The following is a 144179-nucleotide window of genomic DNA, read 5'->3' on the forward strand; positions in this document are numbered from 1 at the left end:
AAACAGTTGCATGCATGCGATAGTAGTGAGATAGCAACGAAAATTGAAACAGAGATAGGAAAAGCTAGAATATATGTAAACGACAACAGGTGTTCAAAGAAATCAAGAATACAACACTCACACAAGCGAATACACAAAATGTGACAAAAATGTTGAAAAAGACATGTTGAGGCCACTTACCCATGAATAGCTGAGCCGAATGTGTCAAATATTCCTGGATGTGTTGTGGGATGTCAGAGCTTGAAGATCGATGTGAATGAATGAGCTCTGATGCATCAAATAAATAAGTTTGGTCTCATGATGTGCATGCGACAAATCTAGTAAAAAGTGGCACTTGGAGGGAAACTTCTAAAGCAACTTTGCATGTAACCCTCGGCTGCTATAAATAGCTCCCTAAATCATGGGATGCATTTTTCATGTTGTCTCTTGCTATTCTGGAATATCAAGTCATGCATGCATGCAAGTTAAGTTTCCTTGGTCCCGGGTGGAACTGGTCAACCGGACCATTCATGCATGCGAGTGATCAACTGCTCGGGAAAAATGTGCATTCCTAGCTTGGAGTTGGGCTGAATACCCAAGGGGATTGCACAATTTTTGGGTAGAGCAGCTGACTTCTGCCCAAATTTGCGCAAATCCTAGGTTGAATAGCCTACTATTGGGTGTTGAGATTGCAACAAGATGATGGAGCTTAGTGAAAAGAGTCGCCTTCACTAAGTGGGCCCGCAGGCAAATTATGGCGCAAGTTCTATTTTTGATCACAGTGTGGATGATCACAGTGTGGGTGACCACAGTGTCAGTGATCACAGTGTGAGTGATCACAATGTGGGTGACCAAAGTGTGGGTGACCACAGTGTGGGTGATCAAAGTCTATTTTTAGACTGGCTGTCAAAAATAGAAAAGTCAAATATTATTCTCTCATAATAATATTTGGAGTATAAACTTGATCTTATTCTCTTGGAGCACTTCAGTTTGAGCTACAGATGTGGCCCATGCAGCTGTCAGAAGGAAGTACGCTTTTCTTATGAGTCGGTTGAGTTGTTGCATGCATGACTTCAGTTAGAACTCAATCAGTTGAGTTTGGTGGAGTTGATTGTGGAGTTGATGGAGTTGTGTTCAGTTTGACTTGGTTAAACTAGTTGTAGTTAGTCTAACTGCAAATAGACTAATGATGAGTTGTTAAACTAATTATTAACTCATAATACAACTATAGAATACATCAGTTAACTCAGTTGCATGTCAGTGCATGTTCAGTTCAGCAGGGACAGGTGTTAGAGAATCAGATTGCTATCAGTTGTGACTATAGTTGTGCATCAGATCTTGCACAATCAAGGGATTGAGTATGCCAATGAGTTTGCTCATGTATTTGCCCAGTTTGTAGCTTCTACTCACGTCTTACACATTGTGAGTGATTCTTTGGAGGTGAAATACGAGTTTGGTAGACCATTCTCATTCATTCTTGAGCAGGTATTGAGCAGTGGAGGCAGGCAAGCAGTGGAATAGATTTGGAGATCAGATCTTAGTTGTATTGTGTGTCACAGGTGGAGCTGGTACTGGATTGCTTGTGATAAGCATTGTACTTTGTAATGTTACATGGTCTCAATCATTAATATACAGATAGTGTGGGGTTTTTAGCGAGATGCTTTCCCAGGGTTACATACTGTGTTAATGTGTGAATGCTCTTGATGTTTTATTGTTATTGATGCTGCTATATTGATGATCAACGTAGAGGAGCTTATGTACTGTGTATGTATTCCGCAATAGTACATGATCAGGATAATCTCTGTTGAATATGTGTTAAATTATTCAAAATTTCTACATTGGGAAAACTTATGCAAATCCAGTTGGGAGGGTTGGGTGGCAGGATTGCGCAATCCTGGGGCTCAGCAGGTTGTTAGAGAGGATTGCGCAATTCCTGGAAGAAATGGTTGGTTTCCCCCAAGAATGCGCAATTTTCAAGGGGAAGCTGCTCAGCCCGTAGCTGGACCAAGTCTGGGTAAGAAGCCTATGAGGGGAATGGATCGACTGTGATTGACATGCTGCCTTTGTGCGAGAAAAACACTGAAGCTTGAGTACTTGACGAAGCAAGACAAAGTGTTGTGTAATGTTTATAGGGAGGCTCCAAAACAGGCTAAGGAAAAATTTTGGAGGGTGGTTGTAGTCGCTACAACATGTTACAACGAACCGCCAAGATAGAAACTCTGGACAGGACCCACTGTTTTCCTCCTACCAACATTTCTGACCCATTCTTATTATCTCGATGCAATGGAATAAGGGATTATAAAAAATCATTGGGGTAATAAATCTCCAGGCGAGGTCCACCTCACCACGAAATCCCACTCCTTGTAGTCCCACCCTTTAATAATTGAACTTAACAATACCACTTGGTATAAAGCCCCGGGAAGGACCCATTTAAATTTTCCACATCATCGCCATAAAATGCTTCCACTCATTTTCCCACATGTGACCTGACCATGCCACATCCGTCAATCCTCGTCAGCTCAGTTCTTCGAGCAAAACTCTTATTAAATGCTCCCCTTATCCTTCTCGGTTAGCTTCTACGACCTGACTTTGTTAATTGATGCCTTCCTGTGATGAAACTTTAACTTTTGTCTTTTGACCTTTGTCTCAAAGAACTAAGTGTTCTTCTCTTCATTATTTCCTCGTTTGTTGTTGTGTTACTCTAATATAGGAATGACACCAACTTTGGTTGCACTTCTCTCTATCGCTCCTTTCAGCCCTTTATAGATTCATGCTTTCGCTCCACCTTTCCTCTACAAATTCTGGTTAAAATGAATCATTAATTTGGATCCTAGCCTTCAGATCAAAAGATTAGCCTCAGCCTCATTAATTCTTCTTCACTCCTCTCATCCTACAATCATACTTTGGTCCTTTGAATCCTTTAAACTGTGAAACTTTGACCTTGGCTTTGCATTCCTTGACATTTCGAGACACTTCTTTTACAAAAATTATATTATACATATGAAAATGTGAACTCCTCCTATGCTTTGACACTTTTAAAGATCATATATATATATATATATGATCTGTCGGGGCTTCCCATGGAACAAAGGCCCCAAGCTATGTTGGATTTCAAATGGTGTTGATATTATTTTGCTTGTTGAAACTTGGGAGCACAAAGAATCTAAGGTCCCTAAAATTGATGGCTTTACGCTATGGTCTACCTGGAACAAGCGATCCTCCCGTAGAGGCATTGGGGGAATAGCTTGTTACATTAAGAATAACATCTCCCCCTATGCTAGGATTTATAAAAATGACCCTCACAACCAATATAGTTGGATAGAGATTAGAGACAAAAATAATAAAAAGTCCTAGATAGCAATATATTATTTTCCCCCCATCAATTCTAAATTCTATAAGAAGAAGAATCTAGATAAAACTAACCCTTACAATGGTTTAGAGAATGATATTTCGAGCCTAAGGAATGACGGTAATATCCTTTTAATAGGTGACTTTAATGCTTGAACTTCAAACAAACAAGCTATTATTCTAAGCAATCATTCCAACCCTAATCCTCTTTGGTTAGACGAAGACCGTACTCTGGCTAGTAGGTACAAAAGGAGCTCTGAAGACCTCGGGAAAATTTGTTTGGGTCGGAGCTAGTCAAGCTTTGTAGTGCTCAAGATCTCATAATTTGCAACAGTCTAAAGAAGTGGCCCAATTCCAGCAAGATGACCTACATCCATGGACTTGGTAGTAGCATGGTAGACTACGTTATTTCCAATCTCCCATTATACAACGAAATAATAAATTTTGACATCTTAAACGACCACGAACCTAACTCTGATCATAGGCCTTTACTTATAACTCTCAATTTTGTCATGCATAGAGTTCCCACAAAAAATAATACTTACAGCCAAAAGAACTTAATATTTGATAGAAATAAAAATGATCTCTTTCTAAATGAATTAAAAACTAATTTGCTTCCTTATCTAGTATAGACAACATAGAAGACCTTTATCATAATTTTACTACAACCCTCTCATATTCTATTAACAAGTTCTCAATTGAAGTTTCAAATAATAAAAGAAATAGCAAAACCAATCCATGGTATGACAAAGATTGTAAAAGTGCGAGGAAAGCAATTAAGGAAGCTGTTGATGAATCTCTTAAAATGGACAAGATAAAAATATACAAAGCCCTAACTAAAAGGAAAAAGAGGTAGTACATTCGTCAAAGACAAGAGAATCTCTTACACCTCTCTAAGGTAGCTCCTAAGAAATTTTGGAGGTAGATTCTGACTAGGAAGACTAAAGATAATAATAAAATTGCTCTTCACAATTGGAATTCCTATCTTAAAAAGCTTTATGAATCTCCAAATGTCATGGATAATTTGGAAACCCTGCTCACAACGAAAGAAGTTTTCTCTTTAGAAGACATTATGCTTTGGGTTAATCGCCTTGCTAATGGAAAAGCTAAGGACATTGAAGGTTACCAGGCGGAAATCTTAAAAACTGGAGGTCTTGTCCTCATCCCCCACATCCACAAGCTTTTCAATCAAGCAGTCAAGCAAGGTTTCCCTAAGCCTTGGACTGAGAGCTCATTATCCTTATTTTTAAAAGTGGGGATACAAATAACCCCTCTAATTATTGGACAATTATGATCAGCCCTCTCTTAGCCAAGTTATATGGTAGTATTTTGGAAAAGAAGTTAAGCATATGGCTTGAAAGTGAAGGTAAGCGGGCTAAAGGCCAAGCAGGTTTCAGAAGGCATCACTCAACAACAGACCACCTCGTTACGCTTAGGATCATTGCGGAGGAATGTCATAATGATAAATCCAATTTATTCTGTTGCTTTGTGGACTTTAGAAAGGCTTTCGATATGGTTCCTAGATACAACCTTTGGAATAGATTAGAAGAGCTAAAGGTTCCTCTCGAGCTGAGAGCTGCCACTATAAGGTTATACGAGAATGTAATTTCCAAGCTAAAGAGTAATGAGGGGTGGTCGAAAGATATTAAGTGTAACATCGGAGTTAAACAAGGTTGCCCCCTCTCCCCTTCTCTATTTGGCATTTACATCGATAGGCTTGAAGGCTATTTAGAGGAAGCAAGATGTGATGGCACGATCTTAGTTGGGATAGTCATCATCCTTCTTCTCTATGTTGACGATATTGTTCTTTTGGCAAGGTGCCCATCTGATCTTGATAAGCAACTCAAGCTTCTTAAGGATTTCTGCTCTACCATGGGTATGATTGTTAACACTGACAAAAAAAAAGTTATGATTATCAAATCCAAGAAGGACACTTACGCTAATTTTATGTATGACAATAATAACTTGGAGGAAGCGTATTCTTACAAGTACCTAGGAATTGATATTCATCACAAGCTCAATTGGAACCATAGCATTGAGAAAAAGATTAATGGGGGGTGGAAAGTTTATTTTGGTCTTGAAAATAATTGTAAAACAACAAAGCTCGTAATGTGGGATAAAAAGAAGTTCCTCTTTGAAACTTTAGTCACTCCTGTTATCTTATGTGGCTGTGAGGTTTGGGGTTGCAACATCTCCAAAGAATCATGGAGAAAGATTGAGCAAATCCAGAAGCGTTTTATAACTTATAACCTAAAAATTAAAAGTAATACACCATATCCTATTCTCCTTATAGAAGCAGGTCTTTCCCCTATTGAGAGCCTAGCTATGATTAGGTTTCTGTTGTACAAGCACAAACTCAATAACATAGATGATCATAGACTTCCTAAGCTAGCTTTAAATTCCAGCCAAAACCACCTAAGGCTCAATCAGGGGTGGCATAAAGACACAAGGGCCTAGTTAAACTATTGGGAGATCAACGAGAATGATGCATTGCAAAACATAAATATTAAAGATATTGTTACTTTTAAGTTCAAAGAAAAAATGTGGTGTGAGAAAGATTTAGCGGCTAAAAGAAAATTAAGTTATTATAAGAAGGTCATCAACCCCACCCTAGAAGATCAAAAGTATCTATCTATTTTAACTAGCTCAAAGAAGAAAATTAATATAGAAAAGATTAGAACGAATTCTCATGAGCTCCATAGTGAAACAGGTCATTGGGCAGTTCCTAAAATGCCATGGATGGAAAGGATCTGCCATATATGTGAGAATAGGAACATCGAGGATGAAAACCACTTCCTCTTAGAGTGCCCCGCATACAACCACATTAGATCTCAGTTTCACAATCTTTGTTACAATACTGACCTTCCTAGCCTTTTACAATGTCAAAATTATAGTGAGCTCGGGAGGCTTCTCTCCAAGCTTTTTGAGCATAGGAATAAAATCTTAAATCAAAATAAATAATTTGTTTCTTTAGGTCCGATAGACCAATGTTTGGTCTCAACGGACGTTAACCATCATCATCATCATATATATATATATATATATATATATATATATATATATATATATATATATATATATATATATATATATATATATGTATATATGTATATATATATATATATATATATGTATATATATATAGATATATAGATATATTTACATGCTAGACTTGATATTTGTAAACATTGGCTTGGAATTCAACAATGAACATGGACTCACACTCCAAAGCACTTAAAACAAAGTGATATTGTATTATATACAATAATTAAAAGGACCCTTGGCCTGAAATTACATAATTTTTCCATCTCAGTCTTATGGTCATTCTCTGCCTCTAAGCCTCTATACTCCTCTCCTATGATTACTTTCGATGATATTTGTTCTCCTCAATTACATAAATTAGATTACATTCATAGAGTAATAGCATTCTCAACTAATTCAGTTCAGATCCACAATATCCTCAACAAAATCATATCTTAGACTTCCTAGATCCACTAAATCCTTTCATAAATCCAACTAAATCTCTAACTCTCCCAAATACTCTCGATATCTCTCATTTAGAGAATATTTGATTACATAAATCCTCACTTAAATAATTTATATACAATTGTTCTAGGAAATTACATTAAGTTAAACAATTTCACACATGTAGGGAACCATCTCCCTTGGTAAATGAAAGACCCCTATCCTAGTCAAAAATACATTTTGACTTGGAAGTGGAATGCTCATGCATCAGGTTAGCTTATTATTACTTTTTATCCCTCTTTATCTCTCATATATGCATCAAGGAGACCCTTTTGAATCATCATCATATCGTGGGAATTTGATATTTTGTAGTATGATGTTGGCCCCCCAAAGAGACTTCTTATTCATCCAATATTTCACTTGATTTAGGTGTGGCATTAATAAATTGGGTATTTTTAATGCTTATATGGCTACTTGGTCCATAACAGTGTCTCATGCTCTTTAACACAATCCTTGTGATGAATAAAAGTGGGGATCAACTAAGCAAACTATGTTACAATATCAGAGCAAATGAAGTTTTTCAAGCTAGAGGATTTCAACTTTTCACTTAGCTTAAGATAGGGGGAAACCTATTAAGTTTGTTTTCAAATCCCTCGAAATAAAGGAAGTAGGTGAAAAGATGGTTTCCATCGATATAATGGCCAAGAGGGATGTTGAGTAATTGTTTATTAAAAATTGACTTACAAGCCATTTCAAAATGGTTTTCTAGTGCCAAGGCCTTATTACAAAATGGGACGTGAACATGCGTGCATGCCTTGGCATGGTTTTGTCTAGGGTCATGTAGGAGAAGACACATATGCGTGATTGATCCCTATCCTTAGATGATTTATTTGGTTCCCTCCATGAAATGCTTATATGATAAGGTCCCTAGACTTATTGGATTCCCAAGTGATTTTTACTGGGAAACTTGGGGTATTTTTGGGTCATAACTCTTGTAGGTGTACAAGGAATCAATGAGGAAATAGTTAACGAGGTCAAGTATCAACTAGGGCCCTAGAAGCTAGGGGTTTAGTTCTAATCATGAGTTGGGGTTTGATCACCTTACTAAATATGTCTTACAAAATCCTTACCAAGACCTTGCCTTGCACATACAACACATTTTGGATAAAATAATATAGTAAGAGGATACATGCTTTATATTAGGTGGATAGTTTCTTAATAAAGCCATTGTTGTGTTGAAAAACATGGAATGGGCTCGCATCTTGGGCCTAAACTTTCTCTTCATAAAAATTGGATTTGATAAGGCTTATTAACACATGGAATATGTGTTTATTTTAGCATTATTGAAGGCATTAAGGCAATAGAAATGTTGTTTGACAAAGCGTTTTCTTACTTCACCTTAAACATATGTAAATATAAGGAGGTTAGTGTATTTTGGTCCATCAAGTAGGCATGCTTGCTGACACTTTTTCTTTATGTGATTGTTGCTAAAGCTTTGGGCTATTTGTTGTGCAATAAGGTGATTTTGTGCATCATTGAAGGAATCCCTTCTAGGAAAGGAGGTGGTACATTGTGATGAATTTCAATTTTGAAAATCATTGTTTCCTTACCTTTATAGAGGATCAAACCTTGTGGTAAAACATAATATTTTTTATGCAACCTCTATATCTAATATTAAACTTCTTAAAACACAATATTATTCACAAAGCCAATTCCCAATCACTAGTTTTCTAGGAATCCCCTTTGCTTTCCACTCCTAAAAAAATTGGAAATTGGTGGTGCATAGGATTGGATGATGTATAATCACTCAACCTACAACCAAAACAATTCATTAATGCATATATTTTGTTTACTTGATTAAAGTTCTATTATTCAGTGAGACCCTTCTCTATTTTTCATTGAGTTAAATCCATCTCAATATGGTTTTTGATATATGTTCCTTAAGTCGGAATACATGTTGCTCCAACTATCAACAATTGGCTCACAAAGGGAGCAAGCATGTCACGAAGTGGTATTTGAATCCAAGTGGGAGAGGATAGCTACTTTCCTCTCAGCCACTCGAGCTACTCCAAATAGGTAGTTGGAATACATGTTCCTTCAATGATTATGCATTTATAGGTTATGCCTAAGACTATGCTTGCACATTCCATATTTCTTGTAGATTTTCAAATCCCTACTATTTTGATATGTTTACTTGGCATTCAATAATTTAAAAATATGGAATTCACTATGCACAACCAAGAAAATACATCACATAGTGAAATAGAGTTTATAATAGAAATCTAATATGAGAAAACTAGTGAGAAAGATAAATGATTTCTTATCAATCAAGTAATAGAGATTCACAAAGTTATAGGTCTCTTAGAGAATAGAAGATATACCACTTTCCCTTGACCATTAATTTTTTTTCCATCCTCTTTGCAACTCTATTTTTATGATTGCAAATATGGTATTGCTCTCTCTTGAAGAAATCTAATGAATAAATACAACCCCTCAGCTATGGAATCATTTTCCTCCCCATGTTTTGTCCCCTTATGATTGGATACAAAAATGGGGACAAAGAAGATCTATTTGGATCTTGGAATATACACAACTTTCTCTCAACAATGGAAGGTCTTGCAATCTCTCCTTGTCCATTCTTCCTTAATCCTTTTTTAACTCCCATAAAAATCACCTTGGTTGTGTTTTTCACTTTTTTTGTGAAGCAAATAAAAGAATAGTTGGTGAATGTGGGAATAGATGTCAATGATATACATTAAAAAATTCAACTCCAACATGCTTCGTACTACTAGATTATACCCAAAATATGTTTGTAAATGTTTTATTGTTTCGGGGGATTCAACAAGAAATTTTAGGATGAAATTTGGTGAACACATGTAAATAGATTCCCACATGCTATAATCCAAATTTCATCAAGTTCTGATTTCATATGGCCAAGATATGGAGAAAATAACATTGGTCTCATTGGTTCATTGACTAGGGATATGCCATAAAGCATTAGTCCATGTTTTGTTAACCCACACTTGGTTGAAGTGGTTAAGATGACTATAATGAGGTCATATAAGAAATTTCATGATCCAATATTGATCATTGAGAAAATTATAGAGAAATGGATAACAAAGCCTCTATTCTTTTGGACCAATTTTCAATTTGCATCGAGGAGTTCACTGCAACCCATGTATACTTATTATTAAGTTGGATGCTTTCCAAGAAAACATATCAATTTTTTTTAAATACCTTTATTACCTTTCTATGGGCCAACATTACTAGTGGCAAGACCTTTCACAAATTTAGTTGGGATTAGTGTTGCACACTATAGATAGAAGTGGATAGGAATCATTAAAACATATTATGTTCAAGCTTAGGCATTATGTGCCACACGGATTATTTGAGCTATGGATGGAAAGGAGGCTTCGAAAGTCTTGCTTTGAAATAACATTCAGTGAGGTCCTCTAGGAAAAATATTCTCAACAGGCCTCTCTCTTGAATCGTTCACTACCCCCCTACATTGGTCAATGTCAAGTTTGTAATGAAAGGTATGTGGAAGCCTTGGAATTCCATTAAGCCTTTCTTGGTTTAGAGATATATTTCACCATGGACTATCTTATCCTTTAATGGTCATTACATATGTTGGATTATGCTCATTGCATGCAATGATAAATTGCTGGGAAAAAATCCTTCTCTCTCAACCTTGTGGTTTTTTTGGAAGGGCATAGTCATGACAAATGATTTGTTTCAATAACCATGAGAGAAACTATATTACATGGTTAAAGCTAAATCTAAAGTTGAATTTTGACAACCATGATAAGATCATCTTGGATAGAGTTCAAGGTTTGATTCTAGATGACCTCATTCTTAAACTTAGCTTTATATCCTCCTACACCTAGTAGTGAGACTAGAATTGGTGTAGGTTGAAAGCCTTCACTAAATACAAGGTTGTTGATGATTGTAGGTGGTTTTTTTCTCTTCTAATTCTTGTTCGATATTTGAACAAATTTTAGTGCCTAAGATCCAAGCAATATACATCTGTCTTTTGAAGCTAGTAGACATTGTAATTAGAACCCAAGAAAGTTTTTTCGTTTGTTTGTAGGCCATGTGGGGTTTACCTATCAATAAAAGACTCATTTACATGGGTGTTGATAATCCAAATTCCAATCATAGGGACATTGAAACCTTAAAATACCTCTTTTGGTTTTGTCCTTTAGCCAAGTTTGCATGACTCTAGGTAGAGTTATTGTGTGGTCAATATCTATCAACTTTTGTATCTTGAAACACAACCATCTTATGAGATTGCCTTCCTTGGACCTTAGAATTTTAGTGGGATGGATGTGTTTTCATGTAAACATTATCTTGTTTTGTGAAAGAAACGTAATGAAATTAACTTTAATAGGAAATAAACTTCTTGATCTTTCACATTGTATAACCCTTTGATTTGTGTGAATAAGTCCTTGAAAATTACAACACATGTATAGAATACTTAGATGGAGTTGGTGCATTTGGAATTGTTATTAAATTTCAAGGGTGATGATCCCTGCAAAGATGAGTAGGAAGCCTCCTGGAATTTCCCTTTCCCAATTAGCATGTTTAGAATGTGGCGACAAAAATGTAGAGCCAACTAGCCTTCTCCTTTCTTGTGAAATGACATTTTAGACATTGACTTTTGTCATTTCCAAAGTAACCAAGCCTCTTGAACCATAAAATGATAGTTGGGGGGTGACTATAATCAATGATGAGCCCCCTATGACTAATTAGGGGCCAACCCCAAAGTAATTGTGATGATCCTCCTCTGATTACTATATTGGCAATAACTATGACTTGATATTGTATTTATGCTCTATGTAATGCCTTAGGTTTCTTTAGATATTTGTTTATGTCACTTTGTTACACAATGGCATCCATTTAACACTTTATCATAAGCCAACTCAATGTTTGAGTTTTTATTAGACTTTGATAGTGCTAGTGGCAATTGCACATGCAACTTACATTTGTTTATAAAAAGTTGTGTACTTATAGTTTATTTAATAAGCGAAAATATATTTTACAAGAAAATCTAAGATCAATTGTTAAATTTGTAGAAAGATTGCAAGGCAAATAAAAGAGGTATATGATAGCTTTAGGTGAAAATGTTTCATACTTTTAGAGGGTTATAATACAAATATTAAAATCCATTTTGTATTTGTAAATATAGATGGAACGTTTATTGTTTTCAAAATATTGCTCTGTATTGGAATTTGTAGTAGAAATCATTTTTGTCTTAGTAATATAGACATAACAGATTTTGTGTTCTAAATGTTATTGAGTATTGGAATTTTCAAAGTGGAAGATTTAAATTTTAAAGGTTTTGGGGTCAAGAAAACTCCTAAATTAAAGTCAAGTTGAAGTAAACTATTGATAAGTTATATTGGAATGCTTCATTTAGTAATTTTGATTTCATCCAATTGCAACCAATTAAATTAGCATATTAAATTATTTAGAATTAGAGAGGTTATGTTTTCAATATCAATACTACAAAAATAAGCTATCAACTCAAGTAATTTTTAATCATAAGCAAGGCTTTATGAATAAGAAAGAGATAATCATGTTCTATTTCATTGTAATCTTACTAGACATTTTTAGAAGACAACTTTCTCCAGATAGTAGTGTGTTAAGAGTTTTGTTTAGCTCATCAATTGTTTTAAACATTATTAATACTATAGGGTCTCTTTGGAATATATTTTCTACTTCACACCTTTTATTGAAAAGTAAAAATGAGTACCCATTGAATACGTGAACATGAGATTTACTCACTCCCATATGGAACACATTATATGTGTAAGTTTATTTGCAAGTGGACATGAATGAAGATTGCTTTAATATTCTTTGAGACACAAAAAAATTCTGTCAAATTAACTCAACATTTATAAATAGTGATGTTGTGATGTATCTTTGAAATATATTTACACCGAAGGTGTACTCTTTTCCAAATTTGGTTGGGAAAACACTGTTCATCCCAGCCAATCCCAACTCTTCATTTTCATTGTCCTGGATCGAATAACAAACTGACATGCAGAACCATGGCTATCGTTGGTCTCGTTGGCTTCTTCTCAAGCGATGTCAAGTCATGGCTTCCCTACATGTGCTCGTCTGGGATCTGAGCTACCACAACATAGACCGTGACCTTCTTCCAGTGGTCATAGATTCATGGATTTTTTAAGAAATCCCCATTGTGCTAAAACATTGGTGCTCATTTCCTTAATAACCGACTACTAGCACTATCGAAAGAGTTTGATTGACTTCCAATGGCAGATTAATGCGATAATTATTCTTCAGATCCTTTCCTGTGATTTTTGTAATGATAGAGATTTGAAAGTTTTGATTCAGCTGTGAAAGATTTTTTGAATGTCGGAATTTGAATGCATTTGAGCTTTGAAAGTTCTCATTCAGCAGTGAAATATTTCTTAAATGTCAGAATTTGAACACATTTAAGTTTATTTTCTTCTGTATCGCTGACCTAAGATGATTTTCTGATCATTTCAGCTTTGTAGGTTGTGCGATAAGTGTTCTTCTTGGGGCCAATTATTTTTCCCATAGTTATGGGAGGTTGAATTCTATGGAGAACTAATACCAACGTAATGGCGGAATCGTGCAAGTTAACCAGAAAATATATATATAAATGTTATGCAGTGTGCCGTGGGAGCACTCGTGGCAGTTGGAGGTGTTGTGGAGGTAGAAATGGTCGTTCTTTCTCTTTTGTACGAATTTCAGTATTAGTATGTTGTTGTTTTGCCGTTCATTGAGTGTGACAACGCCCCTTGGGCTTGTTTTTCACATTACATTTCTGGTAAGATTCTCAATCATTCATTTTATTTGACATGCAATACGTTGTCTGTCAACTCGATCTCTATCTTAGTGCTTGAAATAAGTTTGAGCCCTGAACTTTGCCAACTCAAAGTCAAAGCCAAACCCATAGTGCCCATAGGTCCATTACATCTGCATTATGTTGTTTTATGCAGGGTTTGGATCCTCAAGGTTATCTATTCGATGTCACTTTCAGGCCCTAGCACTCTCACCCTTTGGTCTTTGTGATCTGTATTTGTTTTCCCTCTTTTAATGTGTTCGGAAGACAGCCTTGTCATACGGTATATGCTTTCAATTATGCGTTATTTGTAGGGATGGCATTGCTGTGAGAAAGGTTTGACATCTAGCAAACACATGAGAAACCAGAACCAATTGCTACGTAAGGAGGCATAGCATTTTAGTTGTATAGTGCTTCTGATCTGATACACTGATATGGAATAAACCTAATTTGAGTAATTCACTTGCATATAAAATGAAAACTAAAAGAATGATAATAATTATTTGGTCGAAATTCACTAAAATTTTGATTGCATTACTCCTTGCGAAAGACTATTATAATTTTTGTGGTGTTGTAATTTCTGAGAAAGGTCATTCTACAAGTTAACATGCTATTTATTCTCGTGTATTTTATTAAGAGGCATCCAAATGCTCATTGAATCTTTACAAACAAATATCAGAATGAGATTTTGTACTTTCTTGATACTATCAACAGCTGAAAAGATTTAGGCTCCATTGGGGCATCTTGAGAATTTGATCCAGTATGATCAAGAATCCCATAGCCACCTTTAATACGCTATATGTTTTTCTTGGTCCATATTTTTTTGTGGAATGGAGGTAACATTGAGTTAATGTATATAGGGAAAGATTAAGTTCAAGGAGTGTTAGGTACCTATAACACTAGCATATTCCCTCATTGATATTAGTGTAGCCTTCTTATTGCTATTGTTGTGTCCATATAGTCCCCATATTGTTATTTGAAGCTCACTATTGTTATTATTGTACCCTTACATTATTATTGTTATGTTGACTTTGATTATATTGTGAACCCTTATACTCCTATACATAGAAAGGATATTTTTTCATTTGAATCATCCAATAATTGTTCATTTGTGTAATGTAAAGGAGGTTTTCCCCTCGAAGAGACTGATTTTGAAGTCGTTGATCTATCTTTTCTTCTATTTTGTGAGCTGGTTACATAACATTTGGTATCAGAGCTTTGGATTCTAGGATTTCACTGCTTCAAACAGGTCATTGCGGAATTTTCACTATAAGTTTTTTTCTATGAAGCTTCAAAATCTGAAATTAAAACCTGTTTGAACCGAAATCTTGTTGAACCTTGTATATGAATTCCAGATATTGTATCGCTATATTTTCGGAGACATGATCTGAGGAAGTTAGGATTTTTGCACGATCTCAAATTCCATCTTAAACAGGTGACCTTGGGAAAATAGTCATGACTTTCTCATTGAGCATCGGATTTAAATTTCGTAAAAATTGACAGAAAGAGGACCAACTGTAGTTTGTTAGATATTGTTTTTATAACCAAAGGTTGAAAAATTGACACGTGGAACTTTGTACAAGTTCGCTCTACTAAACTAGTCTATAATCAGGTCATCTTGGGAGATTGTGAATAACTCTTTCTTGGAGAATCCAATCTCAATCAGACTTTTGGCGTTGGAAAGAAGACTTATAGGGCTACCACAAGATGAAATTTCAAACCTTGGAAATTCGAAATTTCAGAGATACATCAGATTCAATATCAAGATCCTACAAAGGAAAAAAGAAGAAGGTGGGTAGCCTTTTTAAAAATTTGCATAAGTTTTGTTTGAAAAATTAGTTTGAAGTGATTCAAAGAGAATAGTGAATCATAATTATCATTAATTGATGCCCCTAATAAATAAAATGGAAACACCTAGTAAGAAACCCGAAAGCTTTACTATGACACATTAAGAAGAGGAAGAAATGCGACATGATATATCAAAATTACGAGACCAAGTGCAACAATTTTCACTCTCACAAAACGTAATAGAAACTAAGATGGATGGTTTGAATAATGGCATGGAAGCTAAGATGGATGGTTTGAAGAATGGAATCAATGAAGAAAAATGGAACATTGAATATTTGAAGAAAGACATGGAAGGTTTGACAAAGTTGCTACAAGAAATTATTCCTAATGGCGAAAAGGTAGTAGAGAAAACTCATGATGAGAACAAAAGAAATGGTAATCATAATTTCATAGACTCTAACGTTGGATTGAAGACCCACCATATTCCAAAGATCGATATGAGAAAGTTCAATGGCAAGAATCTCGTAACATAAATACTACAGATGGAGCAATATTTTTATCTCCATAATATGAAAATTGCACAAAAGGTACGCATTGCAACTTTATATTTAAAACCCAATCAATTTGTATAGCATTGATGGCTTTGTTCTCATAAAAAATTGTCACTTGGTCAATTTTTATAGAGAAAATGATATCACATCATGAGGATACAAAGAGCAACACCTATTTTAGCCAATTGATAAATCTCAAACAAAGGGGTTCAATAGTGGAGCACATTGAGGACTTCCAAAAATTGAATATAAGGGTAAATGATATTCCAGAGGAGCATAGGATTAATTTCTTCATAGAGACTCTAAAGAATAACATCCAACATGAGGTTCACCTTTGGGAACCTGATTCATTGGAAAAGGCATTCAGGTTGGGAGGAAAAAGTGAAAACAGAATTATGGTAACAACAAATCCTACCACTCACAACTATAAAGATGGAAGTGTGGTTTCTCCTAGGCTTCCACAACCTACAAGATTGACACCACAACAATTGGAAGAAAAAAGAGCAAAAGGGCTTTGTTACAATTGTGATAGAAAATAGACTAAAGGTCATAAGTGTGCTTAGAAGAAATTATTTTACATTGATTGTGAAGAGGAGGAATAAAAGGAACAAGAAACGTCAAAAGAAGAGGATATACACTAGGAATCAACCCCAGAGAAAGAATAAATGACTCCGACCATATCTTGTAATGCATTGACAAGAATTACCACTCCTCAAACCCTCAAGATAGAAGGACATATCAAGAAAAAAAAAGGTAATAGTGTTGATTGATTCATTTTAAAATAGCTAAGGAATTAAATTTCTTCCTATGTCCAACACCAGAGTGTCAAGTGATGGTTGCAAATGGAGGAATCATAAATTGGTTGGGAAAGTGCCATAATATCAAGCTATCCATGGTATAATATGTATTGAATAGTCCAATGCTTTCCATTCCAATGGGTGGTGTTGATGTTGTATTAGGAGTCCAATGGTTACAATCTTTGGGTACGATAGCTTTTAATTTTCAAGAACTTTTCTTGAAATTTTTTTGGGAAGGAAAGGAAGTTGAATTAAGGGGTATCGCATGGATACCAGGAAAGATAATCAGCTCTAATGGCATGACAAAGCTTATAAATAAATAACAACATGGCATAATTTCACAATTATGTTCACTAAAGGCTCAAACATCGAAATCATCTATTTCTCCATACCTCCAAAAAGTCTTCGACAATCATTCCAAGGTATTTGAGACTCCCAAAGGCCTCCCACCAATTCGTGATCATGCTCATGCTATTCATTTGATTCCAATAATTATTCCTCCAAACATCAGGCCTTATAGATAGAAATGTTATAGGCTGGTATAATTCAACCTGGTCAAAGTTATTTATCTACTCCAATAGTATAGGTGCACAAGAAGGATGGATCATGGCACATGTGTCCAGATTATAGGGAGCTCAACAAGCTCACTATTAAAGATAAATTTCCCATTCCTGTCATTGGTGAATTATTGGATGAATTACATGGATCCTATTTACTTCACCAAGTTGGATCTTCATTCAGGATATCATCAAATAAGAATAAAGACTGAAGATGTTTCGAAAACGACATTTATAACTCATGAGGGTCATTATAAATTTTTGGTCATGCCTTTTGGCCTTACCAATGAACATTCTACATTTCAATTTTTGATGAATTCCATTTTCAAACCCTTCCTTAGAAAATTTGTGTTAGTATTTTTTGATGATATACTAATATACAACAAGTCTTGGAAGGATCATGTTCAACATGTTGACAGGGTGCTCAAGCTATTGGAGGAGAAACAATTATATGAAAAAACCTCCAAATGTTTCTTTGGAGTACAAGAGGTGGAATATATGGGTCATATTATATCTCATGAGAGTGTTAAGGTAGACCCTAACAAAATTAAAGCAATGAAGAAATGGAAAATACCCATATCCATAAAGCATATGCGAGGATTTCTCGAGTTGACAGGGTATTATCGCAAGTTTGTTAATAATTATGGGAGAATAGTAGTACCTCTAACAACATTACTAAAGAAAGATGCATTTTCTTGGACTCCAAAAGAAACTAAGGCCTTTGAGCATCTTAAAGAGGCAATGTGCCAAGCACCAGTCTTAGCTACGCTCGACATCACAAAAACCTTTATTGTGGAATGTGATGCCTTGGGAAATGGAATTGGTGTTGTTTTAATACAAGAAGGAAGACCCATTTCTTTTGAAATTCATCCAATCAAAGGAAAGTATTTACAAAAATCTATTTATGAGAAGGAAATGTTGTCAATACTACATTCACTTAAGAAATGGTGACATTACGTAATGGAAAGGCACTTCAAGGTAAAAACAGATCACGATAGTCTTAAATACTTTTTAAAACAAATATTATCTTCAAAAGAGCAACAAAAATGAGTCACAAAGATGTTGGGTTATGACTTTGAAATCATCTACAAAAAAAGGGAAGAAAAATGTTGTTACAGATGCACTCTCAAGAAAGGATGGGGATGTGGAAGCATTGATTTGTTTCATTTCTATTATCCGACCAGATTGGATAACTGAAGCAAGAGATGAAAGGAAGAATGACGAAGAAGTGTGGGCACTCATTCGAAAGTTGCAGCAAGATCCTAGTACATTTAATACATTCAACTGGAATAACGATTCATTATGGTACAAATATTTGTACCTTTGTATTAAGAATTCTTAACTCAAAAAAAACATTCTTCGGGAATTTTGCACCTCTCCCGTAGGAGGGCACACAGGATTTTTAAAAACTTACCACAAGGTTAAGAAGGAATTTTTTTGGGATGGCCTTAAATATGATATTCAAAAGTTTGTGGCGAAATGTTTGGTTTGCCAACAAAATAAAGTTGAGACAACTAAGACCCTGGGTCTCTTACAACCTTTATCCATTCCAAGTCAACGTTGGGAGGAGGTTTCAATGGATTTTATCGCAGGTTTACCCAAGTCTGAAGAAAAGAGAGTCATTATGGTGGTAGTTGAGAGACTTACCAAGTATGCACACTTTTGTGGATTATCTCATCCATTTAAAGCCAATACATTTGCTACTGCATTTATGGAAACATTGATTCAAAAGCTACATGGAAACCCAAAGATTATTGTAAGCGACAAAGATCCTATTTTTAGTGGAAATTTTTGGACGAAATTATTTTCTTGTCTAGGTACTCAATTACCTCATAGCACATCTTATCATCCTCAATCAGATGGGCAAACTGAGATAGCGAACAAATGTTTGGAAGGATATTTGCATTGCTTTATATCTGATAAATAGACACAATGGGTCAAGTGGTTACCTCTGGCTAAATGGTGGTATAACACTTCCATACTGCAGCAAAAATGACCCCATTTATGGCACTTTATTGATATCATCCATCGTCCATCACATCGTCTTTACGAGAAAATTCTAAGATTCAAGCAGTGGAAAATCACATCGAGCATCAACAACAAGTTATCCAACTCTTAAAGGATAACCTCACTTTGGCGCATAATAGAATGAAACAACAGGAAGATCAACATCATAGTGAAATAAGTTTTGATATAGGTGACTGGGTATTTTTATGGCTACAACCATACAAACAAATGTCCCTCAAGAAAGCTAAGAAGGATAATAAACTATCACCAAAGTATTATGGTCCTTACAAGGTGTTGCAAAAGATTGGTAATATGGCATAAAAATTGGAGCTTCCTACATCTTCCCGAGTGCACCCAGTTTTCCATGTTTCATGCTTAAAGAAGGTTATAGGTGACAAGTTCCCAGTTCAAACAATATTTCCAAGACTTGACGAGGAAGGAAAAATCATATTGGAACTTAAAGCAATCATGGAAACAAGAACTCGACAGCTACGAAATCGATCAATTTCAGAGTATCTCATCAAGTGGAAGAACTTACCCGCAGAAGATTCCACATGGGAGGATGATAATTTTATACAGAAGCATCCAGAACCACTCAGGCATTGAAGGCAACACTTTTTTGAAGGAGAGGGGCATGTTAGGTCCCTATAACACTACCTCATTGTTATTAGTGTCGCCCCCTTATTTCTATTGTTGTGCCCATGTAGTCCCCATATTGTTATTAGAAGCCCACTATTGTTATTGTTGTGCCCTTGCATTATTATTGTTATGTCGGCTCTGATTATATTGTGACCCCTTAGACTCCTATATATAGAAAGGAGGTTTTGTCATTTGAATCATCCAAGAATTGTTCATTTTTGTAATGTAAAGGAGGTTTCCCCCTCGAAGAGGCTGATTTTGAAGTCGTTGATCTATCTTTTCTTCTATTTTGTGAGTTGGTTGCATAACAAGGAGAATATCTGGGAGAGTCCAAATAGGTGGATCCTATAATTATGTAGAAACTTGCAAAAGGGATGTTGTGTAGGAATGAAAGGATGAACCACACCACTATAAAATAGGAGGATATTAAAAAAATAGCCTCAAAAATTCCTTTGTCATCTCCTTAATGGCCTTTAATGGCCAAGGTTACCCAAATGTATTCAAAAGAAGCTTAAAAAGTGGGTTTAGTTCAAGGTATAAGGATGAAAAGTTGAACCAAACCACTATAAAGTATGACGATATAGTAGAAAAAATCTAGGAAACTACCTTTTTCATCTCTTTAGTGGCCTTCAAAGGAATAATCTACCAAACACACTCAAAAGAAGCTAAAAATATGGGATTAAGTCTGGGTATAGCCATGCTTTAACGTCACAAAATTCTATTGAACCTATGCATATATGGAACATCAACTAAATTTGGAACAATAGAGAGAAGATTAGCATGGCCTTTGAACAAGGATCACACAAGAAAATTGAAAAATGGTCTAAATTTTAACATTATTGAAATAGGGGAATGGGTCAAGTCTTAATACCAATAGTGAAGAATGACAAGTTCCAATCTAGAGGTATATTTCACTAAATTGAGAGGTTGGGGTAAGATAGTAGCACATACTTGTCAAGTGAAAGAGAGAAACCTTAGGAAGCCACACATCACTATTAGACATTGAACCTTGAAGGTTGACCTTTTCGACACAGTCGAGAAATAACAAGTTGGGGAGCTTGAACAACTTAGAGTGTTTGAAAAGAATAGAAGTAGGGAGTGAAGACCAAAGCCATGATTAATTGCGCCAAGGATGGTGAGGAACCTACAATATTTCATTTTGAATATTTACAAAGAAATCATGGATAATAAATTATTTCTGCTATCAAGCATGCTCAAGGAGAGATGACAGTGAATCGAAAAGAACGGGAGATGTTTGCACTAGCTATTAAAATAACAAGTGATTAACCAAGGCATTGATTAGAAATGTTGTACTTTTTATAGTCTCTCAATTTGAGAGAAGCCTCCTTTTAATCATTTACACTAAGACGAGTTGTCCAATCTTATATAGGGCATGGCTAATGGGAAATCTTTAGGGATGGACATGATTCGATTTGAATTTTACAAAATGTTAGAGCTTATGGTTTTTTATCAGGAAAAATCCATTTTAGATATGTTGTCAATCCTTTGGGGATTTTATTATGACAAACTTTATAGATGCGAAACTCATTGGCGAATTAGTTCAAATATATAGATTTAGACATGTATGTGAAAACATGCATATTTTTACATTAGTGAAGATAGAAATGACATTTGTAGTACATTACTGATTAATCATTCAAGCATTGACCATCTAGAGTGTAGATTCTAGCAATTACAAACAAACATACAAATTTTTAAGCCACAAAAAAAGAAATTAGTCTATTAACTTATGGAATGAAATAGGTTATCCAACCACTATCAACAATAATATGATCAAATAGTTATGTTTACAAAAAATGACGTTTGTGCACTGAAGTATGAAGACTGAAAGGTCCAGTCACTCCAAACAATAAGTTGAGCTAGTTGCTAAATACCTCTTTTCAGAAGGAATGTTCACTAATTGTGAAAGCAACCATGTTACCAAATGTTGTAGCTATGGGGTATCACCATCGTGTGTTCTCCATTACTCCTTGACAAGCAATGCTCCACCATTGCTTATATTAGGATCCTTATCATTAATATAATTCTTCATTATAATAATGAAAAAATTGTTACATCTTCGCGCATCTATATTCCAAAAAAGTCTCAATACAACAATTGCTTCTTTAAAGAGAGAGCTCTTTGTAAATCGTTGATAGCCAAAACTAATTATCTAGAAAAACAAAACATAAAAAGTGCGCTATGCAATTGTCGATCTGTTTTGCCAAAAGTACTCTTAAGAAAAACATCTCCAAGGACCATAACCACAAAATACTTAAGATACCTAAAAGCCAAAAACAAAAAAACAAAACAAAAACCAAGTCCGAAGCTTTTCATTTGTATTTCCCCAGTCCATGAAAATCAATCCACTAGCTTTAGCAAAAGGCCCACCCAAAGTTTCAATTTTTGTGAATCTTATTGCTTCAAACATATATCCTTTATAATCTCTACCATCTTGCACAATTTTTTATATATTTGCTGGTGTAATTAATATCTAAAACTAAAGACATTTCTCCTTTCGCAATTTGTTTTGATGACTAGATTACTGCTTTTGAATTTGAATCAGAATTAACATGATAGGTCTCTACCATCTTGCACAATACTTTATATCTTTGGTCATGCAATTAATATCTAAGACTAAACACATTTCTCCTTTCCCAATTTGTTTTGATGAGTAGATTATTGCTTTTGAATTTGAATAAGAATTAACATGATATGATTTTGAATTAAAATTTATGTTAATAAATAATTTCAGTTAATTTTAATTACCTTAGTTTAAATTGGTTTATTAATATAAATATGCATATTTAAAAAGTTTAATCATTTAAATAATATATAAGTTAAATTATATATTTATGAATAATAACATAGATATTTAATACACCTATTATATAAAATAATGATTATTGGTTTGTTTTTTATTTAATTAAAAATATAATATTTTTAATAAATATTTATTTTCAATCTAATAAAAATTATTAAGTGAATCAAAAAGTTATATAGAATTTAAATTTAAACAAAAAAAATTAATAATGAGTTATATAGTTGATTTCAATATTTTTATGTTATGATTTATAATTTATAGTTTTAATTTTATTTTAAATATTAAAAAAATATTAATTTATAGCGGAAACTTTCAAATGAATCATGAAAAGTAAGATTTAATAAATATATTAAATTTTGATTTAAAAAAAAAAAAAATACATAGATATAAAAATACAATGGTTTCATTTGGAATTCATAAGAATATAAATAAAAGGAATTTTTTATTATTATTATTGAGTATTATGTTTTAATAGATTTTTATTTTGTTAACATTTTAATTTTGGATGTTATTTATTTTCAATTAAAAAAAAATGTTATCAGGTGAATAAAAAAGTTATATAAAATTTAAATGTAAATAAAAAATAATTATAAGTTGTATAGTTGATTTCAATCTTCATTACCTAAGTCATGATTTATGATTTACAGTTTCAGTTTTATTTTAAAAAATATTTAATATTTAATGTTATAGAAGTCAATTAAAAAATATAAGTATTAATATATATATATATATATATATATATATATATATATATATATATATATATATATATATATATCAATTTATATAGGAAAAATTTCATATGACTCCTAAAAAGTAAGATTTAATAAATATATTAAATTGTGACAAACATATTAAATTTTGACCAAAAAAATGAAAGAAAAATATATAGATATAATGTGTAGCTTTATCTAAAAATTTATAAGGATTAATATATATATATAACAAATATTTTCATTTTGGAATTCATAAAAATATACATAAAAGGAATTTTTTCTCTCTATAATTGAGTATTGTGTTTTAATACATTCTTATTTTGTTAACATTATAATTGAGTATTGGGTTTTAATACATTCTTATTTTGTTAAGATTTTAATATTAGATATTGTGCTTTAAAAAAAATTTATTTTGTTAACCTTTTAATATTGGATGTTACATAATATAAATGTTAAGTAATTACTCAAAATTTAATAATGATTATATGTTGTTTAAATATTTTTGAATAACAAAATAGTAAGTTAATAGATTCAAGATGGAGTTACATTCAAGAGTATGTTACCATTTTTAATGAAGCAGATCTTGCTTTAGCTCTTATTTATATTTCTATTATTATGATACAACTTTCATGTTACTAGGTTCAACAATGTTTTTCCAACTCTAACATGATCTCAAAGGACAAGATCTAGCATAGTTATTCTTTTTATAGTGAGATGAGAGGGGCATTGAGCACTTGAGAGAATATAATTTTTAATTGTACAATCATTATAACTAGAGGAACATTCCATTGAAGAACATTAAGAGTACCTATTTAAAAGAACCAACTCAAAAGTGGTAAGTTTGAATACATTTCAATAATTGAAGCATGAAACAAAAGTGGACGGTTTTCTTTTTCTAATGACTAGGAAAATAAATTGTTTGGCATTGATGAAAAAGGCATTGAAATGTTGAGAGATGGATTTTCAAATGGACATGTCTTTATTTTCATGCAAGGCTACCACATGTAGGGTTTTTTCCCAAGTGCCAAGAATGTGTGGATACAAAGCAAAAAGATCTACACTTGTTCAAATCACATAACAAAGCTTTGTTGATGCTTTCTCTTGCATTAGATCCTTCATCAAAAGAAAAGGTCAAATTTGTTTATCTACATCTTTCTCTTCTCATGTCATGTACATCATGTGCTAATATCCTTTTATGACTATAAATACATAAAATCAACTAGCATGACTAAATACATGTTGTCACAACACTTGGTGGATTCAAAGTATTAAAATAGAAATTTGAGGAATACAAAATTAATAAGATTAGGTTTAGCCAAGTTTAGGAATATAAAAGTGAAATAATTCTATTACATTTGCTTCACATATATGAAAATTGAACTAATCCACCATTTTCATAGTAAATATAACATAGAAAATTTAATTATTGAATATTTTAACAATTCAGCGAGGAGGGAGTCGTACACACACACACACACACACGATTTTGAAATGGTTGTAAAATTTAAACTTGAATAATTTAATTTTGTTTCTTTATCATCATGCACTTAATACAATTCTTTCATTATCCAATTTTCCTAAAAGAAATGTTGGAATAAGAGAAGAAGAAATAAATGAAAAAAATGTCAACAATTTAAAACATTTGACCTATCTCTACTATATAGAACCAACACAATATCACTACTATAGAACCAACACAATAAGCAAAACAAAATGATAAATATGCTAAAAATATTGTGTCGAACATAAACTCGATGAACAAATGAGACATAAAGATTGCAAAGAAAAACAAAGAATGATATTTTTATAGATTTCCCAACATGTAATTTTGACCATCATGGCCATATTCAAGCTACCTCACCATTTTGCAAATGGATACTACTTGTAGTTAATCATATCCTAAAATTCATACCATTGCATTCCCCAATGGACATATCTATAATTGAGGTCATAAAGAAACTAATGAACACTAACCCAAGTCTAAAGTATTTGTCACTTGCACAAATAATTTTTTTGTACACTTAGACCCTCCCCCCAATCTCATTATATGTTATAATAGCTATGGACCAATAATATCTCTTCGATGTTTCTAACTTTATTTTGTACACAATAATATAACGCACAACCAATAATATCTTAAAAATTAACACATAAATTTGTAATTAATGATTGCATTGTAAGGTTTCAAGTTGCACATGCATGGGGTTGCTTATAACATAACCATTCTCTTGAAGTGTCTCTTCCTCTAATTTACAAATACCTAGAGGTAAGAAGAATTGCAAATTGAAAAAAATAATTTAGATATTATTAAATTTGTTGGTTTGAAAAGTTGAAATTTAATTATATAAAGTAATTTTGTTATGGAAATTTGAAAATATTATTAACACATAATGGTTTAAGAGAAGAACCACAAAGTAAAGGTATCTAATGAATCAACAACAACCAATTTAAAATCCATATTCAAAATGATAAGCATAACCTTTTCTAAAATGAAAGTCATGGAGATGAAATTACCTAGGTTGATTGAAGTTGAGGAAGCAACATCAAAGCATAAAAACAACCCTAAAAATGAATGGCTCTAGATGAAAACTCAATGTATATGCTTGAAAATCAATTTTCCAATCAAATTAGCATGTTGTCGAGCTATGTAAATAAAACTAAAGAATAGAGAAAATCAATGACAACTATCAAAGTATACCATGTCATCTTACTTTTAAATGTACTAAAAGGCTTTTAAAAATTAAGATGGAGATTGATATCAATCTTTATATAAGAGTTTTCATATTTAGTGATTTAGTTTTTCAAGATGATCTTCCCAAATCTTCTATTCCTTCGGTGTACCTTTGCACCTTTAGGGGCAATTGCTAGTTTCTACTTCACACCTCTTATTAAAAAGAAAAAATAAATACCCATTTGAATATGTGAACATGAGAGTCTCATATTTAGTACATTGTATTTCATATTGTGCAGGGTTATTTACATGTGGACACAAATGAAGTTGCTTTAATATTCTTGTCTTGTCAAACTAACTTGAGATTTTCTAAACATTGATGTTGTGATTCTTTTGATCAAAATCAAGGAAGGACACAAAGAACAAGCCTATATTAAGGTGCCTTTTAAAGAGAGGACCAATTTTTAGAGAGGGAAGAGGAGGTACAAATCATTAATTAATAGAATGTCATCAAACTCAAAGATAATTTACTTTTTTGGTAAATGCTGGTGGATAGTCAATTCAGCAAATGGGAAGATTAAGGACCTATTGAAGGTGTAGTGAATGGTTGAGATCCACCAATAAAAACCTAATAAGTTAACATTACCCTGCCTAATAAGTTAACATTACCCTGCTTGACTTGGGTTTAGACAAAGGAGGTAACAAGGAGCTAGACAATGTCCATCAGCAAATAGACAACACTTGGGTTTAGACAAAGGAGGTAACAAGGAGCTAGACAATGTCCATCACCAAATAGACAACAGTTGTAACAAAACTCTCCAGTCTACCTGTGTTTAATTCCTCCAACCTTTGAGGTTGTGTTGGTCATAATAAATCATCTTTTTTAGCAAATAATTTCAATGATGTAATGTTTTTCATGTAGCCAATTTTAGCAAATAATTTCAATGATGTAATGTTTTTCATGTAGCCAATTTAAAATTTTAGGTGAAATCTTTAGCAATAGGACTTGCACTTCAGAACCAATTTCCAGATTGACAATGTTTTTAATGTAGGTAATGTTATAAACCACTTGTCTCACAATTGCTATGCATGTGGGATTATTTGAAACACACAGTCAAAAATATTCAAAAATTGTGGATATTATATTTTTGAAAGAAGACCAGATGAAAAAAGGCATACATTGCAAGATGCTTTTGCAGCTTAATTAGATTAGTTGGAGCATGTTCTTAGGAAGATACGAGTGAAACCAGAAAATAGAAACAAAAAACAAAAGCCGGCCAAGGAGCTTCAATTTGAAATATTATCGACTTTGGCTAAAAAACCTAGTTAATGTAATTTGATGTGAGATGGAAGGTACAGTGCGCTGAGCCTGGATGCTTGCCCAGTCATACCTGCAGACTTTACTCAATCATACTAACACCCATAACTGCACTGTAGTATTGTAATTTGATGTGAGATGGAAGGTACAGTGCGGTGAGCCTGGATGCTTGCCCAGTCATACCTGCAGACTTTGCTCAATCATACTAACACCCATAACTGCACTGTAGTATTGTAGAATGGTACTTGACACCGTTAGCACAAATAAGGCAAGTGGTAGTGGATCCCCTTTCTAAGTGGCATATCCCTATGATGGGATTTCGTTTCAGACTAATACTTCTCTCCTCTTCACTGTTGGATATTCATATTGCCCTTAATGTGGTGGTATCACCAACTATGGTCTACTAGACTCCTCGAACTTGAGGAGAGTATTGGCTTGATACGGAAGCCACCACTGCCAACAACAACAAGCATTTTCTATATAGTATGTTTTGAGGTATACAATTTTTGTTGACAATTTTGTCACCGAGATTGTAAATGAAGTTATCAGTCACGTGGTTAATATGTCTCTGAAATCGAAAGAGGCTCAAACTTATCAGTACAGTCCTTTTTTTTACTTTTCTCTCTAGTAAAGTTAAATAGCTTGGATTCGGGCAGGTATCAGACCGCCATTTTGTACTGCTTTTCTAGTTTAATAATGTCTTCCCCAGAAACTTTGATGCACCGAGTATCGAAGAGGGCAATACAAAATAGAGAATGCATCATACAACTCTTGAAGTGGACATGTAATAGGGAAAGCTATTTCTTTGACATATTCCATCGGAGGTGATATTTATATCTCTCAAAAGTACACTTGGTGCGAGCACAATAATTCTAATATGGCACCGGATGGTGCAGTTTATACGATCTGTATATAATATGGAACATATTAGTTACCATTTCGGAGCATAAAGGGAGAACACTTCATGTAACAAGGGAGACAATTGGGAGTAGGCAGAAGTCTATATGCTGTAAAGAGAGAAAACACCCTATTAACTAATTGTATTAAAAACAAATACGAGTAAACAGACAAAAACGCTCACTTAAGTAGCCAATTCTCTCTCCATTTCCGCCTAGATCTTATATGCACGAAACATATGGCCTATGCAAGGGATGGAATCAACTGATTTAAGTATTTCAAAGAACGAATCGCTATGTGCAAGGGAAAAAATGCTTTACTAATTGATCATTTTTTTTTTATCACACGAGATCAATACATTTCTAAAATAAAACAAGTTGAATTGCTAAGAACTAAGTGCTTCAAATCATCTGATGCCACACATTATAATTGGTAGAATAAGAAACCAGGATATTTTAATCTTACAAGCAAAGTTACTAAATCTCACGTTATTCCTATATCCCACAAGAAATTTTAAATGTGACATCAAAATATAATGTCATAATAAGATTTGTCACTACCTGACTTGTCACTAATTAACTCTCCCTTGTCAACTTTCATACGGACAATCACCATGATATACCAATCTTTAGTCTTACAAGCATCACCTTACAGAGTTTTTATAGAAACAATACTTTGTACAAATAACAGCAATCCAAATATTTACATTCACAAACTTGTGCAGCAGATAGGAAATGGTACATCATAACTAGAAACTATCTTTCATAGGCGCTGCCTCTACTGTCTTGTTTATTAGCAATCCTCACAATAAAAGCTTCGGAAATACCATAACTACTTCACCCCACAACATTTTCATATCCGAAAAGTGAAATGTTGGGTCACGGACTTTATCGTGATATCAAAAGTTTTATAAGATATCCTTCTATGCCAGCTATAAAAGACGATATTGCTGGCTTAGACTTGTCCCCTAAATAACATCAGCATGCAGAGAAGCCAGGATTCCAAACATATTTACAACAGAAAAGGCGAAAACGTATTTTAATTTTACAAAACAAGCTGTGACTAGACTGCTATTGCTTCTTTAAATTTCTTTATCTCCAATGACTTCACGCTTTGGTAGTACTCAACTAATACTTTCCATCCTCCTGGACACATAAATCCATCTGGGGGATTCTCACCATTCTTGGCAAGATTGCGCATCTGTAACATAAAAGCCACGAATTAGTTTTTTTCCCTTTTTCTCTCATGTTGTTTACAAAAGGATAGATGAAAAACCTTGAAGCAATACTTGCACAGTATGGTCACAAAAAAAGGAAACTAAACTGAAGTAGATCTCCAATAGAATATGTTATAATTATTGGCACAAAACACACAAAAAAAACACCAAATCTGGTGCATACCTTAGTGCCTGAAATGAAAAGAAAGTCATCAGGCCGTGAGGGGTCGAAGAATGCCATTTTATTTAGCTTTTTGTCATACGCAGCAACCTGCAGAAATTTAGCCAATGATATCACAAATCTAGGATTTGCCGAGGAATAAAATGAATTAACAAAGCATTATAGGTACAAATCCATAGATAGAAATAGGATAACTCCAAACTTCAAAGAGCTCATTATAAATCTTTATTAATATGCTGATATTAACAACATCCATTTTTTATGCATCTAAGAATCCAGACACACTTTTAAATCCATCTACAAACACCAAAGTTCAAATATTTGTGTCAGAAAGAAAAAACCAAAATGGCCTTGTCCTCTAGGAAATCACCAAAATTCACCTAGTATACCGTTGCATCTTGCTAGTAACTTTATCCATAAGATGCAAAACCATACATCAGACACTCTAATCTGCTTTTTGAGGTTGACAGCAAATGAGAAAATGAGAAGGCACACAAAACAGTCGTACCCTGAATGGCAGAATGTTAAGCCTCTCAAGACCAGGAGCCATACTAAGAACCATCTTTCCATGATCTGGGTCATACAAGTCCCGATTTTCCTTAGGATGACTCATACCAGCAGGGTCACGACCAACTATATAAAAGTCAGCCCCAGCATTTATTCGAGCCTTGGCATGCCACTGGACTTCTGTTGGTCCTGCATAATGCATAGGGGAGGGAAAAATTGCAAGGACAGTTGTCGCTGGGTCAAGTACACCGTCTTCAAGAACCTGAACAAAATGGGTGCAGAAGTAAACATCCAATATCATCTAAATTGAACATATGTTTCTAAGAAAATAATCAAATAGGCTATATATAATCTAAATTGCCTATATGTTTCTGATGAAAATAATCCAATTGGCTATGTAAAATTTATCATTTTCCAAGTAAAACAGGTTCTGGTGACATGGATAATGCATACAGACCCACTAAACAATGCTCAATCATCTCAGTCAGAAAACCCCTATCAAGAACAATGAGATATATAAAATTCATTTGGCAGTAACCTTGTCATGTTGTCTCATTCGCCAACTGAGAGGCACGTCATCTACTTTTGTAAAGCCACCCAATGGATGGAGGAGTAAGATAGGATTCTTGTAGCCCATTCCAAGAAGGCGTCTGCGAGTGTCTATCATTAGCAAGGCATGTCCATTGTGAATAGGATTTCTATGTTGGGAAGCAAACATTGCATCTGCTTTGCGCTTTTCAAATTCATCATGGAGTCCCCTAGGAGAAAGCCTATAGTGATCAAGGCCATCATTATAAGTGATCCGCTCCAGAAACTCCAAATCACCACCAATAAGCCAATTGCCTGCATGAACAATTGCCTCCTCCACATATGGCAATCCTGGAGCAGTTGTTCCCCAAGTTCTTGCAATCCGCTCCTCTTTGTTATGTTTGTAAATTTCAATGCTGTGTAGGGAAAAGTTTGAAATCATTATTTTCAACCTATTGATACAAAATAATAAAGCAATAAAAGAATGCTTCAGCCACTCCAAGAAAAACTCATCACAGGAAAGCATTCCTCTACTCAGATCCCAAATTGGGTAGCCTGCATGGACCCAAATACAAGACACAACTGTTTGCAACAGTAATGCTTTGCCATAGATTTCCAAAATTGAAAACTTTGCAAAGTGAAAATGAATACATCATACAAATTCATTAAGGTAGAGGGTATTCAGATTTCAAACACATACATGAAGGCCTATCCAAAACTATCCCATCCAATATCAAAGTAGCTACTAAAGATCTACATTGCAATCTAAATTAGATATCTAAATCTAAGTGTCTGTCAATGACTCAGTTTAATAACATAGGCATCTTTTGAGTTAGTGTCTGCACGTCACCAAAAAAAGTAATAGCATGTTGTGCACTTAAATGTCTCATAACATAAAACAAATATTTGCTTTAGAAGACGGGCATTCTTGCCTGCCATAACCACACCCCATACCTTTTTTATGAATTACCTAGGCTTCAAGAAATCAACTGTAACAATGAAAATTGTAAAAGCAGCAAACATGGATAGTTAGGTGTTCAATGTTGAGTGAAACTGTGATATCCTTACTTCTTGTTTTTAGCTAAAGTACAATTAATATATCTACATCTGGAAAATGGGGAGTGAAAAAGGGTAGGGTCAACTCCAAGAAATATTGCTTGTGTTTACTTCAGCTATAATAAACAGATCAAAAACAATTTGGAGATTATGTGGCAATGGTAGACAGATTAAAACCTAACAAAAGGCATTTGTTTATGACTTCCGTGATGGAATCAAAAAACAATATCAAGATCAAATTAAGCTTCCTCTATTGCCAGATCAAATAGATTACATAAAAGCAAAACTGCCAGTTAGAACTTAGAAGTGATTTCTCATATTCATGAAACTAGATTATTTATTTAGTTAGACGATACAAGCTTTCTCAACAGCAAAATAATATAGCCACTGAAGCAGTTTAGACAAGAGAAAGCTCCTTGATAAATAATTCTCTTAAAAGTTTGTATTTGCAGCTATGTTGCACAAAACTTCTAGGAACCCGACGTTTTGCACCGCACCCATACCCAAAACTCAGTCGAAACTCGACCACCATGTAATCATCTATGAGAGTTAATATAGACTTGGTTTTCTTTCTTTTTTGTCATCTATGGGTCTTATTTCCCTTTTTTCTTGCAAGATAATGTATTATTCAATTATTTATAAATTTCTTTATATATATATATGACATTTCGGTTGGCATTTCCATTTTTGGGAGGTGACATTCTAAACGTACCCGTTTCAGAAACTCAGAAACGTTTCGGCGCTTCGTGCAACTTAGATTTGAAGCTTTAGGTATCAATCTGTTCCATATTAGAAAAGGAATTAAAAAAACAAATAGAGCAGTAACTAAACAATAAATATCCAAAATGCTAGGAAAGAGAACCATGCATGAGACCATTTAAATGCCAGTCTTACATGGCAACCAACTTCCAAAACCCTCATATGGTAGAACTACATCATTCTCAACATCCAGAATGAGAACAAAACTGGACAGTGGACATGACAGGAATCCCAGTTCACTAATGATTGAAGCCACAATTGGTCGTCCATGGGTTAAATCTGGAAATACATTATTTCAACAAATCATGAATTCACAATGTCGTTTGATGTTGAACCAATGGCCAAAGATTAAACTAGTAGGTTTCCTGTTCATGGGCTAGCTTTATGTACAGTTAGTCCTTTTCCTGGGCTCAGGTAGCTTAGTCAATGTAAAATAAGCAGCCAAGAGGAAGATAGAGAGAGATGAAGCAATTATGCCACAAAACGTAATTTATTCCTACCAACATTTATTGGGATTCCTACAGAACACAATTTGTGTTTCTAAAGGAAACAGGGTATGCTTGACATGATTCAAAATGCCACATCATACAGACAGTTGTCTTCCTGTTTATCATGAATATTAGTTATTACAGACAAAAACATCTGAAAAAAATTCATAAAATATATCTGCAGCCCATTTTAAAGCAGATTTGCAATGGGAAAAATACAAATTTGAGGACAATCAATACTAGTTGTCCTTTTACCAGTTTCTCGCAATGCCAATGTAACAGAAGAAAACTGCCTAGTGTCTGGATTCCGTGCTAGAGAATCAGGTGATGGGGATATTACTGATTCTGTACTTACGGTTCAGTTGCAACTTGCATGAATATTTATTAATACAGATAAAAACATTTGATAAAAAATCTTTCATAAAATGCATCTGCAGCACATTTTTAGAGCACAGAGCTGCAACAGCCAAGATACAGGTTTGAAGCCCATCAAAATCAGTTGTCCTTTGACCAGTTTTGTACAGGGCCAATGCAACAGAAGAAAACTGCTTAGCATCTGGATTCTGCGCTAGAGTGTCAAGTGATAAGGTTATTGCTGATTCTCTACTTATGGTTCAGTTGCGACTTGCATTGGATAAGTCAGTATGGAGTGACCTAATATGACGTTGTTGGAAAACGCAACTGGCTACTACCTAACGTGTGACAAGCAGAGACAAAACTGACCTTCGTGCTTGTCTCTGTAGTCGATTTCTTCAATTGATTTCAGTGAAAGCCTCTGACACTGCAGATCTACGGTATGGGGAATTCTCAATTTTCCTGTTCATGCATATTGTTTTAGGGCAACTGCCACGGGCTTAAACAAACAATTCTCAACTCGAAAGATGTGATTGGAAATCAAATAAGTCAATTCAGTGATTAAGAGAAAATAAAAGCCAGAAAACAATGATATTAAGGCTTTCAGCATGTAAGCAAATCCAAAAAACATAAGACCATGTGATCAGTTCAGAGGCAATCAGTATACAGGACTTATTTGACTGAACAGATTCGATTGTATAGGAGAGTCTCATTATGGAGATTCTTTAGGACAGAAGCCCTTATCAAATACTTTCAAATATGTTATAGGTTCAATAGGCCAATGGGTCTGATGTGAAGTTAAATAATCTATGGGGGGCTATGGAAAAAGTCTAAACACACAGAAATCGATGGACAGACTCGATGAAATGGAGAGATATTTGACCTCGAAAGGTTAGAAAAATCTGAAAGAATTTGCCAACACTGAATTGAAGGGAAATTATGCAATTTGGTGGGTTCTTGTGTGGTGCAGCAGAACCCAAATGGGTAAAAAGATGACACAGAGTTCAAGCAAAATTTGTCACAAAGTAAACTTTCTTTTGACAGAATGGAAATAAATATTGATCTAGCCATTGCAAAATCTGAGAGAGAAGTAGCAAAGTGTACAAAGAATACACTAAAGAATCCTACAAGATTTTGACACATACAGGACACAATGAGGACAAAGGTCAGCGAGCCCAAGGACACAATGAGGACAAAGGTCAAAGGACATGAAGGAAATAGCATGACAAACAAATGCCAAGGTAGAGGTCAGAGAAACTTTAGAGGGAAAGGAAATAGTCATTATTGACCACAGATTTCCTATTACACAAGTGGGGCAAGAAGATACAAGTCCTTTGAGTGTCGACATCAAGATAATGCACTTGGGAATGAGCAAAGAATGTAATTCGCACAGGCAGAAGCTTCAAAGGACAAAGCAACAATTACGACCACAACCGAACAAGGTGAAAAATTGATGATGCGTAGAGATATGATTGTGCCAGTGAAGGAAAAACAAACAACAAAGAAAGATCAATACCAAGGAAAAATATTCTTAGTGTAAGATTTCACTGATCAACCTGCAAGAGGATGTAGAATCTAATTGAGAAGCAATACAATTAAAAAATTTAGAGAATAGAAGAGCAGAAGAATTAATGGAGCAAAGTAATTCTCATAAACATGTAGAAAAGAAATCATCCAAAGATGATAACGAATAATTACATTAAAATACAATGCAATTGAATGCAATATATAACAATTACTAATGCAACTATGCTAGGCTTAACTACATGCAAAGCATGAGAGAGCATGCATTCCCTCATTAGAAAACTGAAGTGTGCTTCCATAAGGGAGTTATCTTGACTTTTACTAGCCAAGTTTACTCAACTACCTCATGCGCTTTCACTACTAGAAAGTAGGGTCAAACCCCTCAAAACCACACTTATTCCTAGAATCAATAAAAGAAGTACATTTCCTCCTAGAAAATAGCAATTTATCTAAGATAAAAGTGAAATTTATCAATGGTGATTAATGAGCCTGTGGTTTTGGCAACCCATGATATTTGCCCATGCTAGTACATATGATGAAGCTCAAGTTCACTCTAGCAGAGAGAAATATGGATGTGAGGAAAAATGACTATGTATGTGAGGGAAATGATGCATGTACACCAACACTTAGAAGTGAGGGAAATGATGCATGTACAACAACACTTAGAACCAAATGCAAGGTTGGTGTAAGTTTTGCAAAGTTATCATAGATAGCAGTGGTGCAGAAAATATGGTCTTGGTAGAGATGTTATAGAAGTTGGGTGTAGCACAACATGAGCATCCATAAACATATCGGTTGTTTTGTTTTCAATGCAGATATGCTGTCCTTGTGGAAAAATCAATGTAGTGTGATGTTCCACTTAGAAGAATATCAAGATGAATTCCTATGTGTTGTGGCAATTTGACCAAAGCATAATGCATGATGGAAGAAAATTTTAGTAGTTGTTGATCAAAGATGAAGATTCCAAAGAAGTGTTGTTGTTGTTAGGGAATAAACTCTTGAGGTGAAGGAGATGAAGCAATGCTATGCAAAAGTGCCAAAGAAATTGGCCAAGCAAAGCAAGATAACAAAGCACGATGAGAGTGAGATTCCTAATGAAGTGAAGAGGTTGTTGGAAGAGTGCAATAACCTAGTGCACGTATATTTGTCAAAACCAATGTTACTTGGGAGCGGGAGCGGAAGCGGGGAGCGGGAGCGGAAGCGGGAGCGGGAGCGACCATTTTCAGAAGCTCCCGGTTTGGGAGCGAATCCCGGAGCGATTTTTTAAAAATATATATATATATTTTATATTTTTTAATTTTTGATACATATATGTCAACAAAAACATGTAGAATGATGAATTAGATATAAAAAACATAAAAAAGCATAGATTGAACCATATAACAACAATCATCTAGAAGTTATAATCTTCATCAACCACGTCCGCAAGTTAGTAACATAGTAACATACAACATATTGAGTCTCATGATTCATCAATCTTAAAGTTTCAAGCTTTCAAAATTCAATATATAACATTTATCATCATTGATCACCAAAGTTGTACTTGTAAGCTAAGTGTAACCATTACAACAAATAATATCTAACATGAAATGAAATGTTATAAAATGAAACGAAATGAAACAACTTTCAACTTTCATGAAGCATCATATTCATAATTCATTACTAATGAGTTATAATTGCCAACTTCAAACTTAAATTGTCATATATTGTTTAAAAAAATATCATAATAAATATGAAAGAGTCAATAGTTATAAAAGCTACTAGAAACTAGAGAAGAGAAGTAAATCTATTATCTATTTCTTATGCTTGGGCCTCTTGCCACCACGAGAAATGTCTAATTTTTTAGTCTTGTTGCAAAATCAGGATCTTTGTCATTAATATCACCCTCCAAGCATTAATATCCAGAGGTATCTTTGTCATTACCTTTGTATCTGTATAGGGATCTTTGTCATTAATATCACCCTCTAAGCATTAACATAAGATAGAAAAAGCATAGCATGTCAAGTCAAGATTTTGTTTGAGTGATGCGTACATTTTTAGAAGGGTCATGATAGAGGAGTTCGACAACCAATGTCACTAACATCAAGGTACATAGAGGGATTGGTACTCTTGATTAAATATGAGTTCCATACCCTAATACATGACAAAATTCAACGGAAACATTGCAATCCCCCAATCCTGAAATCCTGAAAAACTGATAAGTCTGCTGGATTTTGAATGAAATCTAAAATTCTACTTTCTCCATATGAAATCCAATGAGGACGAAACCACTCTCAAACATCCTGAGTCATTTCATGGTAATGTTAAAAATTTAAGTAAAAGGATGAAAATGAAAATTAAAGAAAATGTCACTTTTACTTTAAGAATTTAACATTACCATGAATAGCATATCAATACTAGGGCCTAGACTTGATCATTAAGTTGCCCCACTCAAAAACTATTTGTTTCTTTCAAAAAAAATTGCATTTCGAACATTACTACAAAAAAAAAAATGCAAAAAAGGCAAAACGCTCCCGAAAACGCTCCCGAAAAGGCAGGGAGCGAATTTTTTTTTAGGGAGCGCGCTCCCGACCCGCTCCCGCCCGGAGCGCGGATCGGGAGCGGGAGCGAGGGGGGGGGGGCGCTCCCCCGCAACACTGGTCAAAACGAGTACTGCTGAAAAGGAGATAGTGCATGAGATTGACTCAACGCTCAACACAAAATTATCAAATCAAGTAGCACACAAGATGAGTCCAATGGTAAGTGCAGAGTAGAATCAATGAGCTGGAGAGTTGTTGTACAAAGGATTGATCAAGTAGAGTTTGAGGCTTGAGCTCATGTGCCATTCCAACTTTGATCATATCATCATACTGAATGGGGATATATTGTGGACAATCTATACATACACAAGAGATATGAATAAAATTACAATAAGAGACAAGTTCCCATCGTCAATGATAAGCAATCTAATAGTTACTTTGGGCAGTGTTACCACTCCATTTAGCAAGTTGTTGAAGATTCTATACAACCCACTATGGCCTATACACATAGGAGAGGGGCCCATTGTCACCTTGGCCTAAGTCCCCACTCTTCAAGCCCAACTCCCACCAAAGAGCCATGGAAGGCTTTTAGTGATCTAACTCCAATTGTTGAATATAGTAGCAAGAAAGGATTCCTTGATATGTGCCTTAATCAAAGGAACCACAAGAAGTTTTTCCTTGAGCATGCACGAGTTCCTATGAGTTAGGAGCTAATTCCTAAAAAGTAGGATGAATTCCTAAAATTTAGGGCAAATTCCTAAAAGTTAGGAGTGCAAGAAGCAGTTGACTAGGGCTAAATTATAGGAAGGACGAATTAACACAACCAGTGAGCTTTTGTTAACTAGTCAATCAACAGTTTGACTTTCCTCAAATAGAACTTGCCAATAATAGCCTAATCGAAGTGCTGATAAGGAAGACGAAGACACAAATTTGGTCATTGTCTTGTGAGCACAAGTTGGTGAGACAAGACAATAGAGCTCGCGGGTTTGTGAGAAGGTTGCACAGGGTTGTGTGTGGAGCTTGTGAGAGGCAAAGTGTGCAAGAGAAGCTTGTGCATATAGATTGATAGAGGGCAGTGGAGATCAATAGTCTTGTAAGGGTTTCAAGCTTAGATCAAGCAGGAAAGACAAGAGTGTTTTTCAAATTGAAACAGTTTTATTTGTAAGAGATCAATTGCTCAATTTCTATAAATAAAATTCTCAAGCAAGCATAGGGTTTTCACAGTTAGGTTCCCTAGACAAAATATTGTGTTTTTCCACTGTGTGACTGTGATTTATTTCTATTCCTATTCCGCCACAAAATTTAGTAGAGAAATTTTGTGTCTATATGAAAAGAAAGTAGTTTTCAGATTGTCCATATTAGTGGTTGCAGAATTTCGTGGATTTTCTACATGGTATCAGAGCAGTGAATAGAATCTAGACCAGCACAAGAAGAATGCAGTTGGAAGATTGTCCTAATGGTGTTTGGGCAGAGATCTGAAGCAGCTTAAGAACAATATGTGTATGGAATGTTAGTTGTTGATTTGCAAGCCTTAGATCCGTCCAAGAGTTGACTGTGCACGTAGTTTTGGAGGCCCTGAGGAAAGTGACAATAGGCTTGATGTGTCACAGTGACAAGGCAGATTTGTGTGCCCTAGGAGCAGCGTCCTGGAGCAGCCAGAATCTTGACAAGTGGGCAATCCTTGAAATCCTCATGTACAATGATCACTGAAGGACTAATGAGTTGTTAGGAGGAAAAATTGTGGAGCCCTAGTTCAGTGGGTTGTAGATGGCTAAATCACTAATAAGAGGGCAAATCCAGAAGACCCAATGAGTAGACTTCTTAGTGGAGCTAGAGGCCTACTAGTGGGTAGATCAGTGAGCCAAAGTTCAATGACACAAAAGGAGTTGTGATCATTGATAGTGGCAAATTGTGGACTCGTAGAGCATGGTGGGAAAGAACAAGTCTTTAGATCAGGTTCCGCAGAAGAAATCAAGGAAGCCTTCTAGTTCAAATGGAGAAATTGCAATAGCAGAGAACTTGGTGGTGTTGGAGACATATCCAGGTGTTGAAGAATGTAACTAGTGTTGAAGAATGTAACTAGTGTCGGTCTCCATAATTATATTTAAAATGTATTTGTCAAAAGAAAGAAAAATAAATTTTATTATTAAATAAATTGACTTATTAAAGCATGGGTTTCATGCTTGGGTCAATTGTTTTTAGGTCAAAGCCTCCATTGAAGGCTTCTAGGGTTTATGTCAAGTGTCCTTGTCCATGTCATAATGTAAAGAACCCTTCTTGGGATTTATTTGTCAAAGAAGAAATTTATTTTATTGTAAAATAGGTCAATTAGGCCTCCTCCACCATGTCCTCAAGAAAGGACAAGTCGGCCTCAACAAGTGAATTCGACCTCACAAACTCAATATATATTGGAGCAAGTGTGAATTTCAAGAAGGAAGTTGGAATCGAAGCTTTTGAGTCTCTCTCTCTCATCTGCAACGAAATTCTGAAGCTACATTGAAGCTGGGAAACTACATCGAAGTTGTGAAGCCACACGAAGTTGTGAAACTGCATCAAGGTCGAAGTTGTGAAGCTGCATCAAGGTTGAAGGTGTGAAGCTGCTAGGCTAGAGCTATTGAAGTTGCTAGATCGAAACTACAGTCCTAAAGCTAGGTCGAAGTTCTGAAGCTGGGGTCAAAATTCTGGGTTGAAGCTGCATTTGAGAAGTTGGCACTTGGTAACTTTGGAAGAGATCATCTATCAGAAGGAAGAGTTGACTTGGTGGAGGAGGAAGGTCTTTTGGTCTAGGGTCTTGGTCTATTTCAATTTGAATCTACTGAAGGAAGAGTTATGACTGGGTTTTCCACTATAAAGGGGTTTTAGCCCTCACTGAATGCCTACATCTGGTGTCCATGATCTTCATGTTTTTGCTTTGATGATTGCTTGATGAAAAGAAGATAAAGGAATAACATAAAGAAGCTAATAAGAACATAATAATATCACAAGTAATTATCAACACAAGAAAATCTTTCTGCCTTTCTGATTTTCTAACATGGTATCAAAGCTAAGGTGAAAAAGGAAGAAAAAGGCAGGTTGAAGATCTATTGAAGAAAAGGATCAAGGAAAGGTCATTAAAGAGGATCATATAAGGAGATAAGTCTACATCTATAGGAACTATGTCAAACTCAATGAAGGGAGAAAACAAATTAAAAGGAGCCTCCAACTATAGGGCCTGGAAAAAGAGGATAGACCTCATTCTTGAAAAGAACAAAGTTTTGGATCTCGTTAAAAGAAAAATCAAGAAGCCTATTGATGACTCAAGTGATGCAGAGAAAGCAAAGTTTAGAGAAACCGAAATCGTGGCTATGAACCTAATAGTGGATGGAATTAAGGATAACATAATTCCATACATATCCAACATAAATTCCACTCAAGAAATGTATGAGGCCCTCTCCAAGTTATTCACAATCAAGGACATTGGTCAAATAGCAAGCCTCAAGAATGAACTAAGAACTATTAAGATGACAAATGATGATATAGTTTCATAATATTTTATAAGGATATCCAGAATCAGAGATGAATTCCAAGCAATAGATGAAGTCCCAAAAAAGGAGCTTGTAATTACTGCCCTTCTAGGACTACCAAAATCATGTAGTGCCTTTGCATCAAGACATAACAGTTGGAAGGATACTCCAACATTTGAAAAAATGTGGAATGCATGTAGTCAAGAAGAAGCCAGAATATCGTTAGTAAACAACGAGGAGGATGAAGAAGAAAACACCTTGAATCCCTATTCTGCTCATCACAAAAACAAGGGAACCTTCAAGAAGTTCAAAGGACCAAAGAAGAAAGCGGACATATCCAAGGTTGAATGTTACCACTGTCACAAGATGGGTCACTACAAAAGCCATTGTCTAGAGAATCCAAGAAATAAGAAGAGAGAGAGGGAACATGAGAATGTGGTTGATGAAGATCCACCTAAGTGTGAAAATTCTATCTCTGCAGCAACTGATTTACTTTTCCTACTTATTCCATCATAAGTTATTCATGAAATCACTTCAATAAACATTAAAATAAATATTGTTGCAGATATCACACCGTAATACAGAAACAAACATATGCACAAGAATCAACACATTGACACAGATATTTTGGACTAATGTCCCCGGAAAAACCCAATGTGGGAAAACCAGTACAGCAAGGGAGGATTTTATTATTCAGCAATTTTCTAGTACAACAGGGTACCAAACTAGCTTACCCACAGATAGACAAATTCTCCAGCACTTCTTCTGATCCCAACGTCAGCCCTGCTGACCTCTGCGTCAACCTGTTGAGACTCTGCGCAGCCTCTCTGGCCTTCTACGTCACTCCTGCAGCCTCTGCGTGGATGACGCAAGCCCTGCTGGCTCTGCGCAATCTATGCTGCCTCTGCGTGGCTCCCTCTGGCCCTGCGTCTGCCTCTTCTGCCTCTGTGTTGATCTCCCGTCTCTCTATTTCGTACTTGCTACCTCCTGACTGCTCACCAGACCACTGGTTCAATTTCTCAACTAACCCCGCTCCAGAAATTGAACTGACTGGTCTCCCTCAGTGTATTCTCCAAGTGACCCTCAAGCCTCCTCTTATACTTTTCTCGTTGACAAATCAACGGTCGAGATTAAGTCCCTAATCAATGGCTAAGATTAGATCTGGCTTGATCCATGACTTTTGGACCATTCTAACACAGTTACACATTAATATTTTATTTTCCCTAAGTTTAGACTTAGGGATTACATTAAAAATATTAATTATTCTAATATCTCCCAAACTGTTTAGAATCTACCCAAACCCTTTCCGGGTATTGGAGATCTCATGTGTCTTAGCCTTTCCACCAAGTTTCGTGGTTAGAGCACATCTAATGCTACCCCAAATCAACGCTAAGAAGAACAAGATCGAAGAATCAGAAGTCAAGGACTTATACTACTAAGTCCTCTCTCTCTCACAAAGCCCTCCCAATCTTTTATTTTTGTTTTGAATTGTTTTCCTTTATATTTTGATTTCTAGAGTTTATGCATCTAACATGTCTTGTTAGAACATTTTTCATTTTTATAAGGTTGTAGGTATCCCTCAAAAGGATTGCGTTAAGAGGGAGCCTCCACTATTTTACCAAAAGATAAGTATTATATTCTTGGTTTCATCTTTTCATGTTTGGTTTCCTCCTTACATCATGATTTATTTGTATTGTATACTAATAACCTCTCTTTATATTTTCCTTGGATAGTAAAGCTTGTTGATTGCTCAAGGGTTATGGAGGAGACTTCAAAGGATAGACTTGAAGCATGAAAGAAGTTCTATTGAAGCTAGTCAAGATTTGATGTCCTACAAGGTTTGTTAAGGAACAACTCAAAGGTATGCCTTAGACTATAAACTTTGTTATAAAGTTCTCTTCATAAAAGGTATGTTCATTCTATTTTAAATTTGCTTTACATTATTGACATCGTTATGTCTAGGATTTTGAATCACAAAGATTCTTGTTAGGGTGATTAATCATTAGATTGAATCTACCCTCATTATCTATGTTGCACGGGTTCCCGCACCCGGGCGTGGGGTTCTCGAACCCGTCCCGGGTTCCCGCACCCAAGTACCGGATTCAGGTACGGGTTCTTCCCAGAAGAACCGGGTTCTTCCATGAAGAACCGGGTTCTTCAAAAAAAAAATTGGGTTCTTTTCCTTTACTGGGTTCTTGGATTCTTGGGTTCTTCGGGTTGTTTTAAAGGCTTGCCAGAATGAATGTCACAATTTCTTGTTGTTTCGGACTGTCTGCAACATGAGCCACAACTGGCAGTCCACTTTTATACACTCAATTTGCCTCCTACAGCTGCGGCATAGTCCCCCCTCCTTGTTGTTGTCAAACGTTGAGCTTTAGGGCTTGATTCATGCCACTGTTTACACAAAACAACTCACTGTTCACTAAGGAACAGACCTCGGCCTCCCTATGCAGACTCCTGTACCCAACCGAAGCCCTAAACAGAGATGACAATGCCACAAACTTACCTCTACGCAGCCCAGACTTGTTAAATTTTTAATTTTTTATATTATATACTATAATATGAGAAGTATACATTTCAGTTCTTTTAACCTGAAATAGTTGCAATTAGATTAATAAAGCGCAGAAAATCTTCATCATTTTTTGCATTAATGAATGGCATTACATAAATGCATTCATACACTGAATATAGCTTTGTGCTATTCTTTACAATATAAACCGTTCAGTGAGAATGTATTTCAACTCAATCATCTACACAACATTCAAGCCAGTTCATTATCTACCCTCTAACAATGGTGTTGCTTGCCCTTGCAATGTAATTTCACCATGGATCAACAAAATCTAATTAAATGGTTCAGAATTTGTTCAGGGAAAAGTAAAACAGTTCATAGTATATATATTTTAATTTTTGAAAAATTGAATCATTACATTAACATATAAATTCTGTGGTTTTTCTTAAGGCTTGTGGCTACATTAAAGTATAAATTATGGCTGCTGGCAGCATATATTTCACTGCTATCCCACCAAACACACAAGGCAGTCCAATAAAATAAAGTTTAAAATATTGAGTCTTTGAGAACTCATAATACTTTAGGATTTTTGAGCGTACCCCTGAGTTTGTAGGAAACTTGGCTAGTGTATCTCAATCAGGTGTGTGTGACAAAATCTGTCCCATATCATGATTCATGTTAATATGTAAACAATGAACAGTTTTTTGGTGATAAATTTAGAAATTTCAATGTCAATGTTGAATGTTCAATGATGTGCATGTTTAAATGATTATCATTAAAGTTTTCTTGTTTAAAGTTGAAAAAATATACAAATTCAAATTTCATATATATTATTAATTATAAATTTATAATTTATAAAATATAATTATTAAAATTTAATATTATTATATTACCCAACGAACCCACGCACCCTGTTTCCAAAAATGCCGTCCCCGTCCCCGTCCCCGAACCCACGTTTCCTGGCAACATAGCTCATTATATTATCATTCTTGTGGAACCCTAAAAAGTTTCACTGTAAAACCCTAACCTATGGGTGTGTCAATATTGATTATGAAACCCTAGTCTACTTAGGGTTATTGATGAAATCTAGAATTCCTATTCTTTTGATGTTTTGGTATTGTTATGATAAAAACCCTAGCCCGTTAGGGTTTGTTGTTAATGACAATGGTATGTATTGAAACCCTAGATCTTTAGGGTTTAGTGAATTAGGGTTTGTGAACAAAGCCCATGTAAGTAAGATTCTAGGAATGAAACCCTAGGTTTATATTAGTCTAATCGAAACCCTAGTCTGAATGAAATTGTTGATGTATTGATGTTTGTGTCTTGGAGATATTGTTGTGATATGATAGTGCATGATTATGAAATCCTAGTATGTATATGCGAGTATGCTAACCTAATTATTTATGCTCATAGATTGTGAATTCTAGTGTTTGTAACAAAGCCCTAGTAATTGATATTCTAGGATATGATAATATTGTTTTCCGATATAATTTAGTTTTGATGATAAAATCTAGGGTTTTCAAACAAACCCTAGTAGTGTCTAACATTGTTGAAACCTTAGATGCATGGTAGGATTGTTATTAACTGCTGATATCTAAGGCTTTGTGTCTCAAAGTTGGAATCTAGGGTTTGCAATAAATCATAGTAGAGTCTGTCATATCTCTAAAAGTAATATTGAGGCCCTAGATAGAATGAGACTGATTTCTTGATTGAGTTGCTTTATATTGTAGTCAATGGGTTTATGGCAATAACCCTAGCAAGAAGTATGTGTTTCTTACTAATCATGAACTTAACTAGGTGTTTAATGTCTAAAGTCTAATTGCTTCCATTATATTGACATGATTCTGATATAGTTAGCTTTATGCTTTTGTATTTGGTTGTACTTGTTGTTTAAGTTGTGCAGGTACATAATCTTCAAGATGTTGGAGATGCTTGTAAGTAAAATTGACTTGATAATATTGGTGAGAATGATAAAGGAAGTTATGATGATAACCGTGATATTGCAAGAAGGAATGAAGCCATGATAAGTTCTCCGATGTTATAGAAGAAGTGGTTGATCTCTCCAATTAAGAGAGAGTGCATATTATGATGGTCATGATGGATACCTTGAAGAAGAAATCAGAAAATAAATGAAAGTACTACAATGTATTGAGGATGTCTTGATTTTGCTGAAGAAATGAAAGAAGAAAAGCTTCTAACTGGTTGCATATGAATAACTTGATATAAGTAGCATTAGGATGATTGAGGACCCCGAAGGTTTGTGTTTACTTGTATATGTATATTTGAAAGTTTATTGTTGATTAGAGTTTGTGTTTAAACAGGTAAATCTCTCCATGAAGGACGAACACTTGGGAAGCATGCTTGGACAAATGGATATATCTAATTTATTAGGGAGACATGAAGCATCTAATGGCATATGTTTGGGAGGACATTTGCCAACCTATGTGTGTTTGATGTCTAGATCCCGAAGAGGGAGGGTGGCGTTGGTCTTGGAGCTCTGACCTTGGATACACACCTAGATCCTTGGATTGATGGTTAGTTGGTAAGCCTGATGGTACCTACACTGGCTGAAAGCTTTAGTACATCTTAGTCCCTCCCGGATAGATAACCTTGGTCAGGTATCTAGTCCGAGGCACTGAGTGTGCCAGAACTCTTCGTAGTTCATTTTGGAGATCTTCCATGTCCCTCTATAGATATAGGTAATTATGAATACCTCCCAAGTTAAGAGAGAGTGTTGAAGAATGTATCTAGAGTCGGTCTTCATAATTATATTAAGAATGTATTTGTCAAAAGAAAGAAAAAGAAATTTTATTATTAAATAAATTGACTTATTAAAGCATGGGTTTCATGCTTGGGTCAATTGTTTTTAGGTCAAAGCCTCCATTGAAGGCTTCTAGGGTTTATGTCAAGAGTCCTTGTCCATGTCATAATGTAAAGAACCCTTCATGGGATTTATTTGTCAAAGAAGAAATTTATTTTATTGTAACATAGGTCAATTAGGCCTCCTCCAACAAGTTAGCCTCAAGAAAGGACAAGTCGGCCTCAACAAGGGAATTCGACCTCACAAAATCACTATATACTAGAGCAACTCAACTCATTTAGTAGCACATCGCAAGACAAATTCGAATTGCAGTAGCTGGGAGCAAAAAAAGTGTGAAGTTCAATAAGGAAGCTGGAATCGAAGTTTTTGGGTCTCTCTCTCTCTCTCATGTGTAACGAAATTCTAAAGTTGCATCGAAGCTGGGAAACTACATCGAAGTTGTGAAGGTGCATTGAAGTTGTGAAGTTGCATCAAGGTCGACGCTGTGAAGTTGCATCGAAGTTGTGAAGTTGCATCGAGGTCGAAGGTGTGAAGCTACTAGGTTGGAGCTACTGAACTTGCTAGATCGAAACTGCAGTCCTAAAACTAGGTCGAAGTTTTGACGCTGGGGGTCGAAATTCTGGGTTGAAGCTGCATTTGAGAAGCTGGCACTTGGTAACTTTGGAAGAGATCATCTATCAGAAGGAAGAGTCGACTTGGTGGAGGAGGAAGGTATTTAGGTCTATGGTCTTGGTCTATCTCAATTTGAATCTACTGAAGGATGAGTTATGACTGGGTTTTCCCCTATAAAGGGGTTTTAGCCCTAGTTGAGTGCCTACATCTGGCGTCCATGATCTTCATGCTTTTTCTTTGATGATTACTTGATGAAAAGAACATAAAGAAGCTAATAAAAACATAACAATATCACAAGTAATTATCAATATAAGAAAATGTTTCTGCCTTTTTGATTTTCTAACACCAAGTGGACGAGGTTCTTCCAGAAACACCTTCCTCACTAAGAGGGAGTGCTGAAAATAATAGCGAGAAAAGGTTCCTTGATTTGTCCCTTAATCAAAGGAACCATAATGAGTTTTTCCTTAAGCATGCATGAGCTCCTATGAGTTAGGAGCTAATTCCTAAAAAGCAGGACAAATTCCTAAAATTTAGGGCAAATTCCTAAAAGTTAGGAGTGCAAGAAGCAGTTGACTAGTGCTAAATTATAGGAAGGACGAGTTAACAAAACTAGTGAGCTTTTGTTAACTAGTCAATCAACAGTTCAATTTCCCTCATATAGAACTTGCCAGTAATAGCCTAATCAAAGTGCTTATAAGGAGGAACAAAGGCACAAATTTGATCATTGTCTTGTGAGCATGAGTTGGTGAAACAAGACAATAGAGCTCACGGGTTTGTGAGAAGGTTGTACAGAGTTGTGTGGAGCTTGTGAGAGGAAAGTGTGCAAGAGAAGCTTGTGCACAGATTGATAGAGGGCAACAAAGATCAGCAGTCTTGCAAGGGTTTCAAGCTTCAATCAAGCAGAAAAGACAAGTGTGTCTTTCAGATTGAAACAGTTGTATTTGTAAAAGATCAATTGCTTCATTTCTATCAATAAAATTCTCAAGCAAGCAGAGGGTTTTCCCAGTTGGGTTCCCTAGAAAAAATATTGTGTTTTGCTATTGTGTGACTGATTTATTTTTGTTCCTATTCTGCCGCAAAATTTAGTAGAGAAATTCTGTGCCTGTATGAAAAGAAAATAGTTTTCAGATTGTTCCTATTAGCATTTGCAAAATTTCTTGGATTTTCTACACCAACCAAGTTACTCCAAAACCAATTCCTAGAAATGGATTTAAATCGCTGAAGGGAGGGGCTTTATATTGCTGGTCTGCTAGTTTAATATAAAAATTTGCAATATATATTTAACTACACCAACACACAAGAACACTAAATATTGATAAAATTTAACAAATGAGTAGTCTAATTTAGTGTACTGAAAATATACTAACCAAAAATATGATTTATTCTATGATTGGTTACTTGGCTAGATGAGTTACTGTATAATTTTACTTATTGTCCTGTTTGACAAGTCTGCAAAATCCACAATTAAAATACTAACAGCAAGCCAAGACACTCAAAATTTTGTTAAACATGGCGTGTAAGTAAGCAAATTTGGTTTATTAAAAATACCTGACCGAATATGTAAGTGTTTCTAGATTAAACACTCGATTAAGGGAGTTTCTTTATAAATTTTCTTGTTGCTATGTGCTTAGCAGGTCTGCAATTTCTGCAGAAAATGCAAAACCAACAAGCTAACCCCTTGAAAAGCCACACAAAAATGTCTGAATATTTCTAGGTCTTGGATCTAGGGGTGGTAAGGTTAAAATACTAAAGATCAATTTACACCAACTTTAAGCCTTGGGCCTGCTGCAAAATTGAATTTCTAGCAAGCTGGAAATTCACTTTTGGAGGACTTGGGGTCAAAACCCCCTGGGTATTCGCCTAGAAAATTATTTAAGCTAAAATTTAATTTTGAAAGGGGCTAAAATAAATAAAATTTAGCTGCATATGTAAGATAAAATCTATTTAATGAGATTTGAGCTAAAACAAGATTAAAATTTACTAATTGAAGAAATAAGCCTTGTTGACTGCTTTTTGGGTGAAATGCAATATGAAAATTCAATATATCAATGTATTCTTGTAGATCTACACACAAAAACTAGATACACCCGTGTAAAATGTCACAAATAAACTCAAGAAACAGATATATCTCTCCTTTGGTTAAAATATGAAATTAAGCTCGAATATGCCAAGATTATACTAGCTAGAAACACATAATTTTCAACAAGCTAGTAAATAAAATAAAAAGTTCAAATATTTAAATTTTTAAATAAATAGAGGGTTGGAGAGTTAGGCTTGACCTTCGCCTTTTACCTTTACCAATTCGTAGAGTTGCAATCATAACCCTTCCTTTGTCTATATTTCCCTTTTGAGACTAAAGAGTGACAAGTTGGGGGTGAAACTTGTTGGGTATTTGTTATATTCCTTGCATGATTAGCTATGTTTGGACACCAATTCCTAATGGGGGCTTGCCCCCCCTCGTATCACTGTCACCGTGGGTGGTCGAGCCCCCCATTCATCATTAGGTCGGAGATCTGATCATAGAAGTTATGTTAGGGTTTTTTCCCTAGAAGGCAACCCTCTTTTAAGAGGAAATTGTATAACAACTATGTGGTCATTGAGAAATATTAAAAAAACCTTGTTGATTTTCCCAGTTTTGGGTTTCTAGGATAAAATATCTATGCAAATTGTGTGCATGTGCTATTGAATCTTTTTTGTTTTATATTGAGAATCTGTTTGTAGGAATTAATTATATAGGGTTAACACCTACAAAACTATCTCACTCTCTTAGCCTTGAACTTCTCTATAGGAAATTCTAACTCGCTAGGAGGACTTGTTCATTTGAGATGCCCCTACCAAAGTAGAAACAATAGCACTAAAAACACACAATTCCAGACAGAGATTCCCTTAGAGGGCTTGTCCAACACTTGGAAAAGTGCGTTCTTAGTGACTAGCAAAGGGCAACATAGAAATCTTCCCTTCCACATGATTGTTTGTCCCTTAATATAAGTTGCATGATACAAAGAAACAAGTACATGTTTCTGAAACTGAAACTCACTAGAAACGAGACCCCCAAAAATTTGGAAACAGGGAAACGTGATATATATATATACATAGCACATTATATTGAAACATGAAATCAGTTCATTATGAACAGATGAGCAAGAACATTTAAACAACAAACATAAATGACAAGCAATGTTCCACCATCACTTATATTGGGATCCTCATCATTAGTATCACCCTTTGCCTCTACCTCAATCCTCTAGGGACATTAGTCAACACCACCCAATTTTGATGAAACTACCTAATCCAAGCTTTAAAATATGCTATGAAAAGCCTAGCATGCCTGATCAATGATTTTGGTTTGAGTGAAGGGTACATTTTTGCTAAGGCCATGATAGAGGAGTCCAACAAAAAATATTGTTAGCATCGAGGTACATAAAGGGCTTGGTGCTCTTGATTAACTACCAATTCCATACCCTCATACATTATAGAATCTAATGAAAATAATCCTGAAATTTTAAAAACTGTTAAGTTTGTTGAATTTTGAATAGGATATGAAATTATACTTTCTCCATATGAAGACCGATGAGGTTGGAAACACTCTCAAACATCCTAAAACAATTAATGGTAATGTTAAAAATTTAAGTAAAAGTGACATTTCTTTTACTTTAAGAATTTAACATTACCATTAATTAACAACATTTTGGTGCAAACTAAGAGTGAAACCCTTTTTAAACAAAAAATTCTAGTCTTAGAGGTTTCTAGAAGTCTCATTAATTCATAATTAACCTCTGATTAAGCAATAAAACCAAAAATGTGGGTCACAACAATTAAATCAAGGCAAAATCAAACAAATTTCATTTGGAAACGCATTGTACAGATGTAGAAACACGTTTCAGTTTGTATGAAACACATTTCCAACATGTGAAACGTGTTTCATACGAAATGAAAGTTGAAACATGTTTCTGTCGAGTTTCAAAGTTTCGATATGGAAACACGACTGATATGCAGGGGAGGAACAAGTTTCTTGCACCCTAGCCCTCAATGAATCTCTACTTTGAGTTTGTAACGGAAGAAATGTAACTGCAAAACAAAATTCATAAAACACAGTGATAGGGGAAAAATCAAGAAAGAAGAAAATAGAAGAATCAACTCAATACTCAATACGCAAGAGAATATTGTTTGCAAATCAATTTCTTTGTATTATGGAATAAAATGATCTCACAGTCAACAACAATTACTAGAGAGGCTAGCCTTTTATAAAGCTTTTTCTAACAACTACTTTGACTCTCTCTAGAAAATAATATTTACTAGTAATCCACATGTTAGAGACTTAGACATTTTTTAATAAAATATTACATTGAATCCATGACTTTGCCCACCAAGGGATCGAATTGACTCTCACAAACCCAAGGAAGCCCAATGTTCCACTTGCAAAGGATCTGGAAGTCAACAAGTTGAAGAATAGTTTCCTTTAGTACTCCAACGTTCTCCTTGAACTTTCCAATAGCTATCTCACCCTTTGACTTGACTTTTCCACGCACAGTAACTCGAATTGGACCACCTTTTTCTACTTCTCCAATGCCTTGATGAATTTTCCAATTCTCCCACCTGGGTCTACTATAGCCCGGACTTGATTTCATATGGGTCTTGCTTCGTTTAACCACATTATGCCCCGCGTTCCTACATTATCATTGTTTGCCATGTCATCATGTCTTGTGTTGGATCTCTAACGCACTTGGGAATTTGGAGAAACCAATACATGGGTTTTGTTCCTCTCATTCCCTAGACCAATTTTGACATATTACATGTCAAATTCTAACAAAAGTTTCCCTTGTTATGCCATCTGGAAAGTTGTCCAGGCTGACGTACCATGTCATAACGGCCCAAGTGGAGGATCTCTAACACCCTTGAGGATTTGGAAAATCTAAAACATGGGTTTTTTTCTTGTTGTTGAGTAGACTACTTTTGACGTAATGCATGTGAAAATCTCCCCAATGCTCCCCCTCTTTTGCTACCTGAAAACCTGTGGCACCTATTTGACCAACTTTGACCAACCATATCTTGAGAATGCCTTCACCAAATGGAAAAATTCCATGTGGCATGTCATCGTCTCACTCTGCTCTATAATCTGAAATCTTGTTGACTTTTTTACTTTTGAGACAGCTTTGCATTAGTAAACGTGGACTACATTGGAAAGCGTGAAAAAGTCGCTAACTGTGAGACTGCCATGTCTAAGAAACATTTGAAGGATACTACATCAAAGCCAAGGCCACCTACAAACTCGATAGACTCATAACCATGTGGTAAGACATAGGTGCAACTTATGTGGGCTGGACGAGCCCATACATCAGTGATCACCCCTACAAACGCAGAGTCCCATAAAACCATGAGTCCTCAAGTAAGCCCATCCAAGGTCCTCCAATCATATCCAAGATGAAAGGAACCAGAGATGAACTCAAAGGAACGAGACATGGTCCGACCAAAACAATAAAACACAAACAAAGAGACACAAGTTCTAGAATACCCCATATACGGCGTCACATGGTTGTTACATGGTTTTTGACTTGTGAACTTGGGCTTACAATCATGTAAAACAATGTTGTGATAGTATATAGGTATCCCTGCTGAAAGAGGGGTAACAGGTAGCATTGTTAACACACAAATATGCACAAAAACAATGAACAGACCAGTGTGATAATTGTAGGCAATCTAACCCTGTCACTACCAGATGCCTCTTTGTTAGGGCTGGTGCTTTGGGATGTCTGTAGGGTTTTTGTGTGCCCATTTTTAGGGTGTAAAATCTATGTATCAAACGAAAATAGATCAGCACAATTAGGCTGCCCTCTAAGTGCCCAAAAGCACCCAAACATGATAAAAAGTTGCAAGTTAAATTCGAGAAATTGGGATTAGTTACTTTAATTAAATTTCAGCAGCATGAACAAAAAGGAATGGAGAAGAATGTATGCTTTGAGTGAAAGAAAAATTCAAAACAAATGCCTGGAAAAAAAGTATATGTACCTTAGTGAAAGAAAGATTCAAAAGAAGTGCATAAAAGTAACAACATAAGCCCCCCTGTACAATTGCTCTCAGAAAACAACCACAAAATTTAAAGAGCTTGAAAAGCTTAGAAGAACTTGTCTAACATATTAGCATAGAGGACTGAAATCAACCATAGATACTTCTCATAATTAGCATGCATGCATTAACATAGTCCAAGTCAATTTACCAAGTATAAAACATTTGCATGCCTGAGTTATTTCCAAAGATGTAGGCTGCATGAACTGTTCTCTCCCTTTTTATGGACAGTCAGCAAGTACATAACAATATCCCATCAAATTTCTCCTTAGAAATATTTTGCATGCAAATATACATCAAGGAATAGGATGAACTGTCCTAAAGAAACACACAAGATTTATGTTATGCATGGCATGGTGAAGAGCTTTTAGCTAAAACTTTGGTTGAAAACAGTATGGTGGCCTAGGAACTAGAAATATACGGCTGTAAGGTGTATTAAATATAGCGATGACCTCCCTCAAACAAGGAACACCCTCCTCGTGGCTAAGAGTAGTGTTTTAGGCTCAAACCTATGCATGAAATCCTTCTAAGGCACTCCAAGTATTAAGAAATCTGCCCTAAGAAGTGAACATAACTCAAAATAGCAGCCCACACTCTTATTTTAAAATTTACATACAGCAAGGTGTAAATTTAGCAAGGCTACAAGAAGGGAAAGTGCGCTAGGACAAGAAAATCAAGGAAAATAACTTCAAAAAGAGGGGAGGAAACTCCTTTGATGCACTCCATCAAACCATGTACGCATACACCTCACAAGCAGTTTGATATGCTTGCAAATAGCCACACGTCCACACACGATATATCTGCTACCCGCTGATGATGAAACCACTCACCTTCTATCCAAACCAGAACTCCACAACAATTCCAACATTGCACACTCAAACTGTGACTCTACCTTTGCACCTACCAAGGCTTGGCTAAAAATAGACATCCCAAAACTTCTTGAATACTCTAGCTCCATCTAACATGTTAAATCAAGAAGAAAAGTCTTGGTGTCATTATTTCCAACAATATCATGGTGTTGATGAATGTCCGTATATCCAAGCTAAAGGTGAGGAAAGCCCGGAGCATTTGAATGTGGTTAATGAGACATTTACTCGTTTACTAGACCAGCAATTTTGTTACACTCAACAATGTCAGTTTGAGTTTAGAATGAATTTTAGGAATCCCACTAACAATATAAATGTTGAGACAAGGGATCGATTTAGCAAGGGTATTCAATACATTAGAAGGAATAAGCAATCTGGAAACTCTCAAAATGAAAGCTCTACTAACGCTACCAAGAAGTGGGTGATGGCATCTTTACCTTTGAATTCTAACAGTGGCCCACCTCCTACCCAAAATGCAAGCAGTGTTGACTTGAATGTTAATTTGGGTAATGCTCTTGGTAAAGTAACTGTGTCAGTCCCAATTAGCGAATTGGCTAAGCTGGCTCCACAAAGGGAGCAAATGAGAACCTTCTTCAATTTTGAGGAGCTGGAGACGCTCTGATTGTTTTAAACATGCTTTATGAAAGAATTTAAGGAGGGCATCCACCTTTCTTCATCACATTAGTGGTTAACAATCTATTTCTTTATAATTGTATGTTGACTTTGATGCTTCTGCTAATGTCAGTTTGAGTTTAGAATGAATTTTAGGAATCCCACTAACAATATAAATGTTGAGACAAGGGATCGATTTAGCAAGGGTATTCAATACATTAGAAGGAATAAGCAATCTGGAAACTCTCAAAATGAAAGCTCTACTAACGCTACCAAGAAGTGGGTGATGGCATCTTTACCTTTGAATTCTAACAGTGGCCCACCTCCTACCCAAAATGCAAGCAGTGTTGACTTGAATGTTAATTTGGGTAATGCTCTTGGTAAAGTAACTTTGTCAGTCCCAATTAGTGAATTGGCTAAGCTGGCACCACAAAGGGAGCAAATGAGAACCTTCTTCAATTTTGAGGAGCTGGAGACGCTCTGATTGTTTTAAACATGCTTTATGAAAGAATTTAAGGAGGGCATCCACCTTTCTTCATCACATTAGTGGTTAACAATCTATTTCTTTATAATTGTATGTTGACTTTGATGCTTCTTCTAATGTAATGCCCTTGAAGATAATGAACCAATTGGAATTGACAACAATTAGACCTTATAGAAATGTTTTTGGATCCGATTCCAAGCCTATTAAAGCCCACAGTCTCATCAAATATTTAAAGGTTTTTCATGTTGCTAACCTTGACATATTTTTATTGATGGGTGTAGTTGTGATTGATATTCCAAATACTTGGGGAATGCCCTTGTGTAGGAAGTGGCCTGCCACTTTGGGAGGACATTTGCAAATGGACTTCTCCTATGCCACCATTCCTACCAAAGATGGTAAACCTTTCATCCTTTACCGACAGCCTCTTTTTAGGTGAATTTTTGAAGATATTGATGACTCCATATATTGCACATCATGCATTGGTAGAGAGTCGAGAGACCATTGTGATCCTCCTCCTTCTGCGACTCTAGATCATGATAATTCTCAAGTATTATCACTTTCTCACTTTGCTGATGAGGAAAACATAAATGATTCTATACCCAATAGAGAGGATGATGAGAATCTTCCACCTTGCAACCTGGATGTAAATTGGAATCTTTTCAATCTACAAACATCTCTAGAAAAGGAAAAATTCGATGATGAAGGAAATGGGGGCAACAATATTTTCCATATTGATGAATTGTTCTCCTTGGATGATAAGGCTAAAGGTGTTTGTGATAACCAAGCCCATATTGGTGCCAATGTCGGCAAGAAGAGAAGGCGTAGGAGCAAGAAGAACCTCAAGTCTAACCAAAGTATAGGTAACTTTAATAAGGGTGATCTTATAACCTATGAAGTTTCTTTTAAACCAACAAGGTCCATGATTGCATCAAAAATGGTTCCTTTTATTTGAGTGACCTTGATGAAAAGAAGTTGCCATCACTAGTGAGTGGCCAACTTCTTAAACAATTTACTAGCACTTGATTTTTTTCTTAGCATGTTAAGAGTAGGTAGGAGTAGGTTTTATGCTTTGCATTCTTGATTGTGCATTCCTCCTTGGCTTGTTTCATGATGTTTTTTATGCATTAGTGTAGATCATTTTGACTTTCTCTTATTGCAAAGTTATTTTTTTAGTTAAAATTCTAGTAAGTATTAACAGTTTTTTGATGAGCGACAGGATAACATAGTGCATCCTGCATTTTATGTTTTGAGTATTTCAGCATGTGTAGGTGATAGCTCTGCAAACCAGGGATTGTTGGCTTTCTCATGCACTTTTCGATCGAGCACATGGGTCATGCGCTCTACAGTGAGCACATGTCCACTAGTTGGAGTAATTGTGGGTAAACCCCAAGGAAAATGTTTCCCTTATTTGATCTAGCAAGCCAACGAACAGCTCCACATGGATCATGCAGCCATCTTCTTTTGCCTATTAGTCACTCTCCAATCAACATTTATTATCATCTAGCCAACTCCCTTGATGAAGGTGGGCCTCCAAATATGATGTATGCTAACCATTTTTGTATCATGGGTTTTTCTTTTAATGATTTAGGGCATTTTAGTATGGATCAAGGGCTGATTTAGATGATGGACCACTCCAGACTGTATTCATGTTCCCCTACTTTGTTGTTATCCTCTGCCCCTAGTCTAGTGTGACCTCCTCACTTTCCACTGCTTAGAAGGGCACCAATAGAGGGCCTTGATTGATGATGCATGTCCATATCTTGTCCATATCTTCCACTTTTTGTCCTTTTCCCTTGGTCATCTCCTTTATTTGGTTTGATTGCTTACTTCTCACATTCATTGGTTAGCCCTATGTGCCATGTCTTCAAGTAAGGGCTTGAAACTTGGCCCTGAGAGATTGATGCAGCAAAAAGAATTATAAAATTGAAATAAAGCCACACCAAAAGGAAAAAGATGGCTAGGACACAATGTAAGTTCATGGACAAAAGCCTAGCCTAAGCTTTAACCCCCTCATTGAACCATTAATCTATCTAAATAAAAGGAACTTTTGATGTCCCAAACCTGATGAGCAATGGAGCAGTACATCCTAAGGGGGTTTTTAAATGAATCTCATTAAAGCTTGGAATTCAAGCTATTCATGCATAAAAGAAGAAAATAAAATCATTATAGAACAAGGCACACTCAAGGGGTAGTTAAAATAGGCTTAGGAAAAAGGTAACTTAGGCCCCCACAATTGCTCCCTCTTCACATCATTATTACTCAAGGACATTCGTTACATGGGTGGTGCACCACAAAGGTGCATCTTCCTTGAAGTATTTTCCTCATTCCATTTCATCTCATTCCACCAACACCTTTTGATTGATGGGTCAGCCTAGGAACTATTCCTCCCCTTGAGTTTGGAAGCACCTACTAGGGCCCGTTGATAACCCTCCCACACTTGAGTAGAGTAACTCTTTTACAAGTCTTCCGCTATAAGATATTTGATGATGGGGTCAATGTGAACTGTGAAGTACTTTGATGCCTTGTTTCATTAAATTGGGCCTACCTTGGTACTCTTATGGTTTGATATGCCTATGATGTTGATCTCACTTGATTCCATGAGTTGTGTTAGGTGATTTCCCTAGATTTCATCAACCATCCCTTGTGGGATCAAATGTTGCTTCTTTAGCCTTTCATATAGGCCATCCAACCCACTTATACCTCCACCATAGACATTTCTAGGTAGGTCGTTGCACCCTTTAAGTAGGACATTAGGGCATTTAATGATTTCATAGGACAGAGGATATCATTCTCTTCCTCCTAAGCCTTGGACGTTGACCATCTCAGCTTGGGCATTGCCTCCATAGATGATTTCCTCCATTTTCTTACTGGATGGCTCCAAGTTGGCTTTGCACTCTTCTTGATGGACATGTGTTTGTGGATGATGTTTTGATGATAATCATTCAATAGGACTTCCCATCTTTTGAGGCATATTTTACACATTTGGATGGGAGATCGGCCCTCATGGAGCATGATGTCACTCTTTTCTAGCCCACAGATCAACGTGTGGGCTAATGTAGCTCTTTATGATATGTTTTTGAGTTGAGATGGCTACACATTTGAGTCAACATGTGACCTTATCACATATTATGTGGATTAGTTGTGTTTTAGGGCTTATTAGCCACCTTTTGTAAAGCAATCAACCTACCTAGCTCTTGTATAAATAGAACATCAAATTCCTCACTTTAGCATAACAAGACACAACACATTTCTCTAGTGTAGCTCAACTTGGATTACTGGTGTGCAATGGAGGCTTAGTAAAGCTACTAGGTCTAGGGTTTCTCCTTTTGGGTCAGATTGAGCTCTTCTCTTGGATTACATGATAGATCTTCGATATTGCATGCTTTGTAAGTTGGTTTATTTGCAATGCTTGGATAATTTCATCAGAATTTTTTCTATTTGGCAAATTTTTTGCATGTCTTGTTGATTCCGTCCTCAATTTCTCAATGTTTGAGGAAGAGAGTCACTTAATTCTCTTCCCTTGCTAATGTAGAGAATTGATAATCTTAAATCACACGCTAGGGAAAATCAGTTAATTTTACCTAGAAAGTTGAATTTAGGTTTTCCCCTTTTAGATTGCCCTAGGTTTGGTATGTATCCTATACTCCATTGTCTTAGTTGGAGAAGGCACCAATCCCTCCTCCCAGTGAATAGGCTATTGTTATGTAATTGTTGGTTTAATAAATGCTAAGTAAGTATTTTAATTTTAAACCTTGTTTTTAGATTAATTTCGTCAATTTATTAAATCGTTAGTGTATTGAAGATAATTTTCACATTTTATGAGACATTGTCAAAATAATTGAGAATGTCTTATGATGTAGAAGCGATTTTATGTGCATTTAATGCTCAAATTCTTGATTTTACATGCTTATTTCTGCATTTATTTAGGGCTGACGTCAAATATTTATGAACATTTATTGGGAATTTAAACTATTGAAAGTTGTTGAAACATTTTCCCTAAGTTGTATATTTTTTAATCTTGCAAGCTATATAATTTTTGTGTGATTTGAATGGTTAGATTTGTTATTGTTATAGGCCCTAGTTTTCCATTCAAAATTGCAATGTGGTGCCTTTATCATAACATGTAGGTGTTAAGTGAGCTCACGGTGTGTTTTGATTTGAGACTCCATTGGCCTAGTTAGCCTTAGCATTGACCCATAGGCCCTGTGAACCATTTTTCTTGCTATACACTCAACTTCCATCCTTTACCTAGTCTTGTTATGCTTGTGAGTAGATTTGCTTTGTAGGACCCCTCAGAGGGTATCTAGCTTTGGGTGTCCTAAGGTTATTTAATCCCTAAATCCTACCAGGAAGCCTCCCTTGTGATGGCTGGTCATGACTCATCACCACTAAATAGAAGAGGGGTTTATTACTACGATGACAGTGGTGAAACCCTTGTCGTGTTGTGCAAATATCTTGCTTGGTGAAGGCTTTGCACCAAGGTGCAAGTTTTTGTAGCAACAGGCACCAACATGGGGACTTGTGCTCTTCTTGGGAATGTGTGAGAACCCCAAAAATATTTGGTTGAGCCTATGAAGAAGAAAGAAGAGGCAAGACCATGTAGCAAGATCGATACAAATCAACGTCCACAAACACCACATAATTATTCATTTTTTTAGATATATTACCAAGGGTTCAAAATTTGGCTACAACAAAGCCAAAAAGATACATGAAAGTAAGCTAACGCTCACATGTGTTGAGCTTATTCATCCTAGAGTACTCACTTAGGGTGAAACAAGAGGCTAAGTGAAATCAAATAGCTAGTGCAACCATCCAAGCATCTCTTTAGTGCCATGGATACTACTACTTTTGGTGATGATCCCAAACAAGGTCACATCACTAATTGAATGAATATAAGTTGGAATCTCTAGTACATCATGGCTACAAAATGAAATTACATTACATAGATGGCAACAGATACAAAAATCTAAAGTAGAATAGCATGTTTTAGCACATGCGAGCTTAATCCCATGTTGAAGAAGGATGAAATGTGGTCTCAAAAGGGTACATGGCAGCCCATCATCAATATGCAAAACATGAACTATGTAACTCTCTAAAGGAAAATCTGCATGACAAACCATACTTTTAAAAATTGGTCAGTTTGAACTGATAACCTATCAAACTAGCTAGTCAACAACCTTCAACCAATTACCTAGTAGAAAAATTCGATTTGGGGGCCAGTTGGTACCAATTAAGTACTAGATTGGCTAGTTTGGTACCTAACTAGTACAAACTGGTCCAAACCAGTTGACTTTTCTCCAAACAATGATGGTAAGATCTCACATGTGTGGGGGGAGTCTAGGATCCATGGTCATGGTTTTTTAGGTGGGTTTGGAGAAAACTAGGGGTTGTTTCCCTCCCAAAACAACCTCCCTTGGCTATAAAACCAACCCTCCCCCTCCTAAACCCTAAACCTAAACAAAAAACATAACTCAACCCTAACAATGTTGGCAATCAATGGTAATGTTAAATTCATAAAGTACTTAAATTTTTAACATTACCATTAATTGTTTCAGGATGTTTGAGAGTGGTTCCAACCTTATCGAACTTCATATGGAGAAAGTAGAATTTCATATCCCACTCAAAATTCAATAGATTTAACAATTTTCAGGATTTTAGGATTGGTAGGATTGCAACATTTTCATTGAATTCTATCATGTATGAGGGTATGGGATTGGCATTTAATCAAGAGCATGAAGCCCTTTATGTACCTTGATGTTGGTGGTATTGATTGTTGAACTCCTTTGCCATGGCCTTAACAAAAATGTACCCTTCACTCAAACCAAAATAATTGGTTAGGCATGTTAAGCTTTTTCTACCATATTATAAGGTTGAGGAGATGAACCCTTCACTCAAACCAAAATCATTGGTTAAGCATGTCAAGAATTTTCAGTTTCTACATATATTAAGGTTGAGGAATTGAAGTCTAAAGACTTTGAGCCATATGATGCTTATGTAGCTCTTCTTTAACGATCCCATTTCTAGTAGTGGTGAACCAGTGATGAGTTTGATGAGTGATCATGTTGATCAGTGATTTGTGGTAGACCAGTGGCCCAATAGCTTGTCGCATTGTTTTTGGACTCTAGAGACCATTTAGAGTCTCATTGATCATGTATTTTGTTGTTCATATGTATTGCATTCAGTGCCATTTTGATATATTCACCCTTACATGGATTGTATATAGATGAGCAAGCATAGCATATTTTGAATCTAATGCTTTGGAATCATGGTTTTAAAACTTAAAAGTAATTTTTTCATGGAAAATTAATTATTTTATGTATTTTTTTCAAATCTAGTTCATTGAATCCAACTCAATTTGGTTCAAAAATCCAATTCCGGATTTTGAAACTACGTGACAAACATCAATAAGCCCCTCAAGCAAAGAGATGTAGGTTGCTCTAACAATGAACTCTCTTCTACCAAGCATGAGGATGAAGTATGAGATGAAATTTAGATCTGGAAATAAAATTCTGCACACTATTTGATGGCTGAAAATTATTGTTATAAAATCTGCATTCAAAATCTTGTTTCCACTTACAGGTTTCCTCTTAAGAGGTCATAGGTTCAAATCCAAATGGGGGCAGAGTATGTACTGTGTACACCTCCATAGAATTTACCAGTAAAATCGGGGTCCCTTGTCCCACAAACAAAGGGTACTCATACACCAGTTTGGTGTCTGGTTTGGCTATGACCTTAAAATTTGTCTATTATTTTTATTATTACAATTTCTAGCACTAAAAACATGATTTCCTGCTGAAAAGTCACATGAACTTTCACAAAACTTTGAAGAAGAAAATGGCTACAAATTTCGAGCACTTTCATCATCACTAACATGCTCAAAAAATCGAATTTTTTATGAATTAAACATGGGAAAACACAACCACAAGTCATCATCAGAAATTTGAACAGATAAGAGGCACATAATCAGCACTTCTCTCCCTAGAATTATCCCCATCAATTTCAAATGGGATGCTCAAAGCATCTCCAACAACCCATTCCCAAACTAAGGGGCTATCAAGCTGAAAATTCTCCTAATTAAATTCAAAAGCTTGGTTGCCTTCATTCTCATTACATGACGAAATATATACATGTAACATCTTATCATCATACAAGGGCTTCCTTTAAAAGATAACACCTAAGTTGCACGAAACGGGGAAACGGGTACGAAATGTGACCCCCCCAAATTTTGGAAACGAGGAAATGCAATATATATATATATATATATATATATATATATATATATATTACGACATTTAAGAAATATGTGCAATCATAAAGCATATATGATACATTCTAATTGATTACATTATGATTAAATTGTCAATGCATAAACTATAAGTCTCTAAATTTACATCACATTTACTCATAAATGATCACATAATGAAAATAGCAATATCCAAAATCAGCCACGAGAAATTTCTAATTTCTTGTCTCGCGCTTGATTGGGAGTCTCCTCCTACATAGTCGAACAACCTTAGTGCTCTTGATTAAATACAAGTTCTATACCCTGGTACCTATGTGCTCTTGATTATTGGGAGTCTCCCCTGCATAGAGGGCTTGGTTCTCTTGATTAAATACAAGTTCCATACCCTATTACATGACAAAATCCAATGGAAACATTGCAATCCCCCCAATCTTGAAATCTTGAAAAACAGATAAGTCTGCTGGATTTTGAGTGAGATCTAAAATTTTACTTTCTCCATATGAAATCCAATGAGGGTGAAACCACTCTCAAACATCCTGAGTCATTTCATGGTAATGTTAAAAATTTAAGTAAAAGGATGAAAATGAAAAATAAAGGAGAATGTCCCTTTAAACATTACCATGAATAGCATATCAACACTAGGGACATAGGCTTGAACATTAGGCTGTCCCACTCAAAAAAAACCTCTTTTTTATAACTTGAGAGGCATCTAGAAGCATCCAGAAGATATTTTAGTCTCTCAATAAAAAATTAGAAGCGAAAAAATAAAAATAAAATACAAGAAAAAGTCAAGTTAGAAGAGGAAACTCTATCATATGGCCTAGAAACTCGTTTCCGGCCGTACTAGTCACGTTTCCTCCTCGAGAACTGGAATAGTATGGCCGGAAACGAGTTTCCAGGCCGTACGGTACGAGTTTCCTCGTTTCTGTTTCGTTTCCGGCCGAAAACGGACCCTTCTCCAACATTTCCTGCAACTTAGGATAATACTTTCCAAATCAACCATTATATCATCAAAATTAGAATTTTGGAAAGAACTATAACTTACACTACTCTTATCTCCAATAATCCATTCCCAAACAAAGGCTATCAACCTAAAAATTCTCCTTATTAACTTCAAAAACTCGGATGCCTTCATTCTCATTGCATGAACAAATACATAGATGTAACATCTTATCATCATACAAAGGCTTCTTTTAAAAAACAATACTTTTCAAATAAACCATTACATCGTCGAAATTAAAATTTACTCCTAAATGAAAAAAAAATCATTACTAGGCCTTCAAATTAAAAATATAGCAAGATATTTTTCACGCATAATTAAAAACATAATTGAAAATGTAACTAGTTTCGGTCTTCATAATTGTTGTACTCATTTCAATATCTATCCTATGTAACAAACAACAAAAGAAAAAGAAAAAAGTTATTATTATTAAAGCATGGGTTTCATGCTCATTATTGATGGTCTTCTAGGGAAAAGCATGTTTTCCGTGTTTCTAGGGTTTGTTAGGTCTTAGGATTTATTGTCTTGAGTCAAAGGAGTCAACATCATGTTTGTAAGACCCTTCTAGGCAAAAATATATTTGTAAAAAGAATTATTTTTTAGTCTAGAAAGTCCTGGAAGCTCCAAAGTACAAATCAGCCCTGGGATCATCAAGTCAGCCTAAAGGAGGGAATTTGACCCCTTGAGAAGGCTATATAAAGGAGCAGTTCGACCTCATTTGAGATACACTCACTCACAAGTTCGATCTCTCAAGAAGAGTCTGATCTATAGCTGGGAAGCAAGTAAAAGAAAAGCGAAATCAAGGAAAAACTGGAAGGACGAAATCCTTGTTTTTTTGGGCTCTATCTCTCTCACACATGCGAAATTCTAGGTTTTCTAGGCTACAAGAAGAGGCCAAAATTGCAGGTCCGAGTTGAAGTAGGACAAAGTGCAGAATTTGGTAGCTGGAAGGTAGAAAACCCTATATGGACCTCATTGACCTTGGGAGAGTTGTCTTGCTTAAGGAAGGTCTCAGGAGGAGGCTAGATTAGGGTTCCAGAGAAGTTGCAAGGACGAAGTTGCAGGGTCGAAGTTGTTGGACGAGTTGCAATGTTGAAGTTGGCAAGTCGAAGTTGCAATATTGAAACTGGTTAGTATAGATCAAAGGAAGGACTTGAAGAAGCGTTGACTTGGTACTAGGAGAAGGATTGGTCTAGGGTTTGGGTCTTTGTATCTCATTTGAAGCAGATTCTAAGAAAAGAGGAGTTTTCGGGTTATTCCCTTGGAGGGGTTTTGCCCTGGCTGAGAGCCTAATATACGTGTCTTCTATTGTTGCAGTTTGTGTTCTTGATATTTATTTAATGGAAGATCTAACTAAAAGAACACAAGAAAGCTAATAAGTTCAGAAACAAATATTAAAGTTCAAGTAAATTAGATTAATAGCTGCCACTATGGATTTTCCAACATGGTATCAAAGCTAAGGTGAACAAGGAAGGCAGCTGGAAGGATTCTCTTGTCAAGGGGAATGGAAAAAGGAAACTCAAGACAAGACTAAAGGAGAAGACTTCAAGAAGGATCGAGGACTCATTAGTAGAAGACCTAGTAGGAAGGTTTCTACAAGGAGATCAAGTCTACATCAAGCTCGCACCTAAGGAAAATATGAAAAGAAGACTTCAAAAAGATTATTGATCTCTCTCTCTAGAAGAAGATCTATTTAGGAAGGCATCAAGGATCTTGGAAATTGTTGTTGGAAGAATCCCAGGAAACATCTTTCAAAGACATTGTTGAAAACTCTCCAAAGGTCTTGAAAGAATCAAGACGGTTGGAGACATCATCAAGGAGAATCTCGGTCATCAAGTAACATATTATTACATCATGTCTGAATCTTCAAGTCATATGTGTTCTTTTTGCAAAGAGAGCAACAAGCTCATTGGGGCATCAAACTATCTAGCATGGAAAAAAAGAATTGACTTGATACTCACAGAACAAGAAATAATGGAATATGTTACTAGGGAAATTACTAAACCTGAGAAAGATAAGACACAAGAACTAGCAAAGTACAAGAAAGGGGAAGTAAGAGCTCAAAGGATCATAGTTGAATCAATTAAGGATTCTCTTGTTCCATTTGTTGCAAATTTGAAGACTTCCAAATCCATGTACAACAAGTTACTGAATTTGTATTTGGTACGTACAACAGGTCAAAAGATGTCATTAAGGAACAAGTTGTACAAAATGAAGAAATTAAAGCATAAAGATGTGGCATCCTTCCTATGAGAGTCTGTCAACTAAGAGACCATATGCAAGGACTTGGGGAACCAATCATTGATTCTAAAGTAATCATCTGTGTACTGAATGCATTGCCATTGGAGTGGAGCAACTTTGCAACAAACATCTACTCCAAGAATGATTCAACTCCATTTGATGAGTTGTGGGCGCAGTGCATATTGGAAGAATCAAGGATCAAGGTCAAGGATGATATTGGATCCGATCAGTAATCTCAAGCCTTTCTAGCTCGAGTCAAGAAGATGAGAAAAGGAAAGTTTGATAATCCCAAGAAGAAAGACATGTCCAAAGTGCAATGTTTTGGATGCAATGAATTTGGACACTTTAAGAGGGACTATCCAAACAATCAGAACAACAAGAGAAAGGAAAGGAGTGAGGCTCATGTAGTCGAGGCAGTGAGAGAATCTGAGAAGAAGGCAAAGAAGAACGAAGTGAAGGATCTTTACTACTAAAGAATGTTCACTCACTGTCAGGTTCTTTATGAAGACTAATCTTTCTTTTAGGATAGTATGTTTTGCATGGCATCATAGAAAGAAGCATATAATAGTAGCATGTCTAGAATTTACAAGGTTGCTTTGTAGAGATCATCTAGATTGATAGATAGATCGTTTTTTTGCATAATGTCCATCCATGTATTGTTTAACATTATGTTAGAAGTTGCCATCATGCTTAGTTGAATCATCATGATTCAAGAAAGACCGTCATTTTGGAAGGTCTTTGGGAAAAGCATCATGACAAGGTTAGTAGACATTCCATGTAATGTGGAATCAATACTAGTAAAGGGATGAAGGAATGCAATGGGTCAAGATGCAGGCTCTTTGTGAGATATATAAATAGCTAGATGATTGGATGAAAGCATAGGAATGCATGTTGGATATAAAACTTTGGATAAGATTCATATGTGTAGAATCTTGTGAAAAGAAAGTTGGTCATAAAATATGCTTAGGTGTATGGATATATGATACTTGAAAATAATAAGTTTTGACTTACTTAAGGATGTGTAAAGAATTTAAGACTTTCTCTAGAATATATATAAATGATTAACATCTAGTAGACTCTCCAGAAGAAAAGTAGTAACTTGGTAATCAAGTTCGATCCTTGGGCACTCTAATGCATGAAGGTTCAAGTGGAGATGGTTGATGAGGATGTTGATGGAACGGGAAGGTCATTATGATGAGGTAAGTCTAATTTTTATTATTGTTGGTTATCTAGCTGACATATTATTTTGCTACTTGGAAGATGTTGTAGGAACATATGATGGCAGTTGAGGCAAGTTCAACTGTATGGATGAAGGATATTGAGGGAAGCTCGATATCTAGTACATGGAAACTGTGAAGTCAAGATATGGACATCTTGGGATTAAAAGGTAGCAATGCGAGAAGATAACCTAGAGATCAAAGGAAGATCACTTTCAAGAAGAAGCTATGATCAACTCGAAGTATGGGAAGGCTCAACATAATGCCTTCATGTCGAAGAAGAAAGTGATGAGCAAGAAGATTGGTCTGGAACCTGTCACAAGATTGAAAAGAGAAGGTGGGTCCATGATACCTTGAAAGAAAGAAAGCTTGATGATGTAGAGGAAAGAGGGAGTCAGGCAGCTATGAAGAACTGGTAGCTGATACTCTTATGAAGACAAGTTGTAAGGCTTGTGATGATGACTTCCCAAATAGAAAGGAAGTCTAGATATCCTTTGATTTTGAAAAGGAGTAAAGGAGTCTCCTTGTATAGGAGCAAGGTTCTATTCTCAAGATTAAAGGAGAATAGGGATGACCTCTCTGGTTGAGAGGGAGTGATGTTGGACATCACATATGCATTCTCCTCTTCAAGTGATGAAGAGAGAATGGCAGAGGATTGGATAAGCATCTGTGGTTTCCTTGAGGATATAACATCCAAGAAAGGAAAGGTACCGACACTCTTTGAGGATAGGACATGTAGAAATTCTCACTGTAGATTAAACTGATTATGCAATGTACTTAAGCAAAATACTTAATCTACTTCTACAATCAAACTTGCGGAAGCTTAATCGATTTTGAGCAAGATCAAACAGAACATATATAACAGAGAAGAAGAATCAATCACACATGAAACACAGAAGAATACTTTGGGGAAAGCCTCAGCTAAAAACCCCGCTATTTGTATTATCATACAAGTGGAAATATCTCAGGATTACACAAAGTTTGCTATCCAGCTCTCAGTACAATCCTTCACTGCTGCTCATAGACAGAATAGACAACACATATGCCTTCCCTCAGTCCTCCAAGCCTCCTATTTCCTTGCGCAGTTTCTCCTAGGTCCTCCAGTTGCCACCTGTGTGATTCTCACCTCACACACTGTTGCTAACCTCTGTAGTAACTGCGCAATCCTGAAGGAATGAATTCCTTCTGCATGCAAGAGATTTTCTTATAGGAAAATCCTAGCAATTGGTAGTACACTGTCCTTGCCTTTAATCTCAACTGGGTCTTTGTCTGAACTGACATGCATGAGTTATTTATGAGAGAATATTTAGTTATTTGGAGAACACTAGTTGCATGCATGCATGCATTAACTGACTGAACGCACAATTAGTTCCTCCAACTGTTTGGAACTAATTTAACTGGACTTAACTCAGTTCACTGAGCTAACTAATTACAACTCAAATACAACTCATCCTTATCTCCTTAATTAAGGGATAACTTCCTCAATCAAAGGGATAACTGTTGCATGTCTTCACAAAGACTTCATGTTTGATTTTCACCAACTAATTAACTCAAGATGAATTAATTAATTATTTTTCAAACAGCTAGTGAGACTAAATTCGAATTTTAATTCTCAATTTTGATTCAAGGACAAATCAAAATTGGAATATATCTCGAAATGCTATTTATAGCAATGCTAATTTTAACATTTCTATTTTTTGTTATTTCGACAAAGTTGGAGTATTTATAGCAATGCTATTTTTAGCATTTCTATTTTTATCATTTCTTGTTGCTATTTTCAAGAGGACAGGTATCCAAGAGAAGAGTGGTCGAAGAGGACCAATATTCTTTGAGGACTCGGGATTGGAGATCCAAGAAAAGAATAGTCTTGAAAGGACATACCTTTTAGACATCCGAATGGTGTATGTTCCTTGTAGAGGTAGTGCAGTACCACACGTAAAGCCTTCTAGCATAATGCTCTTGATTAAATAAGAGCTTGTCTAGTTAGGCCTTAGAGACAGTGTTGGTCATGATGATGATGCTTACAGTATAGCTTATCAATCCGACTCTTCTTGGGAGAACTCTTTAGTTTGAGGTATGATGTTGTACTGGTTGTACAATTATGAATACCTCCCTAGTTAAGAGGGAGGTGTTGAAAATGTAACTAGTTTCGGTCTTCATAATTGTTGTACTCATTTCAATATGTATCCTATGTAACAAACAAGAAAAGAAAAAGAAAAGGTATTATTATTAAAGCATGAGTTTCATGCTCATTATTGATGGTCTTCTAGGTAAAATCATGTTCTTCGTGCTTCTAGGGTTTGTTAGGTCTTATGATTTATTGTCTTGAGTCAAAGGAGTCAACATCATGTTTATAAGACCCTTTTGGGCAAAAATATATTTGTAAAAATAATTATTTTTGAGTCTAGAAAGTCCTGGAAGCTCCAAAGTACAAGTTGGCCCTGGGATCATCAAGTCGGCCTAAAGGAGGGAATTCGACCCCTTGAGAAGGCTATATAAAGGAGCAGTTTGACCTCATTTGAGATACACTCACTCAGAAGTTCAATCTATCAAGAAAGAGTTCAATCTATAGTTGGGAAGCAAATAGAAGAAGAGCGAAAGTCAAGGAGAAGTTGGAAGGACGAAATCTCTTGTTTTTTGGGCTCTATCTCTCTCACACGTGCGAAACTCTAGGTTTTTTGGGCTGCAGGAAGAGGCCAAAATTGCAGGTCTAAGTTGCAGTAGGATGAAGTGCAGAATCTAGTAGCTGGAAGGTAGAAAACCCTATATTGACCTCGTTGACCTTGGGAGAGTTGTCTTGCTCTAGGAAGGTCTCAAGAGGAGGTTGGATTAGGGTTCCAAAGAAGTTGCAAGGACAAAGTTGCAAGGTTGAAGTTGTTGGACAAGTTGCAGTGTTGAAGTTTGCAGGTCGAAGTTGCAGTATTGAAGTTGGTTAGTACAAATCAAAGGAAGGACTTGAAGAAGGGACAACTTGGTACTAGAAGGACTAGTCTAGGGTTTGGGTCTTTGTATCTCATTTGAAGCAGATTCTAAGAAGAGAAGAGCTTTCGAGTTTTTCCCTTAGGGGGTTTTTCCCTAGCTGAGAGCCTAATATTTGTGTCCTCTATTGTTGCAGTTTATGTTCTTGATATTTGTTTGATGAAAGATCTAATTAAAAGAACACAAGAAAGCTAATAATTTCACAAGCAAATATAGAAGTTAAGGAAAATAAGGTTAATAGTTACCAATATCGATTTTCCAACAACAAAAAAGTAAATCAATACCTCGCTTCTTCATTAGTCTTCAAGAATTTGATATACAAGGGAGCTCCAAGACAAGTGTGCTTTCTAAGAAAATCTAAAAATAGCAAGAATAAACCTTCCATATATGCACCCTTTAAGAATAATCTCCTAAAATAGAAAGGGTACCAAGTACAAAAGCATGCTAAGTCACAAATGTGTCCCTCCTCATATGCTACATGTCTTCCAATGACAACCTCCATAACTAACCAAATAAAATAATATATGCATGCCAAGTCAAAAAGATAAGGGCTCTCTCCAAAGAAGGTCAAAGATGCCAAGTGTAGCTAAAATATCCATGCAATATAGATAAGAGAGTAGCTAGGAGAGTGCGCCCTAGAAAAAAGTTCCATGCAATTACCTCAACCACCCAACAAATCATAAAATATTCTCCATATGAAGTGCAACTTATGAGACCTTGGAACTCATCAATAAAATACTCCCCCATATGCCATATCATAAAAGCGTCCAACAAACCCAAGGGAGTGTGCCCTAGAGAAGTGTGCCAATCTCTCTAAGAAACAAATAATATATTGCATGTCTTGAAAACTATGCCCAAGAAGTGAGGCACACCACTAGAAAGCTTCCACTGACTCCAAATAACCATTCCAATTGCTAAAAGGAAGATATTAGTAGAGTACTCAAGCTATTAATCTTAATTTGGATAAATAAGATTAATTTAACCATTGAATAGTTAATTCAACCATGTGTGCACAAAGGCTAATGCTCAAATATAACCATAGTCCTTCCTCCCAATCAGTCATCAGAAGATTAAATCACCATTAGCATGTATGTCAATGCAAGGTGCACTAAAGCATAGTACCATGTAAACAAAAGATGTTCTTTGTAGCAAAACCCCTCCATGATAACAACAAAATATAAAGTCCAACCTAAAATGCACCATCTCCATGGGGATTATTACAAAAATCACCATCTAACCTTAGGAAACGTTTGGATCACCATCAAATCATAATGTAATACTCCCCTTTTCTAAGTCAAAATTAGGAAATAAAACATCAACGAGGGTACTAACATCATGACACCTTGGATGGGGTAATTGAGACGTACCAAGTGGAAGAGCGCATGGCTATTTCCCACCAAGAACTCATGGATGAGGACATGGCCATGCACCCTCCCTAATGTTATTTGCATACCATAATGCTAATACACAGAGGATTGTGTGAAAACACTCATCTAGAACTTGTAATGGTTTAATGGTCGAGATTGGGTGGAGATCACAAACAATGATGATGTTGGGGTATGAATATCTAGAGCCATCTTTGAGTTCCTTCATGACCTACCTAGTACCCTCCCATGAAGAACAATCAAAATTTGTAGGTGTGACTATTAGTTACAAAAGGTAGCCAAAATTTGTACAAGGCAATTATTAATTTAAGGTACTGGGCCTTGAAGATTTGTGAATTATTAGCATTCATGGGCTAGTTTTCTTCAATTATAATAGAGTAACAAGAGATGGCTTCCAGGGAAACTACATTAAGTCTAGCTAGTGGTAAAATTTCTCTCCTTTGTCATTTCCTTTACATCTGGTGTTCTCCCTCAACGCGTCACTTGGGCATTGTCAACCTTGTTTCCTCTTTTCTTTGTTGTTGTGTCATTTCTCAATTACTTCCTTGCATTGTTGCAGTTGTGTTTCATGGGGTTGCCCCTCCACTCTAGAATTATCTCTCTAGTAGCTATCTTTTCCTTTTGAGTCCTTATCTGAATAAGTCCGTCCTTAAAAAGAGCCCTTGTATCTTGAGCTTCTCTTCCCCTTGGCTAACCCTTCCCTTCATGTTGAAGACTTAATGTTCTATGCTGAAACAATTACTTAAAATAAAACTTCTTCAAGTTGCAATATCAGTTAAGCAATTGTAAATAGAACATACACCATACAAACCATATGCAATATAGAAGAGAGCAAAGAACACAAGGAGACACAAAAATTTAGGTCCAATGACTAAGGGAAAACCCAACCAGATTCTTCTTTTATTAAATCAATTGTTCAGTAGAGAAACAGAAAACAATGAGAGAATGAAGAAATTCACCCAAATTTGAAGAGGGTCTCTGGTAGTTGTAGTTGATGCAAACACTGAATCACTTTGGCTCACCAAGTTCTACTCTTACTCTCCAAGTCTCTCTCTCACTCTCTAAATCCTTCACTAGTCTCTCCAACTCTCCCTTTCACAAGTTCGAAGTCTCCTTTCACAATGCACAAGTGAGTGAGAGTGAAGATGAGAGGCACATATATATAGGAGGAGCAAGGAGATCAAGCCATGAAGGAGAGGAGTAACTCACATGCCTTGAGGGGGAGTTACATATGCCATTTAGGGAGGTATGCATGCCTTTGTAATTCATGCCATTAAGAGGAGTACGCATGCCTTGAAGGAGAGAGAGTGTAACTTATGCATTGAAGAGTGCATAAGAGGAATCTTTAATGTGTGTAAGAGTGCTATGACGAGCCTTTCATGCGTGCAAGAGAGTGTAAGAGGAGTGTAACAAATCCATTAAGTGAGAGAGAGAGAGAGACGGATACGAGTGCCATCAAGGAAAGAGAGAGGTACGAAGTGGCATGATTGAGTGCCAAGTAGGAGAGGTGACATGTATTTCTATTTTAATAATAATAATAATACTAATATTATAGTATCATAAGAATAATAATAATAATATTAGTGATAATATTGATGATTAAATAAAAAATTTAACAATTGAGACTGATTAAGGATGATTTTCCATCATCTATACTTAATTACCAATTGATCAAGGTGATTTACTATTTTTGGCAAGTCATGCTTGAAATGATAGACATGACTTTCTATTTTTAGAAAGTCACTCTAGAATAGTCAGAAATGAGATTTTATTCAAGGAAATGTATCCCTTAGCTGCCAATTTTCAACACTTCACTTCCTTCTCTGAGTAGATACTTATCTGTTGGGATGACTATGACATCCTTGGTTTTGGCTAACAATGCCTCGTCAACACGCTAGGAGCAAGTGAGTGGTAGCATACTACAAAGGATATGGATGCTCTCGAGCCCAACAAAGAGTTGAATCTTCTACACAAATTTATCAGACCCAAACTCTATAGAATATTTAGGACGAAATAGCAAAGGCAAAATGCAACATTACAAGAGACAAAGGGTGTTTGATAAATACCGAAGTGGTTGGAGATGTAGTAGACTGTATGCATGACATATGGCACACTAGAGAGAGATATAGTCAACACACGTATACTATAGATATCTAGTGCCATTTGAAAATTCTGGTGGGTCGAGTATTGTTGGATCGCAATGAGGCCAAGGAAGAAATCCTCCTTAGGTTGGACGAGTTACAATTTTTCCTAGAGTTCGGACAAATGCCTGAAACAAATTGAAGACCATCTGGGCCTTCTTCTCGATTTAGGATGCTCGCTAGGCAACATCAAGGAGCCAATCACAATGGACGTATCAAACTCTTCTAAGTCTCACTGACAGGTCATCATTACTCTCATTACTTTAGCTCCTTTTGTTGGTTTTTTGTCTATATGTTCAAGGGTAGACTAGGCTATAGAGCAATCTCTATGTTTTTTTGCTAGACTTTCATGTACTTAATGTTTGGATGTTGAAGAAACTTTGGTTTTGTTGTTGGTTTGGTTTCCCTAGTGGCAAACCAAAACCAACTATAATGTACAACTCTAATGCATGAATAGAAATTAACTTTACAAAAAAACACATCATTAAACACATTTCCCCCAAGGTGATGTCTAGCAAATGTTACATCATAAAGTTAAATCACCTAGGAAAATCCCAAAAAGGCAACATGAATCATCCCACTATAACAACATCATAAAAGAAGGGGCCATAAAGAAGTGTTAACCCATCCAATCATCAAGTATGTTCTCCATCACACATCCAACACAAGTGGATCATGTAGAACGTGCCATCCTAGTGAAGCCAACACCATACATCAACCCACAAGGTCACTAGGAAATATTGACAATGATGTCATGAAACATCTATCTCCTACCACCATCATCGTCTAACGCCCTAGGGGACTAGAACCATCATCCATATCCAAGATAAGCATGTATACCAAACCACCATAATGAGATAGTATGTTCCACAACCATCAAAAGTGCAACCAAGGTGTGATCAACAAGGCAAGCACATGTGCAAAGACCACCAAACAACAAGAACAATCATCCAATCAAGGAAAAGTGAGACTCCCCCAACCAAAGGCCTCCATCAAATGATATGATGCCATGAAGATTAAGGAGCTCCATAAAGATGAATCATCCGAAATCGATCCAACAGCTCCAAGGAACAAATATTTCCATAGATGTGATGAAAATCACAAAGTGGACCCTCATAGACTATGAGGTGTACCAATGCACAATAATGGCTCCCAGGTGATGTAACTATGCAAGGCAAGTCCACATTCCTCTATTAAAATCCTTCATAGACTCCATTGATCCTCCTAAGCAATGTACTCTACTCAATCAATTGCCCCTATAAGAAAATTATGGAAACCCCATGTGTCCCCAAGCCATATCCAATCATCCAAATAGGAATCCAAGCTACCACATGCACTCAATGGCCTCCTTCAAGCTTCACAATGCTCCTCGTCCCATGTAGGGAATTCTCCAAACAAGTGGATCCTTCATGGGGCCCCAATAAAGGGCATTCACAAAACTATTGAGAGAACTCCAACAGTTAAGGGAAGAACACTAAATTGACAACCATCTAAGGTCAAGCATCCACAAAGCAAGCTATCTTAACTATGAAAATTCATCAAGGGCCATTTCTCATGTGCCAACCCATCTTGAACCATCTAGGGGTTGAAAATACATCATATACCGCAAATCTCATGAAGCACCCCAAACATGTACACTGTAAACACTTCCAAAGTAACCCTAAAAGTGTTGAAATATGTAACTAGGTTCAATCTTCATAATGACATGTGTAATCATGATCTTATGTATTTGATGTAAAGAGAAAAATAAAATTACAATTGTCATTCTTGAGGCATGGGTTTGATGCTCAAGGTTATTTGTTTTATAGGTCAAGCACCCATTGAGTGCTTCTAGGGCTTGTCTTTGAGTCAACAAGTCATTAGATTCATTGTCATGTATGGAAGACCCTTTGGGCATGTTAGATATTGTAAAGAAGAAGTTATTTGAGTCAAAATTAGAAGCAAAGACCCTCTAAGGCCTTGTCACCATACTACAACAAGTCTACCATCAAAAGTATGACAAGTCGTCCTACCAAGTGGAACAAGTCAGCCTATTAGGGCACTTAAAGAAGCCTATAAATAGTAGCACTTGACCTCATTCAAAGGACATCCATCCAGCACACAAGTTCGATCAATAAGATAAGGAGACCAAAAAGAAGAGCGTGAAAGTGGAGAAGAAACAAGCATAAGAAAAACGAATTTTTTATTTGCTTTGGGCTACATCTCTTCACACGTGTGAGATCTAGGGCATCACCTTGTTGCAGTAAGGACGAGTTGCAGAAGAAGCCAAAATATTTGTGACAAGAAGTTAAGTTTGCAAGGTCGAGTAATCAAAGAAGATAGGGTTACCCTAGCAAAGAAGAAAAGAAGCTAAAATCACCATAATTCCCTCACATGTGCCACCTAGGGTTTCTGCAGCAAGGGCCAAAAGTTGCAGGCCGAAAAATTGCAATCAGAAGTTGCAGGTCCAAAATCTTGGTCAAGGGAGAAGTTGTTGTTGTCATAAAGCAAGTTTGACTTGCGCTGACTTCATAAGAAATAAGGAGTTTGACTTGGTCTTGGAGGAGTCTTGGTCAAGGATCATAGGTCTTTGGTAGTTGTTTTGATGATAAGAACACTAATTATAATCAAGTAAAAGAGGAAGCTAGTCAAGTTAAGTAAAAATACATCACAAGCAGTTATCAAAGTAAGATAAATCACCTAATCTAGTTGCCCCTATATTTCTCAACATGGTTTCAGAGCAAGGTGACAAGATAAGAAGAGGCAGCTTGAAGATCACATATTGAAGAAGGACACACAAGGGCCGAAGCACAAGAAGATCATCTAAAATGCATCAAGAACGCCAAGAAGGAGTAGTCATCTCAAAGATCAAGGAAAAGAAGACCTCTAAAGACCCTACCTCTATTTAAAGAAGAACTACACATTTGAAGCACTTGATGTTTCCATATTCTACATTTCTACATCCAAAGGAAGCAAGAAGAAGCACTGCCATCATCATCAAATCAAGGTGGTCTCCCTCTCTTTGAAGAAATGATCACTTATCAAAGCATACTTGAACGAAGACATCTTCATCAAGAAGGCATGTTCTATTATCAAAATCATCAAGAAAGGCATCAAGTTGAAGATATCATCATCTAAGAGCATCTTCACTTGACAAGTAAGTATCTTTATATCTATGTCTGAATCTACTATTAAAATGACTTCATTTTGCAAGGAAAGCAACAAATTGGTTGGGTCATCAAACTTCCTTGCATGGAAAAAGAGGATAGACTTGATCCTCATAGAGAATGAAGTTATTGAATATGTCAAGGGTAAAGTCTCCAAACCATCTCAAGAGCAAGCTCAAGCACTATCGAAGTATATGAAAGGGGAAATAAGGGCTCAAAGAATCCTTATAGAATCAATCAAGGATTCCCTCATCCTGTACGTAGCAAAATTGGAGAAATCGCAAGAAATCTATGATAAGTTGGTAGAATTGTTTGTTGCAAGCACTGCAGGAGAAGTTATATCTTTCAAAATCGAGCTATACAAGATGAGGATATCAAAGGAATAAGGGATAGCCTCATACTTTATGAGGGTATCGCAAATAAGAGACCAACTACAAGAGTTGGGGGAAATAACGTCCGATAAAGAAATGTCCACCATTGTGCTCAATGCACTACCTGGTGAATGGGGTAACTTTGTATCAAGTATCTATGGAAAGAAGGAAGCCACCCCATTCAGTGAACTCTAGTCACTATGCAATATTGAAGAAATTACGTTGAAGGCAAAGAGCAATGTTGGATCAAACGAACAAGTGTAGAAATTTTGAATAATATGACACTTATTCACAGAGATTATCCTGATTATACACTATTTGCGGAATGCATGCATAATACATAACCTCCTCTACGTTGATCATCAATTTGCAGAATCAAAACATTCGCATGCGCACATTGAAACACATCAATAACACATATCAACACAGTATGTAACCGGGGAAAGCATACAGCTGAAAACCCCCAACTATCTGTATATTATAATGATAGAGAACATGTAACAATACATAGTACAATACTCCTCACAAGTACTCAGTACTATCTCCACCTGCTACACACAAACTAGCTCAGATCTGAATCAAGTCACAGGTTCAAATCTCCTCCGTTGTCTGCCTGCCTCTACTGCGCAATCCAATGTGAGAATGTGAGAATAGATCTGATCCAAACTCGTTTTCCCTTGACTTGTACCACGCAATCCTCATTGGCAATCTCCATCATTGATTGTGCAAATCTCATGCACAGCTATAGTCACAACTGATAGTAGTCTCCACCTCTAACACCTGTCTCCACTGAACTTTCCATGCACTGAGTTAACTGATGTATTATTTAGTCGCTTTATGAGTTAATAATTAGTGAATTAATTAATAATTAATTCACATCACTCATCACTAGTGTATTCTGCAATTAGACTAAATACAACTAGTTCAACCAAGTCAAATTGAACACAACTCCATCAACTCCTCAATCAACTCCACCAAACTCAATCACTTGAGTTCTAACTGAAGTCCATCATGCAATAGCTCAACTGACCCATAAGAAAAGCGTATTTCCTTCTGACAGTTGCATGTGCCACATCTGTAGCTCGAACTGAAGTGCTCCAAGAGGATAAGATAATGTTTATAATCCAAATATTATTAAGAGCTAATAATATTCGACTGTTCTATTTTTAGCCTAGCAGTCTAAAAATAGACTCCGCCCATATGTCTAAAAATAGAAGTCCATCTATTTTTACCAACATGACCAATCATCCACAAATAGCATCCTGCAACTCATAGACCATGATCCATATGTCTAAAAATAGACTTTGCGCCAAAAATAGTCTGCGGGCCCACTTAGTGAAGGCGACTCCTTTCCACTAAGCTCCATCATCTTGTTGCATTTTCAACAACAAGTTCAAGCATACGCTACCATGGCCAAGAGAAAGGAAAGTTTGGTCCTCAGAAAAAGAAGAAGATCACTATGTCAAAAATGTAATGCTATGAATGTAATGAATATGGGCATTTTAAAAGGAATTGTCCCAAACTTAAGAAGGACAACAATAAGAGAAAAGAAAGAATTGAGGCCCATGTCACCGAAGAGGTGGAAGAACCTGAAAAGAAGAAATCAAAGGAGAAGGAAGTGAAAGATCTCTACTATGACTGAGATAATATCCTTCACTTAGTTCTTTTTCAATTTTGAAGAAGATAGCTATCATTATAGGAAGCATCACTAGAATATGAAATAGAGATGGCATCATCATAGAAGAATGGAAGTATAGTTGTAGAAAGTCTACATGATTGTAGCAGTCATCATGATAGAAAGAAAGAAGCTCATGGCATCTCCATTGGAAGCATATAAGGGCAACTAAAATAGAAATCTATATGATTGAAAAAAGTCATCTAGCATGACAGAAGATAAAGAAATCATCATACATCATTATCATTAGGAAGGAGCATTTGTAGGATGAGGATGATCAAGATCCTCCATTGGAAACTTCATTAGAACGTTCACCTCTACTTGGAAGAAGCAAATGTCTCGTTAATAGTCTATATTCCACCTTGTGTGGGATCCACTAGCTATGAAGGATGATGGTATGATGACAAAACTATGCAGCATGTCAAGTTGGTTGAAGAAATCTCATCTTCAAGCAAGGAAAGGAAGTTGCTGGAAGGAAGTCTAGATGACCAAGAGAAGGAAGAGGTATGTATATATATGGTAATAGATAGATAAATTCATGTCATCATATGGTTGTTGTTAGAATGATTGAATGATCTATCTCATGAGCATGATCAAAAAAGAAGAATCTCTTCCATTAGAATGATGCATGAAGGCATGTAGACAATGTGCCTTGAACTCTTATACATGTTGAAAAGATGAAATCAACATAATATGACCTCATATGGAATATGAGTTGGTTGATAATCATGGTTCCTATGTTGAAAGAACCATGTAAAGAAGATCCTGAGGAAAGCAATATGTGAAGAAAGGAAGAAGAGTTTGTGAAATATGCATATGTAGTCACGTAAGGTGAGATAAGTGATCAACATCTGATAACTAAAAGAATTAGCTATGACATCTCCATGGAGAAGGTATAAAGACCCTGATAAAGTCTGAAAAAGTAGAAGACCCTTGATATTGAATGTCTTGGAGATGGAGTCATACATGTGCAGGATGTTGATGTTACATGAAGTTGACGTCATGACGAAAGGCCATCATAAAAACATAATTTTTTATTTAATGTTCATTTTGATTTTTGAAATCATCTGGTTGAGTTGAAACAGGGCTACCGAAAGAGAGTTGTAGATGTCACCTACAACTAGTACTTATGTGATTGCATGGAAGATCTTGATAGAAACGTGACTTGAAAGAGGTAGTTGTAGGAAGAAAAGCCAGATGTGGACTAGAAGATCACTTTCCGATGAAGAGAAGGATGACATGGCTACTAGTTCAACCCTATGATTTTTTGAAGGAAAATGATGGATGGTCGATGCCCTGCAAAGAAGATCTAGAAGATCAAGGTTCCATAATGAAGAAGATGAAGTTCATGACATCGAAAGGAGGATTCCTACAAGTAGTTGATAGTACCATGATCTCCACTAAAGAGCAGATAGTTGTTGTTGATAACAAGTCCCTAGTTAAGAGGGAGCTTGGACAAGTCCCTAAGTAAGAGGGAGCTTGGGTATATTCCTTTTATAGGAATGAGTATATATTCCCTAGTTGAGAGGAAGAGATAGACAAATCATTCTTGTCTTCATGTTGTGAAGAAAGAATGAAGGATTGGGTAAGCATATGAGATTGATTCCGATACTCTTTGAGGATGTGGTAGGGCATCCAATAGGCAAGAGTAGTCAAAGAGGAAATTTCTTGAGGATGTATTATTCCAAGACAAGAATTGTCCTAAAAGGACATACCCTTTGAACACCCGGGTGGAGTATGTGCCTTAAGAGACAATGATGATGTTGTCTATCAGTCGTTGGTCTCACCAGCATTGTGCTCTGATCTTGTGGAGAGATAGAGTTGTTAGTCAAGGTCTTGCTATGTGACAATGTTGATTGCTATTGTCAGGCCAGGGTAACTCCAGGTTGAGCGGGAGAAAAGAACTGATGATCTTATTCATTAACTAACTCATGTTTATATACAAAAATAAAACGGATCAGTTCATCTTCTAGATGACTGTCCAGTTCACCCATCCGTTTCGGATTAGGTGTCAACATTCCCCCCCTTAATCTGAAGGGATGTTGGTGAGTCCAAGCATCGTTCTGAATCTTTCAAGCTTTTCTCTTCCAAGCGCTTTGGTGAAGATGTCTGCAATTTGCTCGTTTGTGGAACAATGACGGAGATGGATTGTTTTGGCCTCAACATGATGTCGGATCAGATGATATTTAGTATTGATGTGCTTAGTACGATCATGGAACTTTGGGTTCTTGGCCAACTTTATTGCAGATGTGTTATCAATCATGAGTGGAGTTGATTGTATTTGTTTTACTTGCAAATCTTCAAGAATTTTCCTGAGCCACACAATTTCTTTCGTTGCTTCAGCTGCTGCCACATATTCTGCTTCTGTTGTGGAATCTGTTGGTACTGATTGTTTGCGTGATCTCCAGGAGACAGCTCCTGATCCAAGACTCATAGCATATCCTAAAGTAGATACCCCAGTTTCTTTGTCTCCATCGAAGTCTGAATCAGAGTATCCAATCAAGTTGAAGTCGTCCACCTGTGTATACTTGATTCCAAGGTCTTGAGTTCCCTTCAAGTACCTTAGAACTCTTTTTGCAGCAGACCAATGTCCCTCACAAGGCTTTTGCATGAACCTGGAGAGGATTCCAACAGCAAATGAAATGTCTGGTCTGGTAGTAGTGAGGTAGATAAGACTTCCTACAAGCTGTCTATACTTTGTTGCATCCTCAAATTCCTTTCCTTCAATAGATGTGAGCTTCAAGTTTTGTTCCATTGGAGTACAAAGGGGATTGCACTCTGTCATGCCAAATCTGTTTAACAAATCTCCAATGTATTTCTTTTGAGAAAGAAATATGGACTTTGGATGTTGGGTTACTTCAATGCCAAGATAGTAATGAACGTAGCCCAAATCAGTCATTTCAAAAAAAATTCCTAATTCTTTCTTTATGGATGCAATATCGCTTTCATTGTTCCCTGTCATTAAAAGATCATCTACATATACCACAAGATATACAACTGTTTTGCCAACTTTCTTGACAAATAAAGTTGCATCATCAAGATCAAAATGTTTGAAGTTGAGTTTCAGAAGATGCTCAGTTAGTTTTTCATACCAGGCTCGTGGTGCTTGTTTGAGGCCATACAAGGACTTCACAAGTTTGCATACTTTGTGTTCATGTCCTTTCACAGCAAATCCTTCAGGCTGGGACATAAAAACATTCTCTTTTAGGTCTCCATTCAAGAATGCAGTTTTTACATCCATTTGATGGACTTTCCAACCGTTCTGAGCAGCTAGTGCAAAGAGTGTCCGGATGGTGGCCCATTTTGCTGTGGGAGCAAAAGTTTCCTCATAATCGACCCCTTCCTTCTGTGCAAAACCTTTTGCCACAAGCCTAGCTTTGTGCTTGTCAAGTGAGCCATCAGCTTTGTACTTGTTCTTGTAGACCCACTTGCAGCCAATTGGTTTGGTTCCAAATGGAGGATCAACCAGCTTCCAAGTGCCATTCTTTATGAGGGCATCATACTCCTTCTGCATCGCTTCTTTCCATTCATCATGAGAAGCAGCTTCTTTGAAGGAAGTTGGTTCAAAATCTGTAGACAAGTTCAATTCACAATCATAAGTAACATCCATATCAACAGGTGAATTAGAGTTATCTACATCACCTCCATCTTGTCGGTTTGTATTTCTGGTTCCTGTTTTTCCAATTTCATCAGGATGAACACTTTCAAGTGTCTTTGTCAGCCACTTTGGGGGACCTTTCTGAGATGGTCCAGGCTGCTCTGTTGATTGAGTTGGGTCTGAATCAAGATTGAGTCTCCCAATTCTATCAATTACATCACTTAAAGCATCATCCGTTGTTGGAGTGTCATGCAGGGGAGATTGTTCTTCAGAAGAAGATTCCACATGTTGATCTAGTATAGGAATCCCCCCTTCAAGATGTGGAATCTGATTATCAAACTCTTGAAATGATTTCGGTTTTGTGAATCTATCCAAGCGATCAAGTTGCCGCTCAACAACACTGTCAGATTTGGATGATTCAAGAAAAATGACATCTCTAGATAAAACAAACTTTTTATTTACTTCATCATAGAGGCGGTATGCTTTAGATGTGTTTGAATACCCCAGGAAGATACACTTACGACTTCTAGCACCAAGTTTGTTTCTATGTACCTTTGGTATTAAAGCATAACAGGTGGAACCAAAAATCCTGAGATGTTTTACCGAAGGAACATGTCCATACCACAATTCATAAGGAGTCTTGTTTCTTATAGCACTAGATGGACATCTATTCTTTATATATGCAGCACATAGAACAGCATCAGCCCAAAACATTGTCTTTACATTTTTGAAGAAAAGCATGGATCGTACCATATTCAAAATTGTTCTGTTCATTCTTTCAGCTACACCATTCTGTTGAGGATTATAAGGCACAATTGTTTGATGTTTAATCCCATGTTGGCGAAGATAGTGTTCAAATTCATTTGATGTATATTCTTTTCCATTATCAGTGCGAATAGACCCAATATGAGATTATGCATCATTTTCAATCCACTTATGAAAATTCTTGAATGTTTGAAAAGCATCAGATTTGTTCTTCAATAAGTAAACCCAACACATTCTGGTGTAATCATCAATAAATGTCATGATATATTTATTTCCATTTGCAGAAGAAACAGGCATTGGACCACATAAATCTAAATGAATGAGTTCAAGCTTCCTATGTGCTCTTGAATGTGAATCATGAAAAGACTGTTTGCTATGCTTTCCTAGAATGCAAGCATCACATTGCTTATGTTTTCTAGGAATTGTAGGCAAACCAGCAACACCATTTTTCTTCAACAAGCGGAGACTATCATAATTTAAATGTCCAAATCTAGCATGCCATAATAAACTTGATGGAAGTGTACCTTCTTCATGATGAGAAATATATGAAAAATGTTGTGCATGAGCAGAGGTTCCTTGCAGTTTAAGAAGTCTTTCTTCTTCTATACCCCTCATGACAAGTGAGTGGTCAGATGCCTTTCTTACCTCAAGCTTGCCATCAAACATATGAATGGAGTGACCTTGCTGGCGGATGTGGACCAGGGACAGCAAGTTTCTCTTGAGCTGTGGGAGATATAGAACATGGTCCAGAAGAAAGTCTGGAAGACCAGGCAGTTTAAGCCTGACTGTGCCAAGCCCTGATGGCTTGATTTTTGACTGATCTGCAAAGTATACTGCTCCATCAACATTGTCAGTGAAATCTTCAAAAAAATCTTTCCTATGAGTCATATGACAGGTTGCTCCTGAATCAAGCAACCAGTCATTTTTCGAAGAAGTAAGTGAAGCATTAAACAGATCTTCATTTACTCCAATGTTACATTGTGCCTCAATATAGTGAGCGGATTCAGGTGCTTTACCTTTGTCTGTGTCATCAGTTTTACCTTTCTGCTGATTTCTTCTCTGCTCAATCTTTTCCCATGGTAGCTTGCATGTAGAAGCATCATGAGATCCATTTCGTTTGCAGCGAATGCAATGTAAGTCTGCCTTTTCTGCTTGAGAATGTCTGCCCCCCCTGCCTCTGAAATATCTTTCTCTTTCTTTTGAATGCATACTGTAACAAAAATTATTTTTGCTGATAGAAAAATAAATTTGCTGATAAAAAGAACTTCTACTGATGTACAGTGAAACTATACTCAAAAAGGGCAAATACTTTACTGTTTCTTCAAAGCCCTCCAAAGATCCTCACCATATTACATATGTAAAAACTCAAATGCTGGTTAATGTAACCACAGTGCACACATATATACAGCGTTAGTGCACATATAAAGCACCGCCACAGCAACAGTGTTAACTCAGCACCGCTATCTCAATAAAAGGAACACCGCATATAAAGTGATCAAAAAATTTCAATGTATTGTAAATACACCAGCATGCAATCAACGCACATACAATCTCAGTTTAGCAGCAGAATCTATTACTGTAAACGCACTTGTTTTTCTACAAGTCCGAGAGGACCGAATCACCACAGGATCAAAATCTGAAAGAGATCCTCTGCGCCATTCAACTGTTCTTGAACAAAAGCGACATCAATTCATTTACATGCACTCTACCCAATAACTATTTCTTCATAAAAAAAACGACTTCTCAAATTCTGCCAGCCTCAACTCGCAGATTCCATCACTCCACAAAATACAAATTGCACAAAATGCAAACTGCGTTTCAAATACAAATTGCAAACTGCGTCTCAAATAGTTGGTAAACTCAAATCTGTAGCATAGCTTGGCTCCTTAACAAACTGCGCCACTGTCTCACATTAAAAATCGTGCGGATGCAAAGAACGATGTATATACTAACTATATTTAATAAGAGTTTGTTAATGCACACAGCATTGGCATTACAACGAACAAAACATTGATAAAGGTTTTCTACCTTCATTTATATGCTGATCAGCATAACTCCATATTAAGTAATCGGTTTCACCTTCAGAGTTCAACCCAAACTAAGCTTTCCAGATAGCAGGTAGCCTCCAGATTCGTCACAATGATTGATAATGCCAACCCTCGCGTGATCTCCACTCGGTGTAGCTTATACGACAGAAGCATAGACTCGGTGTTGGTATACTCTGTCACAATGGTCATGAGAGAGCATCCCAATGAGAATCGAATTATGATGGGAAGAAGTCTTTATCCCAAGCAATTTGAACGAGATGCAGATATTGGCGGTGCAGCAGTGGCTGCAAGGGGCTTTTATCAAAGTCTGAGGCCCACGGCTCAAGGGGCGCAGCAAGACACGGAACCCGGTGGCGTGATCGAACAAGCTGGGGCTAAAGAAGAGTCCGAGACGAAGTTGAATTGTTCAGAAAATGATGAAGTCGGGTCTCAAGCACAAGCTTCTGTTCAAGGCGATTTTGTCGAGAAGACAGAGATCAATATGGTTTACAGCAACGACATATCTTGGGACAAAAAACGGAATCATTAAGAGGCCGCAGCCAAAGCCAGGTTGTGGAGAAAGAACAGCCTTAAATTTATGGCATTGGAGGAGCGCAGGGGCGGTACAAGCTTTGGATTATCGGCGGAACATTTCACCGCGTATCGGTCCAAGTTTCGACTGCGGTCATTCCCGGACTCCAAAGTTTGAACGTAGACCTATCCACAGACGGTGTTCTCAGAAATTCACAATAGTAGGACTGACAAAACAGGTGACCACGGAAATCAAATTTCTCATGACCGAGGACAATGGCACTCAGGCATAACCGATACATTCATGTCAGACAAACGTTTATAAAAACAGTGCGCAGTCTCTGGCAGTCAGAGAGCGCAATACCGCCTTGAAAAACGCTTATAGTGCAGTCAGGGAATCGCTCAGGATGTCAGAGCAGAGCAGCGCTCAGAAGAGAGCAGCGCTCAGGTATGAGCAGCTCTCAGAACAACAGGAGTTACAACTATTTCAGGGACTGGGACCTGTGCTCTGATACCATGGCAGGCCAGGGTAACTCCAGGTTGAGCGGGAGAAAAGAACTGATGATCTTATTCATTAACTAACTCATGTTTATATACAAAAAATAAAACGGATCAGTTCATCTTCTAGATGATTGTCCAGTTCACCCATCCGTTTCGGATTAGGTGTCAACAGCTATGATGAGATGCTTTGGTATTAGCTGATAAGATAGCTTATGAGATGGCTTACCAATCTGACTCTCCTTATGAGAATTCTTCAGTTTGAGAATGTCCAAGTACCTTGTATGGATTATGAATACCTCACTAGTTAAGAGGGAGTGTTGAAATATGTAACTAGGTTCGGTCTTCATAATGACATGTGTAATCATGATTCTATGTATTTGATGTAAAGAGAAAAAATAAAATTATCATTGTCATTCTTGAGGCATGGGTTTCATGCTCAAGGTTACTTGTTTTATAGGTCAAGCACCCATTGAGTGCTTATAGGGCTTGTCTTTGAGTCAACAAGTCATAAGAGTCATTGTTATGCATGGAAGACCCTTTGGGCATGTTACATTTTGTAAAGAAAAATTGATTTGAGTCAAAATTAGAGTCAAAGACCCTACAAGACCTTGTCACCATACTACAACAAGTCGGCCTACCAAGTGGAACAAGTCGGCCTATTCACTCAAAGATGCCTATAAATAGTAGCACTTGGCCTCATTCAAAGGACATTCATCCAGCACACAAGAAGTTTGATTAATAAGATAAGGAGACCAAAAAGAAGAGCAAGGAAGAGGAGAAGAAACAAGCAGAAAAAAAAAAAAAAAAAAATTTGAATTTTTGATATGTTTTGGGCTACACCTCTTCACACGTGCGAGATCTAGGGCATCACCTTGTTGCAGTGAGGACGAGTTGCAAAAGAAGCCGAAATTTTTGTGACAAGAAGCTAAGTTTGCAAGGTCGAGTAATCAAAGAAGAGAGGGCTACCCTAGCGAAGAAGAAAAGAAGTTGAAATCACCATAATTCCCTCACACATGCCACCAAGGGTTTCTGTAGCAAGGGCCAAAAAATTGCAGTCAAAAGTTGCAGGTCCGTATTCTTGGTCAAGGGAGAAGATGTTGTTGTCATAAAGCAAGTTTGACTTGGGTTCACTTCATAAGAAATAAGGAGGAGTTTGACTTAGTCTTGGAGGAGTCTTGGTGAAGGGTCATAGGTATTGGAATTTGTCATTTGAAGTTCTATAAGAAGATAAGAGTTCTTTTGGGTTTTCCTCTCAAGGGGAGAGGTTTTGGCCCTGGTTGATAGCCTATATCTTGTGTCCTCTTGTCTCATTGTTCTTTATTGTTTGGTAGTTGTTTGATGATAAGAACACTAATTATAATCAAGTAAAGAAAGAAGCTAACCAAGTTAAGTAACAATACATCACAAACATTTATCAAAGTAAGAGAAATCACCTAATCTAGCTGCCCCTAGATTTCTCAACAAAAAGTTGATAGTAACCTATGGCCTCTCCATAGACAACACGCCTTAGGTGGATGGTTCAACCAATTGCACTAACCCTTGGGGCTTTTGCACTATTTTTCTCATAAGTTCTTGCATGCTAGATTTATGATTATTTCATACACCTTTTTTGGTAGATAATGAGCACACATAATTATTGTTTAAGAGTTATTCCATTCAATGTGATTGAAATTATGAGCATAAAATGATCAAATATGCACTCCATAATTAAGGATGGGTATAATGTATTTTAAAGAGAGTAGAGAATGTTGAAAAATTGAGAAACCTCCATGAAGTGAAGGTGTAGGTGCATTACAAACTTTACGAATCAACAACTAGATATTATAAATATAACCACTAATATGTCAAGTGAGTCTAGCCCGAGTGGTTGCAAGGAAAATTGTTATCCTCTCCACTCAAGTTCAAAGCTTACATTGTCATGTGATGCACTTCATTAGTCATTCATTGAATATCATGATCACGATGATATTGTTTTAGCAATTGAGCTTTTGCAAAATTTGATCTACCCTAGGTACTATCCTTGGAATGAGGGGAAGTGCCCAATGAGTTTCCTCAATACACACACACACATGCACACACTAGTATAATTTAATACAATAGTCAATACAACTTGGTTAGTTGGTAAAAGTGAGGGTGCTCTTAAGCCCCCCACAAAAGTTCAAAGCCACTGAGAAGTATGTTTGCCCCTTTTAGGAAAATGTCCTTGTGTAAGTGGGTTGTTTATTACATTTGGGACCAAGTGCAAATCATGGGAGACTTTTGAAAAACACACTCTTATTTGTGATTGTTTACCAAAGGATAAACAATGTCACTAGACTTGACCTCGCATAAGACACTTTTTCAATGAATAATTAAAATTGACTCGAGACTAGGCAAAAACTCATGAGTCAACCCAACAATGACTTAATGTATTGAAAAATACAAAATACATAGATTTTCAAGAATCTTGCTTTTTTAAGTCCATGGGGGGGACTCTATTGGCAATCATCACATTATGAAGTATTATGTAAACAATGAGATTCGAAGTTCAAATCCCCGTTAGGTCAAGCCAACAAAGAAAAAAGAATCTTTATTTTTGCATTCAATTGAGAATAGACATGATTGCAGTTAATGTGATACAAACATAACATATCCAAGTTATCATACAATTACGGCCAATCATTATATCATCACTCTATCAAAATTTTAAATCACCATGGACCTTGGCTTGAAATTATTATTCATGAACCAAAATGAACTCAACTTCTCAAAGTGTTCAATGTCAAGTGTCAAAACTGAAAAAGGCATATCTAAAATCATATAGCAACCTAGGCCAACCAAGGCAATGCACACATTAAGTTGAATCCTAAGTCATATATAAAATCATATAGCAAGCTAGGCCACCCAAGGCAATGGACCCATTAAGTTGAACCCTAAGTCATATCTAAAATCATATAGCAACCTAGGCCAACAAAGGCAATTCACCCATTAAGTTGAACCCTACTTAGTAATGAGAAGGCTAATGTCATTACCAATACATTTCCTTTGGCATTTTCTTGATTCTTCTTTGCTAGCCTGCAATTGCTATGTTTTGATCCCACAATCCTACATTGCTCAACTGAAGAAGCACAGGAGAGAAAATATGCATTGTTCCATTTCACAAATAGTTGAAATGTCAAAATGCTAAAAAATTGTAAGTCCACTAAAAACTTAAAACATACCAGTTTCTACTTTCTCTGTGTGAGGTCCTATGGATATGAGTCCATTACCAAACATCTTGAAATGAGGGTTCCATTGTTAACTTTTAATGTTAAAAATTTGAGTTAATAAATGTAAAATGTAAGCATGTTAAAAATTGAACACAAACTCAAAGGACTTAATGGTTTTTTCATGAGTCAAAAAGTGCCCGGTTGTTTTTTCATGATCCAGCAGATTTTGCATTTGAGTTGATGGGTTTTTCAAGAAATCAAGTTTTTGCTTAAATCGACAATGTTTTTATGGAGATGGTGAGTCAACCTAGGTCTGGATCAGGGTTATCGGATCCAAGGTCAAATCGGCCCATCTAAGGTCCTAGGTCAAAATTTCCTAGGTCTCCCGGCCAAGTCTTGTGACTATGACTATTGTAGCATGTGAGACGCGCTCGTTTCATAAATTCTCGTGCTAGGAAAAGTATCGCTTGCTTGTGTTCACTAAAAATTTCCATAAAAAATAATAACAATATATATTGATAATATTATATATCATATTAATAATATTTATTATTATTAAATATCGCATTCTTGCCTAAGTCACTATTTATATCCTCCAATTTATTTCATATGATTTCTATATTTTACATATTTTATACAAGAGTACGTATCTTCTATGGATACCAAATATGCATGGGCAACCTAATAATCAGAGACAAAATGGGCATAACTCCATTATAGATTGCCTTTTCCTTTAAATGTGTTAAATTTTATCTACCCATATTGGTTCTTTTGTCATGTAAGTATGCACCCAGTTAACTGCCACGTGTATTTACACACATTGCCCTTGTTGTAACCCTTTTTGTAACATGGTATCACAGTATATGCCTATGCCCTTTTTGCAGAATCTCTAAGGGATGAGACAGGTGCCAGAACCTGGGGATTCAGGGAATAGATAAAAACACTAAAGCCTGGCACCCCAGCCAAAAGAACACCACTCTTTGTTGTTTCTCCAGTCACTTTGAAATAAAAACAAAAACAATATGAGGAACAAAGAAGGCGTACTAACTTTCTGAGAATTGCAACAAGTTGTCCATTCGAGTCCAGCAATGCAACGTCATTCGACCGCCCGATTGCTTCTTTCTGCAGGTCATCAATGGCCAATACAATCGGTACCGACATGTTGACAACTGAACCATCCTGCAGCCTGAGGGAATTGAAATGAAGTGTTTGGAGAAACTCGGCCTGTCTCATGAAGCCCCTAAGAGGGCTGGCCCATCCTTCGCTCACAATATGTGCCCATTCCAGATCAATCCTTGAGAGCTTTATCCGAGGCAGTGAAGCAGCATCCCTTTTCAGTGAGGCCCTCTGGTCTTCTGGGACAATCAGCTCCACCAGCTTCCCTCCATCTGGCTCAATCAGAGAACTCCTAATAACACCCCTTTTCCTCATGCAAGAAGACATTGGGGACTGAGTTAAAGCAGCTCTGTACTTGAAACGAACAGAATTTGCGTACATGGGATTTTGCGTAAGGAACGGGAGGCCTTGATGCGGGGATTGAGCTCTAGGTGTCCTGAAAATTGCTGCACCTGTTGAAGCCATTGCAGAGGAAATAAAACTGTTGGGTAGGTGCCCCTAAGTTGGAGGGAAGCTGCTCTAGGATATGATTCTAGAATGAGCACTGGAGTTTCCTAGGATATCTGCAACAATTGCCACAAAACTGGAGAAATTCAGGGAATTTTGATGTGGGTATTTAACTTTCTTCCTTATTCAAATTTGCAATTTTGAAAGATCAGAAACTCTCCCATTTTGCGAAATCGCCAATGAGTGTCAGCATTTTCCTCAAGTTTTGCATTTTCATGTCAAACCTAGCACAAATTTGAAAACTCTTCAATGGCGTTGGATGTATTATGAGGTCTATATGGTCTATATCCTGTTTGCTTAGGCAGTAAGAGCAGGAAGCCACATGTGCATCCTACGTGGCAAGGGGATGAACCTGGACCTCTTTTCGAACACCTCGGTACCATTTAAATGTGGCCTGAAATAGTTGTAAGGAGAATGAATCTAGACCATTTTCTGGACACCATGAAATTATATATAGGTCACATCAGATCATGGACGATCCATTACTGTTTTTGTTTATTGGGATAAATAAACAAATTGCACTTTGAAATATTCCAAAGATTCCAGCTCTTGTAATAGCCACGAGCATTACAAACAATTGAGAACCACACGGCATTGGAATACGTTAACAAATCGCAATTGGAAAGTTCTGAGGTCTCATATGAGACCGTAGAACATTCAAAACAATTGAAAATTGTCTGGATGGTTAAAAGTGGTTAAGATTTGGGCAAAAAGATTTCAAAAAATCTTGTAGATGGAGTATTTGAATCATGTTTTTGATGATGGAAATGGATTCAGCACCATCAAAAACGTCTAAAACACTTAAAATTTTGAAGTTTAACAACTATAACTTGTATTTACAAAAATTCTTGCCAATTTTTTTTAAATATGACTGAAATTTCTACAACTTTCCGAGCCATTCCTCCGCCTCATTAGAGTACGCGATTGAAAACGACAGGGCAGCCCACAGCTGTTTAGATTCCAAACGTAACTGTTTAATATTGGTGTAACATAGGGCGAAGAGCTTACTAAAGGTTCGGGCTCATCTAAGTAAGTTCATTAGTGGACAAAATCATTTTTTAATTATTTTTTCTTAAATTCACAGAAATTTCATCGAACATTATAGATTAATATAGTTTTGTTTTATTGATGAGAAAGCTGACTTGGAAGTTTTGTTTTTAAAGTTTTTGGAACATCAAATAAAATATAAAAGGTTGAGATTTTTGGACCATTAAATAGAATATAAAATGTTTAATTGGTTCAATTGATGATTCATTCTGAGCAGTATTTTTATTTTTTTATTCTTCCTTATTTGTTTAATATAAATGTAGGGAAATAATTGTCCAAATAGAATATAAAATGTTTGATTGGTTCAATTGATAATTCATTCTGAGTAGTATTTCTATTTTTCTATTTTTCCTTATGTGTTTTAACATAAATGTAGGGAAATAATTGTCCTTGAATCTATGAATACACGTGTAATATCTACTTAGCTACTATAATTTAGATTTAAAGATATGTTCATTGTTATTATTAATTAGTCTTTAGATTAATCATTAATGTGTATAATGTGTTTGATTGATGCAAGTGTATTTAGAGGTGTAACATGAAGTATTATTGAAAAATGAAGGAGGATTGAAAGTATAATAGAATATAGATATTGCAAACACGTATAAAAAAATATGTATGTAGGAAGACAAAAAGTTATGGGCGAGGAAAGTTGAAAAAGCATTAAGGTGGTGAACATGTTATGCTAAGAAGAGGAGGAGATGGGTCATATGAGGTGGTGATTGAGATGGGTGGGGTGCCAAAGGTTAAGGGAAGATGGAAGGTTGTGAAGGATAAGAAGATAAAGCATGAAGAAAACAGAGTTGGGAAGCAAAGATTGGCTTCAAGGTGAAAAAAGTTGGTTCCTAACATGTTGGTTTTCAAGACAAGAAGAAGCTCAAAATAAGAGATGTAATTCTAGAAGAAGAGGATCACATATGCCAAGAAGAACTCATTGAAACATTACATATGTAGATAAGGAGTCCATGTTGGATCTCTGATTTGTTGAAGGAAGTGAATGTTGAGAGGATATGTTGAGAGAGAAAGAGAGAGAAGTTGGACAAAGTAATGTTAATCTATTCTAGATTGTATATGTATTATAGTCCATATATTAATGGGAATGAGTAAAACGTAGCTAAGAAAGTGAATGAGTGAAGAATGAAGCAATAATGGAAGCCCGAATAAAAACTTGACACAAAACATAAGCTAGTACTACATACCACATTAAATAATGTGCATATAGGAATACAATTATGCACAAGGGTAGTTAGAGAGGCACCCGAGTTATGAACATGTCATGCCAAGAAAAGGAGAAGGATGATTATGAGGTGGTGATTGAGATAGCTGATAGAGAGAAGGTCAAATGAAGATGGAAGGTTGTGAAGGATGAGATGAGAAAACATGGAGAAAATTGAGTTGGCTCAAAGGAAGCAAAGGTTGACTTCAAGTTGAAGGTTGTTGGTTTTTGAGATGAGAAGATGCTCGAAAGAAGAGATCTATTTATAGAAGGAGAGGATCTCATAGCCAAATAGAAGAGTTCAGTGAACCATGTCATGTGTATAGGATGAGGAGCGTGTGTTGGATATTTAATTTGCATAAGGAAATGAAGGGAAATAGGAGATGTTAAGAGGAGAGAGAGAGATAGGTAATGCTCAATTTTTCCAAGTTGTATGTGTCATGAATCTATATATCAATGAGAATGAGTAGACTCTTTTGAGAAATTTGGTTATACGCCAAAATTTGTCTTTGATTTTTGTTTTTTTGTTTTTGTTCCTTTATTCTTTGTTGCACACACTATGTAGTTAAATCTTAATGAAATCATTTGTGGGTTCCATTGCATGATCTTGTTGCATCGTTATTTTTATTAGAGTCAGAGGGTGGTGACTGGGAAGAACTCCTAATTTTGAATTTTATAGAATTAAAATGCTAATAGTTGTAGATATTGCAAGGAGAGGATGTAGAATGGTTGTAAGCGAAGAATTGCAAGAATTAAGAAGAAGAACTGAGGAATTGGAAATAACATAGCAAATCAATGAAGCCAAAGTTAGTAGATCTAAACCAAAGATTGAAGAAGAAGAGGAAATTGAATAAGAAAGTGACATTACAACCTAGTGGATAAGATTATTAAAGACCAATCAAGGGAACCAAAGTTGAAGTTTCACATTATGATGAAAGCTTCAAAGTAGAGGCATTGATAGATTGGATCAATCAAGTGGAAATATGCTTTCAATATGAGAATTTGGAAGGCCCTAATAAGATGAAGTTCACAAGTACAAGGTCGAGAGGTTACCCTACTATTTGGAGGTATTTTGTGAAGTACAAATGATTTGGCCATGATAAAGAAAGGAAATAAACTTGGAGCAAGCCACAAGAGGACAACCAAATTGATGAAAGTGAGGTAGCGTTATAGCCCCGCCAAGGTTCAACTCCTCAAATAAGTAGTCAATGCTCTAGCTCAATGGGGTCATTAATTAGTGAAGTTTCCATGGTCATTAAATCATGTCCAGTGGTATACAACCAAGATGGAGTACATGGAAGTTTGATTTCTTGAAAGCTGGTTAATGCCCAAACTTCATCATAGGAAGCTTTCTCAAGTTCCCAACAAACTTGGCGCAAAATGTTATCCTAATTGAGGGAGAAACCTTTGTTAGTTGATTACAAACACATGCTTTTTAGAAAAAGGCAAAACTTGAGACAAAGAGATCAAAGTGTGCTAAATGACAGAAAGGAAATATATAAGATTATGCGGGAAAAACCAAAGGGTTTTGAGATATCTAAATGGGCTAAATTTTGTAGTTCAAAATGAGAAGACTCTACCTGAATGAAGTTTGGTAGAAGAAGCCTATTAGTTGGCATTAAAATTCAAGGAAAAATCAATGCGCAAGGACAATAAAAGGAATATTGGTAAAGGAAGAAGTGGTGTGGAAATAGAATTAATAGAAGATCAACCCAATGTATAGAAGATTCATGCAAAGAGAATACATGAAGTAGTGTGCTAAGAAGAAGTAGAAGCAAAACTTGAGGATAATTTTGAGGTAGAAACCAAATTATGGTGAATACATGATAGATGTATTGCCACACACATGAAGATGAAGTCCATAGGTTGTTTTTGTTTCAATAGAGGGACAATTATGTAACAACTAGTGTCATGGCCTTACAATGGAGTAGGTGTTTTTTAGTTTGCGCTCAATCATTCTAGAATAATTGTCTAGAATTACTAGGAAAATACTCATAAACACACACACGTCGTATAATTATATTACCTAACCATGGGGGGGATCCTTCTCTTATTCATTAATATAATACAATTACAAGTTACAACCACATGATAACAATGTTTATGGCACATGTCAGAATCTCTAGGACCGTCACACATGACTCTACATAGTTAATCTATTGCCTTCAACAAATCTACAATTCCATTCATTTTTCCACTTAGTTGAATTCCCCCATCCTCTTCAAAGTTGTTCTCTTTATGCTTGTACTATCTTATCTCTTTATCTTCCTCCATGATGTAACTATTGTGACAATATGCTTTCTTGGTTCAAGCCCTAACAATGTTCATCTTCCATTTTCCATATGTATCACTAATGACCCTTCTACTTCCCCTTATTCCAACACCAAACATTTTTGTCTAGTATACATACATAATGCTTGGCTCAATCATTTGTTGCTTCCTCCATGTAGATAATTGTGTTTCTCTCCTTGTTATCTCACTTGTCCTTAAGTATTTGTTTGATCTTTATTTTTCCTATGTGCACCTATACAATGCGCACTTAATCTTGTGCCTCTACATCTTATCCAATGAATTTGTGTGTTGTTTACTATGTATGTGCCTCCTTATGGCACATGTTAGATGTTGTTACACCAAAATCTACTTGAAAAAAATTAAGCACATTCTTGTGTTGATCCATCATATTTAAATTATTTTTCCGATTCTAGTTCGAATCCATCCTCTTGATATTCTTCTCTCCATCTAATTTCCCATCTCTCAACTCTTCTCCTTAACTCCTCCATTGTTGTTCACACCATATGCCCTTCATTTTTGTTACCTATCAGCTTCACAACATATAGTTTATCTTCTTTGAGCTATATACATGCTCAATCTTCTTAACGATGTAATTGCCATTTCTATGATTGCAACTTTAGTAAACATGAAAAATCTCTAATCCTCTCTAGTACTTATGTATAAATGTGTTCATCTTTGCAATCATGAATTGGCAATGATGATATTTGTGGAGAAAATTTGTATTCAAAATTATGTTAGAGTTTAGTAATGTTCCTAAATGTATCTAAACTCTAACACACTTTTGAATCCAAAAATTCTACACATTGATGATAAAATATGAAAATATATATGGTCAAGTGGAGATGATAATTATAATCTTTCTCTAAATGTTTATTTCCCTTTTCAATATTATCAAAATTGCATGCCATCTTCTCTCCTACAGACTTGCCCCACTTGGATATTAAATGACAATGCATTAGGTGCAATGGGCCCAAAAGCCAAAATAAATCAAGAATAAAATAGGCATAATTTATGTGCATAACCATTCTAGAATAAGAATTTAGAATGGTTGGAAAAATGCTCATATCACACATACATGCCATAGATCTAGATTATTGAACCACAATAGAAATTCCTCTTCTTATTCATTAATAGATTACAAATATTTATTGTAGGTTATAGTCACACAATGGTAATATCTCATGTACTATGTCTTATTCTCTAGGACTATCTCATCGGACTCTACCAAGCTGCCCTATGGCTTATGGTTTCCTATTTGACCAATCTACAATTACTTTTAGTTTTCTATCTAACCAAATTCTTGCATCCACTTCAAAGGCATTTTCTTTATTCTCATAACAGCATGTATCGTTGTCTTCTCTATGGTGTAATTTTGCAATAGTCTACTTTCTTGCACCAATGCTTAATGGTGTTCATCTCCTATTTTCCATATGTTATAGGCCATTTTGTCACAGCTGGTCAATAGGCCTACAAACTAGATCCATCAACATCATGCACATCTTGTTATCATCCCTACACAAAGCCATGAGCATGACTCTCTCAAATCCCTAAGTTTTTGACCTTGATTGCTTCATTCTAGTGCTTTTAAGGCCTAGCACACCCTAGCCCTTTAGGGACCTACGTTCAACAATAGGTTGCTCAGTTCTACACCTGCTCTTATCAAAGCAGGTTGTCCCTTATTGGGGGTGCGTTGATTCTAGAAATTCAGGAAAAATAAAAAGAATCTTGAAGCTTCCTCTTCCAGAAGCTTTCAGGAGTTGTTATAACCATTTACCTTGGATAAGAACTTCGAATCTTATCTCATCCTACCTTGGAGATTTCACCTCTTATCCCTTGAGCTCATCCTCCCATCAAGAGTGGATCTCAAGCTTAGATTGGTAAATGGATAAGAATTCCTAAACTACCATCCTCTCCTATATATTTACTACCATCCACAAGCTAGAGGTTGGATTTTGGAGACTAATCATACCCTTATGTTGTTTCTTTGATCATAAGAGAGTTATCATTCCCATGCATTAGGGTGGCTTTGAGGTGTACATTCTAGCAAGGAAGGACAAGTTGAATTGGAGGGATCTCTACAAGATCAACTTCCACTTTTGGTTGTAAAATCTCTCCCTTTTATATTAATACAAAGAGTATATCATTTTCCTAATATATGTGTGTGTTATGTTTACTTTCATATATTTCAATGTTATGCTCATCCATTGAATAGAGTGATTGGATAATGCTACATAGATGTCGTAGATCTTTGGCTTGTGTTGATTGTTTATGAAAGTTCTAATTATAGAGATCGGAGCTAACAAGCCAAGAGGAGAGAAGAGCTTGCAACGGATCACAAGTAAGCATCTTTCCATTCTCCAATTCCTCTAAGGAGAACTTTATAGTCTTTGATTTATGTTGTTCTAGACTAGGCCACCAAGTCTAGTGAAGATACTTTTGTCTGCAGTCATAGATTTCATATAACAAATTGGCGACCATATTAGGGAATGATTCATTTCCTTAGTGGTTTCCTTGAATTTATAACTTGTTACACCTCTTGAACAGACATCTAATGTCTCACTTGGTCTGAATTGACCCTAGAAAGACCTTTCATTGAGTTGCATTTGATTTTTTGTGTCGGAAAATCCATTTTCCTTTATCAACGTACCCCCTGGTCTACTAACAGAGCATTGCAGAGCACCCTGGCCTTCTCTGTACCTGTGTTGCAGAGCACTAATAGCCTCTTTGCACTTGTGCTGACCCCTATTTCATGCAAAAAAATTGCCTTTTCATGCTTTGCTATTTGATTAACTAATTGCTTGATCATTGCGTTGCTTGAAGGAATTCGTGCTTCAGTCATCATTCTGAAAAGTATTTTTTATCAGTGATTAGGCAAATATCTCGATTTTCATCTGAAAATTAAGTGGAATTGAAAAGAAAAATCTTATGCATCATACATTACATCTAGGGTTTTGTGAGTGAAAATTGTAATTAGAAACAATTGCACTAGGGGAATTGCTTAACGATCTTGTTTCTTGCATCTTGTATGCTGCATATTCTTTGTTCTCTTCCCTCCCATATATAGATTTTCATTGAAAAGAAAAGTTTCATTTTATCATGCTAGTTTGCATTTTAGGATATTCAGGTGAAATTCATGGTGAGCCTTGAAAACTGAAACTTAAATCAAGATAAACTCTAAAATTTATTGAATCAACCTAAGGAGCATTTATAACATTAATGCAAACATCTAGACGTCTAGGCTAGAGATGTGTTCTGGCATCTATAAACATAGGAGTTGTCATTTTTTCCTAGCATTTCATTCCGGGGTTGATACCCCGTTCCACGAACGTAAGTGTATTAGATCATTCTCCACGTAACTCCAGGTATATTGGATGGCGCTCCACGCATGAAAAGTATATGGGAACGCTCTCATCGTATGGTTACACTTAGACAACACTAACACGAATTTCACTTCCACGTACCATCAAGTATATTTTGGAAGTCCACCATAGGTTGCTATCCTCACCATAAGTAACTCAGTCGGCCGCCTTGTACATTATGATACACAAAACAGAACATTCAGGGAGATTTTCTGCCCGTACGTAAATCCTTGATTCTCGAAGGTTTTATATTGCAATTCACAGTTGCTTGGTAAACCTTTATGCCTATTTTACCCTCTTGGATTTATTATTTGTGTTAATTGTTGAAATTTATTAATCCGACGTGGAAGAACAAAAACCTTTACCATGTTGTTCGCGTAGAATGCAAAATAAGCCTCCTCTTCCACCAAAGGCAACTCTTGGTTGTCATCAAAAGAATAAGAAAACACAGACTATCAAATCCAGTACTTCAAGAGTTATTACTTCTGATCCTCCATTTGAGATAGATCCACCAAAATCATCTTTTTCTATGAGTACAGAGCCTGAGATTACCTCTCCATTGGTTGGTGACTTTGACACAGTCAAAACCGAAGCACCTTAAATCTCTTTACCTGAGGTCATTGAACCTGACTTTCTCGAGTCAAAGACGAGTCAACCTAAGGTACCCGAGCCATCTACACCTATTACTTCAAGACCTTCTCATTCTCTTTCTCTGTCTCAGACACAACCCCAAACTATATATCTTGGACCTAATAGTGAACCCCTTCCACCTGGTCTTGTGAGTATCAAAGAGGATCCATAAGAAGAGCCTCAACCCTCCTCTCCCATTCAAGCAGAGGCTCATTTTTATCAAGCCCATCCTTTTCCTTCTCCTCATACTCCATTTCAGCCTCCTTTGTCTGATTCTTTTCCTTTCAACTCACCTTTGAGTTTCCCTTGGAAATCTTCTTTGGGACAGATAACCATGATTGAGTCTACTATGGTTTCCCAACATGTATCTACTACCATGGCTGAGACAACCCAAGTTTCAACGTCATCCATGTTTGTAATGACACCATATGGCACATCTATATGGTGTCCCGTCCATCCCACCTGGTTACCAATGCTTGTCTGGTACCTTCTCTGGTGCAGTGTCCAGCCCATGGACCTCTCCCGTGACATCTACATCTGGAATTTCATCTGACACTTCTTTAATGAGCACTACATAGTCTACTCCTCTTCCACCATCTACACCTACAGTTCAGCAACAGACTGACCCTTATTTTAGTGGACATGGTTATCTACAATAGCCCAATCCATCTTCTATTGGGAACCCTCCTCTTGGGGGGTAGTTGCCTCTGTATTATCCTCATCTTTTGGCAGGGGGAAACCTATTGTAGGTTCATTTCCGTCTCCTCAAGTTAGCGCTCAGCCTCAAATGAGTCCTCCCTATTTTGGAATGGTTGCTAATGTTTGGCAACCTACCTTGCCTAGTTGAGTTGTGGCTTCATCTTTAGCTTCTCAACCTATTCCACCCACATCATATATTTCTATTCAACAACCCATATCTCAACATGTCCAAACTCAAATGAATGTGAGCCAACCTTTACAAGTTGTACCTTTAACTCAACCCATTACGTCGGTATCTGCCGCATCTCAAGCCATGTATACCCAGCCTCTTCAAGGTAACTTACAATCACAACAGTCTGTACACGCCATTCCTCAAACTCAAATGGGTCAAAATGTGTATGGTATAGAACAACCAAATCCACCGTATGTTGGGATGATGCAAAATACCACAACGAAACAATAACCACCATATCAAGGTATTCCTCAAATGTCTTACGGGAAGCAAGTTCAAACTTAGTCATTTCAACCTTTTCAAGGTTATCCTGGAGCTGGACAATAGGGTTATGTGTATACTGGCTATCAGAATCCTCCCTATCCCGGGACATAGATACCTATTGCTCAGGATTTCCCATCTTATCCAATATATCCTCCACATGACCTTAACAAACAATTTCCATTCGTAGCAACTCTCGAATTTCTAGATTTGACCAGGATCACCAATGATCCTATTGCTCATTCTCCTTGGTGGTCGGTTATTCCTAACAAGTTGCCTTTTGATATTCCTAAATTCAATGGAAATCCTAGAGAAGACCCATCCATGCACATAATGACCCTCAATGATGATTCTGTTCATTTGCATCTTTTCCAGTGTACACTCATTGGTATGACAACTAAATGGTACATTGAATTACCTCGAGCTTCGTCTGATAACTTTAGCGTCTTGGATACTATGTTCCTAACACATTTCCATCTACCCATCAAAAATGAGACTAGAACATAACTCTTAACCAATTTCAAACAAAATAATGCCACTCATATCTCTGATCATATTCATGAGTGGCGACATCCTTGTCGTTTGGTTAAGACTTTTGTTCTTGACTAGTTGTTAGTTGAATGGTTCATTAAGTCTCTGTTGCCATCTATCATATGATACATAGTCAAAGGTGGAGTCGTAACTGAAGTGTAGGTGATTTCTCGTGCCTAGTACTTGGATCTTGTCTATACCCAATCTGGCACATTGTACGATAAGATACCAAATGATCCGCGACCTACCAATATTTTTTCTCAAACACCTGGTAAAGAATCACATGTTGTTGATGGCATGATTGGTTCTACCAATCAGCAGTAGACAAGTAAACCATCTGGTTCAACTCTTATAGTCACTGTTCAAAGCCCTCCTTCCACTCTTGCGACTTTTACTTCCGAGATCAATCTCGTTCAATCATCTAAAAGCAAATCCCACAACCATGAAGTAAGAAGAAAGATAAAGGAAATAAGATAAAAGATAATGCTTCGTAGGATAAACAAAAAATCAGTCTCCTAAAGAGAAGAGGAAACCTCATTACCCATGTTTTATTTGTGATGAGGAGCATTTCACTCATGATTGTCCACACGGGGTGGAGGTGAATCAATTCCTTATATCATCTGCTACGCCTATTGTGTTGATAGACCCGTTTCCAAATTAGGAGACCAATATGGTTGCCTGGGACCCTCTTCCTCTAACTCGATTTTGATGGTTTATTCTACTAAGCCCAAAAATGAAGTTATGATGGCTACTCGAAGTAAGGACTATGGTAATTGTTGATTTGGGGTACCATCAGATGTGCTCTAGCCATGAAAATTGATGGAGAGGCTAAATCACATGAGATCTCCAAGACCCATAAATGGTTTAGGCAGATTCTAATCGATTTGAGAAATATTAAAATAATTAATATTTTTAATGGAGTTCCTAAGTATAAACTTAGGAAAAATAAAATATTAATGGGTATTAATATAAAATTGGGTTAGAAGGTTCCAAAAGTCATGGATCAAGCCAAATCTTATATTAGCCATTGATTAGAGATGTAATCTCGACCGTTGAAGGACCAAGAGGAAAAGTATAAGAGGAGGATTGAGGGTCAGTTAGAAGATACACCAGAGTGATCAGTCATTAGCTGCTAAGAAAAAGTGAATCAGTGATCAACAACGAGGGGCAATGAGTACTAGACAGAGAGGCAGAGACAGTACTGAGAGACCAATGCAGAAGCAAAGAGAGTGAGAGTAGCAGCCAGTTCAGTCCACGTAGAGCCCAGTAGAGACAGCGCAGAGGCCAAAGGGACTACATCATCCACACAGAGGCTGTTGGAGTGACACAGAAGGTCCCAGAGGCTGCACAGTGCCTCTGAGGGCTAATGCAAAAGGTCCTGGGGCTGACGCAGAGGCCAAAAGGGTCAGCCCTGAGCTTCAGAGTCACTGGAGAGGGTTTTGTGGGATAGGTTTTCTAAATACCTTTTTCCGAATATAGAGGTATTGTTGCCGTGTATCTTTCTCTGTCGGGTGAGCCGGTTAAGCACCCAGTTGTACTCAAGGAACTACTGCATAATAATAAACTCTCGGAATAACTGCACCGGTTTTCTCACATTGGGTTTTTCTAGGGACATTTGTCCAAAAATAATGGTGTCACTTGTGTGTTTGTTTTCTTTCAGCTGATGATCGTAGATGTTGTGACTGTATTATGTTTATTTCGATATTTAAATGTTTTAAATAACTTGTTCAAAATTTACAAGTAGAAGAAATAAACCAGCAGAATATAGATTAATTTTCTAATGGATAGACTTAGAAAATTCAACATGGTATTAGAGCGTGGTTGCAAATCACAGGAGAGCTAAAGGCATTAGCTGAGCAGAGCATTTGCATAAGATTTAGTTGTCCCGAGTGATAGAGATGATCCTTGTAGAAAGTGTAAGAGGAAGGGTTGACGCATAGGGACTGCATCATTAGTCTGGGCCTGAGAGAGGTCAGTGCAGAGGCTAAGGAGGGTAGAAACAGGCTCACGTAGAGGCCAAAAGGGCTGACGCAGTTGGTTGAGGGAGATATTTTTCCGATGTCGGGATTGCACAGAGCCAAGAGGCTCAATCCTTTAGTTGTTGGGGCGAAGGAAGTTGTGGGAACTTTGCAGGAGCGAAGCTGGTGGGGTACTGTGGTCAGAATAGTACCTAACAGGGAAAAACCAAGGTAGAAGGAGTTGTTGCTGAGGCGGATTTCTAGCCAAGGAATCTGGATCAGTGTTGCAGTTGCATAGATGATCGGAGAGCGGTAACTTAATGGTTGGCAAAAGGATTTCCAGAAGGGAAATCAGGACTCAGAGGGAGTCTAGAAGAGAACTTCCAAACAAGAAGTAGAGAAACTCAACAGGAGTCCAACCGAGAACTTCCAGGCGGGAAGTAGAGAGACTCAGAAGAGTCGACAGAGAAGAGCAGAGAGATGGTCATGAATGGGCTGAGAGATTAGGACAGGCTGGACGAAGCGTCCAACTTTGTGGTGTGGAAGGCAAGGATCTTGTCCATTCTAGACAGACATCGTATCAAGGGCTTCGCCTTGAGAGTAATGGCTATCCCAGTTGACCCGGTAGCTAATGAAAGGTGCGAGGAGGCAATGGCTAAGTCAAGTGCATCATCCTTGATGGGGTCAAGGATCATGTGGTCCAACATATTGCCAAGAAGGAAACAACAAAGGAGATGTGGGACACTTTGAAGACATTGTACCAACATACTTCCATGCAGAGGAAGATGCTCCTTGAGAATCAACTAAGGTCATACCAGATGTAGAAGGGAGAGCAGATAGATCTCTTCCTCGATCGATTAAATGAGATCCGAGACAAGATAACTTCCATAGGGGCCATGCTTGATGAAGAGATGATGGTTAGGACCACACTTAACGCAGTCTCCGAGGAGTGGGAGACATTTTTCCAGAGCATACTGGGCAGGGCGAGTCTTCCAGATTGGGAAGAACTGTGGGTGGCTCTTTGCCAAGAGGAGATTAGACGGTTAAGTATGACGGGGAGTAGCGGGAAAGGAGCCAGGATCAAGAAGGAAGAGGAAGAGGATGCGACTCTAGAATCTATGGGAAAGTAGGAGAAGAGGAAGAATAAGGACCTCTCCAAGGTCAAGTGCTTCCATTTTGGGGAACTGGGTCACTATGCGAACCAGTGTCCAAGGAAGAAGAGTACGGGAGAGGCTTCTGAGTCTAAGGCAATGCCAACGAAGGCAGAGAAAGAAGTCGAGGAGGATGACGATTGTGCCACCAGTGCTCATGTGTCACTTGAGAAGAAGTGGGGATACATCGAGCTATAGTTAGGAGGACTACAAGCAATGAGGGGCAGGATCCTTGAGGTACCCAACTTGTTGGATTATACCTTGCTATGGGAGCCCCGAAGAGAGAGTAGCAGAACTGGCAGATGTCGATAGAGACGGATGCGGATGAAGCGACGGAGAGTGCTACAGTGCAGGAGTCGCGGAAAGTGTGAGGCTAACGTGATGCAATAGTGCGAGAGGCACGAGAGTGTTGCACCAGTGCAGGATGGCACGGAGAGGTTTGCAACAGTGCGAGAGGCAGGGAGTTGTTGCAGCAGCGCGAAGTTAGTAGAGGGAGCACTTGATAGTGGCAGAGAGAGCTTCAACATCGGGAGTGCTTCTAGCCTGATAGGGATGTCAGTAGTTGGGTGGATCAATTACTTACTTCTTAGTAACTGAGTTGCAGTGCAGTAGCAGTATGTAGTAGCATGATGCAACATGATGAGAGGGGGTTGCAGTGCAGATGTAGTGTTGGGAGAATGGAGTAGCAACAGCACGGATGCTGAGGGAGTTGTCGTACGGATGCAGCAGTGGCAGTGGTAGGGCCATGGGTAGCAGTACAGGATGCAGCAGTGCAGAGGATGTTGGGCAGGGAGGCCTAGCATCAGCACAGGTACCAGTGTCGTATAATCAGAGTGATGCTCAATGTGGAGTATTATTAGAGCATAGTCCTCGCTAAGAGGGAGTGTTGATTTCGGGTACCATCGGATGTCCTCTAGCGATGAAAATTAGTGGAGAGACTAGAGCAAATGAGATCTCCAAGACCCAGAAATGGTTTGGGAAGATTCTAATCAGTTTGGGAGATATTAAAATAATTAATATTTTTAATGGAGTTCCTAAGTCTAAACTTAGGAAAAATAAAATATTAATGGGTATTAACATAAAACTAGGTTAGAAGGTTCCAAAAGTTATGGATCAAGCCAAATCTAATCTTAGTTGTTGATTAGAGATGTAATCTTGGCTGTTAAAGGACCAATAGGAAAAGTATAAGAGGAGGCTTGAGGGTTAGTTGGAAGATACACTAGAGTGATCAGTCATTCATTTTGCTAGAGTGGGTTTACTAAGCAAAAGTGAATCAGTGATTAGTAGTGAGGGGCAGTGAGTACTGGACAGGGAGGCAGAGACAATACTGAGAGACCAGCGCAAAAGTAGAGAGAGCGAGAGCAGCAGCCAGTTCAGGCCACGTAGAGCCAAGCAGAGACAACATAGAGGCCAGAGGGACTGCGTCATCCACGTAGAGGTTGTTGGAGTGACGCAAAAGATACCAGAGGCTGTGCAATGCTTCTGAGGGCTGATACAGAAGATCCCCAGGCTAACACAGAGGCCAGAAGGGCTACCCTGAGCTTCAGAGTCGCCGGAGGGTTTCATGGGATAGGTTTTCTGAATACCTATTTCTCAATATAGAGGTATTATTGCCGTGTATTTTTCTCTGTTGGGTGATCCATTTAGGCGCCCAGTTGTACTCAAGGAAATACTGCATAATAATAAACCCTCGAAATAGCTGCACCGGTTTTCCTGCATTGGGTTTTTCTGGGGACATTTGTCCAAAAATAGCGGTGTCATTTGTTTTCTTTCAACTGATGATCTGTAGATGTTGTGGTTGTATTATGTTTATTTCGGTATTTAAATGCTTTAAATAACTTGTTCAGAATTTACAAGTAGAAGAAATAAACCAGCAAAATACAGATTAATTTTCTAATGGATAGACTTAGAAAATTCAACAGTAATGTGAATCCTTCGAATGACCAGGCTACTGATCAACCTACCATTTTGAACGCATCTCCCTCGGGTCCTACTCCAAATGTCGTACCTACTAAATTAACGATTAAGCCTCCCAAGGGCATTATCCATAAATTGACATTCAACCCTCGCGCAAGAGATGCTCAAAATTATAACATAGTTGAGGACCTGGCTTAGGCTCCATCAACTATGTCCACTCTTGAGGTGTTGCAAAATTGCCCCACCCAAAAGAAGGCTTTTCTCTCAACAATTGGATGTATTGATCCTTTAGATTCCAACCTAGTAGTTTTTAACCATGAGAACCATACACCTCGACTTCTGGCTTAGTTAGCCTTCATGATCCAGGTTGTTGTTCGTGGTAAGAATATTCATCGTTCCATTATGGATGAAGGTGCCTCAACTTGTATTATGTCCATGTCTTGCTGGAAGGCTATTGGTTCTCCCCAATTAAGCCAGTCACCAACCACTTTGAAATCTTTTGATGGAAGAACTTATAAACTGTGTGGGATTTTGAATTCTCTATAGGTAGAATTAGGTGGCAAGACTATATCAATAGAATTTGAAGTTATCGACGGACCTCTATATTATAATCTTCTACTGGGTCGTACGTGGGTCTATGCCATGGCTGTGATTGTTTCCACATATTTTCGAATGATCACTTTTCCTCATAAAGGCAGTATCATAGCCATCGATCAACTCACTTTCTTTGCCATTGATTCTTCAATTACTGGAAGTGTCCCTCTCATGGGGTAAACCCCTCACCCTTATCAATATGTTGGATTTGGACTGCTTAAGGATCCCTCTCTCATGGGAATCTTTCTGCTTCCTCCTCCCTCAATGCCTGACAAATCTACTTTGGTTGCCTATATTAATATGATATCTTCTTGTACTACTCTAGTTGATCCATGGGTAGTACCAGATCAATCTAATATCGACAATTTTTGTGACCGTATGTCGCTAAGCCCCATTGAGCTAAATTACGAAGCCATCTATTCAGATTGCATGGCCTACTTTAATCCTTCCTCTTCGATTAATTGGGTTGATCGTTCTATAGATTATGGTACATCATCTGATCTTTTCTCTCATACGTTTTCCACCAATGATAGCATCATGGAGATCATGATGTCAGATGATGCGTCATGGGACGATCATCATCATCGTTCCTCCTTGCTAGATTCCTTCGAGGACAATATTAATGAACTTTATCGACCCAATATCGTTGAGTTATCTATGAATTCTGCATCTATCTATGATGTCGATTATGAGAAGAACTTGTCAAACATTGAAGAGACTATCCCTCTCAACATTTTAGTTAAACTTGACATTGTTGAAAATCTACATACTAGTGCGTCTGCTCTCCCGATGAGGTCAATACTTTTAAAGCCCTATTCTAGGAATTCATATATGTTTTTGCCTGGTCTTATGAAGAAATGTCTGGTATCAATCTGAACGTCGTTGTGCATGAAATTGAGACATATCCTAATGCTAAACTAGTTTGAAAACTCCTTTGCCCTATTCATCCCAAGAATGTCACCACTATTAAGGCTAAAGTTGAAAAACTTCTATGAGTTGGTTTCATTTATCCTATACCTTTAACTGACTAGGTGTCTAATATTGTTCATGTCATGAAGAAATAGGGAAAAATCTATGTATGTGTCGATTATTGGGACATCAATCATGCTTGTCTGAAGTACAACTATCCCACCCCATTCATCGACTAGATCATTGATGATTGTGACAACTATGAGATATTTTTATTTATGGACTACTTCTCCGACTATAATCAAATCAACATTCTCCTAGGGATCAACATAAAACTGCATTCATTTGTCCTTGGGGCACATTTGCGTATAGAAAAATTCGTTTCAGATTAAAGAATGCTAGGGCTATGTTTAAGAGGGCAATGAATTATGCCTTCCACAACATCAAACATATTATGCAACCTTATTTGGATGATTTGCCTGCTCACTCGTGATATCGGCTTGATCACTCGATGCATCTTAGAGCCATATTTTTACGATGTATACATTATGACATTTGACTCAATATACACGTGTGATGTTTGTGTAAGCTATTGATCCCTTGAAAGTTCATGCGATCATTGATCTTCCAACTCCTTCTTCCCTCTTTCAGCTTCAATGACTCCAAGGGAAGGCTATCTTTTTTCGGAGATTCACTCCCAACTACGCCGAATTAACCAAAGGATTTAATCACTTGCTCAAGAAAGGGGTTCCCTTCCATTGGGACCACACTTCTCAAAAAGAATTTGATGCCTTGAAAGATGTATTGATTCAAGCATCCTTGTTATATTCCCTAGATTACCAACGCGATTATTTCATGTACCTCATCGCTACAATTACTACCATTGCTATGGTATTGGTTTAGGAGGATGATGTAGGAACTGAACATCTTATTTATTACTTGAGTCAGAATCTCAATGATATCGAAGTCAAGTACACCCATGTCGAGAAGTTAGCTTTGGCGGTTGTTCAAGTTGTCCAGAGATTTCGCCATTACATCCTACTCCACAAAACTATGGTTGTTTTAGATTGCAACCCCATGATGTACATCTTATCACGACAGTTATTGGGGGAAATACTCTAAGTGGATTTTCATTCTACAAGAGTTCGATTTGGAATTCATCAAATCTAAGTCGAAGAAATCCTTAGTTTTTGTTGAGTTAATTTGCGACCTTCCCAATTCTGAAACTGAAACAACATCTAGCGATTCTATTCCAGATGAGTCATTGTTTCTGATCTCATCATCTAACCCATGGTATGGAGACATTATCATATATCTCTAGACCCAGACTTCTCAGTTTGATACCTCTCGCTCTAACCAACGATGTATCCAATATCAAGCCAAAAATTATATTATAATTGGTGACACTCTCTATTGTCACGAAATTGATACAGTTTTTCGAAGGTGCCTCACCCATGAGGAGGCCAAGAAATTCTTAAATGAATGCCATTCAGGGGCATGTGGCAGTCATTTGTCTGGATATTCCACCGCATAGAAGATCCTACGTCTTGGTTACTTTTGGCCCACCATATTTTGCAACTATATCCTCACTGTCCAAAATGTCATGCATGCCAGATTTATGATCATAAGATTCATGCTCCGCCCACTCCCTTACATCATGTTATCTTCCTTGGTATTTTTGTGAAATGGGGCATTGATTTCATGACATGTAACCCTCACTTGGTCGGGGGGCATGGCTATATCATTGTAGTGGTTGATTATTTTACCAAGTGGACTGAGGCGATGCCTACATATAACAATATCAGCGAAACAACTGCTCTATTTTTCTTCAACCATGTCATTGAGAGGTTTGGTGTTCTGCAAGATGTAGTCATAGACCATGGAAAACATTTTCACAATCACATGATGTCTAAATTGACTGCCAAGATGGGACTTTCCCATGAAATTTCCACTCCTTACTACCCTAAGGCAAATGAGAAAGTTGAGGCAATTAATAAAGTTCTCAAAATGATGATTCAATGTATGATAGGGGTCCATAAATCAGACTAACACCTTATTCTTTATGAAGCCTTCTGGGCGCACTAAACCTTTGTTAGGACTACTACCGGGTTCACACAATTCCAATTAGTTTATGGCCTAGAAGAAATCCTTCCGATTGAATGTGAAATTTCATCCCTCAAACTTGTTGTCAAACTCCTCCCTGCCACTTCCATGGAAGAGGAACATCTCTTACATCTGAAATGCTTATATGAAACCCAATGTGATGTCGCTATGGCTAATGAAGCCCATAAGAAACGTATAAAGGTGCAATATGACAAGAGTGTCAAGTCTCGTGTCTTCTCGGAAGGAGACCTTGTTTTGTTAAATGATAAAGAGTCTGATAAGTTAAGATCAGGGAAGTTCGAGCCAATGTGGCTGGGTCCATATATTTTCAAATGTGTTCTTGCTAAAGGGGCCTATGAGCTAGTCGATTTTGATGGAGTTCCCTTGGCACAACCTAGAAATGGGTTGTACCTTAAGAAATACTATACTTGAGTTTTGCGTAGTGAATTGTGTACATACTGTAGATAGGTGTGATTGAGTGTGTTTGTAGTGTGTTCCCTTCAAAGTTTCCTAAGTTTTTGTTAATCATGTTTAAATTTTGTTTGTAGATGTTGGCATCCATCGAACCATATGTTGGTTATGTTGATGGTGCTAGTCGTAGTACTCAAAACCTCTCTTCCACAGGTTGGCTATATATGCTCCAAATGGCAAGTTAGTGAGTTTACAAGGCATTTGTATCGGTCGCTCTACAAATAACATCGTTGAATATAACACAATGATTGAACTGTTGTCTGATGTTATTTCCCATGGTATCTGTCGTATAGTCATCAGACTCGACTCACAGCTTGTAGTACTACAATTGACTAATGTCTATTCAGTTAGAAGTTCAACTATGTTTCACATGTTCATGAGGGTTTGCCTTTCGGAAATATATTTTGATTTCATCCAGTATCAACATATTTCTAGAAATCTAAATACATTGACAGATGCATTGCCTAATCATGTTTTAGATAGACATTTGCATCACAAGTAAATTAATTCAATACATATCACATCACATTGAAAGAAATAATAGAACCATAAGAAACATTGAAGATATATATATATATATCAAAGTTTTGGTTTTACAAAATTTGTGCCCGAGACACATGTGGCCACATGGCCTAAAATATAAATGCAGTCAAAATATGGCTATAAGCCTCCTAGTAGACTAATCATAGTGCTCATGGTATCACACCACTGTGCAAGCCATTTACATAATAGTTGACTAATACGGCCAGGCACACCAATAGTGTGTTGTTGCAGTCTCATAGGGAGCTCGTCAACCCTAGTCTCAGCTATTCCATTGGTCAACCCCTCCATATGATGCTAAACCTTTGTTAGGGTCTCAACCATATTGAGAGCCTGTAGTACTTCTTGTCCTACTGCAACAACATGTATTTTTGTTGGTGCCTGCTGTTGGTCCCTTGCACAATGAAGATAAAAAGAGCCCACTGGTCGAACAGGTCCAATATCTGCATGTGTACAAATCAGTAGTTTAGTATCGAATACATCAAAAATCACAAAAAAAATGGTAAAACTTAAAAGTACAAAAATGGTCAAAATGTTTTACCTATAACACCCCATCGCTCGTCATCAAGTAGCACAAGCTCCGAGTCTCTATGGAAATACATTTATGAATATGGATAGTCTTCTATCATAATGAGCTACATGAATAGCCATCTAAAGAAGACAGGTGTGAATATCATTGACAATGGACCTAAATGTCTAGACATGAGATCCACCCATCTCCTCATCCGTGGGACTCTCAGATTTGTGGGCTTGAGCACGATATGTTGTTGTCTGAGAAATGGAATCTGATCTAAAGCAAAAGAAATTAGAATTGAACCATAGCCAAAATTATTTAACCGTCCATCTTTTGCTTTAGTCAGCTGCTCTTTCATGTTTACTAATACCCCTTCACTCTAGTTGAATATTGTTGGCTCCAGACATTCTATAGCATACTACATATGTGACTTATTTGCCACGTGAAGAGATGCGTTACCAGCAAATCTGACAATAATGAACAATATTATTCTTAAAGGCAATTGGACTACATCCTTGATGTTGATTTTTCCATCCTTAGTTGGTTAGGATCTTGGTCGACAATGTGCACTGAAATAATATTTGGTTCTCTCCACCACTCCCTTAACTAGACAAAGAGACACGGGCACCTCGCCTTGATAGACTAATCAATAAATATATATCCGCTCTGTGTTTCTAGTGTATGTGCATCAAGTCTGAATGCTTGCACTTGAACATCCCATGCACGAACAAGATACCTTAATAATTCTATTTGTTGCCTCATACCAGGAAGGCAAAATAATTTTAAGATTCCACAATCTCGTAAAGACTGGATTGCGCTAGGATCATTAGTTGCATTCTAATCTTATTCTTCATGTTCTCTTTCCCTCCATATAAAGGCCATTTTGTTGGGATAGGCACTTGTAACATCACAAGGATGATCATTGGAATGAATTTCGTGAAAAAAACCAGAAAATTTTTGAGGCAAAGAACAAAACTAAGTTGGGGATTGCATCCAATGCACCATCCTAAGGGCAGACAATGCACTGCAGCACTACCCCCAATGTATTTTTCCCTTGATCAATGCACCTTTTGACATTCTAGGGGTGCGTTCGACCTAGGGCGAGTAATTAGAGCCCTAGGGCCCACAAAACCTTGAAAAATGTGCATGAAATCACAAAATGGAACCATAAAAGGAAAGAGAAAGGTTCTAGCTCCTACCTGGAAGTGACGACACTTGAAATGATCCACTGGATTGTTCACAATCAGCTGCAGAGGATTGGGAGAAAAAATGCTTAGAACTCACTCTCTAAAAGGTAAATGTGAAATTTTAAATGAGTTACCTTTTGCCTATTTTATGGTTGTTTCCATCATTAATTTATTAGTGTTTTGACCTAAATATGACTCAATTTTATCATGAAACAAGTATTTTTACTCTTTTGGTGGTGTTTTGAGTAGGATGTCAACTATTTTAATGGATTTAACGATGTATGAATTAAAATAGGTCATTTTTGACCAAGGATCATACTTTTATTGATTTTTTAGGCTTTGTAAACCTACAAAAAAAGAATCCCCTGGAGTCCTCTTTTAGCTCTTTTCAGACTCCCTAAACATGAAAATATTGTGGAGCACTTGTCTTTTCGAACTCGTTAAAGTAAATGAAAAGAAGTCTACTCATTATAAGTTTAACCCTTTTCCGGATTGAGCTAGACTCTCTACGAAAAAGGAATATCTTAGTCGAACATGGCTTAAAGGTTCTACTGAGTATTGTTTTTTGCCTTTTCAGACTCAAGAGACTATCTACAAAAAGGAAGCTTTAGAGTTTTATTTTTTGCCTCTTTTTCAAACTCTCTAAACATGAAAAAGATGTCGAGTTAGACCTTCATTGGACTCGTTAAAACATCAAACAACGATGGACTTGTCGAACATGATGAGACCGAACCACTCCTTCTCAGGGTTCGTTAAACATACTTGGAGGGAATCATCTGAAGGATGGATTTACATATCAATCATATGTTATCCTCCTCAAGATTGTTAAAAAATAAAGAGGTATTGACCAACAATGGTTGGGGAAATTGCGAAAATGGGATATTTTACCTATTATGGCAGTGAGTCACTCTTGAACACAAAACTCTTCCACTTCATCTCCGTGGTTGTTGGGTTGGGAAATATGCTTGTCTTTTGGTTCATCACACCATTTCAAAGCCTCCATTTTCAATTTTGGGTCAATGCTGCCAACTCCATTTAATGTCGCTAATGTGTTCAAGAGAATTCATTCAGTTGATATATGCTACGATACTCTTAAGTCTTCATTCCATGTCTTTCGTTCCTGAACCAGTTCCACATCAAAGTCATTCTATCTTGAATCATGATACCTGTTTCGTGTCGTTGATGGGGGATACATCAAGGCCCTCCTGCAATGAGTCGCTTCCTGTCGACATTAGCTCATTATCCAAGAAGTTGACTTAGAAACTCTTCTTTCAGTACCTTGGGGCTTGCATACATCAATGGCAAGTTTCCTTTCTCTCGGTGACAAGTTTTCATCATCAACCTTCAATTGACAAATTTTGTGTGGTGTTTGACTTCAACTCATTCATTCACACCATACAGATTGTAATGTAGTACCTTGAGAGCCATTAACATCATCGGTGGTTTCTTTCACGTTTGTTAACGACTTACATTATTGGCTAGTAATGAGATGGTGTCTACCATGTTCGACTTCAACTCCTTTGTTCACATGGTTAGACTCGTACATTGGATGATTAAGTGAACGAGATAGAAGACCCTAGATCTAGTTCCATCCATCCAGATTGTGATTTCAAGATTAATGCAATATTACAAATCATGATGGCTATGATCATCCAAATAGTCATCCAACCATGGGTCCACCCTTTGTCATCGGTGGACATGTCTTCTTGATCATTGTAAATGTAATGTTAGCTTATGTGCTGAGCATGGGTATGCCTCCCTTAGCAAAGATATCATGATGAAAATGCATTATAATTGATGATGATCCTACCCATTGTTCTTGATCCAAACTTGTCACTAGGTAAATCACTTTAGTCATCAATTTCCATTTCTGACTTTGCGCTTTAGGGGAAATCTGTTATAGGCCATTTTGTCACATCTAGTCAATAGGCCTACAAACTGGATCCATCAACACCTTGTTATCATCCCTACATAAATCCTTAAGCATGAATCTCCCAAATCTGTGAGTTTCTGACCTTGACTGCTTCATTCTAGTTCTTTTAAGGCTTAGCACACCCTGGCCCTTTAGGTACCTGCGTTTAACAATAGGTTGCTCAGTTCTACACCTACTCTGATTAGAGTAGGTTATCCCTTGCTGGGGACGCGCTAATTCTAGAAATTACGGAAAAATAAAAAGAATTCGCAAGTTTCCTCTTCCAAAATATTCCAGGAGTTGTTACAACCATTTACCTTGGATAAGAACTTTGAATCCTATCTCATCCTACCTTAGATATTTCACCTCTTATCCCTTGAGCTCATCCTCCCATCAAGAGTGGATCTCAAGCTTAGATTGGTAAATGGATAAGAATTCCTAAAATATCATCCTCTCCTATATATTTATTACCATCCACAAGATAGAGGTTGTCTTTTGGAGACTAATCATACCCTTATGTTGTTGCTTTGATCATAAGAGAGTTATCATTCCCATGCATTAGGGTGGCTTTCAGGTGTACATTGTGGTAAGGAAGGACACATCAACTTGGAGGGATCTCTACAAGATCAACTTCCGCTTTTGGTTGTAAACTCTCTCCCTTTTATATTAATACAAAGAGTATATTGTTTTCCTATATGTGTATGTTATGTTTATATTCATATATTTCAATGCTATGTTGATCCACTGAATAGAGTGATTGGATAATGCTACATAGATGTCATAGATATTTGGCTTGTGTTGATTTTTTATGCTGGTTCTAATTATAGCAATCTGAGTTATGGTTGGAGCTAACAAGCCAAGGGGAGAGAAGAGCTTGCGACGAATCACAAGTAAGCATCTTTCTATTCTCCAATTCCTCTAAGGAGAACCTTATAGTCTTTAATTTTTGTTGTTCTAGACCAAGCCACTAGGTCTAGGGAAGATACTTTTGTCCACAATCATAGATTACATATAACACCATCCATATAATTAATGATCAGCATGCCCTTTTCACTCCCTTTGTCATACACTCATGTATGCCCAACACCTTTTTTAGGTGCACACCCATCCTTTGTGCCTATATCTTCTATTACTTCATGTGCACAACTTTTTTCTTTTCTATAGGTTGTGCCCATCCTTTCTTAAGTATTTGTTTGTGCATAATTTTTGTGCACATGTACCATGTGCACTCAAATCTTTGCATCTTCCTCTTTCTCCATTGAATTTGTGTGTCACTTACTGTGTGTGCGCTTCTTTATTGCAGGTGTCAAATTATTTTGCATTAGATGATGTGTAAGGTTAGTGAGGCCAAAATGTAGTTACCATAAGGGGAGGCAATAAGAGATGATACGACAACACATAAATAAGAGGACACAAAGATAATTTGATGATGCATCGAGGAATGGTCATGTTAGTGCAATAGTATAATAACCAATTCTAAAAGAAGATAAGTGGTTGAGAAGGATATCTTCAAATTAAATACAAATATGAAGGTAAATTGTTATAAAATTGTTATTTAGTTTGGATATACATCTAAGAATGCGGTTGTCGTATATAATTTAGAAAAATTCGGGTTAGAATGACATAAGCACACAAATATATAGCTTTCAACACATAAGGTGATTGAAATGGACCAATTTAAGATATCCTTTAACATCGGTGATTCTAAATATGAGATTATGTGTGATTCAAATCAATGCCACTTGTTGGGGTAGGTTGTGTCAACTTGATAGTGGGATTATGCATGATGGAAGGAACAACACGTACACCATTGTGAATGATGTAATGACATTTTGATTGTTTCTCGTGAAGGAAATGGATCCCAAAGAAGTGTTTCAAAAGAGCTTTTCATTGTAGTAAAATACTATAAGGAGTGTTATGCAATTATCTTGAGGAGGGTGACAAAAGATCAATATGACAAAGGTGAGTCTAGTGTATGAGAGAAATAACTACTTGAATAAGTGAGGAATATGATGGATGAGTTTGTTGATATTGTAAGTGAACATTTTCCTGATAAGCTTCAACTTAAAAGGAAGATTGTGCATGATATAAACATGGCTCTAGGTGCAAATTTGTCAAATCAAGACATGTATGGGATGAATTCAATGGAAAGTGGACAATTGAATCGTTAGATAGATAGTTTTTTTTTGAGAGGATTGATTAGAAAATTTATGATTATATTTCTACTAATAACATCATTCGCAACCAAGAATAAAGGTAAGTGAGAATGTGCATAGACTCAAAATTAACATTGAATAAGATTGCAAAGAAGTACAACTTATCATTGCCAAGAATGTATGATTTGTTGGATAATTTGAATGGAGCAAGATACTTTACTAAGATTGATCTAAAGAGTGGTTATTAGCATATAAGGATCAAAGAAAGGGATGAGTGGGAGACAACAATCACGAGAAGGAATGGACGATATGAGAGTTTGGCCACGCCATTAAAACTAACTAATGTAATGAGTACATTTATGATATTGATAAGATAGGTTTTAAGACCTTAGAATATCTCATGATCTATCTCAATAGTAGATGGGAGCATATTTAGCATATTAGATTGGTATTGGAAGCATTGAATAGGAAGATATTGAAAATTAATACAAAAAAGTGTGAATTATTCATGAGTTAATATATTTGGGATTTGTAATCTCTTGGAAGGGATTGAGTATGGACCTTGGGAAGGTGAAGGCTATGCTAAAATGGCTAATACCTATAATGTGCATGAAGTATGAAGTTCCCATGGCAATGCTAACTTTTATAGCAAGTGTATTGGAGGTATTTGTGGAATTTTCACACCCATGATAGAGTGTATGAAGGTACAAATATTACAGTGGAGTGTACAAGCCTAAAAGAGTTTTGACCAATTGAAGATAAATCTTGTGTAGGAATTGGTTTTGGTGTTGCAAAATTTTGAAAAAATATTCCAAATTGACATCTAAGATTATGTGTTTGGATGTAAAGCATTATTTTTCTTATTTATAATTTTTGCAAATATGTGATGATAGTTTTTTTCTCGCCCTAAGGTTGGATTTGCTTGAAAGGTTTGATATGATTAACTATAAACTTTCTCTTTACCGTTTTATTTTGGAGTTAAGATAATTGTTGAGTGTTCAACCCCACTTGTTGATGTTGCTATTTACAAGCAATTAATTAGCATCTTGGTTTACTTAACTCACAACATGCTTGATATCTCCTTTGTTATCACTTTGATTATCAAATTCATGTAGAGGTCTCTTGAAATATCTTGTAAAGTAACCAAAACATTGTTAGGCATAATTCTAATTATGGTTTTCGTTTTTCTTAAGAAGAAAAAGTGTCATTCATTAGGTATATAGACTCCAATATCTTCCTTAAGTGGTTGAGATCCACCTCTCTTTCTTATTATGCATTTGAATCAAAATACACAAAAAATAAAGAAGAAATAAAGGTTGTTTTTTTGACTAATAAGTACTAAAGGAGCTTGAATTAATACATATCAAACCCATTAACATGACTTTCCCCTATGCCTGGATTGATACATATCAACCCCATTATTTTGATAAGAGTGACATTTAGTTTGTGTTAGCCTCCTGTTGCAACAGGTGTTCATCTTTCATGATTGACAGTTTTACATACCAAATATGTCATACTTTGCATCCTGCAATGCTCCATATTTCCAGAAAAAGGCCAAAGAAGAGGCCATGAAAGTGTTCCAGTCCAAATGCCACTGCTGTATTCCAATTTTGATGACTTAACCATTTTTGAAGAATGTTCGGCTAAGGGAAGTCCAGACAGCTTAATCTTGGCTTCCCTAGGTTTCAATTTCTTGTTTTAGAATATAGAGAATTGATATCTGTCCAAACAGCTTAATCTTGGCAGATTTGTAGACAAGTAGAGAAACAAAGGACTCCAACTGCTTAATCTGGGTCCTTGGAAGAAATAAGGATAGATTTAGATAGGAGGGCAGTCAAAAAGAAAAATTGTAAAGCAGGGTCTGCAAGTCTAAGTGCACCCTTCCTGAAGTAACAAAAAATGCTAGATGTATTAGGCTGGGTAGGTAGCCTGGGGTTGCAGAAGCAAGATCTCCTTGAGTGTTGGCCTCAACAAGGAAAGCTCATCTCATCAGTGTTAGAGGTAGAAAAGCAGTGTTTTGGTGGCAGAATTCTAGAAGTGTGTCTAACTTCCCTTCACTCCCCCTCAAAGTTTCTTACTAACACCCCTAAAGGACCTTGGGATCTGCCCAACAAGTCCTGAGTCCATTTCATTTTTGTGAAACATTAAGTCAAAGTTTTGACTTTCTTCAGGAAAAGAAGCCACATTTCTTGTGTAAAAGTCATGTTTTTCATCTTCTACACAAATCTCTATGTCTATCACCACTTCATAGACTTATCATTGGTCCCTTTCATTTCCACTCTACCAGATCATATTAACTCCTGATTCTACTATATAGCTCCCTAACTGTTCCCCATCCCCATTTACTACTAAAACTATATAAAATCCCAAAAAATATTAAATACGCCCCCCCCTTGGCACTATAGCCATATGTTCTAAAAACTGGGGAAATATTAAGTCCATCTGGGACTTATATTTAACCTTTCCTCGTTTTGTCCCTTAGGATTAGTTAACCCCTGGTTGAACTGATAGCCATTTATTCCCCTTCGCAGTCATCATTCCCAAAAGTTAAATGTTTAAATGTTATGTTAAACGTTAAACTTTTATTTAACCCCCGCTCGATATAAACCCAAAACCCACTTTATTAATGTTTAAACCCCCCCGTCGCATGAATAATTAAATGAAATAGCAGGCGGGTCCCCGCCCTAACCTTCCCCCGCTTCAACCGTCCCGCCAGCCGTTAGATCTGGCCCGCCCAAGATCTACGGTGGGCGGGGCTTTTTCATATGCCAACACGTCGAGGGTTAGCATCCGGGAGTTCGGCGGTTTTCCCGCTGTACTCCCGCCACGCGTCGCCCTCCTGGCTGTGGCGGAGCCCCCTCCTCCCAAACCACCCAGGCGCTAAAGTGGTGCGCCCGAAACCGCCAAACCGCCCTCCCCTGATGACGTCAGCGCCACGTCCTCTACCCAGTGACGTCATCAACCTGCGTCGGCCTCCTGCCACCACACTGCCACCTCACCGCCACTGTGTACCACCATGTCACCCGCCGTACTGCTGACGTCATCCCGCCATGTCACCCGCCGTACTGGGTCCCACCCGCTGATGTCATGCTGACGTCATCACTCAAAAAGGCGTGAAAGGCGAAAATCGTGCTTAGGAAGCCCGGATTCAGATTCTGAGGCAGTTTTTCATGCGCGATTAGCGCCTAGTGCTAATCACGCATGGCTACGGGAAATGGGCCAAAATGGAAAGCCCCTCATCGCGCAGCCCCCAGCAAGCCCGAAAGGCGCAGAATGACCCGTTTTTCTTCGCGAAGCATTCAGAAAGGGGCAAACACACTTTTTAAAGCAACAGAAGGCCGAGCATCTGCCATGAAGGATCGATGGGACAGTCTAAACCATTCAGAAGATTTTAAAGACTCCAGGATCAGCGCCAAAGAGTATCAGGAAGCGGCAGAGAGTATCAGTTCAACAACATCAAATCAGGTGAAAGTTAAAAACCTCCATCAAAGTCAGCAAAGCAGTTAAGGCCATTTAAAAGCCTATCTGGTCGGGATTAGTGCACATTAATACCAATAAAATAGTAGCAAAACCAAGTTAGAGGTGGAGATAAATGACAAATCACAGTTATTACAGAAGGACTGCACCAGGCTATCCAGGACAGACATTAACTCAGTTTTGAGACAGCTGCCCTTAGTGCAGCCCAAAGATATTTTCATGCATTTATTTCTGGATAAGATTAGGTTAAAGTAATCATTTTCTTTCAGACCTGCTTAGGTCGGCTGTAATAAGTTAGTTTTTGATAATTTTCCCTATATATACCGACCCTCTGTATTGTTTAAAGGGTTGGTTGGTTGATAATCCTCATTAGAGACTCGCACTGGATATCAGAGATGTTTTACTTAATCAAAGATTGCTGAAAAGCTTTGGAGGAACGACTGTCTGCTCTGTGTCTAATGGTTTGAAGAATTGAATGTGGAATTCTTGTGCTGCTATATGAATCAATAAGTTTTCCTTATCTCTGTTATTTCGATTTCACATATGCTCAAGTCACAGAACAAAGGATTGGCTCAGAACTTGCTTGGTTGCACTCTATGCTCAGTTTCTGTGGCTTCTTAATGTTTTCCTCTTGAATTAGGCATAAATATGAATTCTGTTATGGCTCACGTTTGACCTATTTTCATATATAAATGACTGTTATCTAGGAATTCTTAATTGCTCCTAGATCGGGCTCATTTGTCTTCTTTCTGCTAATCTGAATGAGAGATTCTTAAATTGCCCCTCATTCCTTAGCCTTTAATCCATCCCTTTTACCTTGAATGATTGTTTCATACGCAGCTAGCTTGCTCCATGTTCCCTCTTGTGACCAAGAAAACACACCAGCAGTCCTACTCTTTGACTCCATGCCCAATGGTTCTAGAACTTTCATGCTGTCCCTGCCTCTTTACTTGAAAGCATCATCCTTCCCACCAAAAACAAAACAAAACCCCTTGAACTCAATAACTAGCCTAAACATTATCAACAAAGCTAAATCAAAAAAGAGAGAGCCCTCTTTAATTGCAGGTGGGCTAGAACCTGCAATCCAAAGATTGGTCTGTGGTTACCTCGGCCGTATCCTTTTGATGCCGACCAGAAGGATAACCTGAGTGATAACATAATGGCGACTCCACTGGGGAAATCCTTAGTTATTTTCACAAATCAAGTTGGAAAACTCCGGAAGAGAAAAAATCAATGCTGTATGTCCCTTAAGACTATAGATGAAGTCTGAATGTCGACCAGCAAGCCTTTGAAACTATTCTTGCTTTGTAATTACAGGAGTAAATAAATGTTGCTTCAGCCAATCTTCATGCTAGTTTTGAACTACAGATAGCTGTCCCCGAAATTTAATTAGTTCCTTGCCAAAACAAATTCAGAATCTGGCTCCCAAAAAGAATTCTCGTTATACTAGGTCAAATCCAGACCCAAATCCACCAGCTTCTTTTGAAAATCCGAACTTAATCCCAAAAATCCTTAGGAAGAAAGAACAAAGAGATGATTTTACTGATAATAGTCCTCAAGCAGTTCGCCCAAGCAGCGTTCCAACCCTTGTCAAAGTCTTATTTCGTTCAAACCCTACTTCCCCTTGTTCATCATCTACTTCCCAAAGCACTCCTTCCACACCTCCATTCACTACACATACTCCCGTTACCACTACTGTTGTACCAATTGTCCCAGTTGTTCCACTTATCCCTGTTGTTCCGGTCGTCCCTGTAAACATGGCCAATAGATATGCACCCCTGCAATTACCCGCAAACCCTGGGGCTATGCCTCAGGATTATCAAACTAAAATCACATATTTTGATGGAACTGGCACTTGCACAACCCTTCAGCATACAAAGAAAATGCAAGACTACTTTGAGAACTACGAAATAGATGATGATAGTGTGAGAATGAAAATTTTTGTTCAAAGTCTAACAGGTGATGTAAGAACTTGGTTCAGATCACTTGCTGCAAATTCCATAACCACCCCGGATGAGCTTTACCAATCCTTTACCAACAGATGGGAGAAAAAGAAAGACCCCTTGCACATACTTGTTGAGTACAATACAATAAAAAGAGGCCCTCAAGAGGCTGTCCTAAATTACTGTGCTAGATTCAATAATGTCTATAATGCAATATCACAGAACCTACGACCTCCACCTGACCTCGCCTTGTATAAATTCCCTGATGGATTTGACCCAGATATGGCCTACCAGTTAAAAGAAAGAGCCCTCCAAACCCTTGTAGACATGCAGAATGTTACTGTTAGTGTAGAGGCCAACCTGATTGCCAAAAGAAATAGAGCTAGAATGTAGAGAAGAACCACTTTCAAAGAAGAACCCACAGCCTTAGATCAGAAACTCGATGCTATTATCAATGGCATGCAAAGGCTGGGAGACAGAGTAGAAAGTGTTGAGAGGAAATCATCATGGGAAGGACAACAACCCAATACAATAAGGAACCCAAATTTCAGGAAAACACAGAACAAAAATGCTGGTAGGTCTAGTCCAGACCATGATATAAGACCACCTTTTCATGAAAATTATGCAGAAGCATCTACATCTAGTGAACCCCCAGAGGACACTCACATGACCTTGGTGGATTCGAGGCCTGAGCAACAAATTTTCCTAACTCAACAAGACCAAGATGAGCATGACTTTAATCAATTTCAGACTAAGTCTGGTGAGTCTTTTGACTTTAAACAGGGCTATGATACTGTCGTGTATGAGGTCCACAAACAATATAAGCTGAGAACTAGGACCATTGACATTCCTGAACCTAACAAACCAAAGGATGGCAAACAGCCCAACAAAACTAAAGGCAAGGCTGTCATAACAGAACCAGCTGATATACCTGTCCCAAACCCGCATCAAGTGACTGTAGAGGACATAACACAGATGCAGCCTTCTATTGACCAACCTCGACCACCTTCTTCCTCGAAAGAAAATGTGGATAGCATTCCAAAAAGCCCTCCTAAAACAGAAAATCCGCAATCAAACACTTCCCATAACACTGATAAAGAAGACCAAGCCGCTGATACTCCAATAGAAAAAGGGAAACCTGCTTCTCACATTACTAAAACCCAATCTGAAAAATCATTTGACTTAGAGGCAGAAATAGGTAAATTGAAGATATCCATCCCCTTATCCGAACTGGCCAAACATGATGTGTATAGGCAACAAATTCAAAGGTCACTTCAAATGCCGGAGGTAAAGGATGATGTGAATGTTCTTGATGATCAACCTGAGCTGTTGTTTGGTCCAGAAGTTAATGGAAAATCAACATATGGATCTGTCTTGCCCTTTTATGTCAGTTTACATATACATGACAAAGTCCTGCACAATGCCATGTTTGACTCAGGTGCCTCACACAACCTTATGCCTAAAGCCGTAATGGAAAAGCTGAACCTTGATGTTACAAGACCCTACAAAGAGCTATTCTCCTTTGACTCAAGTCAAGTCAAGTGTTTAGGCCTCATCAAAGACCTGTGTGTCTCCTTAGTCCAATTTCCTAACAAGACAATCCTCATGGATGTGGTGGTTGCTGACATTCCACCAAACTATGGCATGTTACTGTCAAGATCTTGGGGGGAAAAACTCCAAGGATCCCTCCAATTAGATCTCTCTCATGCCACTATATCTGTCTTTGGGCAACCAAAGAGACTGTATAGAGAAACACTGATGAAATATGTGGTAACTAGTGAGAGCCAGCCTGAAAATTTTCCCATTTACTCAATCTATTCTGATATGGATTCTTTTATTTTATTTAATGATGAAAAAAGTCCTCCAATTTATGACAAGCCGTTGGCTTTAGGAATGAACACACCCATCAACGAAGAATCAGTTGCCCGTACTGATATAACTATCAAAACAATCAAGGCAAACAGCTTACAAGAAGAACCTCCCCAAACAGAAAATTCAAATCTATCCATTGCAAGAATGACTGAAACTCTTGACACTAGATACGAGCAAGAAATCGTATGGTATTTAGAGTTTGATGGCTCTGTCAACAAGTTAGGAGTAGGGGCAGGTGTATGGGTTCACAATACACATAACAACCATGCAGAAGGCCATGCCTACAGACTAAACGTCAAATGCACTAATAACATGGAAGAGTATGAGGCTCTCCTCTTAGGCCTTAAACTGCTCAAAGCTCTAGGAGCTGCAAAAGTATCCATTTTAGGTGACTCTGATTTAATCATACAACAGATGAAAGGTAATTTTGTTACCAATGACAATAGAATGAGGGCCTATAGGACTGCTGCCACTAGTATACTCAACACATTCACTGAATCCAAGCTTGCCAAGATTTCAAGAGAGCATAACATTCATGCACACAGCCTGGCCACTTTTGCTAGTACATGCAAGCTTCCTTTTAAACCAAATCATCACTTCACTGTTGAAATAAAACATAGACCCGCTGTCCCAAATAATGTTAAAGATTGGCAAGTGTTCGAGAACGATGCCCAGATTAATAATTTCCTCACCCTTGAGCATGAGTTTTCAAATATTAACATTGACATGGATGCTATGACAGATGAACAACAGCAAACCAATGAAAATCAGCAGGCTGTAACGCCTATAACGGCCAAACGAATGTTGAACCCAACTGTTTTTGATAAAACAAATATAGAAGAACTGAAACTGATGCATTTGGAGGAAATAGCCGAAACAGAGGCCGAGATCGTTGATTTGAAAGACAACTTACTCCCTGCTAGCCTCACTCCATTGGAAGACATGTTCGATGCTAATGATGTTCCCAAGAAACCAAAAATGCAACCCCTGGATGCTGCTATAGAGGAACACAACATTGGGACAGAAGAGAATCCCAAAATGATCGAATTATCCAAAAATCTGCCATCTGATCAAAAGCCCAAATTTATTGATTTATTCAAAGAATTCCAAGATGTATTTGCTTGGAGTTATGAGGACTTGAAATCCTATGACACCTCAGTAATCCAACACACCATTCCCTTAAAACCAAACCAAAAGCCCTTCAAACAGAAACTAAGGAGAATCAATCCCATGCTTCTCCCTTTGATTGAAAAGGAAGTGAAAAGAATGTTTGAAGCAGGTATCATAGCACCCATCAGATTTTCTGAGTGGGTATCCAATCTTGTTCCTACAAGAAAAAAGACAGGAGAGATTAGGCTATGTGTAGACCTAAGAAATTTAAACCAAGTCTCCCTAAAAGACCACTACCCATTGCCCAAAATGGATCATATTCTGCAGAGAGTAGTGGGATCATCTAGAATTTCTTTGCTAGATGGCTTTTCAGGTTTCAATCAAATACTGGTTCACCCGGATGACCAAGACAAGACAACCTTTACCACACCGTGGGGAACATTTAAGTATGTAAAGATGCCATTCGGACTTAAAAACGCCGGTGCTACCTTTCAAAGGGCAATGGATATTGCATTTGCCAAAGAAATACATGATTTCCTAGTTGTCTACCTTGATGATCTAACCCCTTTCTCTAAATCTGATCAAGAGCACCTGAAACATTTAAGACAAATATTCATGACATGCAAGAAATATGGCATTTCCTTGAACCCCAAAAAATCCCTCTTTGTCCTTGAAGAAGGCAAACTCCTTGGCCATATCATATCAAAGGACGGGATCAGAATTGATCCTGAAAGAATCCAAGCCATCCTCCAAATCCCATACCCAAGGAACATAAAAGAGTTGCAAGCATTCTTGGGAAAGATCAATTTCCTAAGGAGATTCATTCCAAATCTAGCTGAGTTGATAAGACTATTAAGCAACATGTTAAAAAAGGATGCCAAGGTAAGATGGTCTCTTGAAACCAAACAAGCCTTTGAGGGCATAAAATCTGCCTTAACCCAAGCCCCTGTCCTTACAAGCCCACAGTTTGATAGGGACTTTATCATATTTTCTTTTGCATCTGATCACACCATAGCTGTTGTTCTTCTGCAAAAGGATGATCAGGGAGCTGAAAAGCCAATTGCATTTTTCAGCCGAGCCTTAAGAGATGCCCCTTTGAAATACCCAATCATGGAGAAGCAGGCCTATGCCCTGGTCAAAGCAATCAAGGATTTCCGAGTGTACATTTTATATTCACATGTAATTGCCTATGTCCCGAATGTTGTTATAAAAGACATATTAACCCAAGAGGGATTAGAGGGAAAAAGAGGCAAATGGATTGCAAACATCCTTGAGTATGACATAGAAATAAAACCAACCAAGCTCATAAAGGGACAAGGTTTAGCCAAACTGATGTCCGAACAAACTTTCAAGCCTTAGACATTAACCAACTGGACAATGAACAGGAGCTGGCGACTCCACAGATCAGTGAAACTTTTTTGCAATCCCCATGGTATGTTGATATATGCTTTGTTTTGTTAAACCTGTTTGCTCCCCCAGGGTTGTCCAGAACTAAGAAAAGATTTTTAAGAATGAAGGCTTCAAAGTTTTGTGTCATAGATGGTGCATTATTTTGGAAAAATCATGAAGGTATATTGCTTAATTGTTTAATCATGAATGAAACTAACAATGTCATGAAAGATTTCCATGCAGGTGACTGTGGAGGGCATCTGTATTGGAAATCCACTGCTAATAAAATTCTAAGGGCTGGTTTCTATTGGCCCTCTCTTTTTGCAGATGTAAAGAAGTTTGCCATTTCATGTCAAAAATGTCAAATATTTGAAGGCAAAAGAAAGCTGTTGCCCATGCCCCTTAGACCCATCTCAACTGAAAAGCCTTTCCAACAATGGGGTCTTGACTTCATTTGAGAAATCCATCCCGCTTCCTCAGGCCAGCACAAACGGATTTTAACAGCCATAGACTATTTCAGCAAGTGGGTTGAGGCCATCCCATGCAAACAAGCCAATGAAACCATCATTATCCAATTCCTTGAGTGCAACATCCTTTCTAGATTTGGCTGCCCTGAGAAGATCATTACTGATAACGCCGCTGCTTTTAAATCCAAAAAAAATGATCAATTTTTGCCACAAATTTCACATCACCTTGGGGCATTCTACAGCCTATTACCCCCAAGGTAATGGCCTGGCTGAGTCATCTAATAAGAGCCTGATTAATATCATAAAGAAAGTGCTAGAAGACAACAAGAAGAACTGGCATAGAAAGCTCACAAATGCCCTATGGGCAGATAGACTTTCAACAAATAAATCCATTGGGATGAGCCCTTATGAGCTAGTATATGGCATGGAAGCCAGGTTTCCTTCATCTTTGGGCATCCCTACTATCAGACTATTACAGGAGATTTAGGCTGAACCAAACGACATTCAACGAAGAATCAACCAAACCATTCACCTTCAGCAAACCAGAGAGCAAGTTTATGACAGAGCTCAGATTTTGCAAGAAAAGCTCAAAAGGATGTTTGATAAGAGAGCTAAGGCTGAGGATTTCTATATGGGTGACAAAGTTCTAAGGTGGGATTCACGAAGAGAAGACAAGGGAAAACATGCAAAATTTGATTTTTTATGGAAAGGGCCATTCATTATTTCTGCTGTAGAGGGCAACACAGCTGAAGAAGGCCCTGTGAATGGCCGAATGCTGAAACATTACCATGATCCCTTTTAAAGGGATACATTCCAGCTCTGTATATATCCTTTGTACATTGATATTTGTATATATCAGCGCTCTGTTTTTTAGTTTATGTGTAGCCAATCTAAGTATTAGAGGAGCAGCAGTAATGTTTGTGAAGACTCAGTCAAATGCCAATATTCCATTATTTAAAGCTCTGTCTCTACATTTAACTCGGTAAAACAACAATAGTAGCACTGTCATACCACAGAAATTTATGGTGAAAGCAAACAGTGGGCAGCTTGCAGTCTTCAGTCAAACAGTATCAATAAGAGAGGAGCATTCTTTAAATTTCACATCAGCAACTGTTTCTAGACCAGAGCTAAAGGAAACACATCTATTTTGACCTCTGTTTTGCAAAGGCACAATGCTCAAGCAATACTGTACACAACACCAAGCACGCAGAAGAAAGCAAGCAATGCTATGCAGTTTACAGTAATTCAATTGAGGAGGGAGCTGTTCATATTTCAAAGTCTCACACTATAAACAGCCAGCATAAAGAAGTTTTCCAATCCACAGCAACAATAGAAGATCAAGGCAATCTGACCTGCTGTTCTTGGCTTTTCCCAAGGAAAAGCCATCCCCAAGTGGAGCCACTGTTAGCCTCCTGTTGCAACAGGTGTTCATCTTTCATGATTGACAGTTTTACATACCAAATATGTCATACTTTGCATCCTGAAATACTCCATATTTCCATAAAAAGGCCAAAGAAGAGGCCATGAAAGTGTGCCAGTCCAAATGCCACTGCTGTATTCCAATTTTGATGACTTAACCATTTTTAAAGAATGTTCGGCTAAGGGAAGTCCAGACAGCTTAATCTTGGCTTCCCTAGGTTTCAATTTCTTGTTTTAGAATATAGAGAATTGATATCTGTCCAAACAGCTTAATCTTGGCAGATTTGTAGACAGGTAGAGAAACAAAGGACTCCAACTGCTTAATCTGGGTCTTTGGAAGAAATAAGGATAGATTTAGATAGGAGGGCAGTCAAAAAGAAAAATTGTAAAGCAGGGTCTGCAAGTCTAAGTGCACCCTTCCTGAAGTAACAAAAAATGCTAGATGTATTAGGCTGGGTAGGTAGCCTGGGGTTGCAGAAGCAAGATCTCCTTGAGTGTTGGCCTCGACAAGGAAAGCTCATCTCATCCGTGTTAGAGGTAGCAAAGCAGTGTTTTGGTGGCAGAATTCTAGAAGCGTGTCTAACCTCCCTTCACTCCCCCTCAAAGTTTCTTACTAACACCCCTAAAGGACCTTGGGATCTGCCCAACAAGTCCTGAGTCCATTTCATTTTTGTGAAACATTAAGTCAAAGTTTTGACTTTCTTCAGGAAAAGAAGCCACATTTCTTGTGTAAAAGTCATGTTTTTCATCTTCTACACAAATCTCTATGTCTATCACCACTTCATAGACTTATCATTGGTCCCTTTCATTTCCACTCTACCAGATCATATTAACTCCTGATTCTACTATATAGCTCCCTAACTGTTCCCCATCCCCATTTACTACTAAAACTATATAAAATCCCAAAAAATATTAAATACCCCCCCCTGGCACTATAGCCATATGTTCTAAAAACTGGGGAAATATTAAGTCCATCTGGGACTTATATTTAACCTTTCCTTGTTTTGTCCCTTGGGATCAGTTAACCCCTGGTTGAACTGATAGCCATTTATTCCCCTTCGCAGTCATCATTCCCAAAAGTTAAATGTTTAAATGTTATGTTAAACGTTAAACTTTTATTTAACCCCCGCTCGATATAAACCCAAAACCCACTTTATTAATGTTTAAACCCCCCCGCCGCATGAATAATTAAATGAAATAGCGGGCGGGTCCCCGCCCTAACCTTCCCCCACTTCAACCGTCCCGCCAGCCGTTAGATCTGGCCCGCCCAAGATCTACGGTGGGCGGGGCTTTTTCATACGCCAACACGCCGAGGGTTAGCGTCCGGGAGTTCGGTGGTTTTCCCGCCGTACTCCCGCCACGCGTCGCCCTCCCGGCTGTGGCGGAGCCCCCTCCTCCCAAACCACCCAGGCGCTAAAGCGGTGCACCCGAAACCGCCAAACCGCCCTCCCCTGGTGACGTCAGCGCCACGTCCTCCGCCTAGTGACGTCATCGCTGACGTCATCAACCTGCGTCGGCCTCCTGCCACCGCACTGCCAAGTCACCCTGCCACCTCACCGCCACTGTGTACCGCCACGTCACCCACCGTACTGCTGACATCATCAGCTGACATCATCCCGCCACGTCACCTGCCGTACTGGGTCCCACCCGCTGACGTCATCACTCAAAAAGGCGTGAAAGGCGAAAATCGTGCTTAGGAAGCCCGAATTCAGATTCTGAGGCAGTTTTTCATGTGCGATTCGCGCTATGGCTACGACAAATGGGCCAAAATGGAAAGCCCCTCATCGCGCAGCCCCCAGCAAGCCCGAAAGGCGCAGAATGACCCGTTTTTCTTCGCGAAGCATTCAGAAAGGGGCAAACACACTTTTTAAAGAAACAGAAGGCCGAGCATCTGCCATGAAGGATCGATGGGACAGTCTAAACCATTCAGAAGATTTTAAAGACTCCAGGATCAACGCCAAAGAGTATCAGGAAGCGGCAGAGAGTATCAGTTCAGCAACATCAAATCAGGTGAAAGTTAAAAACCTCCATCAAAGTCAGCAAAGCAGTTAAGGACATTTAAAAGCCTATCTGGTCAGGATTAGTGCACATTAATGCCAATAAAACAGCAGCAAAACCAAGTTAGAGGTGAAGATAAAGGACAAATCACAGTTATTACAGAAGGACTGCACCAGGCTATCCAGGACAGACATTAACTCAGTTTTGAGACAGCTGCCCTCAGCGCAGCCCAAAGATATTTTCATGCATTTATTTCTAGATAAGATTAGGTTAAAGTAATCATTTTCTTTCAGACCTGCTTAGGTCGGCTGTAATAAGTTAGTTTTTGATAATTTTCCCTATATAGACTGACCCTCTGTATTGTTTAAAGGGTTGGTTGGTTGATAATCCTCATTAGAGACTCGCACTGGATATCAGAGATATTTTACTTAATCAAAGATTGCTGAAAAGCTTTGGAGGAACGACTGTCTGCTATGTGTCTAATGGTTTGAAGAATTGTATGTGGAATTCTTGTGCTGCTATATGAATCAATAAGTTTTCCTTATCTCTGTTATTTCGATTTCCCATATGCTCAAGTCAAAGAACAATGGATTGGCTCAGAACTTGCTTGGTTGCACTCTATGCTCAGTTTCTGTGGCTTCTTAATGTTTTCCTCTTGAATTAGGCATAAATATGAATTCTGTTATGGCTCATGTTTGACCTATTTTCATATATAAATGACTGTTATCTAGGAATTCTTAACTGCTCCTAGATAGGGCTCATTTGTCTTCTTTCTGCTAATCTGAATGAGAGATTCTTAAATTGCCCCTCATTCCTTAGCCTTTAATCCATCCCTTTTACCTTGAATGATTGTTTCATACGCAGCTAGCTTGCTCCATATTCCCTCTTGTGACCAAGAAAACACACCAGCAGTCCTACTCTTTGACTCCACGCCCAATGGTTCTAGAACTTTCATGCTGTCCCTGCCTCTTTACTTGAAAGCATCATCCTTCCCACCAAAAACAAAACAAAACCCCTTGAACTCAATAACTAGCCTAAAACATTATCAACAAAGCTAAATCAAAAAAGAGAGAGCCCTCTCTGATTGCAGGTGGGCTAGAACCTGCAATCCAAAGATTGGTCTGTGGTTACCTCGGCCGTATCCTTTTGATGCCGACCAGAAGGACAACCTGAGTGATAAAAGTTTGCATGTAATCCAATGTACCACGACATGTCCAAGCACTTCAACATTGATATGCATTGCATTTAGGATCTAGGTGTCAATGGTATTATTCATTTGTAATGTTGCTCCACTAAGAAACATATTATCAATATTTTCACTAAGCCCTTAACAAAATAAATTTTTTCCATATTCACAACTTATTGGGATCAAGGAAGTTATCAATAACGTGTATTATTAGTGTAAGTACATACTTCTATATATCCATATTGCCCCCCTACTCAACATTAAGGGAAGGGGTGGCAGAAGGGGGAGAGATTCTCTTGAGTCTCAAGGGAAACCGAGAAGTAAATTATTCATCGGGGCTAGTCCAGAGTGATGAGGCTCATCAATAGGTAAATTATATGGGCCTTAATGCCACCCTCCAGCTTATTAAAACCAACTTTTCTCACATTTATTTACATATTTTATTATATTTTTCTTAGTGAGAAGGGCAAAGGTGAGATGTTATGTCATGCGGCCTAATGTGCATTAATTGCAAGATTTGGAGCAGTTTTGGGCTAATTTAAGTGCAGGAACTTGAAGTAGACAAAAAAGAGAGATTTTAGGAGATTGGGTCTCCCTCCATAACTCATTAATCACTCGAAGATTCCTCCACCAAATCTCATCAGCTCAGAGTTACAAGCAACCAAGTCCACCGAGTTCATTGGCAGCCAAGCCAGTGATAGTTGAAGACAAGTCAATCTCAAGTTTGGGAGCCAAGACTCCATAATTTTAAGGAAGCTATTGGTAGCTTCAGTTGTATAAATAAGAAGGCCTAGGGCCTCATTAGAATTTGAATTTTTATTGTAGCTGAGAGGAAATTTCGAGCTAAGATATTGTGACTGTTATTCTCATGTTATTTTTGACATTTTGGTGATAATGAAAAGGGTTTCTTTGATCCAGCACTAAGTTGACTCAGAGGGTTGAAGCTCTTGGGTTAAGGCCCAACCCTAGCAATAGAGGTTCCTCTTTTTGTACATGTATTCTTAGATTATAATCATAGATTAGTTGTTGAAGTTATCTCTGCTTTGTTTACTTTACAAGTCTTTGAATGATTGGTTAGTTTTGCTTCCATTAGTTGGAGAATTAGATCGATGTTACAGTAGTGAAAGAAAATACTTTAGGAAAGCTTGTGATAGTGGCCTCATCCTCATCTCCCTCATGGGATCATGGTTTGAGGGCCCCACTCTCACAACCACAAAAACATATTTATCTTTTGGTTATTACATAGCTTAGGATTTCTTGTTGGGTAGATCATTGGTGATGATTTCTTAGAAGCATCTGCAATTGTAATTTTGGTTTCTTAGATTATAAAGCATTCCATTCCATATATTTAAGCCATTAGCCATCAATAAATCAGTTTCTCAAATTCAACTCATCTTTTCCACATTTACGTAAAGTTGTGCATGAATAAAGAAAAGAATATGTGGTGTTGCAGGAGTTGCTGATCTACAGGGAGGAACTCATTCCACTGGCCTCATCTAAGTCTTCTCCACCTCTCTCCCAATCCTACCAATCACTAATTTAGATTTCTATTTTGTAGCCATAGTGGATAACCACCTTGAGCAAATCCACCCATCCTGAAGAGTTTGGCTGTTAGGAAACTAGCGCACAAAAAGATAGAAAATATAGATGAACACCTTAGAAATAAGCCTCTTCGAGGGGGTAACCTCCTTCACATTACACAAATGAACAATTCTTGGATGATACAAATGAAAAGATCTCCTTTCTATATATAGGAGTCTAAGGGGTCATAATATAATTAGAGCCAACATAACAATAATAATGTAAGGGCACAATAATAACAATAGTGGGCTTATATGGGGCACAATAATAACAATATGGGGACTACATGGGCACAACAATATAATAAGGGGATTGTACTAATAACATTAAGGGGTTACACTAGTAGTATAGGGACCTAACATGCCCCTCTCCTTCAAAAAGTGTTGTCCTCCTTCAAAAAGTGTTGTCCTCAACGCTTGAGTAGTTCTTGATGCTTCTGTATAAATTCTTGTCCTCGAATGTGGAATATTCAGCGGGTAAGTTCTTCCACTTGATGAGATATTTTGAAATCAATATATTTCGTAGTTGTCGATTTCTCGGTTTTATGACTGCTTCAGGTTCCAATATGATTTTTCCTTCATTGTCAAGTTCTCGCGATATTGTTTGAACTGGGATCTTCTACAACTTTTGAATGAGTTCCCACTCCTTTGGGCATATGGATATTTGTAAGGCCTGATGTTTGGAGGAACACTTCCTAGAATCAAATGAATAGCATGATCATGATCACGAATAGGTGGGAGGCCTTTGGGAGTCTCAAATACCTTGGAATGATTGTCCAAAATGTTTTTGAGATCTGGAGAAATACATGATTTCGATGTGGGATCCTCTAGTGAACATAATTGTGCAATTACGCCCCATTTTTATTTATTTAGAAGCTTTGTCATGCTGTTAGAGTTGATTATCTTTCCCGGTTTCCCTTCAATACCCCTCAATTCAACTTCCTTTCCTTCCCAAAAAAATTTCAAGAAAAGTTCTTGAAAATTAAAAGCTATTGTACCCAAAGATCGTAGCCATTGGACTCCTAGTAAAACATCAGCACCACACATTGGAATGGAAAGCATTGGGCTATTCAATACATATTCTCCCATGGATATCTTGATATTATGGCACTTTCCAGAGAAATTTATAGTTCCTCCACTTGCAACCATCACTTGACACTCTGGTGTTGGATATAGGAAGCAATTCAATTCCTTGGCTATCTTACAATGAATAAAATTATGGGTACTGCCCGAATCAATCAACACTATTACCTTTTTCTTCTTGATATGTCCTTCTATCTTGATAGTTTGAGGAGTGGTAATTTCTTCCAATGCATTACAAGATATGGTCGGATTCATTTCTTGATGCTCAATGTGATCTTTCACTTCTTGAACATTTTTCTTCTTGATATGTCCTTCTATATTGATAGTTTAAGGAGTGGTAATTTTGGCCAATGCATTAAAAGATATGGTCGGATTCATTTCTTCTTTCTTGATGTGATATTTCACTTCTTGAACCTTTTTCTTCTTGATATGTCCTTCTATCTTGAGAGTTTGAGGAGTGGTAATTCTTTCCAATGCTTTACAAGATATGGTCGGATTCATTTCTTCTTTCTCTGGGGTGGGTTCTTGGTGTATATCCTCTTCTTTTGATGTTTCTTGATCCTTTTCTTCCTCCTCTTCATAATCTATGTAAAATAATTTCTTCTCAGCACACTTATGACCTTTAGTGTATTTGCTATCACAATTGTAACAAAGCCCTTTTTCTCTTTTTTCCTTCCAATTGTTGTGGTGTAAACCTTGTAGGTTGTGTAAGACTAGGAGAAAAACACTTCCATAATTATAGTCATGAGTGGTGGGATTCCTTGTTTCCATAATTTCGCTTTCAATTTTTCTTGCCAACCTGAATGCCTTCTCCAATGAATCAGGTTCCCAAAGACAAACCTCATGTTGAAGGTTATCCTTTAAAGTCCCTATGAAGACATCAACCATTTTCTTCTCTGGAATATCATTTACCCTTATATTCAATTTTTGGAAGTCCTCAATGTGTTGTACCATTGAACCCTTTTGTTTGAGATTTATCAATTGGCTAAAGAAGGTGTTTCTCTTTGTATCCTCATAATGTGCTATCATTTCCTCCGTGAAAAATGACCACGTGACAAGTGGTTTAGGAGAACAAAGCCCTTTATACCATAAAAATTGATTCGATTCTAAATAATTAGATGCAATACATACCTTTTGTAGTAGTGGTACACCATGTAGATCAAAATATTTCTCCATATTTAGTATCCAATTTACCGGATCCTTGCCATCAAACTTCCTTATCTCGCTTTTTCTTGATTTTAGGAGCTCGATTTTGAAACGACTGTAACTCTGTACTTTCGGATCTTTAAGTTCTGAAATTTTGGTTTGCAATAGCCCTCTGAGTCCTCTTTCTAACTCCGCAAGTCTGATCACAATTGGATTCCGGAAGAAATATTTATTCCCAATCTCCCGCGATGACCTAATTATAGATTAGTTCAATAGAGTGAACTTGGATGATGTGCCACGTATCACTGTTTCAACCTTAGGTTCTGAAAATTATACCCAAACGAAATACAGTTTGTCCTCTTTCTGTAACTTCTGACGAAATTTCAATTTGATGCTCAGAGAGAAAGTTATGATGATTTTCCCAAGGTCACCTGTTTAGGATTTAATTCAAGAGTCTGCAAAAACCATAACTTCCTCAGATCATATATCCTTAAATATAGCAAGCCAAGATCTAAAATTCGGACCCGAGGTTTAGACCAATTTCTTCTCAAATGGGTTTTTTTTGTTTTTGTTTTTGTTTTTTTGTTTTTGTTTTTGTTTTGTTTTTTTTGTTTTGTTTTGTTTTTTGTTTTTTGTTTTTTTTTTTTGCTTTTGAAACTTCGTAGCGAAAACGTTATATCAAAAATTCCACAATGGAGCTTCCAAAAACCCTAACTTCCTCATATCATATCTCCGAAAATATAGCGAGACAAGATCTGAAATTCGGACCCAAGGTTTAGCGCGATTTCATCTCAAATGGTTTTTTTTTCTCTTCTGAGACGTTGCAGGGAAAAGGTTATAGCGAAAATTCAATGATGACCTATTTGGAGCAGCGAAACCCTAGAATCCAAAGCTCTGATACCAAATGTTAGGAAACCAGCTCACAAAAAGATAGAAAAGATAGATGAACGCCTTAGAAATAAGACTCTTTGAGGGGGAAACCTCCTTTACATTACACAAATGAACAATTCTTGGATGATACAAATGAAAAGACCTCCTTGCTATATATAGCAGTCTAAGGGGTCATAATATAATCAAAGCCGACATAACAATAATAATGTAAGGGCCAAATAATAACAATAGTGGGCTTCTATGGGGCACAATAATAACAATATGGGGACTACATGGGCACAACAATATAATAAGGGGATTGTACTAATAACAATAAGGGGTTACACTAGTAGCATAGGGACCTAACATTGGCTGATCCTTGGATAGTGTGCACCTTCCCCATACCTTATTCCACCATCATACATCTTCTTAGCACTTTCATTCACCTTCCGTACCTTCCTACAAGTTTCAACGAAGTTTCCTATAGTAGCCAGGACATCTTGTAGTAATTACAGGAAACCCTATAGAAACTATAGGAAACCCTGTAGGAGCCTGTTTTAGATTGTTTTGGTTAGAAATGATGATTAGAGCCTAGGGTAGGCCTTCAACTTGACCTCCATAACCTTCAATGACATTTTGGACTAGTTTTCCCATACCTTCCTCCCCTGCAAAAGATCAACTTGTTTAGCTTAACATTTACATTTCTAAATTGAAAACCAAAAGACTCTTTTCTGCAATATTTAGGTAGTGCATGCATACATCAGTCATAGCAATGTTAGGATAATTTCCATGTCTACTTAGTCCAGGTAGATAGATGATAGAAATGCAAGGTTAAATTAGGTATTTTTTGCAAGTAATGTGTGTTAATTCTTAGCTAGGTAATTTCATGTCATTCCATAGCACTTTTTATTCAACACTTTCATTTCCCTAGAATATGAAAGCAATCACTTTATGCCTTTACATTCACTATAAGTAGTCAGCCTCCTTCCATTTGCTGTGCATATAGCACGGTCACCTCGAAGTTTGTACAAACCTCGAGTTGATAAATTAAAGTTGGTCACCATAGGAGTTGCAACATCATTGCTGCAATATTGGGGCTCATCACTTTTTGGCATCGTTGCCGGGTAGGTGTCTAGGTATATGTAATTTATGCTTTCCTTTCTATTTGAAATTCAGTAAATAGATGCAATTCATGCTTTCCTTTTGTTTTGCATTCAATAGATAGCTGCAATTTCTACTTTCTTTCCATTCTGCAAGTAGTTCCATTCAGAAAAATAGTTGCAGTTTCTGCTTTCTTTCGACTCTGCAAGTAGTTCCATTCAGAAAAATAGTTGCAGTTTCTGCTTTCTTTCCACTCTGCAAGTCGTTTTGAAAAAAAACCCTAAAAAAAAACAAATTTCTTTCATGCCTCGTAGGAGTAGAGACAAATTAGGAATTTTTTTTCCAAATATCCCCAAACCATCAAACAACCAACCTTCCCTCTTCTTCGGTGGTTGTGAGCTAGAGGACCCATTAGGTGAACAAAAAAAAATTCTTTGAAGAGCCTACTGGGGAAGAAGAAGAAGAAACCACTCTACCAACCTATACCATGGTTGAAAATAGAAATGGAGCTGAAAATGGAACTGAGGGCACTTTTCCCATTAGAGAAAACAATGGAGATGCAAGGATGAAAAACATAACCCCCTCTGGCCTTCCTCACTTCCATGGCTTAATCTCAGAGGACCTTGATACATTTTTGTTTTTGTTTATTGTCATTTGCAAAACTTATGATTATACCTCTGACGACCAGAAGTTGAAGTTGTTCCCATCCACCCTTAAGGATGAAACCTTGCACTGGTTCATGGGTTTACTTGGGGACATAATCACTACCTAGGCTTAAATGCAACAATCCTTCAACAACAAGTACAAGGATTATTGTAGGTCCAATGACCCCAAAGAGGAAATATTTAGAATGACCTTGGGACATGATGAATCTTTGGAAGATTATGAGGAAAGGTTCCAACTCAACCACAAAAGGGCTAGATACACCCTCGATCCTAAATCACTCAAGTTAGTCCTTCTTAGTGTTGGAAATAGCAACAAGAAATACTAAAAATAGCATTGCCATAAATAGCATTTCAGGTACCAGTGTTGGACATAGCAACAAGGAATGAAAAATGGAAATGCTAAAAATAGCATTGCTATAAATAACATTTCAGGATAGATTCCAATTTTAATTAGTCCTGGATTAAAATTTGAATTTAGTCTCACTAGCTGTTTGAAAAATAATTAATTAATTCATCTTGAGTTAATTAGTTGGAGAAAATCAAACATGAAGTCTTTGTGAAGACATGCAACAATTATCCCTTTGATTGATGAAGTTATCCCTTAATTAAGGAGATCAGGATGAGTTGTAATTAGTTAGCTCAGTTAACTGAGTTAAGTCCAATTAGATTAGTTCCAACAGTTTGTGGAACTGATTGTGAGTTCAGTTAGTCAATGCATGCATGCATGCAACTAGTGTACTTCAGATAATTGAATATTCTCTCATAAATAACTCATGCATGTCAGTTCAGACAGAGACCCAATTGAGATCAGATGATGGGATAGTGTACTATCAGTTGGAGGAATTTTCCTATATAGGAAACTTATCCATGCAAAAGGAATCATCTCCTTCAGGATTGCACAATTACTTCTGAGTTTGGTGAGTTGTGTGAGAGCTGAATTCACACAGGTGGCAACATTGGACCCTAGGAGAAACTGTGCAAGGAAATAGGAGGCTTGAAGGGCAGAGGAGAAGGTTTGTGAGAAGCCTTTGACTGTCTATGAGTAGCAGAGGGATTGTATTGAGAGCTGGATAGCTTGTGAGCTAAAGCTTTGTGTAATCCAGAGATATTTCCACTTGTATGATAATACAGATAGCGGGGTTTTTAGTTGAGGCTTTCCCCATAGTATTCTTCTGTGTTTCATGTGTGAATGAATCTTCTTCATCTGTTATATGTGTTCTATTTGATCTAGCTCAAATTGATTAAGCTTCCACAAAGTTTGATTGTAGAAGTAGATCAAGTATTTTGCTTTAGTCTATTGCATTATCAGGTGATCTATGGTGAAATTTCTACATGGTATCGGAGAAAAGGTGATCAAAGCAAAGAACAATATACGAAGAAGAAAATTCGAAGTAAAAAAAAAATTGGGCCGCGAGTTTTCAGAGCAGATCTGAAAATTTTTGTGCAAAATTTTCAGAAACAAATAGTAGATCTAGATTCCTTGTGGAAAAATACCCAAATTCTAAAAAAAAAATTGGCTGAATTGGAGTTTGGATGAGGGAGATATCGTTGATTTAAAATCAACTCTTTTTCCAGAAAATTTCATGATGGCGGGAAAGATGAAACAGATTGGTGTGCTAGCCAAGAACCTATATGCACTTGAGGTACAAGATGCATGCAAAGCCTTGAGGAGCAAGGCAAAGGTTAGATACTTGGTGGTTGAGAGGGAGAGTAAATTACCTCTCAACATGCAGCCACAGAAGAAGTCTCAGACAATTGTGGAGGAGCCACAATTGGAGAAGCAGCTTCAGGAAGTTGTGGAGCAGCCACAACTAGAGAAGCTGAGAGGAGACCGAGTGGAGGCATCCACTCATGCAGAGACCTCCAGTAGGGGGAAATTTCGAGCCAAGTGGGCAGAGGGATCACATGCAACCATACCTCCAGGTGTGAGGTGGGGCGATCTGAAGTGATTGTCCCAAGAAGGCTGGAATAGGGGTAGGATCATTGAGGTACCCAACCTTTTTGATTAGACCTTGCTATGGGAGCCCCGATGAGGAGTAGTAGGACTGGCTGAGTGGGTAGAGACAGATGCGGATGGAGCGGCAGAGAGAGCTACAGTGTAGGAATCCCAAGACAGTGCAGAGCTAGCAGGCTGCAACAATGCAAGAGGCATAGGAGTGTTGCACCAGTGCAGGATGGCACAGAGAGGTGTGCAATGGTGCGAGATGCATGGAGTGTTGCAGCAGTTTAGAGGTCATAGAGGGAGCACTTGTCAGTGGCAGAGGGAGCTTCAGCATCAGAGGGTGTTTCTAGCCCAACAGGGAGGTCAGTTGGGATATTTTTTTGTTTCTAGAGTTGCTGGAGCAACAACACTTGGGAGAAGTGTTGCATGCAGAACATTCCAAAGGTTCAGGATTAGGTTCGAGTTGAATTCCTTTCTTGTTGAGAGGGAGTGTTGGAAATAGCAACAAGAAATGCTAAAAATAGCATTGCTATAAATAGCATTTCAGGTACCAGTGTTGGACATAGCAACAAGGAATGAAAAATGGAAATGCTAAAAATAACATTGCTATAAATAGCATTTCAGGATAGATTCCAATTTTAATTAGTCCCTGAATTAAAATTCGAATTTAGTCTCACTAGCTGTTTGAAAAATAATTAATTAATTCATCTTGAGTTAATTAGTTGGAGAAAATCAAACATGATGTCTTTGTGAAGACATGCAAAAATTATCCCTTTGACTGAGAAAGTTATCCCTTAATTAAGGAGATCAGGATGAGTTGTACTTTGAGTTGTAATTAGTTAGCTTAGTTAACTGAGTTAAGTCCAGTTAGATTAGTTCCAACAGTTTGTGGAATTGATTGTGATTTTAGTTAGTTAATGCATGCATGCAAGCAACTAGTGTACTTGACATAACTGAATATTCTCTCATAAATAACTCATGCATGTCAGTTCAGACAGAGACCCAGTTGAGATCAGATGATGGGACAATGTACTATTATTTGGAGGAATTTTCCTATATAGAAAACTCATCCATGAAGAAGGAATAATCTCCTTTAGGATTGCGCAGTTACTTCTGAGTTTGGTGAGTTGTGTGAGAGGTGAATTCACACAGGTGGCAGCATTGGACCCCAGGAGAAACTGCGCAAGGAAATAGGAGGCTTGGAGGGCAGAGGAGAAGGTTTGTGAGAAGCCTTTGACTGTCTATGAGTAGCAGAGGGATTGTACTGAGAGCTGGATAGCTTGTGAGCTAAAGCTTTGTGTAATCCAGAGATATTTCCACTTGTATGATAATACATATAGCGGGGTTTTTAGCGAAGGCTTTCCCCAAAGTATTCTTATTTGTTTCATGTGTGAATGAATCTTCTTCATCTGTTATATGTGTTCTATTTGATCTAGCTCAATTTGATTAAGCTTTTGCAAAGTTTGATTGTAGAAGTAGATCAAGTATTTTGCTTTAGTATATTGCATTATTAGGTGATCTATGAAATTTCTACACTTAGAGGGATCAAGGAAGATCTCCTAGAAACCCTAAACATGCTGTCGGGAGGGGACATCTACCAGTTATCTTATGATGATATCAAGACAGTTTTCAAAAATCATTCTAGGGCAGCCAGAAAGAAGGGTAGGGATAGTTAAGCTTTGTCCAGTTCATCCTCCTCCAACACATCCATCAAAAGTGAAATTAGAAACATGTTGGAAGACTTTAAGAGTGAAATGTTGCATACCCTTGCTCTGCAAATGGACACCATGCATATCAAGAGGAAGCAAGAGGAAGCATAAAGAGACTTAGTTGTCTTTTGCCATAGATGCACCAGGAGGCACCCTAGAAATGAATGTCCATTGAACCTTATAGAGATCTGCTCGGTCTATGAGGAGAACCACTCCACATACAAGTGCCCTTCTCTACCTGGATTGAAAGTTGTGTATCAAGGAACTAAAGGTGTGACTGAACAACTCTGCTATATCAACCAAAGGAGGCCTCAAGGACCTCAACCATACTAGTAGGGCATACAAGGGGCATCCTATTCATATTAAAACCCTAACTAGAATGCATCCATTCCCCCTTGGTGTCCTCCTACTCATCCTTCATGGTCCACACCTTCTCCCTGGTCTTTTGCACCTCAATACCATTCCCAACCTGCCAATCAATCATTTCAACCATATGCTCCCCCACAACCTCAGTGGAATACACCATCACAGGGGTGGAGGCCCCCATACAACCAATCTCCAACCTTACTGCCTCCACCTCCATCTCAACCACAGCTCCTTCACCCTGCTCCACCTAAGCAACCTCATATGCCTGCTCAGCCAAATCCGAACCCAAACAACAAGCAAGCATAACAGGTCTATATTGGAGAGACATCTTACCCTGCCTATGCTGTGGAAATTCAAGAAATCAAACTGAAGTCTGGAACACTACTTCCAAATAATAAACCAACATCTTTGCCCGAGGAGCTTGAAGAAGAAAAGGAAGAGAGTGTTACTCAAGCCAATCCACCTCCTTTTCCTGAGAGATTAATCCATCCTAGCCAGCACACCCTAGAAGAGATTGAACTTATGGGTGAATTGAAGCTATCAAGGATGTACCCATCTACAACAACTTAATCAAGGAGAAATGCTTCAATCATCCCGGGAGGAGAAAGAAAGACACCCCTACCATTATTGTCATTGAACAACTGTCTGACTTAATGTGGGGGAGAGTGATTTTCCCGAAGTATCTAGACCCTGGAAGTCATGTGGTAGATGTGCACATTGATGGTATCATTGTCCCAAATACTTTGATTTATCTTGGGGTTTCCATCAATGTGATGACTAAGGAGACTATGCTTAAACTGAATCTCCAAGGATCATTAAGGAAGACTACAACAGTCTTGCAGCTTGCAGACAGATCCACAGTAGCTCCTAAGGGAGTTATTGAGGATGTGATGGTCTCCATTGATTCTTGGGAATACCTTGCTAACTTCTTAGTTCTCCAACCTAAGACCAAGTTCAATGGTTATCCTCTCATCCTTGGAAGGCCATGGCTAGCCACTGCTAATGCTTACATAAGTTGCAGGGCTGGGAATATGACCATTGAAAATGGGAATTTGTCCAAACAAATAGTCTTGTTCCCTTCTGCTCAACCATCTCTAGAGCATGACTTACCTTTATGGTTGGAAGAGGAGGAGGAAGATGAAGTCTACTCTACCACATCTTACCCAATCTGTACCCTAGATGCTACTATAGGAGGGGGGCAACCTGATGAAGACAACCTGATTGATCAAATCCTCCAGAATCAGCCCCCCAACACCATGTCTCTTGATGAGTTAGTAAAGAAAGCTAAAGATAACCCTTGGACTGATTTGTGCCTAGTTGACTCAAGTCCTACTCATGTCAAGATGATAGAATTTGGTCCAGCTAGAACATTGAAAATCAACCCCTCTCTCTGCACATCAGGAAAAGGAGTTATGTGACATGCTAAGAGAGCATTTGGATGCCTTTTCCTGGAGTTATAAGGAAATTAAGGGAGTGCACCCTTCGGTGTGTACTCACCACATTTACATCAAGGAAGGATGCAAGCCAGTGTGCCAACCTCAGAGGAGAATGAACCCAACCCTCAAAGGCATAGTTAAAGAAGAACTACAGAAGTTGTTGGATGCAGGGTTCATTTACCCCATCTCAGATAGTGAGTGGGTGTCTCCTCTAGTTATGGTCCCAAAGAAGAATGGAAAATGGAGGATCTATGTGGACTACAAAGAGTTAAACAAAGCCACCAAAAAAGACCATTTCCCTCTACCTTTCATTGATCAAGTCTTGGATGGTCTTGCAGGAAAGAAGTTCTTCTCTTTCTTGGATGGATTCAGTGGTTACAATCAGATCTAGATCAGCCTAGAGGACCAAGATAAAACCATATTTACTTGTCTTTGGGGTACCTTTTCTTATATGGTCCTTCTTTTTGGATTATGTAATGCCCCTACCACTTTTCAGAGGGTAGTTCTTAGCATATTTGCGGAGCTAGTGCATGACTTTGTAGAAATTTATATGGATGATTTCACTCCCTATGGGTATGATTTCCTGGAGGCTCTCTCTAACTTGGGGAAAGTATTAAATAAATGCATTGAAATGAACCTATCCCTTAGTCCCAAGAAGTGTGAGTTCTTGATGAATGCAGGGACTATTCTAGGTCATTCAATATCCCAGGAAGGACTGCAAGTGGACCCAAATAAAATTGATATCATAAAGAGGGTCCCTACTCCTCATAATCAGAGGGATGTCATAAGTTTCTTGGGCTTAGTTGGATACTATAGGAGATTCATAAGGGACTTCATCAAAGTAGCATCACCTTTTTTTGGACTATTGATCAAGGACTCTGAATTTTTCTGGTCAGAAAGTGTCCAAGAGGCCCTAGAAACCTTAAAGGACAAGTTGACTACTTCACCCATACTTCGAGGCCCAAATTGGGCTCTTCCTTTCCACATCCATGCTGATGCCTCTAGCAAAGCTATAGGAACTGCCTTAGGCCATATAGATAACAAGTTGCCTTATGCCATTTATTTCATCATCAAAAATCTATCCAAGGCTGAATTGAACTATATTGTGACTGAAAA

At 37.3% G+C, this 144179-nt stretch overlaps 1 protein-coding gene and 1 pseudogene across 1 annotated transcript; one reads left to right on the top strand and one right to left on the bottom strand.

Annotated features, from left to right (window-relative positions):
* Nucleotides 1–20689: 20689 nt before the first annotated feature.
* On the top strand, nt 20690–20799 carry LOC149259801 (U6 spliceosomal RNA; annotated as a pseudogene).
* Nucleotides 20800–29019: 8220 nt separating this feature from the next.
* Nucleotides 29020–90985, bottom strand: LOC149259802 (ATP sulfurylase 1, chloroplastic-like). The gene is made up of 5 exons (XM_089419129.1): nt 90051–90985; nt 30835–31240; nt 30298–30558; nt 29793–29879; nt 29020–29592 (listed from the first exon to the last, which is right to left on the bottom strand). The coding sequence occupies exons 1-5, from the start codon at nt 90581–90583 to the stop codon at nt 29455–29457; spliced, it is 1425 nt and encodes a 474-aa protein (XP_089275255.1). The 5' UTR covers nt 90584–90985; the 3' UTR covers nt 29020–29454.
* Nucleotides 90986–144179: the final 53194 nt, after the last annotated feature.

This window comes from Pinus tabuliformis, chromosome 6 (genome assembly GCF_031772625.1).
Source record: "Pinus tabuliformis cultivar Carrire ecotype Pingquan chromosome 6, CPIR1, whole genome shotgun sequence".
Taxonomy (NCBI): Eukaryota; Viridiplantae; Streptophyta; class Pinopsida; order Pinales; family Pinaceae; genus Pinus; species Pinus tabuliformis.

Coding starts and splice junctions, on each gene's coding strand:
- LOC149259802 (XM_089419129.1), bottom strand. CDS start 90,583: ATGGCTTCAACAGGTGCAGCAATTTTCAGGACACCTAGAGCTCAATCC. Junction 29,880..30,297: donor TTAACATTCTGCCATTCAGG/GTACGACTGTTT, acceptor AAATTTCTGCAG/GTTGCTGCGTATGACAAAAA. Junction 29,593..29,792: donor TTTTCATTTCAGGCACTAAG/GTATGCACCAGA, acceptor TTTATGTTACAG/ATGCGCAATCTTGCCAAGAA.